The sequence below is a fragment of the Cibotium barometz genome, chromosome 21 (assembly GCF_041138505.1).
Source record: "Cibotium barometz isolate CiBa-2024 chromosome 21, ASM4113850v1, whole genome shotgun sequence".
NCBI lineage: Eukaryota > Viridiplantae > Streptophyta > Polypodiopsida > Cyatheales > Cibotiaceae > Cibotium > Cibotium barometz.
In genome coordinates, this window is record NC_141066.1 from 34,526,023 (window position 1) to 34,670,201 (window position 144,179).

General features: G+C 40.1%; 2 protein-coding genes across 10 annotated transcripts; one reads left to right on the plus strand and one right to left on the minus strand.

Moving 5' to 3' along the window:
* Positions 1-41,189: 41,189 nt before the first annotated feature.
* Positions 41,190-47,168, plus strand: LOC147627119 (uncharacterized). Of its 7 annotated transcripts, none has more exons than XM_086815706.1 (6): positions 41,190-41,581; positions 42,069-42,497; positions 42,613-42,652; positions 44,565-44,840; positions 44,965-45,102; positions 45,206-47,168. In XM_086815706.1, exons 2-6 carry the CDS (start codon positions 42,436-42,438, stop codon positions 46,736-46,738), a joined length of 2,049 nt encoding a protein of 682 aa, XP_086671832.1. In that variant the 5' UTR covers positions 41,190-41,581; positions 42,069-42,435; the 3' UTR covers positions 46,739-47,168. The 7 variants fall into 7 exon arrangements, with proteins under 7 accessions (XP_086671832.1, XP_086671825.1, XP_086671827.1 ...); XM_086815699.1 differs by having other exon boundaries at positions 41,193-41,581; positions 44,560-44,840; XM_086815700.1 differs by lacking the exon at positions 41,190-41,581 and adding an exon at positions 41,689-41,937 and having other exon boundaries at positions 44,560-44,840.
* Positions 47,169-63,250: 16,082 nt separating this feature from the next.
* Positions 63,251-100,494, minus strand: LOC147627120 (uncharacterized). 3 transcript variants are annotated; one of them, XM_086815708.1, is made up of 13 exons: positions 100,090-100,494; positions 97,020-97,201; positions 96,768-96,923; positions 96,501-96,605; positions 96,030-96,242; positions 94,835-94,896; positions 94,559-94,610; positions 78,377-78,436; positions 74,513-74,587; positions 74,313-74,399; positions 64,623-64,700; positions 63,814-64,017; positions 63,251-63,698 (listed from the first exon to the last, which is right to left on the minus strand). In XM_086815708.1, exons 1-13 carry the CDS (start codon positions 100,424-100,426, stop codon positions 63,501-63,503), a joined length of 1,809 nt encoding a protein of 602 aa, XP_086671834.1. In that variant the 5' UTR covers positions 100,427-100,494; the 3' UTR covers positions 63,251-63,500. The 3 variants fall into 3 exon arrangements, with proteins under 3 accessions (XP_086671834.1, XP_086671836.1, XP_086671835.1); XM_086815710.1 differs by having other exon boundaries at positions 97,020-97,205; positions 100,090-100,476; XM_086815709.1 differs by lacking the exon at positions 74,313-74,399.
* Positions 100,495-144,179: the final 43,685 nt, after the last annotated feature.

Consider the following 144,179-nt stretch of genomic DNA (forward strand, 5'->3'; position numbering starts at 1 on the left):
TTTAAAGACAGCTGAATCTGTGAAAAAGGCAATTTCGTATTGGGTGTGTAAGTGGTGTGACTAGTTCTAAGTTGCATGAATATTCGACTAGGGGACCTGGGAACTCTTTTCCTTGGTACCCAGGACAAAACCTAACCAAATTCTTAATTGGATCCCATCACTTTAGTGGTTGGGCGGTTGGCTAACCCACGGGACTAGGCTAGACTGATAGATCCCTAAAATGAGACTCAATTCTGTTATGGTACGAAAGATGAAGTAAATCTCGGATAAAAATTGTTATACGGAAAAGAATCAACGGCTGTGCCTCTCAATGAGGAAAAAAGTGTTGGTCCCTATGATCCAAGTGCAATCTTTTCCTTAATCTGACTATGGGACTTACTGGTTCGGTCAGATCAGTTCAGTTAGTTAAGGCTTTTGATTACGTTAGAGTAAAAATATCCTGGAGGAATCGCCCGTGCTTTCCGGGCGACGGAAGTTTTGTCTGGTTCGGTTCTGGAAGAAATAAGGGATTAGTCTCTTGTCCGGATATCCGTGGGCGAGGCCCCGAGTGAGGGACCCTGTCCCGGGCAAGAAGTGCTACTTCCACTGCTAGCACCCTTGAATTTGTTCCGTGGAGGGGAGAGGGATCTTTCAGTTTTGAAGTGGTCAAGTATTGAGAGCAAGTCTGGTTTGTCCTCATTTTCACTTTTGGTTTTAGTCATGATCTTTCTAGCCTCACGTTCTGCTTCTGCCAAGGCTTTATTGTGTTTTCAATGCCCAACTTTTGTAAGCTTAGGTGTTTCTAGCTCTTGAAGGGTGACTCTCTCCTTGTGTCTTCCTTCCAGTGATATCTTACTCAACTCCTCACCCCAATCCTTAGAAAACTCATCGTGTGCCTTAGTAGCCTCAAGGTGTCTCAGCCCCCACTAGGAATAGGGCATTTCATCGGGAAATATATCATTTCTATTTTCTCCACCTTTTGAGGTGTTGAGCATGGTATGGCCTTATGTTATGGTCCCTTCTATACTAGAGGTCTCCTCTTCTGATGCTTCATCAATGGTCTGCCAATTAACCATACAGACAAAGGTCGTGGTGGGGACAGTTCTAGATTCCACATACTGGTAGCTAACACATGCATCCAGTTTTCACTGAAGTCCGGAGGAGGAAGTGGTGCATACATTTCCATTTCCTCTTCTTCCTTGGAATTCCCCCACCGAGGGCTAGCATATTTGTATAGATGTGGTCCGTTCCGTTGTGACCGAATCGTTTACCGAACAATTGCCCTTCCATGGGGTGTGCTTTCCATGTTCTCAGATCTATCTTTAAATTTTGTGAATGCCTACGCACATACACGTGATCTAATGCGTAATCATACACACCAAGTTGGATTCCCTCATGAAGGGTCTCCCCAATATTATGTCATATGAATCAGGTTGGCGCAGGAAGTCTATGACCACAAATGTATGATGGTAGTGAAACGTAAAGAGTTAAGTTTCTTATTCTCCAGAAGTCCAATGGGCCTTGAAGATGTTCCGTCATCCATTTTAACGATTAGATCTGCCTTTTTTAGATCGGGTTACCCCAGTTCTCCCAGCAACGTTTTATGATAATGCTAACCCTCGCCCCACCATCCAGGATAGCCAGTGCCTGGTACCCGTTATGATGAATAAAGATTGTAGCATTTGTGTCGTCACTTTCGTAATAATAACGCCCCAGTTGATTAACTGGTATCTTAATGACTCGGGTTTTCCTTGTGTGTCTTAAGGTTCTTTCTGCTAGAGGTGGTAGAATCTCCTCTATAGTATCGACTGCCTTCTACCCATTCTTTTATGTCCATCCATAGGGTTGGTGAATTGCGTAACAGTTTCCCTAATGGCATTTGTACAAGCGTGGACAATACAACCGTGAGACTTCCTATGTCTCTGGGTTCTTTGGAGATTGAGGGTTCTCCCCAAGTGTGTGTCTCGCATTCATCCATAGGGAAGGAATGGATGGACTCACCCAGTGCATTTTCCTCAAACATTCTGGACATTGTGTTTGCTTGAGATCCCTCTTTTGTTTCTTCTGGAATTGGAGTAGGTACGTCCGATTCCCTTTCCCTAGTTGGCTCGTTTCGTGGATACATTATATCCCTGACCCGGTTAGCCCCCTTAGCTTGGCTTCATGAAGCAGTTGGAATTCTTTGAGTAAGGCCCTGGCATCTTTGAGCTTTCTTATTTCCTCGTCGGCATTGGGATACTCACCGACTCCTTTAGGAGTTGTTGGTTGCTCCCTTTGCTCCTCTAGGTCCGGCCCTTTGTGGTTGATCCTTTGATCCCCCTCTTCTCTCAATTGGGTGGATCCGGTGTGTCGATCGTATCTTCTTCAGATCCATCTTGGATTGTGACCCTTGTGTGACCCTTACCCACTTTTTCACTCTTCTCCTGTGGTGGCTAGTTCTGGAAATTCAGTTCTTTCCCTTCTCTCCTTATTGAGCTTGGGCTCGTGTCAGGACATTGAGTGGTGTGATATTTCCAGGTTGCACACTAATAGTTCGGATGGTGACCTGATTGGAAGTAGAAGTCAAACCACTTGCTATGGAAAATCCTTGATCAAATGATCAATACCACATTTAGTACAAGTGAGTATTTGCATGTCATTGGGCATAGCAGTCACTTATTGGGCTTGGTGCATATGAATCATATTCTTATTTGGGCACTCAACAATTCTATGTGGCCCTCCGTAGCTAAAACATTGTAGCGGTCCTCTCCTCATGTTCGAGTTCATGTCCTTGCCCTTCCACTGTACCATGGTTTGAAACATAGGTACTGGCGTGTTATTTTGTAGGACGTAGAATTCAGGCGTGACCTCCACAGTTTCCTCATAGCACTCTCCGCTAAGTTCTACTTCATGTACAACATCAACATCTTCTGACGGCTCTTCAATCAATACTTGGTTGAATTTAGCTTGCAGTGGTTGTGGTGGTAGAACTGGTGGTGGCAGAGGTGAAGCGTCTAGTACTCGGAACATCCCCCTAGGTAAGTAGGAAGAGTTGGGTTGTCCTGCAGTAGGAGTGATCTGTCCAGGTGGCGCAGGTAAAGCCAATAGAGCTCTAAGTGCTGGTAGCTGTGCAACATTTTGGAATCTTGGATATCTGCACATTGAAGTGTCATGATTCCCTAATTTTACACAGTGTGCACAATAGAGTAATGGCCTTGCTCTTAATTGTGGACATTCAGTGGTAGTGTGATTCAATCTGCACATCGAGCACCACACCAATTTCCTATGGAGGTAAATATGGTTATGCCCATACCCAGATGTTTCTCTTCCCTCATTTACTTTCAATTTCTCTAGTATAGCGTTACTGAGCTCGTCCATAGTCATGTTTCTGACTTGCTTGCTCCGAGTTCCAATTTCTTGGTGACTCTAGACACAAAAAGTCATAGTTGTTGAAGATGTTCTGACATTTTTTGGTTGCGGCAATTCCAGCATATTATCTTCATATTCAGTTTACCAGTTTGCAACATGCATCAAGAGTAGCTAGTCGGGCTAGTACCAGATAATCATACATCTTATGGTCTCTAACCCCTCTCCGGAAGAAGCAAGGCAATAACTGATCATCAGTTAACCTCTCTCGTAGTTTGCACCTTGAATTTAAGTGCTTAAGTTGAGACACATAGTCTCTCATGAACTCCACTTCTTTTTGTTTGATATTATGCAACTATGCCACATGGCTCCATCTGTCATCACTTGTAGCAAAGCTGGGCATAAACGCATTCTTGATTCGTGTGAAGTTAACCTTATCCTCAAACTTGAGGTTCGAAACCACTGACACGCTTTCCCTTCCAGGGTTAGTGAGAAAGCATGAATCATTGTCACATCACTGAGACAGGCCTGCAGGTTTCACATGAGGATTCAAAAATCTCTTCATGGATAGGATCTCCATCCCCAAATAATTTTTGGACGAGTTTGGAAATGATATGTGGCTTCATCTGGGAGGGTCGGGATTCTAGAGCAGTGCCTAGTTCTCTCACCATTCCTCAGCCCATCTTTGCCGTCATATTTAGCAGATCTGTCCTTGTGGCTACATTGAGGTCAATGGTTGGATCCATCCTTGGTCTTGCGGGATTGCTCCCCCCTTCCTAGACCTCGTCCTCTTCCTATATTGGCTCTTCTAGGTATCTGTGGACCATGGGATGGTCCTGCCACCACTGTACCTTGGAGTGGCTCATCATTAGTTACCTGTGTACGCCTTTGCAAAATTAAAAGTTGCATGTCTTGTAGGAACGTAGGATGATTGATCATCTGCTTAGTATCTTTTTTGGTGTACAAACGGTCCTCCACTTCACCCGCCACTCTTGCTAGGTTATCCTCTTCTTCTAGGGTTACAAACCCTTCCTCAGCTCTGGGCTCCTCATTTATGTTGAAATATACAAGTGAATAGGGTGTGTGCGGGAACAAGCCCTTAGTAAGAGGATGTAAATGTGAGAGAACCTATGAAAAGGTGAGAAGAATCTACTGGGAGAGAATAAAGGGTAGCATGAGGAGATTTAGGAGGTGTGGAGATATTCTAGGAGAGGTGGATAGAATCAAGCAAAAGATATTCTAGGAGAGGTGGAGAGAATCAAGCAACAGAGGTGGAGTGAATCAAGGAGAAATCAGTGGGATTAGATGCTTGGATGTAAACTCTATAAATTGAGGCATTGGCCTAATGAGAATTTGTTAGTTTTTGATTATCCATGCCTACATTAAGCTATCAATTAATTGCTCACTAATTACGTATTAATTATCATCTAATCTCTTTGTTAATGATGTTGATTCTAGCATTTGATCCACCATATCTCATCACATTGCTATAATTTTAACATGGTATCAGAGCCTAGCCTAGAATCCATCAAGTTTATGAGTCCATTATCTAACTAGTTAAGATTAGTAGATGATTAGAAAATAATCACTTTTTTATTTATTTTCAAGTAGCCCACTGTACCCCCAGCCAGTGGAGGGGCTTGATCTCCCTCCAAGAGCAACATTAGCTCAAGCCCTTCTAGGCATGCATAGCTATCTCACTTGTGCTCCAACCAAGCGAATCAGTGCAGCAAACCGCCAAAAGAAGCTCCAGACTTTTGCTAATTTACAGGCACCGTTTTTCTGAGGAGAAATTGAAATATCACCTTCATCACATGCAATGGGCCTAATTCCTCTTGGCTCTAAGGGTTTTCAAGGGTGCTCTACAAGCTGGTGAAGTCAGAATTTGATTTGATCAAGTCTACAGTAAGATCCAAGCTCTTCATCAAATCTGCATTCAATGTTTGGTCAAATCTTGTGTTTCTTGGCTTAATCCTCTACTAGACTAATTGCTATTGATGGCCTTGAAAGCATTTGAGCTCATTTGAACTCTAAGATCTGGGCTCCCCGCATACTTTGTTTTCTACACACAATATAGAGGATTAATTTGCTAATCAGTAATTAATCAGTGCTAATCATTATATTTTGATGCAATTGAGGGTTCAAATTAACCATTAGGTATCTGATACAGATCCCTATAACTTTAGATTACAATTCAGAGATGGTTTGATACTCCAACCATTCCGTACAAAATTATGCTGATAAATTTGTGGTAATGATCATTTTGCATTTAACCCTTGGTTAATGCCTGCAAATCACACTCAAATTCAAGATTATTCACAGCCAGCCAGAGTTGCATTTGGGAATCTGCATAAGAATGAATGCTATATGCATTATGTATTGGGCACATTACATCAGTGTAAAAATGGGATCAGACACTACCCTTGTCTCCAGAATAAGGCAAGAGGCAAGACGTCCCACATAGATTTGGGTTTGCATTGCATAATGACACAAGATAAACATCAAAAGCCCAAAAGAACTGTCAACAATACATTAAAACATGTTGCTCACATGGAGCAAGAACTGACAGACAAGCTCATGGCCCCAGAAGAAGAACATCTCTTTCCAAGAGGAGGATCCACACTGAGAAGAAGAGCTAGAGGAAGCATTGAAGGAAGACATGGACGCGTGAAGAGAAGCTGCCACAACAAGAAGACTGGAAGAAGAGGAAGACATGGACACGTGAAGAGAAGCTGCCACGACAAGAAGACTAAAGACAAGAGAAGATGTGAGGCTCCAAAGAGTGAGGAGCTATGTGAAAATCAGAGAGAGAGAGAGAGAGAGAGAGAGAGAGAGAGAGAGAGAGAGAGAGAGAGAGAAACCCACAACCCTAACCTGCCCCAAAAAAGTAAAACCACCTCTGAGCCATCAATGATGTAGGCCATAATGTGGTAGATGTATGTGTGAGCACTTTAGTCAAGGTCATGGGCACTTGTAGTAACCTTGGACACATAGAGAGAGAGTGTGTGTGTGTGTGTGTGTTAAGGACTATGAGTTTAGGGACTTGAGGCACTGGTCGCAGACTATCAAGTAAGAGGGAAACTTGGTATAGGGTCCAAGTGTGCTAGGATTATTCACTTGAGGGGAGGTAATGAAATATCCAAGTGAATAGGGTGTGTGCAGGAACAAGCCCTTAGCAAGAGGATGTGAGAATCTGTAAATGTGAGAGAACCTGTGAAAAGGTGAGAAGAATCTACTGGGAGAGAATAAAGGGTAGCATGAGGAGATTTAGGAGGTGTGGAGATATTCTAGGAGAGGTGGAGAGAATCAAGCAAAAGAGGTGGAGTGAATAAAGGGTAGCATGAGGAGAGAATAAAGGGTAGCATGAGGAGATTTAGGAGGTGTGGAGATATTCTAGGAGAGGTGGAGAGAATCAAGCAAAAGAGGTGGAGTGAAGAAATCAATGGGATTAGATGCTGAGGCATTGGCCTAATGAGAATTTGTTGGTTTTTATCATCCATGCCTACATTAAGTTATCAGTTAATTGCTCACTAATCATGTGTTAATTATCATCTAATCTCTTTGTTAATGATGTTGATTCTAGCATTTGATCCACCATTAAGTTATCAGTTAATTGCTCACTAATCATGTGTTAATTATCATCTAATCTCTTTGTTAATGATGTTGATTCTAGCATTTGATCCACCATAGCTCATCACATTGCTGTAATTTTAACAATTTATGGGTTCTAAGTTTGGAATTTCTCCCTCACTTCTTCCCATGACCAATTCCAGCTCCTTACCCCGTAATTGGAGTAGGTTTAAACTTCCCATTTCCTTTTGCTCAACTCTCGCCCTTCAAGTATCGAGCTCTTGTTTCCTTAAGCTCAACTCTCGTAAACTGTCGTTCCACCTCGCTCCTTCTGAGATCTAACTCTACTTCCTCTGAGGTGGGGAAGAATACTTGACCCGTCTTGGTCGCACTTTCCATGTCCTGTCTCATTTGGGGGGTGTCGGTGTTCAACAGCCTTGAATTTGACGTTTGGATGGGCATTTCTTGTCTTGGACCAAGTCCAACACTAGTTGACGGAGCCATGCCTGCAAATTACGTTTCTTCGTCCTCGTGAACTGGTTTAGAGACCAAAACATCCCCAGGCGATATCAATGATACCACTGGACTTGGTTGGGGAGGGTGGTTTCTCCTCTTTCCCAAACCCATAGTGCCTCAGCCCTTCTTCCATGGATTCTTCACTACTAGTTTCAACGGTGGTCAGGTTCCTTAAGACACTCAAGTGAGTGCTTGCCTGAACCCACACTTTTTTGATAGGAAGATCTTGGGTGATTCGATGCACTATCGTCAAGTGTAAGATCATCTCCGATGAGCTTTCTAGATCTTAAGTGCATGTATGTATGATTTGATAAGCTACTTTGATGACCCAATTTAATTTTGATCCAATTCTGTCAATCTGTTTCTGAGGCTGTGAGACTACAGAGAATAGTTCACGGCGTGAAGTGTAGAAAACAGTTCACATCGTGAACGTTTTTTTGCACTTTCACGTGTTCAAAAAATTTTACTCTTAGGGTCAGAACCCCTCGTCCTTGTTATAGGATTCCCTTCTTTACCAACCTTCATAGCCTTAGCCTGTGCATTGGATTGGAATAAACCGTGTGTTTGCTGGAAAAGTTCACATCGTGAACAAAAAAGGGTTCACACTGCCTGTGCATTGGATTGGAGTAAACCGTGTGTTTGCAGGAAAAGTTCACATCGTGAACAAAAAAGGGTTCACACTATGAAGGTATGAAGGTCTTCTAAATGGCTTACGTCATGAACAAATTGGTTCACGCCGTGAAGAGTTTTGAAAAAGTTCACGGCGTGAACGAATTTCTGAACTTTCACGATTCTAAATCTTGTCAAACCCTATGGCGTCATAGGTGTCAGGATAAGGTTACCTATTTTTAGCAAGGCAATCCCGTGATTTGCGGCGTTAATTCCGGTGCTAATGTCAGGAGTGATTCACGGCATGAAGTTACAGAAAATAGTTCACGGCGTGAACGTTTTTCTATAATTTCACGTGGAAACTTCCCACACCGTCTATTATAATTTTGGTTGCAAAATACTTATCCAACGGTTCCCAAAATGATTGTGCCACATCTAAGGAGTGGAATACAAGTTCATCAAGGCACATTCAATGGCTCCTTATTTTTTTGATTTTTGTGAATTTTTTGAAAAGAAGAAAACAAAACACCAACCTGCTCATTCACGTTGATGCTTCCAATGATGCAAATATCAAAGTTAAGTAGAAAAAACAATGAAGCTCTATTCTAAGACCACTCCACCACACACATACACAACAACCAAAACCAATTTCACACGATTTCTTACTTTCACACGAATCTTATCCATTCATTTTCTACACCATGCACTACCAGAATGCAGGAGCAATTATGAATCTTATGCAATGGGAGCTAAAACTCCCAGAGGAAGGAAGAAACAAAGGTGTTTCCCTGGCAGCAGCGCCAAAAATGTTATGGGCTACCACACCTCCAAGAGGGAACCCAATGCATTCACCGAAAGGATGAGCAATATTTCACAACTATCGCACTTACCAATGCTTCGAACTTGAGTACCTTGAGGCCTCCAAGCTCACTTGTTAAGCTCGAGACCTCCAAGCTCCACCTCTCCACGTTGTCACCATAGAGTCACTCGTACCGTCACAAGCTCGAGACCTCCAAGCTCACTTGTTAAGCTCGAGACCTCCAAGCTCACTTGTTAAGCTCTAGACCTCCAAGCTCCACCTCCACGTTGTCACCATAGAGTCGCTCGTACCGTCGCACAAGGCAATCACTCTCTCTCACTCTCCCACACAAGCATGAATCATACAAGCATAGAAGAGGAACAATGCTAGAATGCTCTCTCTCTCTCTCTCTCTCTCTCTCTCTCTCTCTCTCTCAATCTCTCTAAAGACACAAAGAAGAGCTCTCTATAGCACAAAAGGGGATTGTGTCTTTTCATATGAGAAAATGCCCTATATACATTTGGCCCTTATTCACACTTGGGCACCCAAATTCCCAATACTTACTTAACTAGGCCTTGGGTGGCCAATATCTCATAATACTTACTTAACTAGGCCTTGGGTGGCCAATATCTCATAATGTACAACTTTTATAGTGTCGTTTCATGATACTTATTAATGTCCTCGATTGGAGGATCATGTTTGTTAATAAAAAATGGGATTAATAGCAGCACATAAGCATGGGGCATCAACATGCCCACTATATAAGGAGTCTCCCACTATATAAGGGTGCTCCCACAATCCATTCCATGCAGCACATAAGCATGGGGCATCAACATGCCCATTCTTATACCATGACTCTAATAAGGAGAGGAGCATGGGTAACATCAAAAGCAAGAAGATACATTTAAAAAAAACTAAAGACAATGAGATTAGGGCTCTTAACGAAGAGATTTTAAGCTAATTGGAGTCTTGAGAGAGGGCTTGAGCGGGAGAGACCAAGAGAGAGCTTGTGCCTCTTGAGAAAATGAGTGGAAACTTGCAAAACAAACACAAACAAGACATATTAGCAAAACAATGAAATCACACACCCCACACCGCACACACATATAATTAAAAGCAAGGGCAAAGAAATCAAAAGCAAGGAAAAAGGAGAAGGGCTACCGCCTACCTAGAGTCTTAAGGGTTTAGGGTCTGCAGCATAATAGACCAAGGAGAACTTGTGAGCCTACAAAACAAATAAACATAGCATGTTAGCAATTTTGAAAGACCACACACACCCCACACCACACACATATACAATCAAAAGCAAGGGAAAATAAATCAAAAGCAAGGGAAAAGGAGAAGGGCTACCAACTAGCTAGAATCTCAAGGGTTTAGGGTTTGCAACATAAGAGACCAAGGAGTTGTAAAACAAACGAAACACAGCATGTTAGTAATGAAGAAAGACCACCCACAAAATAAGAAGCAAGAGTTAAGGGAAGGGCTTAGGTTTAGAATTTAGGGATGGGGGAGGTGAGAGGAGAGAATAAATGCAAAATATGGGCTTCCTCTGCAACCTGCAAAAAAAGCAAAAACGCTATAAGTGACCCAACGCGGTTCTATTAAAAATTCCCCAAAGTCAAAATACGCGTCGAAATATCGTTGATATTTTTATCGAAATATGCATTGATAATAGAGTCAAAAAAGGTTACTCAGTTTTCAACGCTTATTTTGACACCCACTACTTGTAACTTTTACATGAAAATTCTCATCAAAATTTTAATTTTTAGGCGGCTCGAGACCTTTCCATCAAAAATTAAAATATACCAACTAGGCCATGCATGAACTATAAAAGAAGCTCCACCTCCCCCTCATTTAAACCCAAATTCGCAGCGTATTCAACATATATGGAGCCCGTGAGTGCTATGAACATTTCAAATTTTGTCGATTTAGAGGAGAAAACATTGTGCCCATACAGTCGTTTTGCAAGTACCAAGTCGCCCGACGTCAAAGAATTTGCAATGAGCATTCCAAAAAATAGGCCGTATTTCCATGAAGTGCTTGCAACATCTACTTAGTGGCCTCAATGCTTAGATAACAATGAACTGGTTGATCACGTGGATATCCAACCTAAGCAGAGAAAAAGAGCAAGGGTAGAGACAACCTTGATGGGATTAGAACCCGAGCAAGCTTCTAGAACATGACATGGACAACATGATAGATGCCCTACACGACACAAGCCATGGAGTAGACGATCATGAGGCTTGTCCGTCTACCTCTTTACTGTGGAGCACATGTTTCAGTTTTGCGCACTTGCCTCTCCATGTATTGAACTTGCAATCAATATATGGGTAGTCTGATATGAGCGTTTTAAAACTTATGGGGTATGTGTCCCTTCCCCTCTCTATGTTTCACATGCTTGCATGAATATCTTCTTTTTCTTTTTTACTATTCATTCTGTTATATCATAAAGGTTATGAAGGATCAAATTCTACCAGAATACAATGAGATGCCTTTGGACCGTGCACGAGCAAAATCAATGTTACACTTCATAGGGATGAACTATAACACACACCATGCTTGTCCGAAGAATTGTATCCTCTTTCAGTAAGAGTGCCACTCTTCATGAGTGTGCACAATGTGGTTCATCGAGATATAGGCAAGATATCCAAGGACAAAGGGTCCTTAATAAAGTCTTACGACACTTCTCATCATTCCACGTATTCAAACAATGTTCAGATCCAAATCCATTGCATCTTTAATGACTTGGCATGGGAACACCACATCCACAAATGATGTTATGCGTGTGCCCCTGCTAATTCTCCAGCATTGAGGCATATCGAAGAGAAGTGGGTGGATTGTGAGCAAGAGCCTCGTCACATTCATCTCGAACTAGCCAATGGATGGATTCAATCATTTGGCTTACGATGTTCATCGTGGAGTACATGGCCCGTTTGCCTAGTCAACTATAACCTACCACCATGGTTAGTGATAAAGAAGGGGCACCTTTTACTTTCCTTGATAGTTCCAAGGAAGTATAAGGTTAAGAACATGGATGTCTACTCGACTCCATTAGTTGATGAGCTACACACATTATGGGATGGTATCCAAGTTCATGATGCATCTAAGAGGTTTGGAGAAAGGGCGCGAGGAATACTTATGTGGACCATACATGATTGGCCGGTGGGCTATGGAGAGTGCTCTGGTAAGTTAATTATTCTATGATTTCTTGATCAAATATAATTCCACAATTTATGAAGACACTGAAAGGTTTTGTTTGTCAGAGAGCTCGCCCTAAGGGTAGTATGGCAATGGGATTGCTTGTTCAAGAATCTCTTGTATACATAACATAATTTCTTAATATGTCAAACCCAGATATGCCATGACTATGAACACAAGAAGAGCATGATCACCTCATTAGGGAAGAGCCTCAAGGACAAGGCCTTTAGAGAATAATGGATATGGCATTGCCAGAGAAGATTAATAAATTTTGCATCATCAACTCATGTGCTATAGAGAAATGGATCAAGAGGTATAACCTAGCAAAGAGAGAAAGAGACCGAAATCGTTTGAATTTTAGAAAGAATCAAACAACGAGAGCATTGCCATACCTAGATTGACTCGCTCAACTTCCAGAATTTTCTTCTAGTAGATGGCTTCAACAACCATACGACAAGCAAAATACAGTGGCGAGGTTAAAGTGAGGAGGAGGAGGAGAAGCTTGCATATGGTTGTGATTTCCATGTAAGTGGGTTTTTATATGTACACAAGAAACCATAAGACATAGCCTTGTATAAGTTTTCGTTCTTGATACAATTTCATGGTCGTCTTTTACTTGCAATATTGCATATTTGGTGCACTTTGGTCACACGGTCATCACTTTGGTGCACTTTATTTCAGGCATTGGAGGTGGTTGTGTTGAAAGTTGTTGTTCTATTTCTTGTTCGAATTCCGGATTAGCCGTTATGTTTGCTTATGGTTTACATTCTAGTTGTTGAATTACTATACCTTCATTTGATCCTTCTTCTAGTTGTTCAACTGGATCAATATCTGCTTCTTGTGCTCCTTGAGTGGGTTTCTGAACCTCTACTTCATCTGATAAGAGGACCCCCTAACCTTTTCACATTTCTCTACAGTGGAAAACTAGCGTAAGGCTAGAGTGGCCTCACTCGGGGCCTCAACAATACGACACTATCTCGATGTTTGGCTACTCTAGCAGTTTTATCTCGTAACTACTAGTGCAAGCTTAACATTGATAAATGCGTGTGATTCCTCCAAGGGTCGTCCCTCCATAATTCTCACAAATAGAAGGCATATTAGTGGCTCAGAGAACCATTTTCGATGTTCTATTCCTCGATTATGGAGCAGACAATTCTACATGGGTGACATTAATCTTAATAAACAATCCCTTTTTTTTTCCAAGTGTTTCTAATTTTACAATAATTTTGGTCTCAATTATTCCTTGCTTTTTGGAAAGCACCCACATCTCGGGTCTACCTTACCTCCCGCTTTCTGATAGTTTAATCCTTTTCCAACTTATACTAGATCCGGTGACTCGGCCTAGCCCCAATCGACACCATGGGTCTAGCTCACCCTACCCAACCACTGGGTCAATGGGTCCAGTGTGAACTCACACACCTGTAATTGACATTTCTCTTCGTTACGCACACACGCTAACAACAAACAAGAAAATAGTGTACACACACACAAACACACACATTGCAAAACAATCCTTAATTAAAAGTTGGAATGTAGTATAACATAAAAATAACATATGCCCATAAGATTTCGAGCCTACAACTGCGATCCTTAGCCTGGAAAGATATGCACTGCTAAGTCCGAACACTCTAGTACCACTAAGCCGTCCGGCCTGGAGCCCACATATCTCACACCCAGTACTAACATTGTGCATATCCAAATGGAGCTACTTCTAACAGCCGTATCACTTCCGAGGCATGAGCGCTTGGACCAACCATGCACCAAGGTTCTTACAACAACCATCACTCGGATCGGTTCTCATAGCAACCGTGGCCCAGTACAATTAGAGCCGCCCCTTGTCCATCACACAAGTTGTATCTGGAGCACACCCATGTTTTCCGAGATGCGTCGTCTCGGTCGAGCATCTTCACAACACGATCCCCCACTTGGGCGAGATCTATCCGATACAATAATAATATGTGAGGTACTGTAAGATTCCTCCCCCCTACCCCCTTTTTTGATGTCTAGTATCTTCCCCTGTAATCAATCACTCTTCAGAAATATAAAGACCTTGTTTTTAACTGTTTTAACCTAGAGAGAGAAAATATTCTAGAGAGAGAATATTCAGATTTTGAATATTTTTGGATAGAAAAATATCTCATATAATTAAGATGAATTCCCCTGAAACAGAAATTCAAAAAGAATTTTCAAATGTGCAATTGAAATTAATTGGAAATAGGTATAAAGAACCTTAGTCTAAGGGTCTAGATTTTCAGAAATCTTTAGACTATGGTCCAATTAAGGTTCCTATGGGCCAATAACATCAATACATGTGTAGGGAGGAGATAAATCCAATTTGTAAAAGAAGATACCCAAAAATGAGTAAATGCTCACATAAGATGAAGAGTTGAAAATGTACAAGATTTATTAGTAAAAAAAACTATGAGCAATATTAAAAATATGAGATATTTTGGGTATCCAAAAATGAGTAAATGCTCACATAAGATGAAGAGTTGAAAATGTACAAGGTTTATTAGTAAATAAACACATATGTAAGGAAGGGGAGTTCTTTAAAGGAGGTGCATATTTCACATAAGATGAAGAGTTGAAAATGTACAAGGTTTATTAGTAAATAAACACATATGTAAGGAAGGGGAGTTCTTTAAAGGAGGTGCATATTTCACATAAGATGAAGAGTTGAAAATGTACAAGGCTTATTAGTAAAAAAAACTATGACACATATGTAAGGAAGAGGAGTTCTTTAAAGGAGGTGCATATTTCACATAAGATGAAGAGTTGAAAATGTACAAGGTTTATTAGTAAATAAACACATATGTAAGGAAGGGGAGTTCTTTAAAGGAGGTGCATATTTCACATAAGATGAAGAGTTGAAAATGCACAAGGTTTATTAGTAAATAAACACATATGTAAGGAAGGGGAGTTCTTTAAAGGAGGTGCATATTTCACATAAGATGAAGAGTTGAAAATGTACAAGGCTTATTAGTAAAAAAACTATGACACATATGTAAGGAAGAGGAGTTCTTTAAAGGAGGTGCATATTTCACATAAGATGAAGAGTTGAAAATGTACAAGGTTTATTAGTAAAAAACTATGAGCAATAAAATTTTGACACATATGTAAGGAAGGGGAATTCTTTAAAGTAGGTGCATATTTCACATGCTTAAATGAGTTTTAAACTCAAAAATAATGTGATATTTTTATCTCTCATCTCTCTTGAACCAAACCAAATCAAAATGGAACCAAACCGAATCAAAAAGTAACCAAACTAGGTCCAAATCTAGTCCAAATTCAACCAAACTGACTTGGAAAATTCTAGAATCAATTTGTTTGGTTAGGAGCTCAAATTTTCCTATAAATAGAAGCCTCCCCTTGTTGAAAAAAATATAGTGTCTTATGCTTTGTCACTCTACTCCACCTAAGCCAAATTAGATAGTGTCTTATGCTTTGTCACTCTACTCCACCTAAGCCAAATTAGATAGAGTCTTATGCCTTGTTACTCTACTCCACCTAAGCCAAATTAGATAGAGTCTTATGCTTGTTACTCTACTCCACCTAAGCCAAAATATAGAGTGTCTTATGCATTGTTACTCTACTCTACCTAAGCCAAGAGTTGTGAATTCTTTAATAATTCACTAGTTTTGATACTTCTCTCTTTCTTCAATCCCCATTGGTGGCTCCATCAACATACTAAACCAATTGATTGATTGGGGGCCTCTACCGTGAATAAAGAATCAAGCAAATTATAAGGTAAGTATATTGAATTTTGATCTTTCTATAATTTCTCAATGATTCTCTCTTCTCAACCCCTCTCAAGCTTGAGAAGTTTAATTGGTATGGTTTTTTGAATGCTATTGAAGTTAATTGGTGAATAGTAGTGAAGAGTTACATAATTTAATAAATGCTATAGAAGTTAATTTCCATTTATGTTTAAATTCTAATGGTTTTTATGTAATTTCTCTCTCTCACTCAAGAAATGGTCATACTCATGAACCATTCTCAATCCAAATGAAGCTTTTCATAAAGCCTTTCCTTAATCCAAGATTAAGCTATGCTTGAGGCCAAATTAATGGCTTTTTGCTATGCTTTTAGTTTATACACATTGATGATTCAATCCATTATGGATTGATGACCCAATTAGAGACCATTCTAATTGTTTTCTTAATGATCCAATTAGAGACCATTATGGATTGATGATCCAATTAGAGACCATTCTGGATTGATGACCCAATTAGAGACCATTCTAATTATTTCTTTAATAATGAGCTTTATCCCTTAGAAAAAAATTGAGATTTATCAGTCATAGTAGCGGAGCTATGGCAAAATTTTTATAGAAATTATGCATAAAATAAATTCATTCAAAGTATAAAAAGATGAATTCCTACCATATTCTAGGAACTATCATCCTAGATTAATTAAAAGAATTTTATTATGCATGGAGATGTGGATGTTGCATGTAGATGTAGATGTATGGATGTGAGTGTGAATGTGGAGGTGGATGTATGCATGGGACGTGGATGTATGCATGTAGAAATAGATGTGTAGATGAGGATGTAAATGGAGATGTGGATGGATGCATGTAGATGTAGAGGTATAGATGTAGATGTGAATGGAGATGTGGATGTATACATGTAGATGTAGATGTATAGATGTAGATGTGGATGTGGAGGTGGATGGATGCATGTAGATGTAGATGTATAGATGTAGATGGGAATGGAGATATGGATGTATGCATGTAGATGTAGTTGTGAATGGAGATGTATATGTATACATGTAGATGTAGATGTATAGATGTAGATGTGGATGTGGATGGGGATGTATGCATGTAGATGTAGGTGTATAGACGTAGATGTGGATGTAGAGGTGGATGTATGCATGTAGATGTAGATGTATAGAGGTGAATGTGAATGTGGATGTGGATGTATGCATAGGGATGTAGATGTGAATGTACGCATATAGTTGTGGATGTATGGATGTGAATATACGATTGTGATGTGAGGGAATCTGAAGTGATGAGATGGAAATGATGTGATGGGATGAGTATACATATAAATGGAATATGGAATAAGTAATGTAGATTGAGGAGGGATAATGTGGAAAAATGAAAGTTAAAATAGAAATTGTATTGTAAACTGTTTGTAAATGCTGTCTGTAAATGATTGTTTTATGTCAAGAATGCTGGGGGGAGCATTTTGACCGTCTTGTGATTAAGGTCGTGATGAGAAAGTTGCAACTGCTGACGGGGAGTCAATGAAGGACGTCTCGCGTAGCAAGGTCGGCCGAGGTCTTGACCAGCCTCGGTGCGATTAAAATGGTGAGCTTCCGGTACGGTGGATGAGGGGCCAAGGAAGCGGCCTATGCGTGAAGCGCTAGGTTACATGCGAAGGATCCTAGAGGGTGCTGACCATACGGTGCTCGGGCTCTGGGTCGCCTAGGATACCCACGCGTGCGTCGAGGAAGATATTAGAACAGAGTTGGAGTTGTTTTCTGAAATCGAGCATGGATCTGGTTGATTGACCTTGCTGGTCTTCAATGGATGAGTCCATGGCTCCTTATATGGATCTGTTGGTTGATCTTGCTGATCTTCAACGAGAGTCCATCATGTTAAGTGATTATATTGCCAAGTATTATGGGCTAGGAACTATCGAAACGGCTCCTGAGCGTTCTAGTTGCCAATGATGCCATAGATACTCTGATGAAGGAATGATGGGAAATTAAGAATCAATTGGATAAATTGGAAGATGGTGATCAATGATACTATGGTTTTATTAAAGGATTGTTTTAAACTGAGGCAATTTCATATTGGGTGTGTGAGTGGTGTGACTAGTTTATTTTGCATGAACATCCGGCTAGGGGGCTTTGGAACTCTTTTCCTTGGTACCCGGGACAAAACCTAATCAAATTTTTAATTGGATCCCATCACTACAGTGGTTGGGCGGTTGGCTAACCCATGGGATTGGATGGGGTTAGGCTAGACTGATGGATCCGTAAATCGAGACTCAAACTTTTGTTTTTACGATAGAAAAAAAAAATCCCGGACAGAAACTGTTCTATGGATAGGAATCAACGGCTGTGCCTCTTGAATGGGGAAAAAAGCGTTGATCCCAATGATCCAAGTGCAAGTTTCTTCCTTGAACTGACTAAGTATCTTATAGATGTAATCAGATCATCTCGATCAGAAATGATCTTGACTACGTTAGAGTAAAAAGTTATCCTGGTGGAATCGCCCGTGCTTTCCGGTAGAGGAAGTTTTTCCGGGTTCGGTTTTGGAACAACCGACGGATTAGTCTCTTATCCGGATATCCGTGGGCGAGGCCCGAGTGTGGGACCCCTGTCCCGCGCGAGAAGCGCTACTTCCGCTGCCAGTACCCTGAATCCGTTGCTCGGTGGGAACAGGGATCTTACAGTTGGTATCAGAGCATTTGGCTAATAAAGATCAACTGAGAAGACAAATATATCAAAAATTTATCAAGAGACACAAAAAGATTATAATTGTGTGAGATAATTTATACAATTTGATATTCAAACTGAAATTCGTAATTTGGTAATTGAGTCTTCAGATGGAAGTGCCGCAATTATATAGAATCCCTGACTTGCTTGAGGCCTAGACATGATAGTATTTACCTTATAATTCCAAGGGCCGTGACTACCCGTATATACCGAGAGTATACTGCAGCTCTTTACTGACAGTATATACGAGTAAATCTAAGACTTGAAATTATAAGCGTTAATGCTATCTAGATGATGATTTCGAATGTGATTGATATGATTTTTAATTCTGTTTGAGAATGGATGAATTGATTTGGATTCTGATTGAAAATGCTGATTGAAAAATGTTGATTTTTAAAAATTAGTTGAAATATAATGAAACCACAATGAGGGGGGAATGGGACGAGTCCCTGTGATGATATTCATAACTAAAATGATGATAATGAATTCAGCAAATCACTATGAGGTTAGTGGGTTGTACTGTTAGATTGCTACTGTTAATACTTGACTGGTAGATCAAGTTAAGGGATGTCAAATTGAGAACTTGCTTGACTGAAATTTCCGTGGAGGAAGGTTCCGAAGAAAACTTGCATCTAATGGATCATTATCATGTTAAAGATATGAATGATATGATCTGAATGAATTGTTATTTAATGATGAGTTCTATATAAGGGATATTTATCCCAGTGTTCTGTTGGGTTGACCAGAATATAAGGAACCCCAGAATAAAATTATATCTTAAGAAAAAGAGCTGTCCTCTACCTTGCGAGATGAGGACATCTCGCACTTTTTAAGTGGGGTAGAATGTAAGATTCCTCCCCAGCCTTCGAGGTATACAGGAGTAAGAATCTCCCTTTCTGATCTTATAATTATTCCCTCTCTCAAATAAAAGAAAGTTTCTGTTTAAAAAAAGGAAGACCCTTTTCCTAGAATACTTCTCAGCAGTCACGCCTATTCTAAGGATTCAGAACAATGAGTTCAGAAGTGAAAATCGGTGTTTTGGATACCAAGGTTTTGGTTTTCATTCGAGTACGGCCCAAAAGAAGTTCTTTATCTCTTGGGGAGTATAAGAAGTTATCCCCCAGATATTGTGACCCTTATATCTGAATTCAATGAAAGTAGGTGACTTAGCCTACAAGTTTCTTTTATTCCCTCATCTCAAAATTCTTAATGCCTTCTATAGAAAAATATGTCAAACTCAAATCATGGAAAGACGGTAAAACTTCAGTGGCAAGTTACCGTTGGCTTCTAGGTTGCGCTAGCTCCTTCCTTTATATAAGTCGTAATTTTTACTTGCCGCTCACAGTAATCTTACTCCCATCAATCTCCTTTCTTTCTTAATCTCCTTCATGGCTTGGCAACAGGAATTAGTTTTATCCCTGATGATTTCTCACCTTCAAGACGCAAGAGAGTCTGTGAAGAAAGACTTTATAGAACAGTATGAGCGCTCACTTTTTCCTCACCTAGGAACTTCTGTAGCGCAGACCAAATGGCGGACCTATCAAAACATAACTAGGGTAACACCCTGGGGTCAGCAGCACTTTCGTAACAATGTCCGCTTGGCCATGGTTATTGAAGCTTTGGGTTTGGGTCCCCGATACTACTGCGTCATGAGATCAAGGCATCTTGGGTTTTCTGAGCGGGTCTTCTTATTGGCGTGTTTTCTTCCTCATGAGAAGATATGCCTTTATCCCGTTTTTGGCTTGCCTCTCAGAGGTCCTTTTGTTAGATCACCTCATACCACTGAGATAGGTGCGGCAATAACCAGCAGAATCATTCCCATAGATGAGTTACCCTATACTTGTGCAGCTTGTGAGGACTGCTTTTGTGACCATATGATGGACGGGCTTATGGAAGTGTAAAGAGTTCTTCTATCTTTACTGTATAAGTTCCGAGAATGAATAAAGTTTAAATCTTGTTCTTATTTTGAATCTTGCTCTCTTTAAGACTTTTCTTGGTGGTTAATCTTGATTAAAATTTTCCTCTAAGTCTCATATTCGTTCACCTTGCGAAATTATCCCAAGTTGCGAGATGAGGACATCTCGCATTTTTTAAGTGGGGTAGAATGTAAGATTCCTCCCCCCTACCCCCTTTTTTGATGTCTAGTATCTTCCCCTGTAATCAATCACTCTTCAGAAATATAAAGACCTTGTTTCTAACTGTTTTAACCTAGAGAGAGAAAATATTCTAGAGAGAGAATATTCAGATTTTGAATATTTTTGGATAGAAAAATATCTCATATAATTAAGATGAATTCCCCTGAAACAGAAATTCAAAAAGAATTTTCAAATGTGCAATTGGAATTAATTGGAAATAGGTATAAAGAACCTTAGTCTAAGGGTCTAGATTTTCAGAAATCTTTAGACTATGGTCCAATTAAGGTTCCTATGGGCCAATAACATCAATACATGTGTAGGGAGGAGATAAATCCAATTTGTAAAAGAAGATACCCAAAAATGAGTAAATGCTCACATAAGATGAAGAGTTGAAAATGTACAAGATTTATTAGTAAAAAAAACTATGAGCAATATTAAAAATATGAGATATTTTGGGTATCCAAAAATGAGTAAATGCTCACATAAGATGAAGAGTTGAAAATGTACAAGGTTTATTAGTAAATAAACACATATGTAAGGAAGGGGAGTTCTTTAAAGGAGGTGCATATTTCACATAAGATGAAGAGTTGAAAATGTACAAGGTTTATTAGTAAATAAACACATATGTAAGGAAGGGGAGTTCTTTAAAGGAGGTGCATATTTCACATAAGATGAAGAGTTGAAAATGTACAAGGCTTATTAGTAAAAAAACTATGACACATATGTAAGGAAGAGGAGTTCTTTAAAGGAGGTGCATATTTCACATAAGATGAAGAGTTGAAAATGTACAAGGTTTATTAGTAAATAAACACATATGTAAGGAAGGGGAGTTCTTTAAAGGAGGTGCATATTTCACATAAGATGAAGAGTTGAAAATGTACAAGGTTTATTAGTAAATAAACACATATGTAAGGAAGGGGAGTTCTTTAAAGGAGGTGCATATTTCACATAAGATGAAGAGTTGAAAATGTACAAGGCTTATTAGTAAAAAAACTATGACACATATGTAAGGAAGAGGAGTTCTTTAAAGGAGGTGCATATTTCACATAAGATGAAGAGTTGAAAATGTACAAGGTTTATTAGTAAAAAACTATGAGCAATAAAATTTTGACACATATGTAAGGAAGGGGAATTCTTTAAAGGAGGTGCATATTTCACATGCTTGAATGAGTTTTAAACTCAAAAATAATGTGATATTTTTATCTCTCATCTCTCTTGAACCAAACCAAATCAAAATGGAACCAACCGAATCAAAAAGTAACCAAACTAGGTCCAAATCTAGTCCAAATTCAACCAAACTGACTTGGAAAATTCTAGAATCAGTTTGTTTGGTTAGGAGCTCAAATTTTCCTATAAATAGAAGCCTCCCCTTGTTGAAAAAAATATAGTGTCTTATGCTTTGTCACTCTACTCCACCTAAGCCAAATTAGATAGTGTCTTATGCTTTGTCACTCTACTCCACCTAAGCCAAATTAGATAGAGTCTTATGCCTTGTTACTCTACTCCACCTAAGCCAAATTAGATAGAGTCTTATGCTTGTTACTCTACTCCACCTAAGCCAAAATATAGAGTGTCTTATGCATTGTTACTCTACTCTACCTAAGCCAAGAGTTGTGAATTCTTTAATAATTCACTAGTTTTGATACTTCTCTCTTTCTTCAATCCCCATTGGTGGCTCCATCAACATACTAAACCAATTGATTGGTTGGGGGCCTCTACCGTGAATAAAGAATCAAGCAAATTATAAGGTAAGTATATTGAATTTTGATCTTTCTATAATTTCTCAATGATTCTCTCTTCTCAACCCCTCTCAAGCTTGAGAAGTTTAATTGGTATGGTTTTTTAAATGCTATTGAAGTTAATTGGTGAATAGTAGTGAAGAGTTACATAATTTAATAAATGCTATAGAAGTTAATTTCCATTTATGTTTAAATTCTAATGGTTTTTATGTAATTTCTCTCTCTCACTCAAGAAATGGTCATACTCATGAACCATTCTCAATCCAAATGAAGCTTTTCATAAAGCCTTTCCTTAATCCAAGATTAAGCTATGCTTGAGGCCAAATTAATGGCTTTTTGCTATGCTTTTAGTTTATACACATTGATGATTCAATCCATTATGGATTGATGACCCAATTAGAGACCATTCTAATTGTTTTCTTAATGATCCAATTAGAGACCATTATGGATTGATGATCCAATTAGAGACCATTCTGGATTGATGACCCAATTAGAGACCATTCTAATTATTTCTTTAATAATGAGCTTTATCCCTTAGAAAAAAATTGAGATTTATCAGTCATAGTAGCGGAGCTATGGCAAAATTTTTATAGAAATTACGCATAAAATAAATTCATTCAAAGTATAAAAAGAGGAATTCCTACCATATTCTAGGAACTATCATCCTAGATTAATTAAAAGAATTTTATTATGCATGGAGATGTGGATGTTGCATGTAGATGTAGATGTATGGATGTGAGTGTGAATGTGGAGGTGGATGTATGCATGGGACGTGGATGTATGCATGTAGAAATAGATGTGTAGATGAGGATGTAAATGGAGATGTGGATGGATGCATGTAGATGTAGAGGTATAGATGTAGATGTGAATGGAGATGTGGATGTATACATGTAGATGTAGATGTATAGATGTAGATGTGGATGTGGAGGTGGATGGATGCATGTAGATGTAGATGTATAGATGTAGATGGGAATGGAGATATGGATGTATGCATGTAGATGTAGTTGTGAATGGAGATGTATATGTATACATGTAGATGTAGATGTATAGATGTAGATGTGGATGTGGATGGGGATGTATGCATGTAGGTGTAGGTGTATAGACGTAGATGTGGATGTAGAGGTGGATGTATGCATGTAGATGTAGATGTATAGAGGTGAATGTGAATGTGGATGTGGATGTATGCATAGGGATGTAGATGTGAATGTACGCATATAGTTGTGGATGTATGGATGTGAATATACGATTGTGATGTGAGGGAATCTGAAGTGATGAGATGGAAATGATGTGATGGGATGAGTATACATATAAATGGAATATGGAATAAGTAATGTAGATTGAGGAGGGATAATGTGAAAAAATGAAAGTTAAAATAGAAATTGTATTGTAAACTGTTTGTAAATGCTGTTTGTAAATGCTGTCTGTAAATGATTGTTTTATGTCAAGAATGCTGGGGGGAGCATTTTGACCGTCTTGTGATTAAGGTCGTGATGAGAAAGTTGCAACTGCTGACGGGGAGTCAATGAAGGACGTCTCGCGTAGCAAGGTCGGCCGAGGTCTTGACCAGCCTCGGTGCGATTAAAATGGTGAGCTTCCGGTACGGTGGATGAGGGGCCAAGGAAGCGGCCTATGCGTGAAGCGCTAGGTTACATGCGAAGGATCCTAGAGGGTGCTGACCATACGGTGCTTGGGCTCTGGGTCGCCTAGGATACCCACGCGTGCGTTGAGGAAGATATTAGAACAGAGTTGGAGTTGTTTTCTGAAATCGAGCATGGATCTGGTTGATTGACCTTGCTGGTCTTCAATGGATGAGTCCATGGCTCCTTATATGGATCTGTTGGTTGATCTTGCTGATCTTCAACGAGAGTCCATCATGTTAAGTGATTATATTGCCAAGTATTATGGGCTAGGAACTATCGAAACGGCTCCTGAGCGTTCTAGTTGCCAATGATGCCATAGATACTCTGATGAAGGAATGATGGGAAATTAAGAATCAATTGGATAAATTGGAAGATGGTGATCAATGATACTATGGTTTTATTAAAGGATTGTTTTAAACTGAGGCAATTTCATATTGGGTGTGTGAGTGGTGTGACTAGTTTATTTTGCATGAACATCCGGCTAGGGGACTTTGGAACTCTTTTCCTTGGTACCTGGGACAAAACCTAATCAAATTTTTAATTGGATCCCATCACTACAGTGGTTGGGCGGTTGGCTAACCCATGGGATTGGATGGGGTTAGGCTAGACTGATGGATCCGTAAATCGAGACTCAAACTTTTGTTTTTACGATAGAAAAAAAATCCCGGACAGAAACTGTTCTATGGATAGGAATCAACGGCTGTGCCTCTTGAATGGGGAAAAAAGCGTTGATCCCAATGATCCAAGTGCAAGTTTCTTCCTTGAACTGACTAAGTATCTTATAGATGTAATCAGATCATCTCGATCAGAAATGATCTTGACTACGTTAGAGTAAAAAGTTATCCTGGTGGAATCGCCCGTGCTTTCCGGTAGAGGAAGTTTTTCCGGGTTCGGTTTTGGAACAACCGACGGATTAGTCTCTTATCCGGATATCCGTGGGCGAGGCCCGAGTGTGGGACCCCTGTCCCGCGCGAGAAGCGCTACTTCCGCTGCCAGTACCCTGAATCCGTTGCTCGGTGGGAACAGGGATCTTACAGTTGGTATCAGAGCATTTGGCTAATAAAGATCAACTGAGAAGACAAATATATCAAAAATTTATCAAGAGACACAAAAAGATTATAATTGTGTGAGATAATTTATACAATTTGATATTCAAACTGAAATTCGTAATTTGGTAATTGAGTCTTCAGATGGAAGTGCCGCAATTATATAGAATCCCTGACTTGCTTGAGGCCTAGACATGATAGTATTTACCTTATAATTCCAAGGGCCGTGACTACCCGTATATACCGAGAGTATACTGCAGCTCTTTACTGACAGTATATACGAGTAAATCTAAGACTTGAAATTATAAGCGTTAATGCTATCTAGATGATGATTTCGAATGTGATTGATATGATTTTTAATTCTGTTTGAGAATGGATGAATTGATTTGGATTCTGATTGAAAATGCTGATTGAAAAATGTTGATTTTTAAAAATTAGTTGAAATATAATGAAACCACAATGAGGGGGGAATGGGACGAGTCCCTGTGATGATATTCATAACTAAAATGATGATAATGAATTCAGCAAATCACTATGAGGTTAGTGGGTTGTACTGTTAGATTGCTACTGTTAATACTTGACTGGTAGATCAAGTTAAGGGATGTCAAATTGAGAACTTGCTTGACTGAAATTTCCGTGGAGGAAGGTTCCGAAGAAAACTTGCATCTAATGGATCATTATCATGTTAAAGATATGAATGATATGATCTGAATGAATTGTTATTTAATGATGAGTTCTATATAAGGGATATTTATCCCAGTGTTCTGTTGGGTTGACCAGAATATAAGGAACCCCAGAATAAAATTATATCTTAAGAAAAAGAGCTGTCCTCTACCTTGCGAGATGAGGACATCTCGCACTTTTTAAGTGGGGTAGAATGTAAGATTCCTCCCCAGCCTTCGAGGTATACAGGAGTAAGAATCTCCCTTTCTGATCTTATAATTATTCCCTCTCTCAAATAAAAGAAAGTTTCTGTTTAAAAAAAGGAAGACCCTTTTCCTAGAATACTTCTCAGCAGTCACGCCTATTCTAAGGATTCAGAACAATGAGTTCAGAAGTGAAAATCGGTGTTTTGGATACCAAGGTTTTGGTTTTCATTCGAGTACGGCCCAAAAGAAGTTCTTTATCTCTTGGGGAGTATAAGAAGTTATCCCCCAGATATTGTGACCCTTATATCTGAATTCAATGAAAGTAGGTGACTTAGCCTACAAGTTTCTTTTATTCCCTCATCTCAAAATTCTTAATGCCTTCTATAGAAAAATATGTCAAACTCAAATCATGGAAAGACGGTAAAACTTCAGTGGCAAGTTACCGTTGGCTTCTAGGTTGCGCTAGCTCCTTCCTTTATATAAGTCGTAATTTTTACTTGCCGCTCACAGTAATCTTACTCCCATCAATCTCCTTTCTTTCTTAATCTCCTTCATGGCTTGGCAACAGGAATTAGTTTTATCCCTGATGATTTCTCACCTTCAAGACGCAAGAGAGTCTGTGAAGAAAGACTTTATAGAACAGTATGAGCGCTCACTTTTTCCTCACCTAGGAACTTCTGTAGCGCAGACCAAATGGCGGACCTATCAAAACATAACTAGGGTAACACCCTGGGGTCAGCAGCACTTTCGTAACAATGTCCGCTTGGCCATGGTTATTGAAGCTTTGGGTTTGGGTCCCCGATACTACTGCGTCATGAGATCAAGGCATCTTGGGTTTTCTGAGCAGGTCTTCTTATTGGCGTGTTTTCTTCCTCATGAGAAGATATGCCTTTATCCCGTTTTTGGCTTGCCTCTCAGAGGTCCTTTTGTTAGATCACCTCATACCACTGAGATAGGTGCGGCAATAACCAGCAGAATCATTCCCATAGATGAGTTACCCTATACTTGTGCAGCTTGTGAGGACTGCTTTTGTGACCATATGATGGACGGGCTTATGGAAGTGTAAAGAGTTCTTCTATCTTTACTGTATAAGTTCCGAGAATGAATAAAGTTTAAATCTTGTTCTTATTTTGAATCTTGCTCTCTTTAAGACTTTTCTTGGTGGTTAATCTTGATTAAAATTTTCCTCTAAGTCTCATATTCGTTCACCTTGCGAAATTATCCCAAGTTGCGAGATGAGGACATCTCGCGTTTTTTAAGTGGGGTAGAATGTAAGATTCCTCCCCCCTACCCCCTTTTTTGATGTCTAGTATCTTCCCCTGTAATCAATCACTCTTCAGAAATATAAAGACCTTGTTTCTAACTGTTTTAACCTAGAGAGAGAAAATATTCTAGAGAGAGAATATTCAGATTTTGAATATTTTTGGATAGAAAAATATCTCATATAATTAAGATGAATTCCCCTGAAACAGAAATTCAAAAAGAATTTTCAAATGTGCAATTGGAATTAATTGGAAATAGGTATAAAGAACCTTAGTCTAAGGGTCTAGATTTTCAGAAATCTTTAGACTATGGTCCAATTAAGGTTCCTATGGGCCAATAACATCAATACATGTGTAGGGAGGAGATAAATCCAATTTGTAAAAGAAGATACCCAAAAATGAGTAAATGCTCACATAAGATGAAGAGTTGAAAATGTACAAGATTTATTAGTAAAAAAAACTATGAGCAATATTAAAAATATGAGATATTTTGGGTATCCAAAAATGAGTAAATGCTCACATAAGATGAAGAGTTGAAAATGTACAAGGTTTATTAGTAAATAAACACATATGTAAGGAAGGGGAGTTCTTTAAAGGAGGTGCATATTTCACATAAGATGAAGAGTTGAAAATGTACAAGGTTTATTAGTAAATAAACACATATGTAAGGAAGGGGAGTTCTTTAAAGGAGGTGCATATTTCACATAAGATGAAGAGTTGAAAATGTACAAGGCTTATTAGTAAAAAAACTATGACACATATGTAAGGAAGAGGAGTTCTTTAAAGGAGGTGCATATTTCACATAAGATGAAGAGTTGAAAATGTACAAGGTTTATTAGTAAATAAACACATATGTAAGGAAGGGGAGTTCTTTAAAGGAGGTGCATATTTCACATAAGATGAAGAGTTGAAAATGTACAAGGTTTATTAGTAAATAAACACATATGTAAGGAAGGGGAGTTCTTTAAAGGAGGTGCATATTTCACATAAGATGAAGAGTTGAAAATGTACAAGGCTTATTAGTAAAAAAACTATGACACATATGTAAGGAAGAGGAGTTCTTTAAAGGAGGTGCATATTTCACATAAGATGAAGAGTTGAAAATGTACAAGGTTTATTAGTAAAAAACTATGAGCAATAAAATTTTGACACATATGTAAGGAAGGGGAATTCTTTAAAGGAGGTGCATATTTCACATGCTTGAATGAGTTTTAAACTCAAAAATAATGTGATATTTTTATCTCTCATCTCTCTTGAACCAAACCAAATCAAAATGGAACCAACCGAATCAAAAAGTAACCAAACTAGGTCCAAATCTAGTCCAAATTCAACCAAACTGACTTGGAAAATTCTAGAATCAGTTTGTTTGGTTAGGAGCTCAAATTTTCCTATAAATAGAAGCCTCCCCTTGTTGAAAAAAATATAGTGTCTTATGCTTTGTCACTCTACTCCACCTAAGCCAAATTAGATAGTGTCTTATGCTTTGTCACTCTACTCCACCTAAGCCAAATTAGATAGAGTCTTATGCTTGTTACTCTACTCCACCTAAGCCAAAATATAGAGTGTCTTATGCATTGTTACTCTACTCTACCTAAGCCAAGAGTTGTGAATTCTTTAATAATTCACTAGTTTTGATACTTCTCTCTTTCTTCAATCCCCATTGGTGGCTCCATCAACATACTAAACCAATTGATTGGTTGGGGGCCTCTACCGTGAATAAAGAATCAAGCAAATTATAAGGTAAGTATATTGAATTTTGATCTTTCTATAATTTCTCAATGATTCTCTCTTCTCAACCCCTCTCAAGCTTGAGAAGTTTAATTGGTATGGTTTTTTAAATGCTATTGAAGTTAATTGGTGAATAGTAGTGAAGAGTTACATAATTTAATAAATGCTATAGAAGTTAATTTCCATTTATGTTTAAATTCTAATGGTTTTTATGTAATTTCTCTCTCTCACTCAAGAAATGGTCATACTCATGAACCATTCTCAATCCAAATGAAGCTTTTCATAAAGCCTTTCCTTAATCCAAGATTAAGCTATGCTTGAGGCCAAATTAATGGCTTTTTGCTATGCTTTTAGTTTATACACATTGATGATTCAATCCATTATGGATTGATGACCCAATTAGAGACCATTCTAATTGTTTTCTTAATGATCCAATTAGAGACCATTATGGATTGATGATCCAATTAGAGACCATTGTGGATTGATGACCCAATTAGAGACCATTCTAATTATTTCTTTAATAATGAGCTTTATCCCTTAGAAAAAAATTGAGATTTATCAGTCATAGTAGCGGAGCTATGGCAAAATTTTTATAGAAATTACGCATAAAATAAATTCATTCAAAGTATAAAAAGAGGAATTCCTACCATATTCTAGGAACTATCATCCTAGATTAATTAAAAGAATTTTATTATGCATGGAGATGTGGATGTTGCATGTAGATGTAGATGTATGGATGTGAGTGTGAATGTGGAGGTGGATGTATGCATGGGACGTGGATGTATGCATGTAGAAATAGATGTGTAGATGAGGATGTAAATGGAGATGTGGATGGATGCATGTAGATGTAGAGGTATAGATGTAGATGTGAATGGAGATGTGGATGTATACATGTAGATGTAGATATATAGATGTAGATGTGGATGTGGAGGTGGATGGATGCATGTAGATGTAGATGTATAGATGTAGATGGGAATGGAGATATGGATGTATGCATGTAGATGTAGTTGTGAATGGAGATGTATATGTATACATGTAGATGTAGATGTATAGATGTAGATGTGGATGTGGATGGGGATGTATGCATGTAGATGTAGGTGTATAGACGTAGATGTGGATGTAGAGGTGGATGTATGCATGTAGATGTAGATGTATAGAGGTGAATGTGAATGTGGATGTGGATGTATGCATAGGGATGTAGATGTATGCATGTAGATGTGAATGTACGCATATAGTTGTGGATGTATGGATGTGAATATACGATTGTGATGTGAGGGAATCTGAAGTGATGAGATGGAAATGATGTGATGGGATGAGTATACATATAAATGGAATATGGAATAAGTAATGTAGATTGAGGAGGGATAATGTGGAAAAATGAAAGTTAAAATAGAAATTGTATTGTAAACTGTTTGTAAATGCTGTTTGTAAATGCTGTCTGTAAATGATTGTTTTATGTCAAGAATGCTGGGGGGAGCATTTTGACCGTCTTGTGATTAAGGTCGTGATGAGAAAGTTGCAACTGCTGACGGGGAGTCAATGAAGGACGTCTCGCGTAGCAAGGTCGGCCGAGGTCTTGACCAGCCTCAGTGCGATTAAAATGGTGAGCTTCCGGTACGGTGGATGAGGGGCCAAGGAAGCGGCCTATGCGTGAAGTGCTAGGTTACCTGCGAAGGATCCTAGAGGGTGCTGACCATACGGTGCTCGGGCTCTGGGTCGCCTAGGATACCCACGCGTGCGTCGAGGAAGATATTGGAACAGAGTTGGAGTTGTTTTCTGAAATCGAGCATGGATCTGGTTGATTGACCTTGCTGGTCTTCAATGGATGAGTCCATGGCTCCTTATATGGATCTGTTGGTTGATCTTGCTGATCTTCAACGAGAGTCCATCATGTTAAGTGATTATATTGCCAAGTATTATGGGCTAGGAACTATCGAAACGGCTCCTGAGCGTTCTAGTTGCCAATGATGCCATAGATACTCTGATGAAGGAATGATGGGAAATTAAGAATCAATTGGATAAATTGGAAGATGGTGATCAATGATACTATGGTTTTATTAAAGGATTGTTTTAAACTGGTTGAATCTGGTTGAAAAAGGCAATTTCATATTGGGTGTGTGAGTGGTGTGACTAGTTTATTTTGCATGAACATCCGGCTAGGGGGCTTTGGAACTCTTTTCCTTGGTACCCGGGACAAAACCTAACCAAATTTTTAATTGGATCCCATCACTACAGTGGTTGGGCGGTTGGCTAACCCATGGGATTGGATGGGGTTAGGCTGGACTGATGGATCCGTAAATCGAGACTCAAACTTTTGTTTTTACGATAGAAAAAAAAAATCCCGGACAGAAACTGTTCTATGGATAGGAATCAACGGCTGTGCCTCTTGAATGGGGAAAAAAGCGTTGATCCCAATGATCCAAGTGCAAGTTTCTTCCTTGAACTGACTAAGTATCTTATAGATGTAATCGGATCATCTCGATCAGAAATGATCTTGACTACGTTAGAGTAAAAAGTTATCCTGGTGGAATCGCCCGTGCTTTCCGGTAGAGGAAGTTTTTCCGGGTTCGGTTTTGGAACAACCGACGGATTAGTCTCTTATCCGGATATCCGTGGGCGAGGCCCGAGTGTGGGACCCCTGTCCCGCGCGAGAAGCGCTACTTCCGCTGCCAGTACCCTGAATCCGTTGCTCGGTGGGAACAGGGATCTTACAGGTACCTTCACAGACTTCACAAACAATGAAATCCAGTGAATACAGTACTCAAACAGAAACATGAACAATAAACCATGCATCACAACGCAGAGTAAACCATTGCAAGTGCTAGCGAGACTTTCTCAGCCCTCGTGTCAACACTCCGAATGCGAATCCCTCGTTCCATGAGTCCAACAGGTCAGTAAGCCTCAATCTCATTGTCTGAATCTTAATTTCTTGAGGACTCTTACTATGCCTTTGACTAGACATCTACCTTAATTATGGTAAATTTCTAAGGCCTTTATAGAATTAACAAGGTATCCAATTAATCCTTCCAATTTAGGTCTATCCCTGTAGAAGAGCATTGCGATTAAATCTAGACCAAAACTTGAGCTAGGTCAATCACACCTTAAACTAGAGAACTAGCTAATTTTTCTTGGTCTTGAGATATTGTTAGGTTTAGATGTTGTATAGGATAGATGTTCTCATATATAATTTCATCAATCAAGGGCTAATAAGATCATCTTCTCTCTCTAGAAACTAGTCAGTTTCTCACTCTTAAGATCTCCTTTATTGGTCCTGAATATCCCGGTAATATATATGGAATATACCCAAGTATCTTAAATCATTCATATTTTTAGGTCTTGATGTCTTTCTAGGAATGATTAAGCCTTTGTTTCTCAAGGACCACGCTCCTTTCTAGATCTAATTCACGAGTTAATCTTGAATGAACAATATGCATTTTTTCCCATGAACCTTTCTTTTGTGATAGTCACTTAAACTGCATGCCACTTCCTAAAGATTTGGACCACAATCTTTTAAAATGAACTACATATCCTTGGGACTTAATGTAGGAAAAATGGTATTACTAAAAAATTGTTTGAATAAGGTATTTAAAGCTAATTAAGTATTCACCCTAAGATCTACTTGAAATTTAGATTCAAGGCTCTAAGGTTTAATTTCAAGGCTTGATGCACAGTTGTACACATTCATCCATACTTCATGGTGTGTCTAACCATAGCTAATAGCATACTTCAAAGGGGTTTCAAGCTTTGTTCTAAGGTTCACTGTAATTTAATTTCAGAGGGTGTTAAAACCTTAGAACTTGATAATCTTTCACTTTCCTATGCCAAGGTTGACTATACTTTATTCCAGAAACTATTTCTCCAATAATAGCATTCTAGGATAAGAAGGAAGGGTATTTACTTAAACAATTTCTTATTCCAATCCTTTGTAATTTTGATAGAGAACAGTGACATAATTTGCTTCAATAGACAAGATTCCAATTGTCAAAGAGGACATGTACTTGGCAAAAATTCAAATTATTTAAAGACTAGTTGGAATCACTTACTTGTGAACTTGCTTTGGCTTGGCGTTGATACATTGTAGGGTGTGTAGAGAACTCCCAATCCCAAGAGGAAAAAAGAGGCCAATATATGGGTGAGCTACCTTCTACTCCTGCAACAAACTTCAACACAACCACCTCCAATGCCTGAAATAGAAGAGGCCGATACGGATGAACTACCTTCTGCTCCTACAACAAACGAGGCTACACCCATTGATGAAGATGCAGATGGAGAGGTCTTTCTAGAAATAGATGTATTTGGAGCCATGGATCTAGCTAAGGATGAGAGAGTCGATGATGAGCTATAACATCTTTTTTTTTTAAAATTTGGCAAAGCAATACTTGGTTTTTGTCACAGTTTTCTTGTTTGGGATTATTAATGTAAGATTTGGAAGACAATTGTCATAATTTCTTGTAAATATTGCTACATATATCCTTGTATTTGGGATCATTAGTGCAAGCTTTGGCAGACAAATATGGCATATTAATTTCTTATAAATATTGTTACTTATCTTTATATTTATTTGAAAAGTACCTAACAATTGGGTTGATAAGGACTATGAACTAAAAACACTTATTTTTTTCAGAAATCACACCAAACAAAAAATATCTTTTCGACACTTGTTTCGATGTCAATTTTGATTACTTATTTCGATGCTTATTTGGATACAATCATAGATGCTTATTTCGACTGTCATTTCAGTGCTTATTTTGATGATGCAGTACCATCAAAACTGGACGTCGAAGATTAAAGATCTTGTTGTAGTGTTGCTCAACGTCAAGTTTTGATACAAGTGAGACTTGTACATGCAATATGCCTCAAACAAGAAAGTGCTTTACTGAATGGCATATAAAACAAGAGGGAAGGGAGAAACGCATACAAGGAGTACAAAGACCACTAGAAAAGGTAAGATATTGCAATAGAATGATGACTTTTAGTTGAGAGAGAGAAAGAAAGAAAGAAAGAAAGTTGTATTAATGTCGTCTACTAGAGGCCGAACTCGACCTATGAGACAAATCAATGTACAACTGTCAATGTCTTCTGGATGTCTAGAAAAAAAAGGACAAAATGAACATGAAGTAAACTATGAAAGTACTGAGCTAGTGGGGGGGTGTGATGGATGGAGCACTACTGCTAGAGGCTCAGTATGCAACCTATATGCGTAGGGTATACAAGAATGCAATGCAGATTTGTCTAGCTCCAACCAGTACCATAATGGGGGTGTAATATGTGATACATAGGTGATGGCGAGGCAAAAATACCTTGGAGCATGATCTCAGGGTGTGTGTAAGTGAGCTAGCCGCTCCTGGATATGGTGCTAATGTTGAGCCCATATCTCTATGATCTCCCTCTGATGTAGTCTGGTGGGAGTCTAGTAGCCTACTGGTGCTCTCGGTCTCCGTCTGGCTCAGAGGTCCGCAGCGCGCTGAAGTGTAACCCCCTCCTGTGTCAGAATAGGCACTGGGATAGATCTCTAGAAGAAATCAGTGAGCTAGAGCTGTCGCCCACCTCTCCCTGTGGTATGAGTCCGTAGCAGTGTCTCTCTGTGGCGCTGTGTCTGTAGCAAGAACTGGCCAAATCTGCGCTGGTCTGCGGACTCCATGATCTGGCGGAGTGAGGGATGTCCATTGAAGATGGTGATGTATCTCTCTCTAAATGACACTATATGTTATGCATCTGCATACATAATGTTCCTCACTCTCAACCTCCTCCTGGCATAGTCTGCATATCCTCTCTACTCTCTGGGGATCCATGCTACCCTACCTGCCTCAATCTCAAGCTGGTGTGATGACACTCTGAGCTGGCCAATCACCACTTGGGCACTGTGAGGCATGTGCACATCCATGTATCCAGGTCTCTCTATGAATCCATCCACTGAGATACGCATAAACTGATCTCTGTAGTATAGCATCTTCGGCGGTAGAGGCTGACTGGGTGTAATCCAAGTCTCTTGAGTGTATCGCTGCCATAAATCCTGCCGCCGAAGGACTCTGTTCCTCTCACTATGAGAGAGAGCTGGATGTGTGGTGCATGTATATTATACTGGAAAGGTGGCAGGTAATCTATGTCAAGACCATGCTGAGTGAGCCATTGTATCATCTGTGAATACCATGATCTCCTATCTCCACTCTCTGCGAGCTGCCTGGACGCCTCAAAAGCTCTATGTGAGAGTCGATCTGATGGCATATCTCTGATCCTCTGTATGAAGCAGAGGTCGCGTCTAGAAGAGGGCCTCTACTAGCATAGGAGGTGCAGCAAACTCCGTCCGAACAATGTCATGTGGGACGGAGGGTTTGCTGCGGATCATCCGTTGTTGAGAGCATGAGAATCTCAGGCCTCTCTATCTGAGACCATGTGGAGGTGGCGAGCCCTGGTGCCCATACTGCTGCAGCATACATCAAAGCACAGAGAGAGAGAGAGAGAGAGAGAGAGAGAGAGAGAGAGAGAGAGAGAGAGAGAGAGAGAGAGAGAGAGAGAGAGAGAGAGAGAGAGAGAGCATATATTTCAAAAAAACCTTGGTATTACTTTACTTTTAAAAAATGGATTTAACTTCGCTATCATAAGATTAATATATTTAAGGAGAAGATAATGCTAAAAGAATCATGTAGAAGGTGGATAAATCCATTTAAATATATTAAAACATATGATATGTATTGCATGTTTATAGTATTGGTTTTGGATTATCCCTTTATAGAATTGATAAAAGTGTGTGCTGTTTGAGTATTGGTTTTTATAAAATTGATAAAACTATGTACTCTTTGAGTATGTAGATGTTTCTTCAACATATTAAACAAGATTAAACATGAATAAAATTTCATGTTATAAATAGAATATAATCTTTAAATAGTGTATCAATTAGTATTCAATTGGTGATAGTGTGAGATTCATATTTTAAGGATGCATATGGTTTCTGAACTAAATGATATGAAGTAGGATAGAAGGAACTTTTATATAGCATAATTATTATCACCTCAAACTACAATAGCATAGTCTTGTTTAGCAAGGAAAAGGATTCTTTCACTTATGAAATTGGACAAGAATCATGCGATATTATTTTAAAGAGTTGGGTGAATTGATGGTCATTTGCGAATATACCAAAAATACATTATTATCTTTGATTATTGGTCACGCACCAAGAATAAAACTACATGATATTGCACTTAGTGTATGAAGTGCCTTTTGTAGTGAAAATAAAAGGATAGAGTTGTGTGAAAGCCTCTTAGTTTATTAGTGTTTCCAACAATAGAGAAAATGTGTTTAGGCTTTCTCAACTATTTAATTTTCAAAGAAGCTAAATCATTAACATTAGTCTTACAAAAGTGGCTCAAGGTTGATTTATGAAGTTTGAAGAATTGAAAATTTGAAAAATCAGCTCAATATTCATGAAACTACTTGAGAATGCTTAGTTAGGATGCATCTACCTTTGATGAAAATTTTGGAAAAAAAATAATGTACCTAGTAAATTTACAATTTCGAAAATTACCAAAATATCATAAAATGTTATTAGAGCCTTTTCTTCAAGGAGGCTTGTATAAAAAGTGCTTTAGTTGATACATGGTACATGCCAAATGAGCTAAATACATATAGAAGATTTTTTGTATTGCATTTATAATGTGCTATTAAAATTTTTTCACAAAAAGTTACTAAATTATGACCAAGAGAGACTGTGTCTTTAAAAAGTTACAAAATTATTACCAAGAGAGACTATGTCTTCAAAAAATTTTCAATGTAAATTTTAATATTATAACTTTTTCATGAAAAGTTCATGAAGTATGACCAAGAGACTATGTTTTTTAAACCTTTTAGTACTTCACATTTTTTTTTCAACTAATAGTTTGTGTTAGCTTTGAAACAATATACTTAAAAAGAAATGACTTTTCAACAAAAGTTTATAGAACTCACAAAAGTGGCTTTTTATCTACAAGACTACTCTTAAATCTTTTTTTTCTACAAGACTGCTCTTAATCTTTCTTTAACTTCGATTCATTTTATGGTTCGGTTTAGTAATTGAAGTGTTATCCATCCATTCTCATTTAGCTTAAAGACGCATATTCTTTAACTTTGATTCATTTATGGTTATGTTTAGTAATTGAAGTGATCCTTCCATTCTTATTTAACTTAAATATGTAGCTTCATTTATAATCTAGCTAGATGGTAATAATCTTTTTTGATGACATTCTCATAGAAATAATACATTAGGTTTGCTTTGAATTTGTATTAACAAGATAGAGAGGAGGAGATATGTAATATGTTTTTTTTGCATATGTCCTTCATTAGAAGAAGAATTCACAAAGAAAAGGGGCCAAGGCTTTGCCAAACTCTTTTATTTTGTTATTAATTAGGTTTTTATTGAGCATGGTGGTGGAAGAGATGAGATTTTTAGAAAAATGCAATAATGTCACCTTGTGTAACTAGACTAAAGACTTCCATGTGAAGGCAACCTATCTATTGATTGTTGTGCACAAGTAGGGAAGTGTTTTGTCAAAGGCAACCCACCTATTCAAGGGATGAAGTTCCTTTAAACATCTCATTTAGAGTTCCATTTGACATTACAAATGGGGGGTTTTGGGGGAGACTTATGGAGAAATCCCATGCAACAATGTTAAGTGTTTTGCCTCAAATGTAGGAACAATTATGCAACATTGATGTATTATGTAAATAATTTTGCCTCAAATGTAGGAGCAACTATGCAACATTGCTAATATTATGTAACCAATGGTTTCCACGATTGGCTAGCATGTTTTGAGGGAGTTTAAGTAGGTTAGAAGGGGTTGTCAACAACAACCACGATGAGGTGTTCTCTCTACCCTAAAGATCTTCTGTGAGGAAGCAACAAGACGTAAAGCATAAGTTGGGTGGCATGCTTTGAGGGAGTTTGAGTAGGTTACAAGGGCTTGCCAACCTTAAAGAGGTATTCTCTCTACCCTTATGATTTGCTTTTTGAGGGAGTTTGAGTAGGTTAAAAGGGCTTGCCAACCTTGATGAGGTGTTCTCTTTACCCTAATGATAAGATTTTCTTAGGAAGCACAAGACATAAAGCACGAGTTATATATCTTTACAATTATGAGGAGACATTGGGCTTTTTATGCCAAGCATCAAACTCAAACATGAGTCTGGTCCAACTAAATTAGATGGTGAGAAATTTATATATCTTTATGTCATGCATCAAACTTAACATGAGTGTGGTCCAACTAAATTAGATGGTGGGAAGGTAATATATCTTTGCACTATGAGGAGAGAGTGGGCTTCTTTATACCATGCATCTAACTTAACAATGAGTGTGATCCAACTGAATTATTAGATGGTGTGAAGGTTATGCATAATTTGAGCAAAGAGTGAGAACTTAATTTTCCTTACAAATTAACAATGGCAACCAAAATTACAATCATCTGGATATTCTCCCTTGCAAAGGCCCCTCCAAAGACCTAAAATTTTGGAAATTGTTACTTTGTGTCTCTCTAGGGCTTCTCTCCATGTTTGAAGGTAGATAGGATTTGGGCATTACAAAACTAAAATGTCAAGTCTATAGGAAAAGGCACCAACTTCTTGTGAAGAGCTTTTGGGGGGTGGTAATGGTGGATGCCCTACAACATCTTCACAACTTCTTGCTGACAAGATAACAATCACTATTGCTATTGCAAGGCAAGTCTTTTAATTGAAATTTTAAAGGTTTTTGGCAAAGCAAAGGTTCATTACGTGGGCATGCCCTCCACATGTGGACGAGGTTGCCTTAGAGGGGTACTCAAGGAGCAGGGATCTAGGCAAGGGAGTTAAAAAGTGGGTGGTGCATGTGTTGTGAACGCATTAGTTAAGATTAAGGAAAAGAGTGTCCAAATGGCAGACTCCATTGACAGTGGGCATGCTCACAAATGAAAGAATGGCCAACCATGTGTAAAGTTGGAGAACAAGAGATGGTAGAAAAGTGTTGGGTCGAACCAAACCATTTACGAATGTCTACGACTCTTGCTTTGATTAACACAATCCCACCTTAGTAGGTCGAGGCCATTTGTCGACAAAAAAATGCACTCAACAATTAAAAACAAGCATGTGAAATGCATGGCAACCTCTAGTAGCCACTACATTCCACATTTTCCCAAAGGTGGCAAAACTGCTTATAAACCCAGGTAAGATTATGGAGAGAGTTCACCTAAGGAGTGGGGGAGGCATAAAATATTTGGTAGGTATTTTATAAGGTGCCAAATAATTTTACTATAAGACTTGATTCACACGCATCGGCATCCATTTACAACCACGTACAACAGGCACAAGGCTCTTCCAACAAATGGATGAAGAAGGTGAATCTAGCTCCACATTCCCATGGGTGGTGGCAACTAGGTAGGTACATGCATTTATTCAACTTTACAAAACTAAAGCTACCTTACTAGGTGACTTCTTGAAAGAAAAGGTCTCGTACACAACATGGGGGCTAGTTAGTAAGTCGACATCCTTATTGTAAACACCTTGATTCTTTCTCTTGAAAGGAGGAGGGGCATGCTCATGAAACAACTCCTTTGCCTACTTTCATTATAAAACAACATGGGGGCTAGTTAGTAAGTCGACATCCTTATTGTAAACATCTTGATTCTTTCTCTTGAAAGGAGGAGGGGCATGCTCATGAAACAACTCCTTTGCCTACTTCCATTATAAAAGTATATGAAAATAACTAGTCATGTCAAAGAAACATGAATACGTACACATGTACAAAGTATATTAAAAGACCAGCCATGTCAAAGAATACATGGGTACTCTCGTGTTAGCTTCAAAACGAGGGTGGAGGCCAAAATGTGATGTTGAGGTGAACCCCTTGAAGTAGATGCTTCATGTGAAATTTGATGTGGAGTGCTAGCTCATGGGGTGGCCAACCTTCCATCCATCTTGTCTAGAGTTCCTTAAGGTAGCTAGCTACTCACTTTATTTTGGCTCCTCTATACTCAACAATGTAATGAGGCCCTTTTTATTATTTTATCAATGTCCATAGCCAACACATAGTGCTTTGTGCGAAATTGTCATGCAAGCCGATGGCAACTTAACCATACGTCGACTTGGCCACTGCCCTCTTGTGAATCCACCCTTATGGAAGTAGTCTTGAGAGAAATATGGCCGGCCAAGGACAAGGCGGCAGGGTGAGACAAGAGATGGTAGAAAAGCGTTGGCTCTAACCAAGCCATTTACGAATGTTTACGACTTTTGTTTTGATTTACACAGTCCCACCTTATCATGTAGGTTGAGGCCATTTGTTGACAAAAAAATGCAGTCAACAATTTAAAACAAACATGTGAATTGCATGGCAACATCTAGTAGCCACTACATTCCACATTTTCCCAAAGGTGGCAACTGCTTATAAACCCAGGCAAGATTATGGAGAGAGTTCACTTAAGGAGTGGGGGAGACATAAAATATTTGGTAGGTATTTTATAAGGTGCCAAATAATTTTACTATAAGACTTGATTCACACGCATTGGCATCCATTTACAACCACTTACAACATGCACAAGGCTCTTCCAACAACAAATGGATGAAGAAGGTGGATCTAGCTCCACATTCCCATGGGTGGTGGCAACTAGGTAGGTACATGCACTTATTCAACTTTACAAAACTAAAGCTACCAGACTAGGTGACTTCTTGAAAGAAAAGGTCTCTCACACAACATGGGGGCTAGTTAGTAAGTCGACATCCTTATTGTAAACACCTTGATTCTTTCTCTTGAAAGGAGAAGGGGCATGCTCATGAAACAACTCCTTTGCTTACTTTCATTATAAAAGTATATAAAAATTACTAGTCATGTCAATGAAACATGAATATTTACACATGTACAAAGCATATAAAAAGACCATCCATGCTTCAAAATGAGGGTGGAGGCCAAAATGCGATGTTGAGGTGGACCCCTTGAAGTAGACGCTTCATGTGAAATCTGATGTGGAGTGCTAGCTCATGGCCAACCTTCCAGCCATCTTGTCGAGAGTTCCTTAAGGTAGCTACTCACTTGCTTTTGGCTCCTCTATACTCAACAATGTAATGAGCTCCCTTTTTTTTCCCAGAACAGAGTGCTTTGTGCGAAATTGTCTGGCAAGCCAATGCAACGTAATCATATGTCGACTTGGCCGCGACCCTCGTGTGAATCCACCCTTAGGGTGGTAGAGGCTTGAGAGAGATATGGCCGGCCAAGGGCAAACATAGGTTTTGTAGGTAGGGTTTTGTTGTGGGGTGGTAGAGGCTTGAGAGAGATATGGCCGGCCAAGGGCAAGGCAAGGCAAACATAGGTTTTGTAGGTAGGGTTGCATGTAACTTTGTAGCCTTAAGGGGGGGTGTATTTTTCTCCCTCTCTAGAGGTACCGACAAACAAGAACACCTTTTGTATGGAGCACCAGGCCAAATCCAGGAAAGCCATGGTGTCCTCTGCACACCGGCTGCACGGCCCCCTCTGCAACTTGTCTCACAGGCACAACACAGAGGACAAAAGAGAAAGAAAAGAAATAGAGAAAGGGCATCTTCTTCCTCTTCAGCCTTTTTCTTCTTCTTCTTCTTCTTCTTCTTCTTCTTCCTTCAGCAGAAAAGTAAAAAGCAGCAATATCATCATCATCACCATCATTATCATTGCCTGCTTCAAAGTGCTGCCTGCATCCCTTCCCCAAGTACTAATCCTCCTCTTCTTTTTTCCAGGTATGTCCACAGCTTTTCCTTCCAGCTGTTCTTTTCCCAAGGTTTTTCTGCATGCTAGCTTTTTTTCTGAACAGAAACGTTAACCCTAATCGAACTCTTACCATAACTGTAGAACATCTAGCCCTCATAACTCCTACCCCCAGTCAAACTCTATCTGGAGGCCCTAATTCTAACCCTAACCAAACTGATAGGAAGAATTTAAACCCTAACCTAAGTACCCTGAAGCCTTATGTTATTTAATAACCCTAATAACCAGACAACCTACATTCTCACCCTAATCCTAACCCTTACCGAAGGCATAGACCCTTTTTTTTTTTTTGCAGAGACACTCTCGCACACACCCGAGTACCACTTTTGTAGGTTTGCTTGCAGTTCAAGAAGTTTTCGTGACTGTTAATGCATTTATAAGCAGTTTTGTCTTTCAATGCAGAAAGATTCAATGCTACTGCTATCTAGGGATTACCAATACTATTGTTCTGTGCACCAGGGCTTGCATCATTCTACTTTGGTGATACATTACATGAGTCAGCCATCATAGACTTTGAGAGGAAGGCGTCAGCTGCATAAAAACACAAGAGCAGATCACGGAGAATAGTTTGATGAGTGATTAACTTCTGATTAGTCCACCATGAAGCAGCTTTATCAAACAGAAAATAATGAGCATGTGCTCTCTCAAAGCTTAATCGATGCTTCTCTTGAAGGAGATGAAACAATTGTTCACAACCTCCTCGCGAATGCAATGGTGGATGTCAATTACAAGGGGACTGTGAATCTTCGCATGAGACAATTAGTGACTGAGCAGTGTGAGGAAGCTCCGGATGAGCTGAAAATTGAGTACGTTCTGTTTAAAACAGATGTCGCTCCCCTATTTGCTGCTGCTCACTCGGGCCATGTTGATATTGTCAAAAAGCTTCTGGTAAGCTGCTGCATTCTCATCTTGCTGAAGCTCTAGGCTGTTCATCTACTTTCTTCCCATCTGTCTTTATATTATGCACGGAAGGAAACACTTTTTTGTGTGTCATGCTGTGCAGTTTCACGGCCTCCCTCTGTTCCTCTTGCTGCTTTCAAATGGTAAGAGGACCACTTCATCTTGTCCAAGGGTTTTTGTCCTCCATGTCAGCAAGTGGTGCTGGGAATAGGAAATCATTATAACGAAGTAGGCGTAAGGTACTTGAATGGACTAGAGAAGTTGACAAATAACATTCTAACTCTTATAGGGTACAAGAAGAGTTTAAAGTAGTATAGGAGAAAGTAGGAATGATAGCATGGTTTGGAGAAGAAAGTAGAGGAAAGGACTGACAGAGAAAGATTGCTTTGTGAGCATTGTGCAATGGTGGTTTGGCTATGGGGTTGTGACGCTTAAAAACAAGCAGCAGGGTATATCACGATTTGAATGCATGTCCTTTCATCAATAGAGGTTAAGGACTTAGTGGTTGTGTTTTGTATGCATTTAACCTTTTTGCCATGAAGGATGGGTTGCTCATTGCCATCTTTGCACTCGTTGAAGCCTTATCTGCCTTGGTCAATCCACTTGCATTGTCAGCTCTTTGAGTGTCATTGTGAGCAGTGGATTGCAGTTTTTGTGATCAACTTGTGTTTATGTGAGACCTAAGTGATTGCTCTTTACATGCAAGCTCTCTCTCTCTCTCTCTCTCTCTCTCTCTCTCTCTCTCTCTCTCATTACTTCTTCATATTGTATCTGCCTATGACAGAGGATGTCACTCAGGCTCCCCATGGACATGGGGATCACAGAGGTCGTGGTCTACATACCCGATCGCGGGACCCTATGCACCTGTGGAGTCTTTAGAGAGAGAGAACACGACCCCTTTCCTTTTGAGAGCCAGGCACCCCGCTCCTAGGGACCCAAACCTTCCACCCTTCAGCTGCAGATCTAAGACATACTCCAGCGCCATGGAGAGGCCTCACTGCAGGAGGGGATATCATCATGTCTCTGTGCCTTGTTATGGAAGGGGATGGTACTAGCCTTGTTATGGAAGAGGATGGTACTATGATTGGGTGAGGCATGCATTCCTCCCACTCTAGTGTACATATTGGCATCTTGTATTAGCTGCATGGCTACCTGTACTACCTTTTTCATTGACACAAGTTCATAGCATAGGTAGCTAGTTTTTTTTTTTTTTTTTGGGGGGGGGGGGGGAGATATGTATAGAGGTATATTAATTAGAGAATGGACATTTACAAGTCAGAACATGGAGCTCACTATGAGATCAGTACCCAACATGTCTTAATACAATCTGAGAGACCATTAAAAACTTCAGAACAAGCCCCAAAGGTCAGTGCCCAACATAAATCATAACAAACCATGGCTTCATGCATCATTCGAGCTTTAATTTTGATCTATTTGGAGTGAATCATGACCAGAGTAAAATTGAAAAAGAGAGAGAGGGGCGGGCAGTTGGGGGGGTGGGGGGGGGATTAACTGAAATGGTACTTTCAGTATCGAAGACTTTTCCTTTTATCGAAGAGATATCCAATAAGAGTTGACTGTCCAAATATGTGAGCAAGCAACACCACGGGGTTGAAAATGATCTCCAAGTGAACACCCGTAAGAGGGGATTCATGTAGCTGATCCTGTAAAAAAGAGTGAGCTGCATTAGCTGACATGTACATGTATCTCTGTCTAAAGCGATTAGCTTGTCCTTGCTGTGTTTGCATCATCTGCTTGGCATTAGCTAAGCCAGCTGGTGACTACTATCTGCTATCACTATTGGGGTGTCAGTCACTGCCATGTTAAGCCTGTCCTTAGCGGCATATAGTCCATCAAGAGAGTTGTCATGAATATATCTTTGCCATTTTCTGATCCAGTGATTCAAAGCTCCCATAGGGCCTTTGTGACTCTTTATCTTTTCACATATTTTCAGTTATCATTTTGTGTCTACTTGGAATACTAGCTGTGTCATGCTTTCTGTTGAGTGTTGTGCCTTTTGCCAAAATATAACACGTTCTTAATTTGAAAGGGCAGGCAGCTGGTGCAGATGTCAACCAAAGGATTTTTAGAGGCTATGCAACAACTGCAGCTGCCAGAGAGGGCCATCATGATGTCTTAAGCATCTTGCTAAAAGCTGGAGCATATCAACCTGCTTGTGAGGAGGCTTTCTTGGAGGCATGCCTTGCTGGTCAAGCTAACACAGCAGAGCTGTTGATTAAGTGGGAGATGGCAAGGCCAGAGATTTTGACAAGTGCCTTGATGCATGCAAGCAGCCGAGGGTTTCTTGATATTTTGGAGCTCTTGATAAAGGCATGCATCAATTCTTGTGAAGCCAAGTTTCTTGCAAGTTTTCAACACAAGTTACACTTAGTGTAATTAGTTTGATCATACATGTGTTTGTTATTCTCTCTCATGCTTAGTCGCAATTTTGCAGAATGGTGCGGATGTGAACTCATGGCATAGAGTGCTCCTGCGTTCGCTGAAGCCTTCTCTACATTCCAATGTTAACTGTACCGCTCTGATTGCTGCCATAGTCAGCAGGCAAGCTGCTGTGGTAAAGTATTTGTTAAAAGTAAGTGTGAAAGGTCTTTTTGTACTGAATCATTCACATGTGTCATGGAGATGGAATCTAGCAGAAATGGTTCGACTCGTGATTGGGTTTATTGGTTTTGCAGGCAGGAGCTAAAACAGATTGCAAGGTTAGACTAGGAGCATGGTCTTGGGATTCAACTTCGGAAGAGGTTCTGCGAGTGGGTGCTGGAATGGCAGAACCCTATGACGCAGTGTGGTGTGCCATTGAGTATTGGGAATCAAAAGGCACAATCCTACGCATGCTTCTTGAGTATGTGTCTGCGAACAGCGAGCTACAGGGTAGATCCCTTTTGTGCCATGCAGTTCTGTGTGGCAATGATGAAGCAGCTCAGTTACTTTTGAAAACGGGAGCAAATGTGGAGTACTGCATATGCACAAATGATGGTGCAGAGTTTCGCCCAATACACTTGGCAGCCAAGAAGGGATTTTTGCCCATCTTAAAAGCATTGATTTCACACAATTGTGACTTGAATGCACAGACCAAGAGTGGTGAAACTGCCCTCATGCTGTGTGCAGTATATGGCCACAAAGAATGCTTTCATGAATTGCTGCTTGCAGGAGCAGATTTTGGTGCAGTTAACAAAGCCAGACAAAGTGTAGTTGATATTGCAGAGGGTACTAACCAAGGCTTTTTTGTCTATCAGACAGTTTGTGATTCAATTCTTTCAGGACAAAAGCTATACTCTAGTGACTTGCAAGCGTTTTCACCTCTTCACTTTGTTGCTCACCATGGAAATGCAGAAGTTATTAAAAAACTAATTGAGAAAAAAGATGTGGATGTGAATCAGCAGGACAAATTTGGACTCTCAGCTGTTATGATTGCGGCTCAAGAAGGGCATATTGAGGTCTTCAAAGTGATGGTTTTTGCTGGAGCTCACATTGGCTTGAAAAATGTGAAGGGAGATACAGCAATAACTCTTGCTGAAGGGAGTGGAAATAAGGAGCAATGTGAAAAAGTTCTGTTTGATGCAATCCTTGCAGGTGTTCTAAAAGGAGCTGACTTTAAACCCATTCATTTTGCAGCAAGAAGAGGGAATTCCGAGGTGTTGGCACACCTGCTGAAGCATGGGCATTCCATCAATTCTTTGGATGGGGAAGGGTATACTCCATTGATGCTTTGTGTAAAAGAGGGCCATGCAGATGCATGCAAATTTCTTCTCGCTCAAGGGGCTGATTGCTACTTTGCTAACTCCAGGGGTGAAACAGCCTTGTCACTTGCAACAAAAAATGCATCCAAGAAGGTGGTTGAAGAAGTTATTATAGATCACATTGCAAGGAAAGTTGTACTAACAGGGGGCCAGCTTTCTAAACACACAAAACGAGGGAAGGGGGCACCACACATGAAGTTTGTCAAGACTCTGAAATCTGGAGTTCTTTCATGGGGTGACTCAAAGAAGCGCAACATACTTTGCAAGGAAGCAAGTGTGGGATCAAGCCTGGAGTTTCAGGAAAACAGGAAGAATCGTGATGTTGGGAAAGTGGGAATCTACACATTTAGAGTTGTGACAGCAAGTGGGAAGGAGGTCCATTTTGATGCTACTGCTAGTTTTACAGCAGAGCTTTGGGTTCGTGGAATCAACTTGATTGCAAAAGAAGGATTGAGCACAAATAGTTGATGGCTGCAAACATGGACTGCTACAGAATGCATTCTACGGTGTGTTCTGTAGGTTAAAACTAATTTAAAGGTCAGTAACGACTGCTTGTGACTGCATCACATGAGAATAGTATCTTGGAGCCATTGGGCTGGGAGGCTTTCTCAGAATTGCATGTCATAATCTGACTGATCTTATGGAGCTAGCTAGTATAAAGGAGCCTCTCTAGCTGGGAGGCATCATAGAATGTGCAGATTATTTTGACTGATATATGTGAACCAATACTCTTTTCCTATACCAATGTTAACTTCGACACCTGTTGGTCGGGTGCAGGTATTGTAAATATAGAAACTTGATTGTAAAATCAACTCAGGCCTTTGGTGATGGTCGTGGACTCCTGCTTTTGAAAGTAGGCCATTGAGTTTAAGGCTGCAATACATAGCCTTGCAAGTTAGCCGAGTTGAGATGCTCCAAACTCAGGATGGGATATCTAGGTTCAAATTTAGCTCGTGTTTGCAGGGCCCATCATGACTAGCAGCCATGATTGAGTGGCTGGGATGTCCAGTACCTGCGTTTGAACAGTTGAGGTTAGACGGTCTATAAATGGTTATATAGTCTTGTGTGTTGACTACCATGAGTATATAACATGCACGTTCCTAAAAGGTGAATTTGGGCATGTTCCTAGATTCATCTAGGTATATAATTCAGCCATATTAGCGGACATGCAGATTTCACATTGTGAAGTTTTCGTCCGAGTTGCGGCCAGTTGATATTGTGCTAATTCTTTCTTTCTTTAGCGGTGCATTTGCCCTATCAACTACTTATTTGCTATACTAATTCTTTCTATTTGCTACTTCCCTTAGTGTTAGGCTTCATTATGGCTGAGTCTGCCCTTCATCTCTGGAGGTTTGATAGAAACTCAGTACGAAGGGCTTTGTGTGAATATATGCTCTTATGTGTGTGTGTGTGTGTGTGTGTGTGTGTGTGTGTGTGTGAGAGCATATCTTGATACAAAGTTCTACACCCACTATTGGGCATTGATGACATTAGTGGGGATGTCGTAGTATCTAGTCCATTCCATGCATAATGGAGTTGATAGTTATATAGTCTTGTGGGTTGACTACCATGAGTATATAACATGCACGTTCCTAAAAGGTGAACTTGGGCATGTTCTTGGATTCATCTAGGTATATAATTCAGTCGTATTAGTGGACATGTAGATTTCGCATTGTGAAGTTTTTGTCCGAGTTGCAGCTAGTTGATATTGTGCTAATTCTTTCCATCTTTAGTGGTGCATTTTTCATATCAATTACTTATTTGCTATATTAATTCTTTCTATTTGCTACTTCCCTTAGTACTAGGCTTCATTATGGCGGAGTCTTCCTTGCATCTTTGGAGGTTTGACAGAAACTCAGTACGAAGGGCTTTGTGTGAATATATGCTATTTTGTGTGTGTGTGTGTGTGTGTGTGAGAGCATATCTTGATACAGAGTCCTACACCCACTATTGGGCATTGATGACATTAGTGGGGATGTCGTAGTATCTAGTCCATACTATGCATAGCATGGCATGAGTAATTAGGCTTCATCTCCAACAATCATCCATTTGATGCAGCACATGTATGACCTATTGACATTTACGAAGGCTGATCTAAGAATTGATGATCTTGCATGAACTTTCATAATCTTATACAAATATATGACACTTTTGGTGATTTCTAGATATTTGTGAACCATGTATGGCATGCAAGCAACACTGCCAATCCTCCCCCCCAAAGCCAAGTCCTCAACAAGGGCTCATGTTTATTTGTACACACTATATTTTATAAATTACTCTAGAAATTTCTTCTTATTTCTTGCATTTATAACTACACTAGGAAGATTCAACTAAGTTTTCTTAAAGAAGTGTCTTGGGCTTTGGAGTGTCTAAAGGATGGCATAGTGGAGTCATAAAGAAATTAAGTGATTTATGCTCCATAGAAGAAGGTAACCATTGATGTTTACATCTTTGGTACATGTGTGAGATGCTCCAAAATTTAAGTTGACTCCAAAAAGCCATGAATGCATCTTCTTTTGTTTTACTACAATTTCAAGAGGCTTTTGTCTCTACACCTCTTGATTAGAGAAGATCATTCTGACCCAGGTTTTGGTGTGATCATGTGATGTGAGCCTAGACATGTGAGTCTACAGGCATGAGCTTGTAGACGTGATCTTATAGATGTGAGCTTCGAGTCGTGATCCTACAGATGTGAGCTTGTAGATGTAAATGAGACACTTGCAGATGTGAACCTAGAGATGTGAGCCTAGCAAAAAAAAGAAGAGATTTTCATAACTTGAAAAAAACAAACGTGTTTGAAATCAGTTTTATATCTACTTTAGGAGCACTAAAGACATTTGATGCGAACTTGATTTGGACTAATTGTTGGGAACGGCAATATAGTCGACTGTAGCACATCAAAGCCCACTTCCTCAAACCCACCAAGCCTTCTTAGTCCCAGCAAACAGTTGTGAGTCGCAGACATGATCTTGCAAATGTGAGCCTATAGACTTGAGCCTCATGACGTAATCCTATAGACTTGAGTCTCGAGACGACCAGAGCCTATAGACTTGAGCCTCGAGACATGATCCTATAGATGTGAGCTTATAAATGTGAGTCAAACATTTGATTAAAATTAGTTTCAGACCTACTTTAGGAGCACTAAAGACCTTTGATGCGAACTCGATCTGGACTAATTGTTGAAAATGACAATACAATTTGATTGTAGCATATTAAAGCACACTTCCTCAAACCCACCAAGCCTTCATCACTCTAGCATTCAACAGAGTTCTCCCTTGTTAAGAAGGGTAGACTGTCGGATCCACCTCAAGCGAGGATCTTTGTGAAGAAGTGAGCAAACAGTGGTTTGACGATTAACTCCAGGAAAAGCGCATGGAGATAAGAGACATGATGCTTATGTACAATGACAAGAACACCAAAAGAAAACTCAAGTACAGAGGCCAAGGTCCTATTGAGTCATAAAAATTGCCCCTCAAGCTGCAGTAAAGAAAGAGACCCTGGATCGGGTTGAGATGGAAGGATATTTCAAGGGTGGTTGAAGCACTACTATGGACTTCTCACCCATGACATGCTCTTTCAAATCTATAAGAGAAAAGCACTACTATGGACATCTCCAAATCCATAAGAAAAAAGAGGAGAAATGAGAGGTTGGCAACGAAAAATGGAGGGCACGCCTTGAGGTGAACGATCAACAAAAGAAGAACCAAAGAGGCCATAGACCCCAAGCGCTCACATAGCCAACCTCCATGATTCGATCGAAAGAGAAACAATGGTGGAATGTGCTTGCCTTGAGCTAGAGTTCCCTCTAGAAAGACCACCTAGCTACGTGGCTAGCCTTGGTTGACATTGGGGCTCGCCATAATTTTTTGCCTTGGGAGAGACGTGGACCTCGTCTCAAGACACCCACCCCTCATACCATCGAACAAGAAACAATGGAGGAACGCGCTTAGCTTGAGCTAGAGTTCCCTCAGAAAGGCCACCTAGCTACATGACTAGCTTGGGTTGACACCGAGGCTAGCCACAATGTTGAAAACCTCAAGGAATTTCCATCGATACTCCTTAGAAGATGTATGTATTAGTCTTTGAAAAGTTCCAAGGTATTGGATAAGCCTAATGACATAACTTTGTATACATAAGTGCCCTACTTTATGAAAAATACTGTTTGTGCTAGTCTTTTAGGTCTATCAAGGAAATTATAAGCTTTCTTACCTACAACTTGCTAGAGCACATGCTCTATGGATGGAAAAGGATACTGATACTTAATAGTTGTTGGTACATTTACCTTTTTGAGATAAACATAGACTTAAACTTTTTTGTTCTTCTTAGGCACTATCACAATGGGTGAAATCCGCTCTGTTCATAGATAAATCATGCTTCTACGAGCCTGTTGATTTCCTCTTTATCCATTTTTTAATACTTGGAGTTCATATCGTATGTCCTTTGCCTCGAAGACTTTGCTCCTTCCATAATTAGAATAGTATGTATAGTCCTTGGAGGTACACTTGTCATGGAACTCAGTGAGAAAATCAATGAGGTCTTTCCCCTCTTCAAGAGCTAGATCCTTTCCGATTATAGGTTTTGGATCTTCACTATGCCTTGCTGAATTTAATTTTAGCTGGAGTCCATCATAACATGTTCAAGTCCATCTGGGGTTCTCATTTTCCTTTTTAAACTGGTACAAAATGGTCTTCCATGTTTTAAGCTTTGAAATGCTCAAGAACCTACCTAAGGTTTTTTGCCTTTGTGTTTTCCACCATAATTCTCTTGGCTTCTTTTCAGATTTACTCAAGGCTTTGTTTCTGACTTGTAGAGCAAGACGAACTTTGTCCTTTTCATAATTCTCTTGGCTTCTCTTTCAGATTTAGTCAAGGCTTTGTTTTAGATTTAGTCAAGGCTTTGTTTATGGCTCTTCTTGTAGAAGAAGTCTCAAACCCACAAGCTTTCAGAAGCTTGTGGGTTTATCGCTCTCTGTGGCTACTAATTTGATACAAATTTGGGTAATGGCAAGCTCTTTCTGGAATTCAGCTTCTCTCATATCTCATACTCCACCACCAACTTATGAAATGATTTTAAAAAACTACCTTATCCCAAAGAAAATACACCCACATCTTCTAACTAAATTTATTGTGATCGATTTTTTTAAAAAAAAGCAAGAACCACATAGTTCACAGTCGTATAGGCATCTCCATAAAGATGAGGTCTAGAGGAGACTTGGCTCTGTTTATTGTTCTCACGGAAAGGGCTATTTTATGCTGCTTGTCCATCTTCACGTTATGCATCTGAAATCTTTGAAACACACCACAATTCCAGAGACTCCATCTCTTTCAAGGCCGCATAGCTTCAATGCCAAAATCTCACACCATATAGCTCAAAATGCCCAAATCTCTCATGCCATAGTCCATGAATCGGCCACAGAAGAATCAACTCAAGAAATCAATTTATACATATTATTTCACCTTTTTTTTGCAATGAAATTGTCACTATCAATCAAGATGACTACAATAGCTTGGTGAAAGCGAACCCTCGGGTCATGGCCGCAATGGAGAACATAGAAGAGTACGTAGATAACTTTCAACATCTTTTTTAGTATCACCGTTGTGTATGTAAACTTTTTAGTACGACCATTATGTATGAATTTTTTTTAGTACCACCATTACTAGACATAAAGGAATAGTTCTTGTGCCTTTTGCTAGGCATTTGACATCATTCTTCCTTATTAGAATAAAATAATCCATTGACAAACAGTTATTGGTTACCGATGTCATAACTCAAAAATTCCATCCAGTCCCTTGTTTCTCAAAAAACAATATCACTCTGGACTCTCCGTTTTGAGACAAACTGGTCGTCAGCAAAACGAGATCCAGTAATAGATTACAATAATCATTTCGTCCATCATATATATCTTCCACGACATACGCATGGGTGTCATAGGCATCACGAGCCCGTGCATCTCCTAGTCAGAACCCTCCAGGATCCTCCTTAGGTGTCCTGGCACTTCACTCAGGGACCGCTTCGTCGACCCTCGCCCATCGTACTAAAAGCGCACTATTTTTCAACCATACCAAGGCTGGTCAAGACCTGGGCAGGCTTTGCCGCGTGATCTATCCTTTGAACACTCCCCGCCAGTTGTTGCAACCGAACTTCCCTTAGAAAAACATATACCAAATGCTCCCTCCAGCATTCTGGCGTAAGACAGTCCTTTAAGAAAATAGGGTTTCTATGCAAGTTTTCAGTTTGATTTTCTTTTTAATACAAGGAGTATTTCTTGAATCAGTATCCCAAAAACTTCTTGATTGAAATTCTGAATTTCATACCAGAATTCCTCGAATTCTATATCCACAGATCAATTCGAAGGGTCTCAAACTTAGTTTTAGATTTGGCGGGAGTTTTGAGTGTATATTTCTAAACTGGTCACACCTTCTTTCCTCGAAACTAACAAAAGAGTTTGGTCTTGGTCATAGTTTGATTCAAGGTTCGAGTCGGATAAGATTTTTCCTGAACTATCTTTGTCGAAAAGGTTTGATAATTCAGTTACTATTTTACTGAATTTCTTTCTTTGAATATTCACTTAACTGATTTCTAAATTTATTACGAATTCCAATGAGGAATAAATTAATCATTTATCTGAATATTTCGATCTGGATAGATTTTTTGAATTTTCTTTTTACAATGATAGAAATTTCTCTCTTAGAGTATTTAATTATTCATTTATCAAATACTCATAGAATTTAAACATCTAATTTAAGAGAATTCTAATTTTGATAAAAAAATTCTTTATGCATCTATTTATGCATAAAAATCAACTTCAATGGAAATAACACTTTTATATAAAAAACATACTTTTATGCATCTATTTATGCATAAAATCAAATTTAATAGGAATAACACTTTTAAAATAAAAAGAATTTCTTTATGTATCTTTCTATGCATAAAAATCAATTTTTATAAGAATAACGCTTTTATAATAAAAAAATTTCTTTATGCATCTTTCTATGCATAAAAATCAAATTTTTTAAGAATAACACTTTTGTAATAAAAAAATTTCCTTTATGCATCTTTCTATGCATAGAAATCAAATTTAAAAAGAATAGCACTTTTATAATTAAAAATTTTTCTTTATGCATATAAATCAAATTTACTAAAAATAACACTTTTGTAATAAAAAAAATTCCTTTATGCATCTTCCTATGCATAGAAATCAAATTTAATAAGAATAACACTTTTATAATAAGAAAAATTCCTTTATGCATCTTTCTATGCATAAAAATCAAATTTAATAAGAATAACACTTTTGTAATAAAAAAATCTTTTATGCATCTTTCTATGCATAGAAATCAAATTTAATAATTAATATCAGTGATATCCATGCATATTCATAGGTGAATATGTACATGGAGTAATTAGAATATTTCTTTTTGATGCAAAAATGGTGGGAATTACTCTTTTGGAATAACATAAAAACAAACTTTCTTTTTCACAAAATTCTGAAAAATTTTGCCATAACTTCCTTTGTATGGCTGACCATTTCTCATTTTTATCTTTCTTCACTTAATTTAATTAACCCAATTTAGAATTATAGAACTCTAATCTACACAATTTTCTAAATTCAAGAGAGAGTAAACAATAAGAGTTTAATTAATCACTTAGTTAATCTTTCTAAGATTAAGAAAGGTTGGAATGTAAAGAAGAGAAGCGGGTGGCCTTTTCATCAAAGGCATAGCATTTGAATTTAATTTAATCATTTGTAAAACATAAAAATCAAGAAAACCATAGATTTTTCATTAAAATTCGTAACAAAGTAAGAAAATTAGCTTACATGGAGCTTGTAAGCTCTCCTTTGGCTTGAGGGATTGAGGGTTCTACTCTTGTTTGAAGCAATAGTGGTCACCAATTCACTTTGGAGAGAATTAGGCCAAAAATAATTGAATTATTAAAAAATTCAATGTAGATGGCTCAGGACAAGAGTAGAGTAACAGTGTATAAACACCATTAAGCTTTTACAAAAGGGGGAGGCTTCTATTTATAGGAAAAAGTGAGCCTCTAACCAAGCAAACTGATTCTAGAATTTTCCAGATCAGTTTGGTCAAATTTTGACCATTTTTGGGTCAGTTCAGCTTACTTTTTGGATCTAGATTTGAAATAGGAGAGAGGAGAGATGAAAATATCCCATTTTATTGATTAAAAATTGGGGTTAATGATGAGAAAAAGGTGCCTTCTTCATGAGGGGAGATCTCCACACTGAGGTGTCAAAATTCAGTTTTTAATTCTTTTCTTTGGTCCTTAGTCCACTCTTCATCTTATGTGAGCATTTACTCATTTTTTGGGGGGGTTTCTTTTATTCTTCAATTTATCTCCTCCCTACATTTGGATTAATCTCATTGGCCTGTCAAACCTTTGTTTGGACCTTAATCCAAAATTTTCTGAAAACAAGGACCCTTAGGCTAAGGTCTTTTGTGCATATTATAATTTATTTCTAATGCACCTTAGGAATTTTTTTTAAACTTCTGTTTTGGGGAAATTTATTTTAATAAGAAGGGATATTTTTCCATCCAAAGATATCTAAAAACTGAATTATCTCTCTCTAGAATATTTTCTCTCTCTAGGCCAAAACAGGTAGAAACAAGATCTTTTATTATTCTGAAAAGGGGATTGATTATAGGGGAAGAAACTGGACATCTTGAGGGGCTTGGGAGGAATCTTACACTCGAGCAGTCGGTTATTATAGAGGTTATTATAGAATACTCTGCCTTTTTACACAAATTTCTTCATTTGCTACAAAGAGATCCAACTCCACTTCAACACTATTAATTGGTTCCTTCTTTGATGGCTTCAAAGGCTATTCTTCTCATCTGCCTCTTTCTTGCATTTAGCATGCATGTGATCGAGTTGGTTGTGCAATAGAAGCATTTCACCATCTTCTTCTTCTTCTTCTTCTTTTCAAAAGAGGTTGCCAGACCTTCCGTTTACCTTCCTTTGTGCTAGTAGAGAAATAAGAATCACCATCTCTCTAATCTTCCACCCTTGAAGAGGTATGGCTATTTGTACTCATGATCTTCATGTCCCCATACTATCTCTTCATTAGAAGTGTCATATTAAATTCTCGTGTATGCAGCATGGCTATCGGCATGGCTTATCGCACTCACCATGTAAACCAAGCATATAAATCAAACTTATCTCTGTGCCATTTTCTATGGCATATCTTGTGCCCATCCTCTTAAGAAGAATATTCAGGTGGTAGCTAGAAATATGCATCCATTTCTTAGAGTCTTTTGGCACTATCAATACATTGAACAAGAGTGTGGTTGTGCACTATCAATAAAGTTTATGTATAAAGCTTACATACGACAATAACTTCACTTTGATAGCACTGTATATATAAGGCATCTATTCCAACTTCTTCCTCATTTAGCTTTATCATCAACTCTAAGGACTAGTGTAAAATTATATCAAGACATCCTGACATCAAGCACCTTTGACCTTATAACCAGCCTTATCCCATCCACTTCCCCTAAAGAATTCATCAACTCTAAGGACTAGCGTAAAATTACATCAAGACATCCTATCATCAAGCACCTTTGACCCTGCAAACAACCAGACTTATCCCATCCACCTCCCCTAAAGAAATCATCTAAATTCACATCAATAGTTGTAACTATAGGAGGAAAAAACTTTGCCTATACACTATGTAGTAAAATCCCTAAATATGCCTCTAAGGAAAATTCACATAGCAATGTAATCTAACTCATGTTGATTACATGTAAATGACATATATGTAGAGTGTGAGAAGATCTCCTTAATGCAAAAGACTAGGCTAGCTAGGATAGGATAGGATTTATGAATAGGAAGGTGAACCTTATTATCACTAGCTTTGTATCATTAAACTTGTTAGATCTATCTATTTAGCTAGGCATGATCATAACAAAGAGCCATATCCATGGTATTTGATAACCACAATGATAAGCTAATAACAAAGAGCCATATGCATGATATTCGATAAACACAATGATAACCTAATAACAAAGAGCCATATCCATGATATTTGATAAACACAATAATAAGATAATAAGTAAGGAATAATCTTCAATGATAATTGCATTATTAATCTCACATAGAGTGAGCAAGGGAATACATCCTTTTATAGCTCAAAATAGCATCATATACGTTTTCTCCAAGTTCATGCCACCTCAATAGCTTATGTGGACAACCTATGTGATTTTAGAACACCACTCTAAATACATCATATTTGTAAACACAATGATAAGAGCTAATAAGTAAGGAATAATCTTAAAATGATAAGTGCATTATTAATCTCATATAGAATGGGAGTACATCCTTTTATAGCTCAAAAAAGCATCATATACATTTTCTCCAAGTTCATGCCACCTCAATAGCTCATGTGGAAAACATATGTGACGTTAGAACACCACTCTAAACACGTCATCCATAACATTTGAAAATCTATGGCCTTTTCACCTTTTCTCATCAACTAATGTTCAAACAAATAACCCTTGAATTTGGGCCTTTTAGTCATTTAAACACAATCATCCGAATTCAAGGCCTATGCATCCTCCAATTCACAAAATCTCCATAATTATGGATGCTAAAAGGGAATTTCAGTTGGTTACCCTCAAAATTTTGGCTACATCCCAAATTTTGGTATGTTTCCCATAGTGAGAACAAATTTGTAGCATTGCTCAACGCTAAAGGTTTTGCTACACTTAAAATTACTCGTTCCTCGACCATTGGTCCCTTGTTTTATACTTTTAAGTAGTTTTAAATTATAAGAAAGAGCATGCATTAGAGAAGAAGATTAGAGAGAGGATTAGCAAGAGCAAGACTGTGGGAGAGTATGTTGCATTATGAGAAGAAATGATTTATATACAAGGCCATAAGAGTTTTTACACACATAAATTATAGTTTAAGTGATTACACAGATTGAACTATAGTTTAAGTGTTTTCACACACACTGGTTGATTGGGTGCCCAAAGCTCATAAGTGGCCTATTGCTTATACAATGCTTAATCTTATAATACGTGTGAAGTGCATTCATAGGGAATCCACTGTAGCTTGTTGCCACATATTCTTAGAGTGGGAATCGCCATAAATACTCCATTCGACCATTTCCAAGCACCTTCCCATGTTATAGTTTTGGACATTATTGCTTCATAGATTGATCATACATGTTTTTGGTATCTTCGTCTTTGATTATTTGATATAGAATTATAGTGACAGCTCTTGTTAGCCCCAAAATTGCTTAACATTTCCCCTTCTTATTGTCAATCACATCCTCTCGTGATCAAGTAGAAGACTTTGTTATGGGGAGATTTGAGAAGTTGTTTTGTTGATGTTGTTGCATGAATGTTTAATGGGCATTGTTCCTTCTAGTTGATGAATGATGAAGTTAGTAAATGGGGTACGGATTTCTGGTTGTAAAATTTCTTCTTCTTCTTCTTTTCTTCTTTTGCCAATCCCAAAGCAAGTTTACTTCAAGCTAATAGTGATTCTAAGGCTTGTTAGCAACGGAGGACAAGAGTTAGGGGGTCGGAAGGAACGTTAACAAAATCATTAGAACAAGAGAGGGAATCTCAGTTCCTCATTTGATATATTGAAGCAATGCAAACGTGGCTTCTTCTTTTTTACCTTCCCTATTTTTATTGTAAATGACCTTGAGGTGGACCTGTTCTTTTATTCTTCATCCCATGTGCTTTTTATCGTTTTATGTATAAATATATTTTGTGCTCATTCAAATAGAGATATAATGAAGTGTCTTAAAGTGAGTCAAGCAGACTCTTGATGTAGCTACTATTGAAGTAAAAATTGTCATGAGAGAATTCTTTTTGACTTGCGAGGTTAATTGAAAAGTTCTTCGCCTTCTTGAGATAATTGTGGAATTTTATGGTGATAGATTATTGTTGAAGAGGTTTGTTGCTAGCAAGGTTGGAATGGGTGCTACTAAGGACAATCTATTGTGTTTGCACCTTTTCGAGGGGAATCCTAGCAATGGGTCATACCATTGACCAAGATTTTATCCACCACCATAGCCCCCATCCCGAGACATACCTAGAAGGATGTCGATGAGGAGGCTATGGTACATACACACTTGCATCTTCCCACCAGTGGGCGAGTATATGGGTTTACTCACTAAGCTGCTATAGTAATTGGCCATTTGAAAGAAGAATGGCAAGCCAATGAGCTTACCCATTGATGTGATTGGCTACTACTAATGAAACATGTGCTTTTGCACCAAGTATTATAGCCTTAATAAACTTCTTTAGTGTGATTCAAATGTATGAATGAAGAATGGCTAGTTGGGGTGATCCCAAATAACAAATTTCTCGTTTTTTTTTTGTTACCATACATTTAAGTGATCTTCAGGCATGTGTAATGATTTGGAAGAGTTTCCTCTAGTAGTGACTCCCAAAGTGGATCGGCAAGTAGTTTGAATTGTGCCATTAAGCTTTTAGCTAATTTTGTTATAGAAGCTGAAGCTTTGATTGGCAGAGGTTTAGGCTATAGAGGTTTCGAGTTCCACAGGTTTAGGTGGTAAAGGTTTCATTTCTGGCAACGGTTCCTCTTCTCGTAAAAGCATTGTGAGTGTTCTCATTGGGTGTCATAAGGTGATAGTTTGCATTGATTGGTCAATAGAGTATAGAGAACTATTTATCCAAAGGCCACCCAAGATAATTTCTTCAAGGTTTTGAGGAGTAACTTGGAACTCCCATGCTATGTCAAACCCCTTAATGGGAAGAATAAAATAACCCCATATTTCCATGTATTTCCCATTAGCATCTATCACATGAATGTGAGTGCGGGTATACCCAAGTTTCCCGTGTTGTGATATTGGCTTTAGGACTAATCATTGCTCTTTTCCATTTAACATTCTTTCCCATAGGGAAATCTAGCCAAACTTTGATAGGTTTCTCAAATGCGATTATGCCTTAGTTTCACTTTTAGTTTCATTATGAATGCGTTAGTTTTCATAAAGTTTCCCATTCACATTGAGATGGAGGCATTTAAATTTTATTCCTTTTTCCTCATTTTTATTTTTATTATTCTAAAGAGTAACCATTATGGTGATCAGGGAGAAGAATGGCATTGAAGGACTCCTTACTATGTTTATTAAAGCTTAGAATCTTGGAGGTTCTCGTGTAGCATCATGGATAAATGAATCAGTTTTGGTAGGTAGTGCCTCTTTCTCTTAAAAAGGAAAGTGGTAATTCTCTTCTAGATGGTTTTGGGGAATCTTCTTGGGATTAACAAGATGTGGTTCAATGTCAATTGGTGATCCAGTCAACACTTTAACCGGTTTGAGCATAGTTTCTTGAGAGTGTTGTTTGCTAAGTCTCTTGTTCTCATCTTGGGGTGGTCGGTCAAGTCTTAGAACTTTGATTTCACTTTCAATTGCACTAGATGAGGTGTTAGACCTAATTTCTTCATCTCATATTTCTTGGGTAGGTTCCAATTGTTCTTTTCCATGCAGCAAGAGAAAATTTTCTTTTGAGCGCTTGGCAACATTCACGTACATTGGTTCCTTGGTGTCAATGCTTGGGCATTGTGCTACTTTTACCTTCCCTAGGTTTATGCTTTCTTCATGTCTCTTTCCCTTGTCTTGAGGTTTAAACTTAACCTCTTCAATTTGTATAGCTTTGGCTTTCTTGGGTCTAGTAAGGTGTTACTTTTTTTTGTTTTGAGACGTTCTCCTCTACCCCTTGTGTGTAGAGTGTTCTTCTGTAGGCTTTTTGGTTTTTTCTTGTAGATTGGCTTGCAACCGTGTGAGCTTATTGAGGGGAATCATGGATAAGTTTCCATTCTGTACACTTAAGATATTGTTAGGTATTGCGAAGCATGATCAATGGCACATCGGGGGTTGTGTGGCATCAAGAATTGTAGGTGTATTCCTGCAACCTTGTGCAATCCCATGATAATAGAAGCACTACACTATTTGTCTAGCTGTAGTTTCTATCCCTGGTTATGTTTCTTGGTTTTGAGGTGATGGTTATGCACTTGTTGTGTGTGAATACATACATTATGAGATGTCGTGACCGAACAGCTTCAATGACTATAATATCATAAAGATTGACTTAGGATACATGCAATGTGGATTGGGATTGTGGTGCTACCCGCAATCTGCAATGTGGATTGGTTCAAGTAAGGCATTGTAGAATTTTGCAATCAACATCTCAGAGATCAATATCTCTTTGCTCCTTGCCTTCATTGGTTAGACGAGAGAAAGAGTATATATATCAATGGTATTTTCCATCATGTTGTCATCCAAACGAATTGCTTCTTTGCAACATTGATCCAAAGAATTTGTATTTGAGACTATGATTAGATTGTGCGAAGTGTTTTTCTTTAACCCCATGAGAAAACATTGCTTTATTTATGCATCATTGAGTATCTCCCAGTTCTCACATTATTACTTTAGGGTTTTAATGTGTAAGATGTAATCTCATGCGGCTTCCTCACCTCTCCATTCTATCACATATAACTATGCTATAGCACACCACCTGTGATCTATCGTGAGAGTCCATAGATAAAGGTAAGTCTTTAGAGTTTTGAAATTTTACTTAATCGTAGAGGCATCAACATGATGACCATGTACTTACCTTGCCCACTAAGCATAGATTGAGTGCATGTATATATCTTTTCAAAAATTTAGAGAACTTTTCGTGGACCCAGTATTACAAAAAAAACTATTGTTTAGGTAATTTTCACTACTCAAAATTAGGAAAACCTACATGTAGTTTTACTCAGCTCCAATTTAAAGAGGTTTAAAAAATTTATCCTTTAGTGTAATTTTTACAGCTAAAAATTGCTCCACCTTCCTTAGTATATCCTCTTTAGTTAGAATAGAGCCTTCTAAATGAATTGTGAAAGTGTAGGATTTCTTCTTACATTCGCTTCTCTTCCTTCCCTCACCTTTTGTTAGTAAGAAATATGGCAATGAGCAATCAAATGCGACAACAAAGTGAGGACATGATGGACGAGTTAGCACACCCACATGGAAGTTGCAGATTACGGGTCTAAGGCAAGACCCAAAGACACATGCTTTGGAAAGACTAAGGTAATCTCTTGACGAACATATTTGGTGCTGTTGGAGACTAGCCTAAAACTTAGCTCAGTTTTTTTGTTCATTCCAAGCTATTAGGATCACCCAATATTGCTTGGTGTTGATTAGGAAATCACACTCCGAAAAACATACAATTTTGAAACATTGGATGTGTTTGTTTGTTAAGTTTCATTTTTATTTGCATGAAATTCGAGCCCAAGAAGCTTAGATTTCAATGGTTTGATCACAAAAATAACTTAGCAATGTAATTAGATGTGGAATCCACTCTAAAAACACAAGCATTGAGCTCCATTAGGTTGAATAAGAGTGAAGCTATCAATCAATTTTTATTGATGCATTGTGAAATTGATAGAGTAGAAGCATGCTAAACCTTCCAAAAACAATTAAAAAATACTTAATTAGTTGTATCACAATCATTAATTATGATACAAAAATATTACACACACCCCATCAAGTCCAAAAAATAACAAAAGCCCTTAAAACCAAGGTTAAACCAACTCTCCAATAGGGAACATAAGCCACAATCCCGCACAATAAGACATAAATCTTGACATGTGAGCTTGCAAACGTGAGCCAAGAGAAATAAATGCGAGTCTAAACACGTGAGCCATGAGCCTAAAAAATGTACTTGCAAATGTGAGCCGAGAGGTAGGTAAACCTAAAATAGTATGAATCAATTATTATAGCCATATAAAGACATGTACGAACACACCTATCCATGTCCTTGAAAGATATTATTGTAACTTGTACCAACTACAAATTCTAAGGAGAATTCTTGTCTTAAGTAATTATTAACAAAATTAAGTGCACTTATTATCCCCAATAAGTATACACCAATACTGTCATAGGTTCTCTTCCTAGATTTAGTGCCCAAGATAGGCCTATTTTATACTAGGGAAGTACATGGCCGAGTTTATACAAAAAAGGTGTGGGTCTATAGACATGAGCCTCGAGATGAATCCTTGACAGTATAATTTTAAGTCATAAAGTATCGGAAAACTAACAAATTACTTTGCTATTTCACAAAGACATTGTTTTCAACTATGGGCCTTACTATGTAAGTGCCTTTTTCTCATCTTCTCTGAATATGAGCACTAATGTGTGTACCATGGGATCGGACTCTAGGTACATCAAAGATATCCACAAAATCTTTTTCCACTTTACACACTGGAAACTCCTAATGGAGGCATTGAGTGCAATGTAAGGTGCACAATGGAGTCATTAATCCTACTCACTGGAATCTCCTAATGGTGACATTGAGTGCAATGTTAAGTGCACAATGGAGTGGTACCACATTAACCCTACTTGACCATTGCCCCTTCCTCTAAACCCAAACATCTCTAGTGTAACATAATGGATCGCGGCCATCAAGTGGCCATAGATCATGACCATGAAGTGCACGACCACAATACCACACTAATTATGTAGGTTGGAGGGGTCTCCTACTTTTTGTTTTAGGATGAATGTGTCGGTCATCCACCACTTGGGGAAAGTATGGCAAACAGCTTCAGTAAATTTTCCCCATGAGAAAAAGATCTTACTGAAGCTCTTCATAACATATGGCTCTTCTTTATTCCCACACTGCATATCATTGGAAAAGACGTAACCCAAAAAAGAACACGAGAACGAGTAAACTACTTGAGAAAGGAAGAGTGCTGATATTGGTTTTGTTTTCATACAACTAATGTTATGACAAATTTGAATAACACAGCTTGGTTGTTTTGAATAGACAATCAAAACACATGGGAAAGAAGAAGAAAAAAACATGGGCACTCACCTCTTACACACAAAATTGTATTCTCTTGCTGGCGAGTATGCCACCAAGTGCCCACAATAAGGGAAAACTTTGGCAGCCAAAGGAGGCTGAACATGGATGGCCACACAAAGAAGAACCAATCAACAATGCTCTGTACAACACATGCCTGCACTTTAGGCAGGTAATCAGCCTTTAAAAATGATGATATTACAAGCTGATCAATATCCCCAGGTTCTTTTAACGAGGAATCCCGAGTTTCACAATCAACAAAAGAATAAGTTCATGTAAAAATGAGAGATCTACAAGGCAGTTATAACTTTAAATTAAGAACTCTGTGCTGCTCAATCCTGTCTTTCCTTCCAGACAGGTTACAAAAAGAAACATGATCTGGCCAATACTTTTCTTCAGGTCTTTACCATAGCAAAACGGCGATTTGGGTAGTCAAAAACCGCAAGGTGTCTCAATATGAGCTCCCCACACAAGACTCCTGATGTGTATATGGAGATATCCAATGCTTGCTCATCTACACTGAAATGCAATGTTTTAACTCCATAGAATGTTTGACCTGCAACTTCTACCGAATCCAAAATCCCATGTTCCACCTGAAAATTAACACCATCAATTCACATTTTCACCCAGGTGCACCTGTGTCCTGATGATTCACTTTATCAAATTTTAAAAATAACTTTTACAACACATAATGTTTCAAATGCAAACCTTTATTCCACCACTGCCTGTCCCCAGCCCAGTGACTTCAGCTAAACCCCTCCAATCCAAAATACCCAGCAAATTAAACTCTTCAACTGCCCGTTTGTGAAAAATTATATCTATCCCCCCTGCCCCCGTGTCCAGCATGAGAAGTGCACTTTGTCCTTTGAATTTTGCTTGTGTGTGAGGGGTATTGTCCAGCATGTATAGAACCTGCAAAAGAAATGTAAACAATCTAATCATCAAAGCAGCAAGATGACCACAAAGATAATCACGGTTTATTCCAAAAGCCCAAAAGAAAAACTTTGTAGCATTACCCTCTACATCAAGGTAATCGCTGCAAACATACAAATCCTGACGTCAAGACTAGACATAAAACCTCGTTTCGAATACATGATTCTGCATGTGCAGGCTGTACAAATTTCTCTGCTGCTATCAAATTATGTTTACTTTACCAGCACAATGATGGGAAGGGTCTTACCCGAACCCAGGTTGTCCATGACATGAGCATCTATATCAATACCTTACTACAGCACCTTCATCACACCTTGGAGAGCCTCGTGATGAGAAATAAATAAAAACTTAGTCAGGCCGTGCCTAAATGAACACTTTTGGGGTTGTTTTGTGCAAGCTCTCAGGTCACCTCTCTTCTTTGAGCTTGTAAAACTTGCTAGACTATCGTGCTCACATTGACATCAGTACACGATCTGGCAACAACTCCTCTAAACAGCCAAAATATCATGAAAATACGCTAGGGGATTCTAAAAACTACAACTAGGGAAAAAAATGCTGTAAGCAATGGAAATAAAATGCTTTACCTCCCACATTGTTTGAAAACCAAGCGGTCTGTAGAGTAATGGATCATAAAATGACATCCTACATTCTGCACTTGACATCTGGAAGAACTTATCAAAGATCAATCTCTCTCTCTCTCTCTCTCTCTCTCTCTCTCTCTCTCTCTCTCTCACCATTTATACTCTCAAACAGCCGATCTTGATTTCTCATCACCTTTGCTCACTTCTATTCTTCATGGATTGGCACAAGCTAGCTTCCTACATACCATTTTCTCTACAGCCAGAAATTCTTTTGGTTCACAACCTCAAAACGGGTAGTACGATCGTGAGTGCAACGCCATGCAGCTTCACCTTGACGAAAGAGCGTGTGGACGGATCTCTGCATGCACAATGCAGAAATCCTTTTGTTGTCTCACCAGTTGGAAGAAGTGACTGCTCTTGGCTAAGCGTGATTAGGGATTTTACAGACTCTTTTTAGTGCAGACAGCTTGAACGCTTGTTGCACATGGGAGGCCGATGCATGTTGTTCATACTTTGGGCAAGATCTATGCTGCAGTATTGGAGGCTGAGATTATCTCCTCAGTAGAAAGACAGACAGAGAGCCACAAGTCAAGCTAGTTTAAAAAAGAACTATTCAACACTAGATCAGAACTTCACTCTCAGTGCTATCATTGAGGAGGCAAGCACACAGAAGCAACGAGTTTTTCTTTTTTTCCCAAGAAAAAGATCCTTCTATTAGTTAATGAATGACAGCCACAAAGGGCTAGATACAACCACGAAGGACTAGATACAAACTTGCCTCATGTACAGGGCGGAAATCACATGATCATAAGGGGAAGAGACACTTCTCCTCCTGCTGGCCGCTCTATGAGGAGAAGGCTATCTTATACACGGGGAGAGGGGAACAGCCACATAGGTGGTCTATAATGCGAAGTGGGGTCACTCTTTCATCCAAGAAGAGGATGAGTTTCCATTTGACCCCGGTGGGGGAAGTCATGCAAGTATTTTGGGAGGTGATACATCCAAAAGTGCAGTAAACGCAGCATTCATATGCTCTATTTCTCAAGAGCTTTTGGCGGGTGGAGGACGGGGAGTTACCCTCTATACGGAAAGCACGGGAGGCTCAGGCATAGTTATGGGATCGTGTCAATGCCTGTGTGCGTTCTTCCATCTTCCTAAATTGCACACCACAGGTGATTAACCATATAAAACATATGATGTTGGCCAGAGGGATTTGGCAACATTGGCTTCTGTGTATAACAGGGTATCACCCATGAAGCAGATCTCCATGGAAGTGCAGATGCAAGTGATGAATCCTGCAAAGTCTCAACGATACGGGAGCACATCAACAAGTTGCAGGCTCTTCAGCAAGAGGTTCTTCAGGCTGGGAAAAAGATATCTTCAAAGGACATGGCCATCACGTTGTTGTCTCATTTGCCCGCTCATACTCAGCATTTTACTCCTCTATGATCACCAGTGGCAGGCTCAGCACCATCACATGGAAGGAGCTTGTGCCTATGGTCTTGGACTAGGAAGAGCGTTTTACGAGCCCTCCACATGACGGAGGTTCTGAGGCCTTGACTGGGCAGCGGTCGAAAGGCTGTAACAACAACAACAATAAGGGCAAAGGGAAGTCTTCATCGAAGAAGTATTCTGAGAAGAAGCCCGATTCAGACCGTGAGAAATTGAAGGCCGAGCAGACCTGAACGATTGTGGCGAGAAAGGCCACTATTGGATAAAGTGTCCCAAGCAGAATAACGGAAAGAGTGTTGATTCTTCACCTTCAGTTGCAAAGACTCCAGTCTTTGTGCACTTGGAGATTTTGGACACAAATGCTTCATCTTCTTCAAGCGAGGAGGCAATTGGCTTTACCGCCAGGGATACTCAAGAGTGGATTCTTGATAGTGGTGCTTCCAGGCACACGACTCCTTCTCGTGAGTTCTTACAGGATCTTAAACGGCAGTCAGGTCGCAGTTTCATTGGCAACAATTCCACTATACCGATTCATAGTGAGGGCAAGATGGAGATCATTCCCGATGGCAAAGGGGGGAAGCATTCCTCTCGTGGAGTTTGAGAAGCATTCTGTTGCTCTACGAGGCAGAGAAACAAGCCAGGTTGTTTGGGAAGGCGGAGTAGAGAACGGTATCTACAAACTCTCAGCACTCTCCTCTCTAACAGGCACTCAGATCGGTGACTTGTGGCACTTCCATTTTGGCCACTTGAATGTGGAAGCATTGCGGTAGGCTTTCCGGAACCAGATGGTGGATGGCTTGCAAGATGTTGGCAGTAGGTAGGGACGTTGTAGTTCTTCCATTCGTGGTAAGCAGCACAGGGAATCTTTTCCGAAGCAAGCTTCTAGGCGGGCTTTGAAACCTTTGGAGTTGGTACACACTGACTTTGTAGACCCCATCCTTGGGAGGTTCTTTGTATTTTATGTTGCTTGTTGATGATTGTGGCAGATTCACATGGGTTTATTTTCTTTTCCAGAAGGATCAAGCTTTTGCTCGGTTCAAGGAGTGGCATGTGATGGTGGAGAAAGAGTCTGGATTGCAGATAAAGACTCTTCGGGCTAACAAAGAAGGAGAGTTTTCTTCCAATGAGTTTCTGCGAAACATGGCATCAAGCGAGAGCTGGCCAGTACAGGTTCGCCTTTAGAGAATGGAGTAGTTGAGCGAAAGAACTGTGGTAGAGATGGCGAGGACGATGTTGGAGCATCATGATCTTCCTCGTCTACTTTGGGAAGAGACTGTGGCTACGGCTTTCCATATTCTCAATCCATCTCCGATGACTTCAGTACCAAAGATGACTCCCTTAGAGGCTTATTTTGGCAGGAAACCTTATGTCTTCCATTTCCGTGTGTTTGGGAGTGATGCCTACGTTCACATTCCAAAGAAGCAGAGCAGGAAGCTTGACTCGAAGTCCCACAAGCTTGTATTTGTGGGATATAACTCTCTTTCCAAAGGATACAGGTTGTATGACCCGGAGCGGAACGAGGTTGTTGTCAGCAGAGATGTTGTTTTTGATGAGCATGTTCCAACTTCCACTGTTGATGAGCCGCCACTTCTTGGAGACCCAGATGAATCTAATGATGATTCCCAATCTATTGTTCCAGCTAGACAGCCTCAGTCAGTTGTAGAGGTTGAGCCCGTGGGCTGGAGATGAGCCCCCGCACAACAGCAGAAGGCTCCGCATTCTGTTCAAGTACCCAGGTGGTTGTTAGACACTCTTTGGGAGTCCGGTGTTACGGTGCTTCCTTGCGCGAGTGGACCACAAAGGACGGACCTCGAAGATCACATAGAGTTCGTGACAAAAGTAATTCAACGGAGCTCTTATAGGTAAACTATGCTTTGATGTCTCGTATCATGCGGGACAAAGAGCCCACTTCTATGAAGGAAGCCCTTTCTCAGGATACTTGGAGGAAATCCATAAAAATGGAACTGGATGCCATAAAGAAGAATAAAACTTGGGAGTTGGTTCCGAGGCCGTCAAAACGGTCAGTCATTGGTGTCAAGTGGGTCTTTAAGACCAAGTATACGTCAGGTGGGTCAGTGGACAAACACAAAGTAAGACTTGTGGCTAAGGGTTATGCTCAGCGGCCTGACATCAACTATGAGGACACATTTGTACCGACAACGAGGATGACCATGAGTCGGACCGTTCTTGCCCTTGCCTCTTCTCATTGATGGCCCGTATATCAGATGGATGTCAAATCCGCGTTCCTTAATGGTGACTTGCAGGAGGAGGTGTACGTTGGGCAACCTCCAAGCTTTGAGGTTCCAGGATCAAAGGCGATGGTTTATAGATTGCGGAAGGCTTTGTATGGTCTTAAGCAGGCTCCCAGGGCTTGGAATCAGAAGAGTGATTCCTTCTTTCTACTACGGACTAGATTTCAGAGATCAGTTGCAGATCCTAACTTGTATCTCGTTTGGGAACGTGGTTTGGTCACGTTGATCATCCTTTATGTGGATGACCTCATTCTCACTAGCACATAGCAGTGACGAAGGCTACCTTGTCAAAGGAGTATGAGATGACCGACTTAGGCTTACTCCACTGCTTCTTGGGATTGGAGATTTGGCAGACCCAGAGGGGGTTCTTTGTCTCTCAGTAGCAGTATATTCATGAGTTGCTTGAGGCCTTTGGGATGGAGAACTGCAAGCCTATCACATCACCGATGGACCCGAACATGACGCTTACAATGAATGTTTTGTGAGCCGATTAATGCCTCTCTGTATCGGAACCTAATGGGTTCATTGATCTGGTTGCTGAACACCAAATTGGACTTGAGCTTTTCTATGGAGTTGTTGAGCTCGTTCATGCAGACACCTTTGAAGTCTCGTTGGGATGCAGGATTGCGGATCTTGCGGTATCTGCAGGGTACGAAGGATCTTGGACTCTTCTATGACACTGGAGGGGAAACGAAGGACGGAGTCCGACTCCACGGTTGGAGTGACTCAGATTGGGGAGGAGATCCAGACACGAGATCTACATCCCGCTACGGATTTACCCTCAGCTCAAGAGCTATAACATGGAGCAGCAAGAGGCAACCAACTATTGCCTTGTCGTCGCTACAGAGGCAGAGTACCGGGCTGCTTGCGAGGTTGTGTGGCTACGGAGGTTGCTTGGCGAGATTGGGTTTCCACAGAAGGAGCCCACAGTCATCCAGTGCGATAACCAGAGCTGTATCGCTATTGCTCGAAACCCGGTTTTCCATGCCCATAGAGATACAATATCACTTTGTTCGTGAGAAGATTTTGGCTGGTGACATCTTGCTTGTTTATTGTTTGAAGAAGGACAATGCGGTAGACCTCTTCACGAAGTCTCTACCTCAGGCTATGCTCCGACAGCACTCCAGCTCACTAGGTTGGTTCCACATCCAGGAGCTGAGAGGGGGTGTTAACAGTCATCTCCTGTCTGTGCATTACACCAGGGCCTCTGTTGTGGGTGTGCCCGCCCATTTTTGGTGTTTCCCCGTTTTTCCTCACTTTCCATGTATTTTTCCCATTTTTTGCTAGGTGTGGGAGGCTGTTTTTTGCTTGTCGGTTGTATCTATTGCTGGCCGACTGCACTATGCTACCCAACTCGACCTACAGCACTGGCCGACTGTGTTTCACCTGGCCGACTAGGTCTTTTGCTGGTCGTGAGCAAGTCTCGTTGCTGTTGGCCTGTTTTGGGCTGGCCGACCAGCAGCTTGGGGCCATATAAAATGGCCCTTGTCCCCCCACACTTGCATTGTATCATTCCAGGATTTTCTAGTGTATATACACAGTTTATACATCTCTCTCCCTCTCTCATTTGTGTTTTGCTCTCTACAGCAGTTGTCTTCATTTCCGTTGTGCATTCTGACAGATTCTACGTCCACTATGGCTACAAATCCCACGCCGCCTCCTATTGCGGAGCAAGTGAGATGGAGTGGTGTGGATGCAAATGCACATGCATCCGCACAATTGTGTCTCATATTAACCCAAGCCCTCCCTTGTATAGTGATAACTGCACCATAAATAGCTAACCTGCTATAAGCAGTCATTAAGCATGTTTTATCAATCCACAAACCCTCGCTAAGTATCTATTTGCTAATCCCTAATCTTGGGGGCCCCTAACCCTGCTGGATTAGGTCCCTAATCTGTAGATTAGTGTCTAGGTACATAACACAGACTTGGGATGCAATTGCAGTACGTAATGAGGCACGTGTTGCTTGCTTACGTAGGCAGATTGAGTCTCAACACATGAGTGAGGGAGACTCTATGGATGAGTTCCTTACCAACATAAAGGATTTTAGAGAGCAGCTTGCTAGTGTTGATGAGACCTATCCGGACAGTTCTTTGGTCCATATTGCCCTAAATGCATTGCAAAACTCATACCAAAGTTTTGCATTTACCATCAGGCTCATGATGAAGGTTAATCCAAATGCCCTCACTTTTGATGAGCTGGTTTCTGAACTCTTGCAAAAGGAGAAATCCTAGCAAAACCAGGAAGTCTTGCGTGTTGGGGATCATGCATTTGCTGCCAATCATAGAGGAAAAGACAACCTCTTCATAGGGTGGCTACAAGCCAAAGGCAGATTCAGCTCAATCTTTTGGCAAAGATGCCAAGAAAGGGAGCGAGAAGCCTAAAAAGAAATTGGAAGCCAGGCCTTTAGGAAATGAATGCAGGAAAGGGCGAGAGAAGCTAATGCCCAAGGCACAAGGCAAGGCAGTTGCTAAAGAACTGACTGGCGAAGCTCTCGAACTAGTGGGACTGCTTGCTAGAGTTCCTCTTCCCGTGACCACTTTAAGTGTGATAAGCTCCACCCTACAGAAGAGAATGAAGGCAGCTCCCTTGACCACATTGCCAATCCAAACCACTCCACATCTAGGACGTACGACCGAGACGAAAGCATTCAAGTAAGCTCTGGAGATGAGGCCGAGCTAGAAGTGAAGAGACAAGGGTGGAGGAAGAAGAAAAAGAGGAACCATACAAGCCACTTCTATATATATACCTAGATGAATTCGACAACATGCCCAAATTCACCTTATAAGAAAGTGCAATTTATAACCTCATGGTAGTCATCCACAAGACAATAAACCATCGACTCCATCATGCATAGTATAGACTAGATACTACAACATCCCCACTAACGTCATCAGTGCCCAATAGTGGGTGTAGAACTTGGTATCAATATATGCTCCCACACACGCACCCCCCACGCGCGCACACACACACACACAGAGCATACATTCATACAAAGGTCTATGTATTGCGTTTCTGTCAGAGCTCCGGAGATACAGGGCAGACTCAACCATAATGAAGCCTAGCACTAGGGATCATAACTGTTGGTCATGTCCACTCCCGGCTTGTTCAGGTGTGAACCCAGCTTACTCACGGGCACTTTTTCCCTCTGACTCGACACAGGTTTTTTCCTCGTGTGAACACACTTATGTGTGTTGGGCACTTAGCTCTAGGCCTTTTAGTACTCACTTGTACTTTCATTTCATATCATTATTGAGTACATCTTTTCCAGTACTCTCACGTTTCTCTGAGCTTGAGGTTATGTGTGTGTGTGTGTGTGTGTGTGTGTGTGTGTGTGTGCAGGCTAGCTTCCCTCCTACCCAACATTGGTATCAGAGCCTTGTTAGGGTTAGGGTTAGGGTTTGCCCCCTGCTGCCCTTCAGAACTTGAGCTTCAGCCTATTCGTATTAGGGTTTTGTTGTTTAGGGTTAGGGTTTCGCCCTCAGTTGCCCGCCGCCGCCCTCAGTTGCCCGCCGCCGCTACCGCCCTCAGCCGCTTGTCAGATCTACCGCCGCCCTCAAAGCCGCATGTCAGATCTGCTGCCGTCTGTATATCGTACAACGCCACCTGTACCTGTGCGCAGCGTCAGCGACCTGTACCTGTGCCGCCGCCGCCGTTCGCCGCTAGATCTCCCTTCGTCGCCTCCAGATCTGTGTTCGCTGCTTCAGATCAAGTTTGCCGCCCTGTCCTGTGCCACCAACGGTCCTGCGTTGCCTTGCGCCACCTGCATCGCCATCGCCTGTAACTGTACCTACGCCGCCGTACAACTGTACATGCGCCCTGTACCATCTCAGATCTGTCAAATCTGCATGTCCTGCCTCAGATCTGTACACCACTTGCCTATTGCTGCTGCCCAAATGCAACTCCAAATTGCTTACAGATTTCAGGTCTGTGGGATTTGCAAATTTTGACCTAAAATTGCTAAAAATTAGCAAATTAGTTGCATTAATTTTGGGGCTTTTCACCATTGAGCTTGCAATTGCAACATTGGCATTGATTTGAAGGTGACTCTATTGATTAGTATCTTACGCATGTGAAAGACTACAAGAGCAGCTCATTAACATTGATGAGGTCTTGACAGATGGCTATCTTGTTCAGACAATTTTGCGTAATTTGCCCGACCCTTATCAGACATTGACACCACTTTGTGGTTGTTGGCTGCTGGCAATGCACCAAATGCGGTCACTTTTGACAACCTTGTGACTCTCTTGCTCAGTGAAGAGCAATCAACATGAACAACATGATGTCTACTGAGTCAGCAATGGTTGCTCCCTTTCGTGGGAATAGATCTGGGCCTAAACCTAGCCTATCGGATCCTCCCAAGAATTGTCACTTTCTCACATGTGATGTTTACTGGGAGTGCCTTTTACACACTTGGCTAGTGTTGGCTTAGTCTCATGGTTTTGGCATGTCACATGTATATTATTCATTGTGGGATTATGCATCTTTACACTTGCCATACATGCCACTGATCATGGCATCGCTGAGAGTTTACCTATCCTCTCATAGCATTGGTTGATGCCCGCCTCGAGCCCTCATTTTTTCTCCCCATTTTCAGCTTTTCCCACCATTGCTGAATTTTTACCTTTATCAGCCCTACCATTGCTGATTTTTCCTCATCGGATCCTCCATTGATGAATTTTCCTCTTGCAGCTTACTGTGCAGGTTAGCTTCCCTCCTACCCAACAATAACAAATAGAAAGAATTATTACAACAAAAAGTTAGTTTGATAGGGCATATGCACCACTAAAGATAGAAAGAATTAACACAATATCAACTCGCTGCAACTTGGACAAAAACTTCACAATGTGAAATTTGTATGTCCGCTAATACAGCATAAAGATATACCTAGATGAATCCGGGAACATCCCCAAATTCACCTTATAAGAAAGTGCAATTTATAACCTCATGGTAGTCATCCACAAGACAATAAACCATCAACTCCATCATGCATAGTATGGACTCAATACTATGACATCTCCACTAACGTTAGCAATGAGTGCCCAATACTCAGTGTAGAACTTGGTATCAATATATGCTCCACACCCCCCCCCCCCAATACACACACACAAGAGCATACATTCCTACAAAGGTCTGTGTATTGAGTTTTTGTCAGAACTCCGGAGATACAAGGCAGCCATAACGAAGCCTAGTACTAAGGATCATAACAAATGGAAAGAGTTATTACAACAAAAAGGTATGATAGGGCATATGCACCACTAAAGATAGAAAGAATTAACACAATATCAACTGGCTACAACTTGGACGAAAACTTCAGGATGTGAATTTGCATGTCCACTAACACAGCATAAAGATATACCTAGATGAATGCAAGAACATGCCCAATAGTCCAACTACACAAGATGGACATGTCCATAAGAATGGCAGCTATGCATGAGTTGGATGCGAGAATGCAAACATTGCATGACACCACCTAGACCAGTATGATCTATTTCTTTGTCCCTCGCCAGGTGAGAACTAGCATTCCAAGTGCCCTCACCCAGAGTACACCTCGTGTGAGACATGTACTGTCCACCCGTACACGCGGTGTCGTATGAGAGAGAGAGAGAGAGAGAGAGAAAGCACATATTCTTCAAAGAGCTAGACACTCGTGCCTTCTAGCCAACTCAAGGTTAGGGACATACTCTAGCACCATAAGGCAGCTCCACCATGGGAGGTTGACACTAATGCCATTTATTCGGCTCTTGATGAGAATACCACATGATTGATTGGTTTGATTCCATTGTACTTGCATGCCTCACATAGTACTTGGCTCCTGTTCTTTGGGTAGCTAGTTTTTCCTTTCGTGTTTTGTTGGCAGTTATTCAAAGATCACATTTAGTATTTTTGGTCTCATAGACCCTTTGGGCCTTTCGTAGACATGAATAAATCTTTCTTTCTTTTTGTGTGTGTGTGTTTTGGTGAGGAAAATTTTCAAACAGGCCATACCTCAACAATACTTTGGCAAAAGATATCATAACCACAAATTCCTGACACATCTTCTGTCACTCCTTTAACAACACTATCTGAAGGCGCCTGCAATTTTTAGAAAATTAACTTGATTCTATCCGAGAAAAAAAAATGTAAAAGCATTGTCATTCTAGTTGTTCATATGCATGCAGTTTTTAGTCTTTAACAATTGAGCTTACCTCTATGAAAATTGGGAAATCAATCCTCAGTGGACCAAGCTGAAGACACCTCCCTCTTCGAAAACGGGTCTTGAACTGAAAATTTGCCAAAAGAAAAGAAAGAAACCTATCTCATTGTCCCACAGTCCATGCACAAAGCATACAGTCTAGAAATTTGAGTGAAGCCTATGCATCTATAATGGCTACATACTTGGCCTTGTCCTTTTTTATTTTTGACTCCACATCTACATATAAATTTCTTACATAGCTATCAGACTTTCATTAAAAAAATTGTTTTGTACCATGCCAGACTTTCATTAAAAATTTAGTTTTGTACCATGCCAATGTGCATTATCAATTGCACTCATAATGTATTTTCAAGGTCTTATAAACCCTTGTGGTCCTTCATAAGACATTAGTTCATGGCGCACCTCCATGCAAGAGGAAATGGATAAATGGAAAGCAGAAATGCAGCCCCAGTTGATGAGCCAGTTAAACGAGATGCGGGGAGAATTGATTAAGATGGTGGAAGCCAAAAACAGCCAACAAACCCTGCTCATCATAGGGTTAGAGGCCCAAGTCGCCACACCCAAAGCAGAAAACAATAATCTGAAAACATGCACGCACTATGTGGAAGGTGAAATTCAACTCTCTCTTAATGATGAGCTGAATATGCTTAGGGAGCAAGTGAAGACCCTCCAAGATAAGGAGGAGAAAATTGCCAGTGAGGCAACCACATGGGCTGAAATGATCCAAAAGACACAGAGGCACATGGAGGAAGCAGGCAAATGGATTAAGGTCGCCAAGAAACAACAAAACCCACCCTCAACCCCGAAGAATATCAATAATGCGCTTGAAGAGGAGAAGAGACGGAAGATCCGAGCACCACATGTGAGAGTGGTGGGATGGAAGGAAGGGGGCTCATTAAAAAAAAAAAGCTGCCATGGCACTATGTAGGAAGATGGGAATTCCCGACACCCCCTTTGTCGAGGCATGGAGAGTGGGCAAGGACACCACAAAGGAGCAAGACCTCATCCTCAAGTTTGAGGGTTTGGAGGCAAAGCAGGCATTCCTCACCAAAAGGCCGACCTTAAAAGGGGAAAAAGACAAATCTTGAGGATCACGTCACACCAGCCCAGGTCACACATAGGACGGAGTGCATGCCGCGCATAGTAGAAGCGCGGAAGGCAGGGAAGTGGGCAGTGTACAGAGATGGGAGGGTGATTCTCACCGAGCAGCACTTTCCATGACGGTGCACGACCTATAAGATCACGCTAGATATTGCAATCTGGAATTGCAATGGTGCTACGCAGACAGTTGCAGGCCTGTTTGAGGAAACATTTAGAGGGCGTGAAATGGTCCCATATACACAGACACACCAATGCCAAGGGAGCCGACTACCCGAGGTGAGGGGATATAGATGGGAGTCCATCCACCGCCCCCACAGGCCACAGCCACGCATAGCAGGAGGCACTAGAGGTTCAGGAGGAGTGGCCATATTATAGAAAGAGGAGCTACAGCATGTGATACAGGTGGTCAGACGGATGAGGCTAGCTTTTGGTATGTCAATGAATAAGTCCCAAGGATAAACATTGAGTGTGTTGGGAATTTATTTGGCCACACAAGTATTCACACATGGACAATTCTATGTTGCTATGTCATGTGTTAGATCATCTAATGTAGTGAAACTGTGTGTAAAGCATGCTATGGAACTCGAAAGTAGCATAGAAGGTTCAAATGAAGTCTTCACAACCAATGTTGTCTATAAAGAGGTATTGCAAATGGCATGCAGAGGAATGTAAATGTAATCTATGCCCAAAAGATGGAAACGAGTTATTGATACAACAGCCTACAAATGCCAAAGACTAGATTTATCGATATCTCTATATCAATCAAGTAAGCATTTGAAAGGAGAATCTTTGCAAAGATGTGGCATGTGCAATCTAGATGTTGTCTATCATGTGGGTGAGGATCATGACAGAGATGGCCCGAGACATCTACCTTGCAGTGTGCTACTTTGCAACAGCCACATCCAGATATGCCACCCGTGGTAAGTCTTCATACCTGCCACTTTATGATGATATTACGAAGTTCTCCATCCTAGGGGATATCCTCCTAGCTGGAGACTTCAATGCCCGCACCACCAGTGCACCAGTTAAATTCCCCTCCGACAGCAGCCAGCCATGGACGGGACTATCCTCCCCTGTGTTTTGTCCTCTTTTAGAGGATCTGTGTTTGTATTTCAGCCTATTGGCTGGTTTTTTTCTTTCAACTGGCCTTTGGCCCAAGATCCTCCCATAGTTACCAAATTTCACCGTCCGTAGACAACCACCTGTAGGCGTTTATTTATCCACCTGTAGGCAATGCTGCCGAGGAAGCACCAAGGCGGATTTTGAACCCAAGACCTCTTGGTCCTAGGCAAACACCTTCACCACTTGAGCTATTACCTCATTGGCACTGGCTGGTTTTTCATATAACTAATAGAAGGATCTTTTTCCGCGCTCGGCGGAAGGGGGGGAGGGGGTGGGATTAGATAAAATGAAATAAGGCTAGAAAGTTTCCATATTGAAAATGCTGCATAAAAAGGCCATATGCCTCATCCTCTCTTATACTCTTGCCCAAATGGCAACCTATCTAGTCACCTATTTCTCTTTAACCTTAAAAACTGCCATAAGCTAAGGTCCTAGCCTTAGTATATTTCAAAAAATGAGGGGCTACATAGATAGCCTAATTCAAGAACCCTCGCACGTTCCTCCCACTGAGTAGGCACAAGTACCAAGGAATGCATTTTGGGAACCCCTGCTTTTATCACAACATTCTCAACCTTGCAACAGCACAACCATTGGCAGGTGCTGATCATACATCCACTACCTTTGATCCACTAAATACTGTCCCATACCAACCTACTCCAACTACTTACCTCCACCTATACGATAACACTTGGAAAAAATAAAAAATGTTTACTGTGGTCGCTTGTTTGACTCCATAACATCACTTCCCATCTCTCATAGAGAATTTATTTTCTCACACAGCCAGTGCATGATGCTGCCCAATTCCACATCCAAAGCCCCCCCTTCTACTATAGAAAAATAAAGATCCCAAAATAAAAATGGAATGATGAGAAATGCAAGGCTTGTCCAGCTAGGCCAAGATTAGTAGAAAGGTTACTCTCAGCCAGAGAAACATAGAGGAAATGCAGGAGATTTTATAAGAGAAATTGAAAGTTTTTCCGATAAAACATGATCAGAACTTTCCTCATATTAAGTCCAGCAATGGCTGGAAATTTCATTTAGAAAAAGCACTCCTACACTCATCATAGGACACCAGGTATGAAATTGATATGCAAATCAACTTCTAAAAGTTCCCAATCAGCCAACACTATCTGTCTTCACCGTCACAAAAGTCAATGTGCCAGAGGCCCAGATGCAATCTTAAAACTCTGGCATGATAAAGCTAAGGACCATGAGAGGTTGCAAGAAGATCATTGTTCTATCATCCTAACTCTTGTAGCAAGAGATTCCAAGGAGCCGGCTAACAACAGAATTATCAAGGTCGATCATCCAATGACCAAGATATATAAATCAGTACTTGAGTTGTTGGTGGGCCCCTTTGCACAGAGTTGGTGAAACTGAACCAAAGGCGTCACTGGGTTCACGTTGTACCACATCATTACTCTGAGGACTAAAACACTTCGTTGTACCACATAATTACTTTTAGAACTGAACCAAAGGCGTCAATGGGTTCACGTTGTACCACATCATTACTTTTAGAACTAAAACACTTTTGAGTTTTTGGTGGGCACCTCCACAGAGAGTCAGGAACAGTAAGCCAAAGACAGGCTACGTTCAAACCAGGCTACAATAAAGAAAAGGTGATGTTTCTCACCTTGCCTTCTACACCTGTGATGAAAACCTCGCCAAATGCATCCATATCAACTTCATTTGCCTGCAATCAGGAATGTTTAGAGCTTAAATTGTAATGAAAATACAAAAACTCACATAGCAAGCCTTTTCGGGTGTGCATATCGTGCATAAGGTAGAAAGGAAAACACTTAACATAAGCAAGAAGCATTCTAGTACTAATTCACTTCCAAAGTCGGCCATCAAATCCAATGCAATCTCCAGATTGGAGTTTAATCACAACAATTAATCAAGATAACAAAATTTTGAAAAGAAATCTCCAGGTGTCATAGGGTTCTAATGACGAAAACTCTGCCAAACTAATGACAAGAAGTTTTATGGAAGTTCAACAAGAAGCAAACATGTGGACATAACAATACATGAAAAATCAACCCCTTACTAATGTAGCCAAGACTTCATCAAGACGTAAAAAAGGATGGCTTGTAGGCTTACAGACCAACCATAGAAGAGATTGAGCTGATTTTCCCTCGACAATTAAGATACCAGGCTTGCATCTATGAAAGTGTAGCCTCTGTAATAACTCGCATATAAGAAGAAACCTTAAGGCTTTCTCTAATAAGGGTATCAAGCTCAAAATTCTCTTTCCCCGGTGCATATTCCATCATCCTATTTGCCTTTCAAAAATGGCTCGCCCATGTAGGCTTGTAGCTTTAAGGAGCTCCTAGCCCTCATTTTTAGCATTCAATCTTCTTAAGAGCTATCACAGGAGTGAGATTTTTCAAATATTTTATCCAATTTTTGCAAAAGAAAGCTTCTAGAGCAAGCAAGGGAAAAAATAGCCTTGTAACCTATTTTTGTAAGTAATAAAATCTATGCTTTTGGCACACGCTTGGGGGGGCCAGTTGGGACCCAATCTGGTGTTTTTCTCTCTCGCGTCTGTATTTTCTATTCGGCACGCTTCTTGAGGATCGCAGATTTCCGTCACAATGGTATCAAAGCCTGGCAACGCTCTGTCAGATTCTCAAAAAGATTTTGCGGTGTTTTTATTTCCGGCACTCAGACGGCTGCGCAAGCAACAACAGCAGCAGGCAGCAGCCGCGGCACAAGTCCCGACAAGGGACACCGGTTAGGGCAACGGCAACGCACAAAATGGCCGTTAGCACAACCGACCATTAGCAGAGAAGACCGCACAAAGCCACCACTCAGGCTGACGCTATTCTAGGCCGCATGGTTATTTCACTTAACTAGTTTTATAGACTTGAGTTTGTGTCAGAGAGTAGGCATGTTGTTATGTGTCGTGTAAGCATGATGTGCACGTTATACCGATGATCTCTACCATGGAGCCGCATTGAGCTTACGTCAATTATCAACTCAACTTACGCAAGATAAGTCCTCCTCATATTTACTGAATGATTATATTTTCAATTATTTATGAATCATTTTAAATCTCTATTTTTCTTGACTTTCTCATTTTGTAGCCAACAATACATCAAGGTTAAGACTTTCTTACTTTCGGCAAGTTTTATTAAATATGTGTTATTTAAGTTTATCCTTTGTAGCAACTTTTAAAAAGTTTCAAATGCACAAGTTATCCATTTTTCATCACTTGGTTTTACACTAAGCTAACAAATAATATATAGATTTCTGCATGTTTTTCAAGTCTTAATTTATTTTGCTAGAATCTTGGGAAAACAAAATTTATATTCCAAATTCACAATAGATGATGGATTTGAACTAACTTATTAACATCTTGATCTTATTATTGCAATTTATTTTGTAGAAACAAAGTGAATTTTGTAATTAATTTATTAATTATTGGGTCACCCAACAAGTGAAAAGAATATCTTGGGTGTTCAATTTAAGTTGATTGTGAGATAATCCAATCAACGATAACACGTATAAGACGTGCCCAAGCTAAGTTGATTGTGAGTTAATCCGATCAACGATAACATGTGTGAGACGTGTGGTGAGTTTGATTGTGAGTGAAAATCCGATCAACTCTCTGACACGTACGACGTGTGTTAAGACATTGTGAGTGAATCCAATCAAGTTGTGAATTTGAATGTGAGTGAATCCGATCAACTCTAAGACACGTTTGATGCGTGTAAAGAGTGTGTGAGTTTGATTGTGAGTAAATCTGATCAACTCTAAGACACGTTGTCTAAAGACATTGTGAATGAATCCAATGCAAGAATGATTAATGTGTTTAATCACCTGTGCGCGCTGATATTTACAACCGAGAACCATTGTCTTCTCAACTGGGACGACTATCACGGGAGTGAGATTTTTCATATATTTAATCCATTTTTTGTAAAAGAAAGCTTGTAGAGCAAGCAAGGGCAAAAATAGCCTTGTAACCTACTTTTGTAAGTAATAAAATCTATAAATACTCAAGTAGGAATACTTTTGGCACACGCTTGGGGGGGGGGGGGGGGGACCCAATCTCGTGTTTTTCTCTCTCGCATCTGTATTTTTTGTTCAACACGCTTCTTGAGGATTACACATTTCCATCACAAGGGCAGCAAGAACAATTAGAGCAAGAGATATCCTATGTACTTGCTGTAATTCCATGGGTCGGTGTGGAATGCTTGGTTGAACACAATGCTAATAAATACACTTAAATACACCAAGATTTAATGGACAATAAGCACAATACCAGATGTAATTTGCTGAATTGACAAGAGACACACAATGAGCCAGAATGGCAGCCCCTCCCTCAAATAGTGTATATTAATCTTGGGAGAATCAAGTACATAGTGTCATGGGCATTTCTGACCAGATTTCCATAACAATGCATATGAATACAATATTGCAAACAATATGGTTGTCGTCACTTAAGATCTACAGCTCACACTACGTCAGAATACGCAACGGAGATGATGACCAGATCTGGGAACACAAGAGCAAACGCAATGCAGAAAACAACAGCACAAGGGAGAGAGAGAGAGAGAGAGGCGTGTAACTCTGCTCTATATACACAAAGAAGATCCCGAAGTGATACACAAGTGACAAGGGGCTGTGGGGCCATTTTATATGGTCCCCCAAACAGTAGTCGGCCTGCTGCTGTAGGGCAACCGACAGGACCACATACTCCACGACCTGCTGAAATGTACAGTTGGCCAGCAGCAAGGGGGTGTCGGCCAGCATCAAGAAGGTCCACGACCTGTGCAAAACAGTCAGCCACCTCCAGTGTATACACAGATGCAGTCGGCCAAGATCAAGGTCCTCCTGCCCCACTACAAGACTGCCTCCCATGCCACAGAAAAATAGGAAAAATGGGGAAAAAAATACGGGGAGTGAGGAAAAATGATAAGACACCTACAAAGGGCAGGCACACCCACAACAGAGGCCTTGGTGTATATGTATAGACATGAGATGACTTCTAACACCCCCTCTCAGCTCCTGGCTGTGAAACCAACCACAGGGAACTGGGGTGCCGCCTGAGCAAATCTTGAGATAGCGACTTCGTGAAGAGGTCATCTCAAGACTTCGTGAAGAGGTCCACCGTACTATCCTCCGTCAAACAGAACTCTAGCAAGATGTCATCAGCAACGATCAAAGTGCCTCTGGATGACCATGGGTTTCTCCAGTGGAAGCCCAATCCTGCAATGCAACCTCTGCAACCTTACCACCTCACAAGCAGCATCACAAGCAGCCGGTACTCTGCCTCTATCAACGACAAGGCAAAAGATGACTGCCTCTTGCTGCTCCATAAAACTGCTCCTGGGCCTGAAGTAGATCTCCTCGTGTCCGGATCTCCTCCCCAAACTGAGTCACTCCAACCGTGGAGTCGGACTCCATCAATCAATCCCCCTCCTGTGTAAAAGAGTCCATGATCCTTCACATGCCGCAAAAACCACAAGATACGCAATCTTGCCTCCCAAAGAGTCATCTGCAACCATGAGCTCAACTGCCTCATCCGGAAGCTCACGTCCAATCCCCCATCAACCAAATCAATGAACCATTCTTGTCAAAGAGGCATCACACTGCTCACAAGGATCAACACCTGTTACGGTGCAAAGCCAAGTCCTGGAAACCTGCTGAAGACCACGCAAGGCCTTCTGAAACCTATCAACCACCCCCTCTGAATCCAGAACCACAAAGCCTAGAGTATGCACCTCCTTTTGCAAGTAATCAACTGCCACCTACTGGCTTTCCGAAAGGTCCCCATAAAAAGAACATCCTCATCTACAGGAGTTTCTTTGTCCCAAATACTACGAGACATCAGAGCATAAGTTACCTGTTCAATTTCCTCTGACTCACGAACACAAGAACCACCAACATCAATACTGGAAAGTTCTGGCCAACTGCTGCCATCAACTGGCAAGCTATCCACCATCTGGTCCCGGAAAGCCTGCACCTATAGCGTATCCACACTTAAGTGGCCATTACCAGACTGCCACTCATCACAAACCTGAGGACCTGGGAGAGGGAGTGCTGAAAGCTTGTAAACTCCATTCTCCACCTCGCCTGTTGCTTTGTCCTGGAGAGCAACAAAATGCTCATCAAACTCCACCTCGCCTGTTGCTTTGTCCTGGAGAGCAACAAAATGCTCATCAAACTCCACCCGTACGCCAGTCTTGCAAACCTGATGCACTGACAACAGATGAAAACCAAGTGACGGAACATACAACACCTGGGAGGAATGCTTCCCCCCTCTGCCATCGGGAACTATCTCCATCCTGCCCTCACTGTGAACTAGGATAGTGGATGTATCCCCAGTAAGAATGTGACCAGAATACCTGCAGAGATCCTGTAAATCTGAACGGGAAGGAGTCATGTGCCTGGAAGCACCACTGTCTAGAATCCACTCCCGAGTATCCGTTGCGGAGAATCCTCCAACCTCCTCCCTGCCTGAAGAAAATGAAACATCGGTGTCCATCACCTCCAAGTGCACAAAAGCCGGAGTCTTCATGATTGCTGCTGAGGAATCTTCACCCTTCTCGGTCTTCCGCTTGGGACACTGCCTCCAATAGTGGCCTTTCTCGCCACAATCATTACAGGTCCTCTCTGCCTTTAGTTTCTCGCGGTCAGCGCGACAGACTTCTTCTCACAAGACTTCTCCGATGAAGCCTTCCCGTTGCCCGTGTTACGGCCTTTCGACCGTTGGCCAGTTAAGGCCTCCAAACCTCCACCCTGAGGAGGGTTCGTGAATCGTTCCTCCTGGTCCAAGACCATGGGCACATGCTCCTCCCACGTGATGGTGATGAGCCTGCCACTGGTAATCAAAGACGAGTAAAATGCTGAGTACTGAGAGGGCAAATGCGATAGCAACGTTATGGCCATGTCCTCTGACGATATCTCCTTCCCAGCTTGAAGAACTTCCTGCTGAAGAGCCTGCAGCTTGTTAATATGCTCCCGCATCGACGACTTTGCAGGGCTCATAACCCGCATCTGTACTTCCAAGGAAATCCTCTTCATGGGCAATACCCTGTTGTAAAGAGAAGCCAAATGCTGCCATATACCTCTGGCCAGTGTCATATGCTTTACATGATTGATTACCTACGGTGTGCAGTTAAGGAAGATAAATGAACGGACCCTGGCGTTGACACGATCCCACATCTGTGCCTGTGCCTCCCGGTCCTTTGGATCGACGGTAACTCCCCTTCCTCTACTTCTGGCCGTGGAACCCCAACAACGATGAAATCAGCGAGGTCGTAAGACTCCAAAACAGATTCCATCATAACCTTCCATATGCCGTAGTTAATCCCGTCCAACTGACGGTCCACAGGGAACGTGGGGAGTGCAGGGATCTTCACATGCCTCTCGGCGCAGATCTGCCATTGCAGGGATATACTCAGAAAAAGGGTGGGTGGGTGGGAACAAAGAAGAACTTACACCTGCAAGTGGTTGTCCAGCAAATCAGCTCGCCGTCCTCTTGCTTCTCCTCTTCCCAAAAAGTCCCGTACAGTCCACCAATCAGCAACACAACAGTCCCCCTCTTACTCACACAAATCCCAAGAACAATCAAGAGCCTAGGGCTCTGATACCATGTCAGAATACGCAGCAGAGATGATGACCGGATCTGGGAACACGAGCAAACGAAATGCAAAAAACAACAGCACAAGGGAGAGAGAGAGATAGAGGCATGTAACTCTGCTCTATATACACAAAGAAGATCTCGAAGTGATACACAAGTGACAATGGGCTGTGGGCCATTTTATATGGCCCCCAAACAGCAGTCGGCCTGCTGTAGGGCAACCGACAAGACCACATACTCCACGACCTGCTGAAATGTACAGTCGGCCAGCAGAGCAAGGGGGGGTCGGCTAGCATCAAGAAGGTCCACGACCTATGCAAAATAGTCGGCCACCTCCAATGTATACATAGATGCAGTCGGCCAAGATCAAGGTCCTCTTGCCACTACAAGATTGCCTCCCATGCCACAGAAAAATAGGAAAAATGGGGAAAAAAATACGGGGAGTGAGGAAAAATGATAAGACACCTACAAAGGGCAGGCACACCCACAACAGAGGCCCTGGTGTATATGTATGGATAGGAGATGACTTCTAACACACTACCCTCTCAAGTGCCCATGTTCCCTACCATCTGCTCTCTATTGTTCCACCAACACATGGTAACAACAATCTGCAAGAAAGCACGTAGGGCAAGAGAACACTACACAAGGTATGTGAACATGGAATCTTGCTCCTCTCTCCTGCTACTTGCTTCCATAATTAAGCATTGAAGCTTACCAATTGCAAGCAGAGTCGATGTGACAGAAGTCTGCGCGATGGAAGCATTTGGAGTGTTGAAATCTTCAATCTGTCGCCAATCTTCATGACAAAAATCTTCGAGAGGATAAAGGGAATCCTAAGAAAGCTTCCCCTATGGTTCAACTTGAGAAAGGAACGCTGAAATTAGGGTTTTCAACCAAAAGACCAAAAATTACACCAAATATAAGAGCTGTTTTGCTGAATTTCAGTCATTGGAAATGAGTAGGGAGAGTGAATACCGCCTCGAAACACTCTTGGAAGCTTGGAAAATACACTAGCAAGTTTGGTTATGGAGTTGGGAAGGAGAAAGTGCAAAAAATACAGCCAAAGAGACTACTTATAGAGAGAGATGATGAAATGTCCACCCTGGGTGTTAGGCAGAGAGGACAAGTGCTTGTGCTGCAAGCTAGGATGGACGCATGGCTGGTTGCTTCCTTTGTACAAAGGGTGTAAGGTCTAGGCCACCTGGGGACATCAATGTGTACGAACACAAGGCTGGTCATAATTTATAAGTGAGTTTTGATAAAACTTAATGAAGTGTGTACACACTAACTTATAAATTAAAGCTAGTTCCTAAGACAGTTTTTTTTTAAAAAGTTGAGCGAGAATCACCGGTTTTTATATACACTACTCACACACCCAACTCCGGTTACATGGACACGCAACACCGTAGAGAGCACGGATCGAGCCCACACCCACTGGCTGGGACTTCGTCCGCTTTAACCACTCCACTACAACCGTGTTCGCAAGACTAGGTTTTTGACCAATACTTACCACCTGTCACATGCCACGTAACCATGTCAGAAGATAGTTTCACACGCACAGTTCACAAGTGGGGCATCCCTTACCTGGAACTACACATTGGTTAGGCAAGCATAAAAACAACATGCAAATTCAATTGCACGCAAGCAAATAAAGATGCTATACAATGTGGCATTGGTATGGACAATCCCCGTTCATGAGACTATACCAAAATAGACGTGTTCCAGGCAAGTACACGAGGTATCAGACCCAATGGAACACCAATCTTCTAGGCATTTCTCGGCATTTGCACACAGACACAAGTCCCAGCGGAAAGCCAAGTCCACAATATCACATTAGTGGCATCAATCCCCAGCATGCAATTGCCATGGACGTCAGTCCAATGTACATATATCATGAGAAAGCACGGGCGGGACCGGTTGGGTGGCCAAATGGTGACATCCCCCTCGGCTTCTAAACAGTTGTCCAGAACTGAAAAGCATCCAAGTCGGCATGCAACAGCTGCCATGGACGCCAATCCAATGTACATACATAATGAGAAAGCACAGGTGGACCGGTTAGGTGGCCAAATAGTGACATCCACCCCCAGCTTCTAAACATTTGTCCAAAGCAAGTGCAGGCAATCTCTAAAGAACTCTTCATGTACCCATTTAGCATCAATAGGAAGATAGTTCTTGAACTTCACAAGGTAACACCTGACAACTTTGCCTGCAGGCAGCAAGCTTATGTTCCTTGTGATACACAATTTGTTTTGGTTGCAAAATCTCCTCAAGCTCATCCACGTCTAGTGGATCCTCAATGACCCGTTCTCTGGGCTCCGGCCCTACATACTTGGTATGATTCTCAAAGTGGAAAATGAGCCTACGGTAGTAAGAGCATAATCCAAGAAAACTATAGATCTCATGCACCAATCTCAATTCATGCCAATTCCGAATTGCATCAATCTTTGCTAGATCCATCCGCACTCCATCTTTGGACACAATATGCCCAAGATTGTGTGTCTCTGACAATAAGAACTCACTCTTCTTTGCATTTATGAAGAGTTTATGCTTACGGAGTTCTTCAAAAACAATAGCCAAATGAGCTCTATGCTCTTCTTCGGTCTTTGAGAAGACTACGATGTCATCAAAGAAGATACCTGAAAATTTCCTATACCCACGGAACATGCGTTCCATCATTCTATTGAATGTAACCGAGGCATTTGTAAAACCAAAAGGCATAACAAGATACTCATAAAGCCCAAATGATGTTCTAAAAGTAGTTTTATGTACATTCTCAGGCACCACGCACACGTGATGATACGCACACTTGATGATACGCACTCTTGAGATCAATTCGGTTAAAGTATGCCGATCCATTCAACTTGTCAAGGATGTCGTCTATGCATGGAATCAGAAACCGATTCTTATAGTGAGCTTATTTAAAGCTCTATAATTCACAAACATACAAAAAGACCCATCCTTCTTTTGAACCAAGAGGATGGGTGAAAAATATGGGAAAAAGCTTGGCTAAACCAAACTCTTCTCAAGAAGCTCATTTACCTGCTTCGTGATCTCCTCTCTTTGGGATGCACTCACACAAAAAGCTGGTCTATTAGGTGGTGAGCTACCCAACACAAGATCAATGCGATGATCTTCTTGTCGTACGGGTGGCAACTCATTAGCAAAACAATCGTTGTACTCTTATAAGAATTTCATCCTATCATTACTAAGAGTGTTTACATACACATGTTTCTTCAATATGATCCCGTACAAAAATCAAGTACACAAAACATCTTTTTTCATTACTTTCCTAATTTGTACATGAGATACAAGGAGAATGGTATGAGCCTCTTCACCAGCATCAATCACATGCTGTTGGCCTTTATGCATAAAGGGTATCCTGTTGGTCTTGTAAGCCTTGCGCGGATCAATGCGTGTGTACCAAGGCTTTCCAAGCAATATATCACAACCATTCAAAGGAGCTACAAGGAAGTTTTCATGGTCCACATAGCCTTGAATGTGTATATGCAACTTGCCAATAATAAGCATAACCTGCACTTCTCTACCAACAAAGGCAACCCCTACTTCAATTTGAGGACCCATGTCTCTCACTTCAATGCCCAAAGCAGCTGCCATCTGTGTAGATATGAAGTTCTCACTTGCACAATCATCAAACATGAACAAGGCAAGCTGATCCTTAAGATGTCCCCAAGCTTTACATACAACCATGTCTTTGCTATCATGTGAAGTGCTGCCCTGCACATCCAGAACCATATACACATTGGGCTTTGATGCATTTGCATTATCACGCTTCTTCTTGTTTGGCCATGCATTCGCAGTATGCTCAGTGCTACCCCAAGTAAAGCATTTCCCCTCGCTCATATACTACTTTTTCTGCTCCGCAATGAGACCATAGTCTTTCACTTGGAAGGGACACTTCTGGGTAGATTTATTTTCAACCTTTGGACTATTTTATCTTGGTTTTGGTCTTTTTTAGGTGGCTGTCCATTATTTTGCAAGTTTTAGACAGCCCTCTCTTTGCCTTGGAATGAGGGTTAGCCTTATTGGATCGACTCAACTTGAGTTCCAATTGCTCGGTGGCAGTGGCAGCTACAATTAGCTGCTTTAAGGTGTGATCAAGATACATTTGCAGTCCCACTTTGTACATGGGTTGTAATCCCGATTGAAACGTTCTCTTCCTTTCCGCCTCTGGAACATGCATAAATGGAGACACCTCCAAAAGCACTTTCCAAAACTTTTGCACATATGCATTCACCATTTCTCCCTCACCCAATCCCACTTCATTGTTATCTTATATAATGCATTGGGAGACAAGAACTGAGCATAGAACCTCTCCTTGAACTCTCCCCATGATCTAACAAGATTTGGTGAGAGCTTCTCAATAAGCCGCCAATGAGTAGCAATACCTTTCATGAACATGCTTACATGCCGGATTATGGATTTCTGAGTGAAATCCTCAACACTAAAAGCAATATCAGACTGGGCAATAAAAGCAAGTGCCTTTGATGTATCATCTTCTCCATGATATATATCAAACTTCACAGATTTGTCTCCAGCTTTGAAGTCACGAGACTTTGGTGCATTAGGCTGCATCTCAACATGTTCTTCCGCATATATGTCCATTGGGACAGCAACTATGACTGGCATCATTTTAGGAACAAAAGGTGATGCATTAGGCATAGATACATGTGCCCTATAAGCATGAGTCATGGCTGGTCCCTCAACACATTGGTGCATTTTCACCCATAGCTTCTCCCTCACAAGCACACTCGAGGGCATGAGTGGCATGAGAAATACGCAGAATACTTACACCAACAGAAAATTGCAGCCCATGTTGCATGTGTTGTGCATGCACATTTTCAGTCAGCAATGGCATTTGACATACATTTTGACCACTGCCATAAACATTGCATCCTTCACGGGCTACATAAGGTACACTTGCATGGCGTGAAGTCACCAATGGTTCGGTTCCTCCCTAATAGCATGAGGATTCATCCTCTTAAGACATATGTTCCTATTCACCCACCTCTGGGGATACCAAGACATGTGAGATAGTTGCCTCTTCTGCATAGTCATCCTAGGTACAAGCCAGGTACGCACGTGCTGCATTCCTCGGTTGCATGTGCAACTCTTGAGCAATCATTGCCATAGCATGATCCATAAAAGATTCAGCTTTCTTGGCCTTCAAATGATCATGTATCAATGGAACCTCGCGGTAGAGCTTCAATTCTTCTTGTTGGGCATAAAGAAGAGCCTGCATACGAGTAAGTCCAGCCCTTGAAGCTATGGACTCTTCTTTTCTCTTTACCAGGGACGGCGGTCCCACATGTTCCTGTTCCCTAGTATACACCGCATGAGTTTGCTCTTCTTGTAAAGCATTGAAAGCATGCATTTCATTGTCCCCTCCTCTTGTGTTGGCATCTCCAACATTCACTGTATGGCTGTCCATAGTGTTCTAAGTATAGAGATAGCTAGTGTTCGCGTGATCGTCTTTCATGATAGAGGTGAAAGAGAACCATATGCTCTGATACCAATGTAATTCCATCGGTCGGTGTGGAATACTTGGTTGAACACAATGCTAATTGATACACTTAAATACACCAAGATTTAATAGACAACAACGCACAATACAAGATGTAATTTTTTGAATTAACAAGAGACACACAATGAGCCAGAACGGCCAGTCCCTCCCTCAAATAGTGTTTATTAATCTTGGGAGAATCAAGTACATAGTGTCATTGGCATTTCTGACCAGATTTCCATACCAATGCATATGAATATAGTACTGCAAACAATATAGTTGTCGGTGAAGATCTGCAACTCACACTACCCTCTCAAGTGTCCATGTTCCCTACCATTTGTTCTCTATTGTTCCACCAACACATGGTAGCAATAATCTGCAAGAGCACGTAGAACAAGAGAGCACTACATAGGGTATGTGAACATGGAATCTTGCTCCTCCCTCCTGCTACTTTCTTCCATAATTAAGCATTAAAGCTTACCAATTGCAAGTAGAGTCGATGACAGCGGAAGTCCTTGCGATGGAAGCGTTTGGAGTGTTGAAATCTTCAATCTATCGCCATCCTTCGTGACAAAAGTCTTCAAGAGGATGAAGGGAACCTTGGGAAAGCCTCCCCTATGGTTCAACTTGAGAAAGGAATGCTGAAATTAGGGTTTTCAGCCAAAAGACCAAAAACTACATCAAATATAAGAGCTGTTTTGCTGAATTTCAGTCGTCATTGGAAGTGTGTAGGAGAGTGAATACCACTTGGAAACACTCTTGAAAGCTTGGAAAATGCACTAGCAAGCTTGGATATGGAGTTGGGAAGGAGAAAGTGCAAAAAATACAGCCAAAGAGGCTCATGAAGGGGGCCGCCTACTTCTAGAGAGAGGTAAGAGAGATGATGACATGTCCACCTTGGGTGTCAAGCAGAGAGAACAAGTGACTTGTGGTGCAAGCTGGGATGGACACATAGCTGGTTGCTCCCTTTGTACAAAGGGGATAAGATCTTGTCGGTGGGCATTGAGTTTTGTCCATCTCGGGACATCAGTGTGTGCGAACACAGGGCTGGTCATAATTTATAAGTGAGTTTTGGTCGCCCAGAACTTAATGAAGTGTGTACACACACACTTATAAATTAATGCTAATTCCTATGGCTAGGTTTTTGACCAATACTTACCACCTGTCACATGACACATAGCCATGTTAGAAGACAGTTTCACACACATGGTTCACGAGCGGACGTCCCCTTACCCGAAAACTACACATTGGTCAAGCAAGCATGAAAACAGCATGCAAATTCAATTGCAGGCAAGCACATAAAGATGCTATGCAATGCAACATTGGTATGGACAATCCCCATTCATGAGACTTTACCCAAATAGACGTGTTACAAGCAGGTACACGAGGTACCATACCCAATGGAACACCAACCCTTCACGCATTTCCGGGCATGTACACACAGGCACAAGTTCTAGCGAAAAGTCAAGTCCACGGTATCACATGAGTGGCATCCATCCCTGGCATGCAACTGCCATGGACGCCAATCCAATGTACATACATAATGAGAAAGCATGGGTGGACCAATTGGGTGGCCAAATGGTGACACTTGCTAGTGGGAGAAGCCTTGCCACAGAGGTTTGGGAAAACGAATATCTAAGGACATTCTTGATTCAATTTATACATAGTTGGTGCACCAAGTTGTGTGTAACAGTAATCCTTGGGATTAGAGCTTAATCTCGCACGACTAGGGAACCTTGAGATTAGGGAAAGAGCAGGTAAATACGGGGAGCTAGGGTTAATTATTAGTAAATCCATCTGAATTGGCTACTTATGAGACTGGATGGTTATTTACGGCTGCTTTTATCACTATATAAGTGAGGCCATGGGTTATTATTGTTGTTGATTGTTATTGATATGAGCCTCGAGACCAGAGTAGTCATACTCCTACCATAAACAGCTAGGATCTCCGCCCGCACCCCGATTCTAGGAGGCCCTTGACCTCAGAGCACAAGATGGATTTTCACGAAGATGCGGGCTCGTGGTTTTAGCCCAGTATTTGAGGATAGATTTGCAGCTAGTATCTTGCGTGCTTGGGATCACCTTAGGCCAACTCTTCAGCCAATCGAAACCAGTAACCTCCGAGGAGTGTCTCCAATAGCCTTTGATCTGGAACCCCTCGTCCGTCTGCCTAGAGGTCACATGCTTGGGGCTCACCTGCATGTATCGTGGGGAGCTTTGAGCACGGGTCCCGCTAGGTCACGCGGAGATTGGCTTACATTCAGACAATTGGCTTAAAAGCCCAGGAGAGGGGCCTTAGCGGGATCCGGGGTAGGGACAAACTCAACCTCGACATCGACTCTTCCGTCTCTCCGAAGTGGCTGGCCCGATCCGGGACCCCCTTCCCCAGTAGTGGTTGGGAATGTTCACCAAGCATGATATACCCTTGGCGGTTTATGACACAGATGCTAGCTCCACCTTATTCACCTTCTCTAAAGGACCCCATGGCAGATAGGAGAGAGCAGAGCCCACCTTGGAGGATTTCAGGAGATGCACTTTGCAAAGGGTGAGGTGATTGGTTTCCATGCACATGAGTGGCACATCGACCCTCCACCGGCCAAGGTGGCCAAAGAGAGACTGGCATTTGTGGATTTGGGAGGGCCGGCCTCTTATGCGCCTCCAGTGGGACCCGAGGAAGTGGACATGGCACGATCAAGAGGACACGGAGGAGACTCTTGGTACCCCCTTTCCTACATACATTGCACAACTGGGCCGTAGGATTCAGATGCCAGAGGTTGAGGGCACTCTAGCAAACAACAGGACACTAGCAGTCCCAAGGCCTCTCGCTGCACTCTCTCTCTCATTTCTAGAAGAGGCTGTTGGATAGTTTTCAGCCGCGGAAATCACTGCCTTTATGTGGTCGCTAGCACAGAGGAGTCTGGTGGTTGGCACTTGGCTGGCCATTGGAGGTTCGCCAACAATATAAGGTGTGGCTATCCCCAAGAGTCACAACGTCACTGTCTTTGGGATTGCCCGAATGTTCAGTAGGTTTGGCAATGGATCCTCTGCATCTTTACTATAGACAGGGCCCCTTCCCACACTATTAGTGCCGAAAGGCTTCCGCATGAAAGGCTTTTGGACCATCCTTCACGTTCTTATCGAGATGGCAGACCTCGTGGCATGGTCCTGGGCACCCACTTTCTTCACTTCGCAAAGTGTTCTTGCAGGCAATTCTTCTCCATACACTGCAATTACAGCCATTGAACAAACTTGGTTGACACATGTGGTCTATGCGCTACTAATGTTGCAACTTCTCAAGCATTTGACAAACTCACACCATCCGTTTCAGATGAGTTCTATCCCGTCACCACACAAGCCATCCAACCTCTAGGATTTCCTTTTCCTTTTCCCATTCACTTCCGTGGGGCACCGTTGCTTGGGCCATTCAGGCCGAGGCTGTCATGGCATATGAGGAGGGTGGGGGACTAGCCCTTGAGGTCTCTCAACTTTGTATTTCTGCAGTGCCACTCCCAGCCCAATCTGCTAGTCATTGGACTCTTGGTTCTTGCCAGAGATGGAAGACTTGCATTACTATTGCCACATGGCACATCTCGAGACTTGCCAGAGATGAGAGACTTGCATCACTATTGCCACATGGCACATCTGGAGAGCTTGATGCAGTGAAGCCATTGAAGGCACTCTCACTCCACCGGCGGAGTCCATCAAGAGCATCTGGCTTGATATCATTCATACCCTCCATGGCCAGTGGGGAAAGCTTGAGGGTGGTTGAAACCGCATGCGGAAGCGCCGGGAGGATTGACGCAACGGTCCCTTTCTCACTAAGGGTGGTGGTGAGCCCACTTGGCACTATAGACCACCTGTGTGGTGGTTTCCCCCTCCCCCCATTGTATGAGATAGCCTTCTCCTCCTAGAGCGGCCAACCGGAGGAGAAGAGCATCGTCCCCCTTTTATGTTTCTCGACTCTCGCTCCCCATGAGGAGCCGAGTTTGTACTTAGCCATTATGGTTCATTATGGTTGTAACTAATAGAAGGATCATTTTCCCGCCCCCCCCCCCCAAAAAAAAAAAAAACTAACATGCATAGAGCCTTGTAAAGCCTACTGTAGAGGACCCTAAATTACTTATCTACAAGCCTCTTAGGCTAAGCATAGTACAAGCATTATACAAGTCATAAGCTTGTTAAATGACCATATAATGTTCGGCCGTTTTCGAGGGGCCAAAAGCTAGAAATAGCCTTATTTCGTAGGCTAAGTATATACTACAAGCATTATACAAGTCGTAAGCTTGTTAAACGACCATCCATCAGCATTATACAAGTTGTAAGCTAGATTCATTTACATGAAGTGTCTTGCGTGGCACAAACCATCTGAAAATCGGGGGGAAAGGGGGCAAAATGGAAAATTGTGTAAATTTAAAGAATTGGGAAAATTAAGGAATTGAAGAAAATTGGAAATTAGCGGGATAAGGAAAAACTGGTTGAATTGGGCGAAATTGTTAAAATTGGGGGAAGCTAGGAATTGGGGGGATTGGGGGAATTCAAAGATATTCAAACGATTTGAAAGTTGGACGAAATTGGGAATTGGGAAATTTTTGGGGAATGCAGCAAAGTTGAGAGTTGGGGAATCACGAAAATGAAATACAAAAATAAAGGTTTTCTAGAAATATCTGAAAGCACGAGAAGAAGAACAAGGTGTAAAATATTATTGCCTTCTTGCCAGAAATGACCAAGCCACTTGCTCCAGTGTCAACGATAAAATACCTGCCACACAACACAATTCGATCACCAAAAACCCACTGCAGAGGTCCCCCCCCTCCCCCCAAAAAATAATAATAATAATAATAATAATAACTAAAAACTAAAGAGGGTGATGGCAAAAGAAATGCCTGCATACAATTTGACAGCATTGATGGTTTGATATGAGATGAGTAAGAAATGCCTGCATACAATTTGACAGCATTTGAGTAAGACCTATGTTCACTTACCCCATGTTTTGCCCATCAATCAATGGACATACAAGGTGATGGCCACTTCTTGCTCGGATCATCTATCCAAGTAAACAAAAAAACAAGTTGTATAAGCCCACCAATCACTTGAAGTCTTGTAGAATCTATCCTTGTGTCACTCCAATAAACAGAATCATCTATCATTCTCAAAACATTAAAACCTGAAATAGAGATAGTACAATTAGGATAGCTGGGTGATCTTTCTATCCAAGCCCCGACCTGTATAATGGGGAGGGGGAACCTGTCTGTGACTCACAAAGTAACCTCACTTATTTGCTTCAAAATCCTTAAAGTTAGTAAACTGGAACTTTCTCTACATTCACTCAATTGCTCAAATGTGGACCATCAAATATGTTACAACCTTGCAGATCTACCTCCGGTTGGATAATCACTTCAACCATGATTAGACAATCATGGATACAGAAAATGTCTAACCAGTGACCAGTCATTAACCCATCCTTGGGTTGAAAGGCAACCGAACCAACCCCCCTCTAAAACTCTATGATGAGAAGAACTTTGAAGTCCTTGTTCCACAGCACAACTAGAGAGTGAATCCCTTTGAGATCCTCAAAAAAGCCTTGCATCTTTTGCAGGATTAGTTATCAACTTGTGATCAGTCCTGGTTGGCATTGTCACACCATATAAGCCTGGAAGCTGAATGACCTTCTCTTAAGGCTTATATCTTATTTGGTTTTCTCAAGAAGCACATGTAGGCACCTAATGAAAAGAGCTGTGTGTCCTATCACAGGTGCTACAGCAGGCATCATTAGCAGCATTCACCTGCTCTTCAGTTTGCAATAAATCCCTAGGGCTGCAAACCATTTAATGCACAGCGATCCACATAAAATGAAATGAACGCATGCACCTTGTAGCATGTGAATAAGTAGTCTTCTTCGATTTTTACACTATTGCCAAACTCATGTACACCCTCATCAAAAGGACTATAATCTTTAACAAAACTAAATTTCTAGGCAAGCATGAGTTTCATTGAATGAGTTTAATGCTTGCCTAGAGGTATAGTTTAATAAAACTATATTTCTAGGCAAGCATGAGTTTAATTATATTTCTAGCTGAGACATTACCACAAAATCTTTTTGAAAATTAGACTTGCATGTCAACATAAACTTTCCAACAACTTAAATTGCATACTTCTAACAACAAAGAATGTACATACCTTGACAGATGGTGGACGTGAACTGTCTAACTGTACACGAGGATAGTATGTTGTGTAGCGTGGAATTAATGAGGTGAGTGGGTGAGTATAGACACAAGTTTCAAGATGATCTTTACTGCAACCCGTGCAATCACTCCCAACACTATATAAATGTTTTCCACCGGCTGCAGGCCAATATGCTGTTGATATTGCAAACTTGCAACTAATCCCAGGCTGCAAAACAACCAACAACATTAAAACCCTGGCATCAATATCCAGAGCTTATTTGAAAAAAGAATAACCCAACTTCACCAAAATTCCTCACAGTATTGTTGTCCCTAAAAACTGCTTATAGCCTTATTAGTGATAGCATTAATCCCTGCAAACTGCTTACTGTGATAACATTGATCCCTACAAACTGTTCAAAGGCCCTAGACATATGCACAAAAAGGTACTATAAATCCAAGACAGAAGGCAGAGGTAGACTGTCACATTTTGCCAGCCTGCAAATTCCCATCTTTCTATGCCTCCAAAGGCTTTCAATTCCATTCGTATCGGAAGCCAAGTGTTTGAATCAACCAAGACATAACTTTCCACCTGTCGCAAATCATCACAGAAGTTGTTCTATGTAGTTCTTCTAGGAAAAGTGCATTCCTATCCAATTGAGTTAACCCTGATCACTCGATTACTCTTGTAATGTGAGCAAAGTCTAAGACATTGAAATTAAGGAAAAGAATGTCCTTCGACTTGGCAAATTACCTTCTTACCCTTTAAAGAGATGGACAGCCAGAGCTCGTTGGTTGCATGGGCGTCTCTACCTGAAAAGGCTTTCTTTTCCCTTCTAATAAGTAGTTTTCTCTGTCCTTCCTCTGTGAGCCAAAATCCTGTCCTTACCCACAGGGCTGACAGACAAGCCTAAAATCAACACACCATATAGCATTAAAAGTGACGCCAATTTTATCATTGGACTGAGCCCCACTTTTACACTCTGCTGAGTATAATGCTACATACCTCTAAGTTGTCAAGCTCTAGATCCGTAACACGCCCACCTGCATCAGCATGCCAAGGACTCTGGTTCCCATCGTATCCGTATTCAAAAGCCATCTCATCTCCATTGAATTGTTCATAAAATCGGCCGTCCAAGCACCAAGTCAGTCTCCAATCACCCTCCAAACCAAAACAAACTTGTCTGCCTGACTGCACAAAATCGATCATCATAACCTTACAACCATGCATAACATAGACTATATAACATCCCTACCCATGAATGGCCAAGACTAGGTGCATAGACTACATGATACAACATCCCTACACACATCATGAATGCCCAAGACTAAGTGCATAGACTACATGATACAACATCCCTACACACATAATGAATGCCCAAGACTGGGTGCATAGACTATACATATATACCTTCATAAGGTCAGAAAAATCTGAACTTACGAATTGAGAGATTTGAGAAAGAAATAATAGTGAAGAAGGACAAAGACAAAAACGAAGCATTTGAAAGATCAAAAATAAATAAACTAACAAACCTAGCTACTAAGGAGAGGAAATCAAAAGACTATACATACGTCATCAATAGCATAGACTATACATACTTCACCAATAGCATAGACTACATGATATGATATCCCCGCACAATTCATCAATAGCAACATGTAATAGCATCCCTACACATTTAACCAATAGCATATAACATCCTTACGCACATCATGTATGCCCAATACTAGCTGCTAGCATACTAAACATAATATAATGTCATGAATGACAATGACTAGGTGCAGGTTTAGGAATAAAGACAATACTGCTTGCTATGACATCAAGACATACTAATGAATGCCCTAATTTTGCAAATGGAAATGCTATGACATCCTGACGCATCAATGCCCAAGATAAGGTGCATAAAGGCATGTCTGCCTTAACATTCTATGGCATTCCAACACACGTCATTGGTGCTCAAGTTTTAAGAATGACAATGTTGACGTATGATTTACACCACACATGTACATGCACATGCATACAAACCCATTCACATACATGCACCTAACCACCTAGTCATCAGTTACTTGTCTGTTAGTGTAACTGGTAGTAACCACCTAGTCATCAGTAACTTGTCTGTTAGTGTAACTAGTAGTAACTACCTCTTACCCTACATTAGGATAGGTGCCCTTTGTACAAAAAACACATCTCAATACACACTCCTCCACAATCGAAGGGTGGCCCTTGGCTCGTCTGGTGCATGGCTGCTCTCTGTCAGCCCATAATTGGGCTGTGCTTTTGACAGCTCCTTTGTGTGCTCTGGCCACACCTGGTGAAGATAGACACTCACACCCTTGTCTCGATGGACCCACCAGTAACCTTTCTTCCCCTTTTGCATACCTGAAGAAGCTTGGCACCAGATCTGCTCCTTTTCAGAGAAACCCTTTATGGGTTGTGCTGTTACTACGGCCCTAAGGGCCCACTCTAAGCCCTCCTTTGATCTTGGAGGAGTGTTTGCCCACTGTGGCACTCATTCGAACCCCTACACAGGTCCCGTTACTGCAACATCTTCGAAGAGGCCTGCACCCCTACTCCAGAACCCTCTGAACCTGCTTCATCTCAACATGCAGAAGTACCTCTGCTCCAGGCCTCAGCCACAATCAAGATAAGCCAAGCATCTTTGTATTCCATAGCTCCCGGCTCTGATTTTTCCTCCTCCCTGCACGTTTCAGGTGCTCGTTCCCTCCCTTTCATCCTCATGGAAAGCCCTCAGCATCTGGGCTTTGGCATGGTTTCCCTGACAGTTACCTCGACATCATTCTGTATACCCTCTCCAATTAAGGTGAGCCCTGTCCTCACAGCCCTCTTCCAGGCTGCCTTAGCTGCAACCCCACATCAGGTTCTAGCAGGCACTCTTCCAGGAGGTACAGCAGCTTCCAGCCTCCCTGAAGTTCTCACAGCACTCTTGTGTGCTCCCCATGCCGGTCTTGGTACCGCGCTGGCCTCCACTCCTCAGCTTTGGCACACCTCTTCTTCAATGATGACAACCCTCTACTCGTGATCCATGCTGCTTCCATCACTGCTGCACACCTTCATGCAGCCACCAGCCTCAATTGGACCTCGTCAGCTTGCATCCTCCTCACACCACCATCTGTAATTTCAGTCTCTAACAATCGCCTGAACCCAACTCCCAACTCATCTGAAGGTAAGCACTCACACCAATCTGCATTCATTTCATGCATTCTGTTGTATCCCCTTGCGTTCAAACCACTATTCGGTTTTAGACTGGGGGGGTTGTTGAAGTATGGTTTACACTACGCATGTACATGCACATGCATACAAACCCATGCACCTAACCACCTAGTCATAGGACACTTGTCCATTAGTGTAACTGATTGTAAGTACCTCTTACCCTACATTAGGAGAGGCGCCCTTTGTACAAAAAAACACATCTCAATACACACTTGTGCAGTAGAGTTGTTCATACACTCCTTGTTTGTTTCCTCTGTTCATGTGTTCCTCTCTCTGCAGCTATGGCTTCCTCAAGCCTACACCGTAATCTTTACAGACAATGCTATGACATCCTGATGCACATCATCAATGGCCAAAATAAGGTGCATAATGCTATGTCTGTCTTCATGTTCACATGCATTGTTGAGCAACCACATTGAAATTCTATCATATCTCTTATAAGAGACGGCACCCCAACAAGCAGGAGGTCCTAAGATGAGATTTTCAGCCTTAAAGAAAGGTACAATCACCACTGGAGATTGATCAGCTGTTGTGCAGCTGCAGCCTTGGTTCTAACATCTAGATTTTAGTTTTAAGTCTGCATGTTCCATATCAATTACCCCAGTAGATACATAAGAAGAGGAGTACAAAACCCATGATAGGGAATGCTGTAAAATGGTTTGCAAAGTGTTTACTCTGATGATTACCTTCACCATAGCATGCACAAATCAATGCAGGAATATGATAAAAAATAGCCATGTGAGGGCTATTATGTTAATCCAGATATTAGTGGCTAATTTGCGAGAAGAGATGGTAAATACGAACAAATTAGAATTGAAGAGTTTTGTGAAGTAACGGTTACCACCTGTGACTGTGAAGTGGTTATTCAAAGGGCAATTTTGAAGACCCAGAGCGAGGCTCATTCTGTCCAGGATTTGGTCCAGCTGCAAGTCGGACTCAGTTGCGGGAGGCAACAAAGAGGTGTTGCTGCAGCACAAGGTGTGAAATGTTCTCCGCCTGTTGGGGAGTTGGAACTGCTTTGAATGGTGTGCCCAATTCTGCAGAGGAGACGGTGAAACTTTGAAGCTCCGAGAGACGCAAAATGCTCGTGGTTCTACATGCTTCTCTTGAAGAAAAGGAAAAGTTAGCTGAACAGATGAGGAGAGAAGGGTGGGGAAGACTGCAGCTCCTCCTCCTGCCATTCAAGAAGAAAACTAGGGAGCTTAGGCGGCTGCTGCTGTTGTTGTAGACCGGGGTCTTGTGCTGATAACTTGAATTTAGAGCCTTTCCTTGGTGGGTGAGTTGGGTCTTTACACACTTGATGGCTTGGGCGGACAAGATTGCGTTGGTAATGGTTTATGGACACTGCCCACCATTACGGACACTACCTAATGTATTATTGGACTCGTTAGTGCTGGTTTTTTTGGGATCTTTCTGCTCGTGTGCGTGTGTGCTTTTTCATGCCACAGTCAACTGCCAGCAGGTTTTGAACCCAGCACCTCGTGCATAGGACTTCAACACCTTACTGCTAGGACTAGTTAGTGTTGTTTTACTAGTGAGTGCTCAAAAAACTGGTTTGCATTGTATTATTGTACTAGTTAGTATGCTGGTTTGCAATAAAACAAATTCAGTTGACATTTAGCATTGCTTTTATTTCCAAGGATAAAAATCATACATTTTATTTCCCTGTTGTCCTCCAACAAACTGTACCGACCTCCAACAAACTGTAACAACCTCCACACCTGCTCCTTTGCTTCTATGACTCCGTTCCGGCCCCTACAGGTTGTCCAATTGCACGCCCACCTATGCATTTTTTTTTTTGACAATTCAAGTGTAGCAAACTTGCAAGTTGGAATTATTCATTTACTGTTGAAGGCATGCTCACATGGAGCTCTCTATTGGCATGCTTTCCTCTAATTTTTCATGGGATGGGTGTTAGTGGATACCTCATCCTCAATGGATGCATTCTTTGAGAAAAACATTCATTTACTGTTGAAGGCATGCTCACATGGAGCTCTCTATTGGCATGCTCACATGGAGCTCTCTTTGAGAAAAACATTCATTTACTGTTGAAGGCATGCTCACATGGAGCTCTCTATTGGCATGCTCACATGGAGCTCTCTATTGGCATGCTTTCCTCTGATTTTTCATGGGCATTATCACCATGGGTGTTAGTGGATACCTCATCCTCAATGGATGCATTCTTTGCAAGTTGGAAATTATTCATTTACTGTTGAAGGCATGCTCACATGGAGCTCTCTATTGGCATGCTTTCCTCTGATTTTTCATGGGCATTATCACCATGGGTGTTAGTGGATACCTCATCCTCAATGGATGCATTCTTTGAGAAAAACATTCAAGAGATGGCAAGGTCAAGATTGAAGAAAACAATTGGGTTCAATTATTTGGGGGGATTAGGCTAAGCAACTCTAATAATTCAATGGGATACATCAACATTATCAAAGTTTGAATTAGTTGACAATCATGAAATCCCCATTTATTACACCAAATCTTACAAAGTGAGCGTCCTTAAAGGACCAAGGAAACTTAAGCGCACCAACATGTGGACTGCAAAGGAGCTCACCCCATTGCAATTGAAACAAAAAGGCAGTGAATTTGCTAAAGTCCACGCTGCATATAGAGAAGGCAAATGGACCATTTTCTATAATGGAAAGGGCCTCATCCAATATTTTTGCAAACCAAAACAATTGTCTCTCAAGTGGTTATTGTTGGTAACTCAACCTCATCAATAGACATCCCCATTATCCTATTGTTTTAAGTTGTCTCTCAAGTGGTTATTGTTGGTAACTCAACCTCATCAATAGACATCCCCATTATCCTATTGTTTTAACTGATACGTCTCCTAGTGGCACCATAAATTAACACTAATTTGGTTTGATGTTTTCTTTTTCTTACTATAGATTCAGCTAAAGAGCCCTATTATCCTTCTACCCTTACTAATGTAATACTTTATCTTTGGACTTACATAGACGTTAATTTCTCTCTCTCTCTCTCTCTCTCTCTCTCTCTCTCTCTCTCTCTCTCTCTCTCTCTCTGCGCACACATAAATGAACATAGTACATCTAAACTTTGACTTGTAACTCCAAGCCAATCAAAACTACATTTTTTACATGAAAAAATATCTAATACTTTGGTGTGTCAAGACACATATTTTGCTAGCTCTAAAAACCAGGTGTAGGGCATGCTTACATCAAACAACCAAAGGATCAAACTGTTTTTTAATTCACAGTATTTAACACCTTTAACCACAAAGCTAGCAAGATTGACTTGCAAAATTTATGCAACATTACTACACTATTTCTTAATTAAAGTTTAGCAATTAGGGAGGTTCTTTATTTGGCTAAAGATAGAATGATTAATTTAATTTAAGATATAAATATTTATTTGGACTATCTAACTTGATGAGAAGATAGAGTGGTAGACCACCTAGCTCACTAAATAGTTATAAAGTTTGGCAATTAGGGAGGTTCTTTATTTGGCTAAAGATAGAATGATTAATTTGATTTAATTTAAGATATAAATATTTATTTGGACTATCTAACTTGATGAGAAGATGGAGGTCCTTTATTTGGCTAAAGATAGAATGATTAATTGATTTAATTTAAGATATAAATATTTATTTAAATAGTTAACATAGGGCAAATAAATTACACTAAATATTTATTTGGTAACTAATGAGAATGCAAAGGGTGTTTAAGAGATGATGTTTAAGAGACAAGGGTTTAGCATAAATTCTACATGTAATTACGTACCAAAGTGGCAAGAACGGATTTGCTACTATGTGTTGGGTTGAATAGTTTTCCTATAGTCCTGTGGGTGAATACGAGTGGCCAGCATGATGGGTTACTTAAGGTATGGAGACCCTAGGAACTACTTATATGCCTTTGTAGTGGGGAAATTTAATAGAATCCCTTAGTCCTTAAGGTTTGCCACACAAAAAAAATGTTTACAAAAGGTGTTATGAACCTTAATTATCAAAGGAACCTTATCATCATAAAGGTTGCTCCAACAACTTCCTGAAGGTGCTTGTGGGCGTATAAAGATTCCCACTATCCCTAATCCCTTACTAGGTTTATTAAGGTGTAGAAAAGTACTATACTAAGGGTACTAGTCCCTCAATCTAGAGGTCCTAGTACGCTTTAGTATGTGATGGCTAGAGGGTTTTGTTGTATCTGGCCAAGCATTAGGTGCTTTTTATGGAGAAGGCCCATTGGATCAACCTTTGGATCTTATTTTAAGGCCAAATTCTCAATTCTGAGGAATGTAATTATAACATTTTTTTATGTCAGTGGTGGAGAATACACCTTCCACATTGTGTGTAAGATTAATGGCCACGTCATAGATGGAGTTGTTGACAATCTAGTTTGTTTGGATGTCCAAGCCATAGAGTAGGAAAACTTGTTTGTTCATTTTCTCACAATATTCTTTTATTAGATATAGATATGTGGATAAATGACTAGTTAAAACAACTGAGATTATGGAAAAAAAATACAATCATGTGCATTAGTTATCTATCAAAATTTATCTTTGTCGGCTTGTAAAAAAGACATGAGAAATGGGAATGTCATTTTATTGCCTTCACAAGGGGGATCAAATTGTTCATGTCATCTTTTAACCCTTTAAGTAGTGTATCTTGGTCATTATTTAGTCCTAGATATAGACTCTTTCTACGAATCCACTTCTAGGAAAATAGAGAAAATAGAGACTTGTAAGAAAATAGATTATTCAACCCAATCAACTCATCAAAAACCCCAAGTTCAACATATTCAAGGATTGAATATATAACATGTAAAATATTTAGTTCAAGATAATGACTCAACATTGGGTGCAATCTTCTCCCCTCATGTGTGTGGCCTCTCCCCACACATGAGTATTTACGTAATTCTTTCATTCCAAAATACGCCATAGCCTCCAAAAATACAAAAAGGTGCTTTTATTTGCACGGCACTCTCTTATGATCAAAATAGAGTGTCCATAAATTGAGTCCACAGGATTAAAGCATATGACACTTTACAAAAGTATTAAAGTTCAAGTCTAAGCTTGATAAATCAAAGCTTTCAAAATAAATCAAAATGTACACAAGCTAGCACATGTATATACAAAGCTTGTTTACAAAAATGTGTGCCAACAAATAATATTGTGCGCATTCTCCTCAATCTTCTAGATCCCCTTCACCTATCAAAATAACCAACAATAAAGTGGTAAACAAATATTCCATAAGTATGCAAACCATCACCACACACATGTTTGCTGGGCGTAAGTAATTCAGGAAGCACCCTTCCATACAAACCAACTGTAGCAAACATTGGAGGCCCCAATCATACGTCAATGTATACCAAACGTATTAATATTTATAATGGCATCACTCATGATATTAACATGATTTGGCATGACACAAATATAATCCAAGCCTCCCCAAATTATCTAAGAGGGTAGAATAATATTTTAAAGAGAGCTTAAAATATATTCTCATAACATTCCCTCTTGCTTGAGTTAATTGCAAGTTTGTCGAAAAGAATGGAGGATCTCATGGGATCCCATTCTTATTTTTAACGAGAAGAAGTGGAGCACAAAATGGAGAACTTTTGGGTTTAATCAGTCCTTTCTTTCAACTTGTCTCTGAATCTCTTTCTGCTCAAGCATGTTGATAAGGAGCTTTACATGGCAGAGAGCTTCTAGGGATTATTGTAATTTTACGATCTTTTGGACGAGATTTGGGTAAGCCAGGAGGTAGGTTATCTATAAAGCAGTTAGAGAACTTAGAAATGAAAGGATCATGAGACACATTTGGTTTAGAGCCAGCCTAAGCACTAAGTTGGTTTGACAAGAATAAAAATTGTCTTCTCCTTTTTCCTTATAGCTCTTTTAGCTTGGGTATAAGTTAAAAGCAGACCTAAATCACCCTTAGTTTGATATTGGAGACAAATTTCTTTGTCACTTTTCACATTAACCATATTATATGGGCGTCATCAATTTGAGGATTAGGTTCATGTCTCCATAGCATAATCATTTTGAGGATTATGTTCATGTCTCCATAACATGACATCAACACCTTGCAAAGGAGCTACTAAGAATGTTATTTTTTCTTTTAATGAAACCATTTCTAGTTCTAGATTATTAACCTCTTTAGTGCAATTGTCCTTAGTTCCTTGAAGTGTAGCTTTCGCTTTATAACTAGAGTACGATGCATCTAGGTTAAGTGCTTTCAATGCCTTTTAAAAAATGAAGTCATGTAAACTACATAATCATGCAAAATAGAAATTGGTTTTCCTTCTATTTTCCGTTGAATTCTCAACAAAGCATGAATTGGGGTCTTACCTTCATCCGAATAGTTAGGATCAGAATTACCCTCTTGCTTCTTGAAAGAATCGGCGCCGTCCTCTTAATAACGTTGAGATGCGAGCCATAGGTGGAGGCTTGGTGCCAAGATAAGGATCAATTTGTATTCTCACCATTCATTCTCTTATGCAAAATCAATAGAGTGCTCTTCTTCTCTACTCTCTTGTGTCTTGCTTGGTTGCCTATTTCGATTTCAATTCTTGTGTGCTCATTGCATGTATGTGAGAGAGTGAGTGTGTGAGATTAAGTCCGAGGAGGGTTGAGCCGTGTCTTGCTTGGTTGCCTATTTCGATTTCAATTCTTGTGTGCTCATTGCATGTACGTGAGAGAGTGAGTGTGTGAGATTAAGTCCGAGGAGGGTTGAGCTGTGTCTGGAGTGTAGAGGCAGCAATGGAGTGGGGCTCTCGGGTGTTCCTGCGCGACAACGGCACAACCTATGAGGATCCCAAGCACATATATTCACGAGGTGAATGACACACCTTGCCCCTACATTTGTGAGCTAGGTCATGGAACATTGGCTTCTCGGTTGAGCTATTTTATGCTCTCGAGTGTGGTTGGGCAAAGCCCAATGACAAAGTGGTTATTTCCTGCATCTTTTTTGCATGGTATAAGGGCCTTTCATAAGTGGTGCTGCTGCTACCGGGGGGGGGGGAATAGCCCCATCGCATTGCATCTTGAAAGGAACATAAGAAAAATCTTAGAAATTCATCTATTTTGCTACATTATTTACGTTTCTTGTTGCATTTTGTTGTTATATTTGCAAATTTGTGTTTAGTGGAAAAACTTTGGACAATCTAAATTGTTTTCCAAAAAAATAATTTAATTTTTAAAAAAATTCTCAAATTTGTCCAAGGTATCTGTAGAACCTTCAAACACCCCATATTCACATGCACCTACAATCTAGGTGTGTACTAGAGGCCTATTTAGATGATAGTGCATCTATCGAGGTAAGTTAGTACCAGCCTCTACATTAGGCTCAGGACCTTTGGTCAGAACCTAGTTTAGTATTGTACAAGGGCCTACAATAGGGGCCAGTGATACTTCAGCTGATTTTGAGTCAATGGAAGGATCCCAAGTCCTAAGAAGTGAGAATCCTAACTAGGCCTCAGGAGTCGAGCCAACTACCAGTCTTTTTGACCGCGTAGCTAGCTACCTCAGAGATTCAGCCTCAACTGCTACCTCTGAACTAAATCTTACTAAATACCAACCACATAATGAAGGAGTTGAGGTAAACTCCAGAGAGGTACCTGGTATACTCTCATTGTTACATGCAGGGAGTGTTCACGTTGATACCCCTGTCCATACAACTCTTGTTGTATCTGCTGCAACTGTGACCATTGAACCACCCCCTGCACAAGTGCTTATGCCTGATGGTAGAATATTAGAAGAAGTGTAGGAAGTAGAGGCACTAAGCAGGCTGTTAAAGAAAAGAATGAAGAGACTTTGTAAGTGGCACAGTAACAATTTAGCAACCTAAACAGCTCCATATGCCCAAAACGAGTCCCAAGCCAAGACTACATAAGTACTAGTCGATAGTCTCAACACAAGCAATAATGTTGCATCTACCACGAGGAAAGAGCTAGGCTTGCAAATCTTGGATTAAATGTCTTCTTACAAATGATTGGGAGTATGATGCATCAATAGAGACTCTTGTGGATTTGGGTACATGCTTATAGTGTTAGTTGGGAAAGGATCACCCAATCAATATCTGGGGCCACAACAGAGGAAGAACGATTATAGGGTATCTGCAATTGCATATATAGGATCATTGAACAAGAGAGGATCCAAAGACCTATGGCACAAGTCGGGACATCCAAAGCAAGAATGCCCATAATGAGCGAAATGGTAAGACCTCTTGTGAGCCCAACGGATCCTACTTTTGTAAGCTAAAACATCATTTGTTACAGAAGGTGGGATGTATGCTTATTGTGAGATCCCTCTGCCCCCCTCCGCGCACCGGGGACTCCCGATAGTAGCTGACAACGGAAGCAGCCCCCTCATGCGCGGGCAGGGTTTCTCACTCGGGGCCTCGCCCTCAAATGTCCGGGCACGAGACTAGGCTAGTGGTCACTTCGAAAACCGAAACCGGGAAAAATTCCCATGCCCGGAAAGCGGGGACGATTCCACCTTTTTGAATTTTTCTTAATGAGTTTTCTAACGAGATCAAAATCTAAACTATCCTCCACCTGAATTAAACCAGATAGAAGGAAACTATCACTGATATAAATTGATCATCTGAGCAATTCAACGCTTTTTTCCTAATCAAGATTAGGCACAGCCGTTGATCCACTCAATCGAGAATTTTATCAGGGAATTAACTATCTACTCGAATCCTAGCGTAATCCTAAGATTTTTCAGTTTGATTATTAAAAACTCCATGATTCCAGCCTAACCCCATCCGGCCCATGGGTTAGCCACCACCCTACCACTGGAATCAGTGGAACTAAACAAGTACTCACCCACCCATAATTGAAATGCCTCTCTTAACTTTAGCTTTAGAAAATAGATACGCACACACTCCTCTTTATTAAAACTTTAATAAAAAAAACAATCCATTGACATTCAATTTACGGGTTACACATATACTTCAAAATTTCCATTGAGTCTTTGTTTCTCACAAAACAGTATCACTCCGGATTCTCCGTTGAGACCAGCGAGTCAACAACAAGATCCAGTGTGATAGATCACAATAAACATAGGTCCATCATATAATATCTTCCTCGACATACGCATGGATGTCCCTGGCACCGCGAGCCCGTGCATCGCCTGGTCAGAACTCTCCAGGATCCTCCTTAGGTGTCCTGGCACTTCACTCAGGGACCGCTTCGTCGGCCCTCGTCCATCGTACCGGAAGCGCACCATTTTAACCATACCGAGGCTGGTCAAGACCTCGGCAGGCCTTGCCGCGTAAGCTGTCCCTCGAACACTCCCCGCCAGCTGTTGCAACCGAACTTCCCTTAGATAAACATATATGCCAAATGCTCCCTCCAGCATTCTGGCGTAAGACAGTCTTTTAAGAAGGCAGGGTTTCTATGCAAGTTTACAGTTTTGATTTTGTTTGAATACCATGAGCATATCTTAAATCTGTATCTCAATACTTCTAGATCCAGGTTTCAATTCCAAACAGAATTCCTCGAATTTTGTTAACTTGATCCTCAGATCAAAATCAAAAGTCTTAATTTAGTTTCAGATTCGGTGGGTGATTTGAGTACATTTTCCTTGAACTGGGCACATCCTCATTGATTGAAACTGACGAAGGAATTAGGTCTTGGTTAATAGTCTGAATCAGAGTTTAGGTCTGGAAGGTTCTTCCTAAATTTATCTTTCTCGAAAGGTACTATCTCGATTTCTCTTTTTTTAAATTTCTTTCGAATACTTGTTTACAAATTTCAATAACATGGATTTCTTGAGGAATATTCATTTACCTCGATCTCCGAATTAAAAAAATTATCTTTTAGGCATACTTCTATGCATGAAAATCAATTATGATAAAAGTAACACTTTTATAATAAAATTTTTTTCTTTTATGCATGAAAATCAATTATGATAAAAGTAACACTTTTATAATAAAAAAATTATATTTTATGCATACTTCTATGCCTGAAAATTAATTATGATAAAAGTAACACTTTTATAATAAAAATTTATCTTTTATACAAATAATCAAAATGTATCTTTTATGCATGAAAATGATACTTTAGAATATAGAAACCATAAGGATTACTCTTTTAGAATAATAAGAGATGAATTTTATTTCACTAATTTCTAAAAAATTTGCCATAACCTCCTTTGTATGGCTGATCATTTTTTAATTTTTTAAGTCTTTAAAACTAATTAAAAGTGCACCAAGAGTATTGAAATTATCCTAGAGTAAACATTTTTCCACTTAATTAAGACAAATATTATAAAAACTTGACTTTAATCATTAACCATTCACCTAGGATAGAGAATGGTTGGTTTTGCTAGAGAAGAGAGGGGAATGCCTTTTTGTAATGAGGCATAACATTATTTGTAATTTTAGAGAAGACATAAAGCATAAAAACCATTTATAAAAACCATAAAATAAGTGAAAAAAAAAGAAGAATCACTAACTTATTAATGACTTTGAGAGCTTTCCTTTGGCTTGATGGTTTGAGGGTTCAACTCTTGTTTGTAACAAGAGTGGCCACCAATCTTTGGAAGAGGGAAATGTCAAAAACTAGTGAATTATTAATAAATTCACAGTTCTTGGCTTGGGAGGAGTAGAGTAATGTTGCATAAAACACTATTGAGTTTCAACAAAGGGGAAGGCTTCTATTTATAGGAAAAAGTGAGCTCCTAACCAAACAAACTGATTCTAGAATTTTCCAATTCAGTTTGGTCAATTTTTGACCATTTTTAGGTCAGTTGAGCTAACTTTTTGGAACTAGACTTGAATTAGGAAAAAGGAGAGATGAAATATCTCAATTTTTGAAGATTTAAAACTCAATTGCACATGTGAAGTAGGCGCTTCATTCATGAGGGGGAAATCCCCATATGCAGAGGTGTCAAATGCATCATACTTCTAAACATCTCCCCTTTTTAACTATTAGCCTTGTCCTTAGTCAACTCTTCATCTTATGTGAGTATTTACTCATTTTTGGGAGATTTTTCTTTTATTTCTTCATTTATCTCCTCCTTACATTTGGATGAATCTTATTGGTCCATAGGAACCTTAATTTAAATTTTCAAAAAAATCTTCACCCCTAGGATAATGCCTCTTGAACAGATTATACTTAATTTCTAATGCACCTTCTGAAAATCTTTTTTGAACTTCTGTTTCAGGGGAACTTATTTTAATAAGATGAGATATTTTTCTATCCAAAAATATTCAAAATTTGAATATTCTCTCTCTAGAATATTTTCTCTCTCTAGGCTAAAACAGTTAGAAACAAGATCTTTTATATTTCTGAAGAGGGATTTGATTACACGGGAAGATGTTGGACATCTTGAGAGGCTGGGGAGGAATCTTACATTCTCTCCCACTTGAAAAATGCGAGATGTCCTCATCTCGCAAATTGGGGGTAATCCCACAAAACAGATCGGCTTCATTCTCTTAGGTGGCATCTTCAAAAGGATAGAACTTCCATTTTACTAATAATTCTCTGAGAATTCTGTTCCTGAGAATCTTTTCTCGAACATCAAGAATTTCTTCAGGTTGGAGTTCCATCTGCCCTTGGGTTGAAGAGGTTAGGATTTCATCATCAAGCATATGATTTGGGCTTGGCACATATTTCTTTAGAAGGCTTACATGAAATACATTATGAACTTTGAGATGAGGAGGCAGAAGAAGCTCATAAGCTAAGTCACCTACTTTCTTTGTAATCAGATGTGGCCCATAATATTTGGGGGATAACTTCTTGTACTTCCCAAGAGATAAGAACTTCTTTTGGGCCGTACTCGAATGAAGACCATATCTGCTTCTTTGAATTCTCTATGTGTCCTCTTCTTATCTGCATATTGCTTCTGTCTATCCTGGGCAGTTTTTATATCTTTACGAATTGCCTGCATCTGTTGCTTCATGTCGTCAAGCATCTATCTGGACATCTCGACCCTAATCAATGGGTCGGACCAAGTTAATGGAGTTAAGCAATCTTGTCCATACAGAGCTTTAAAAGGGCTCATCCTGATACTTCGGTGATAAGAAGCATTGTAGGCGAACTCGACTAGGTGCAGATAGCTTAGCCACTTCTTGGGTTCCCTGCCACAGCATGACCGAAGTATATCTTCAATTACTTGGATTACTCTTTCAGTTTGACCATCGGTCTCCGGGTGATAAGCTGTGCTGAGATCCAAGAAAGTTCCCACTGCTTCGAAAAATGCAGTCCAAAACCTTGAAGTAAATTTGGGATCTCGATCACTTACTATTCTCCTGGGTAGGCCATGCAATCTGAAGATTTCTTTGAGGAACGCTCTGGCCACATCCACTGCAGTGTAGGTTTCTTTTACTGGAATTAGATGGGCAACTTTGGTTAGTCTGTCGACTACCACGAAGATGGAGTTGTAACCTGATTGCACTGAAGGTAATCCAGTAATGAAGTCCATACTGATACATTTCCACTTCATATGGGGGATGTCCAATGGATGTAACTTCCCAGGCATTTTTACTCTCTCAGCTTTGACTTTCTGGCATGTTAGACATTGACGTACAGGATTCAGCACATCCTTTTTCAAACCAGGCCAAAAGAAGCTTTTCTTTACGGATATGTAGGTCTTGATGAAACCTGGATGTCCTGCAAAATAAGGCTGTCATGGGCTTCATTCAGAATTTTCCCTTTGGTTCCCTCATCATTGGGGATGCATAGCCTGCGATTATAATACATAATGCCATCATCCAGGCATAATACCCTTGAACTCTGTTCAACTCTTGTGGAGTTTTGCTTTCCTGCATAAGTAGGGTAGCAATAGGGCCAAAGAATTTATCCTGCATGATCTTCTCACTTGCTTGAATAATCAAAGGATTTGATATTATAGTAATTGCAAGCAAGGAGGCTTTTCTGCTGAGGGCATCTGCTACCACATTTTCTTTGCCTGGGCGGTACTTGATTTCAAAATCAAATTCCTGCAGGGTCTGCATCCACCTTCTTTGGCGCATGTTGAGGTCCTTCTGAGTAAAGATCCACTTTAAGCTCTGATGATCTGTCATCAAAGTGAATCTTTTTCCCAGTAGGTAATGTCTCCACAACTTTAAGGCATAGACTACTGAAAGCAATTCCAGGTCATGGTGGACAGCATAATTCCTCTCATGCGTTCTGAGCTTTCGGGATTCATAGGCCACTGCATGACCTTCCTGCATGAGCGCACCTCCCAGGGCAAAACCACTTGCATCAGTTTTTACTACCTCAAAGGGTAGAGAGAAATCTGGCAGCTTCAGAACGGGACTGGTTACCAAGGCGGTCTTCAGCTTATCAAAAGCGCTTTGGCACTTGGCAGACCATAGAAATGGGGTATTCTTTTTGAGAAGGTTAGTCAGGGGGAAGCTATGAGAGCATACTTTGGTATAAAAATTCTATACCAACCAGTCAATCCCAAGAATCCTCTGACTTCTTTCACTGTCTTTGGTTCGGGCCAATCTATGATAGCTTGGATTTTTGCAGAATCTGGAGAAATTCCATCTTTGGATACCAGAAAGCCCAAGTATTCAACGTGGGCAAAGAAAGTGCGTTTGCTCTTTTTGGCAAAGAGTTGATGCTTCCTTAGAATCTCAAATACTTTTTGGACATGAGTCTCATGGTCAGTTGCATTCCTTGAGTAAATCAGAATGTCATCAAAGAAAACTAGAACAAAATCATCCAAGTATTCTCTGAGGATATCCTGCATTAGGCGATTGAATGTAGCTGGGGCATTAGTTAATCCGAACGGCATGACAGTAAATTCATAATGCCCATAGCGAGTATTGATGGCTGTTTTTGGTATATCTAGATCATTGATCCTGATTTGGTAATACCCGGACTTGAGATCTATTTTTGTGAAGGTCTGGGCTCCATTTAGCCTGTCCAAAAGTTCATCAATTCTTGGGATAGGATACTTGTTCTTAACTGTCAGCTGATTTAGACCTCTATAGTCCACACAGAGTCTAAGCGTTCCATCTTTCTTTTTTTGAAAGAGAACTGGCGCACCCCAAGGTGAAACACTAGGTCTTACAAACCCTTGTTCTAATAGCTGCCTAAGCTGTTCTTTGAGTTCGATGGCTTCAGGAACTGGCATTTTGTACGAGCGTAGGGCTACTGGTTGAGCTCTGGGGGTCAATTCAATCACATGATCTACTTCTCGAATTGGAGGCATTTCAGTTAGCTCTGCTGGGAATAGATCATCAAATTCACTTAACCATTCTGGTTCTTTAGCTTTAAGCTTTGAGTCTATTGGGTTCATTTTGACAACATAAATTTGCTGCTTCTTCCTAAGTCCTTTCAGTAACCTGGAAGCTTTTACTAACTGAAGGTCTGGGGATCCAGAAACTCCAGTTCCTTGGACTTTGTTCCCGTGAAGGTCATGGAAGGAAATGGTTCCATTGTGACAGTGTATGTCAGCTTGATTTTTGTGGAGCCAATCCATTCCAAGGATCCCGTCAAAAACTCCTAGAGGTAAGACTTTGAACTGACAGCAGTCGGTTACATTACAATCTAGATTGTACTGGATAAGATCTGTCTCCTGGTGAGTGAAAAGAGTCTTTCCACTGGCCAATTCAACTTGCATAGGTTTCCCTGATTTCTGTTCTAAGACTAGCTTACACAAGCATCCAGGGAAAATGAATGAATAAAAATTGCCTAAATCAATCAAAAGCTTAAAAGGCCTACCTTGATATTCTGCTGGAGTATGGATGACGGAGAACTGCTGGTTAGGCCCTTGATTTTCAATTGCAGCATAGATCTGTCCTTTTTCCTCTTCTACTACATCTGAAATTGTGACTGCTCTGGCTGCTGCAGTCTGAGGTGGAACTCTTTCCCTTTGGTTGCCCCAGTTCTGGGAAGGAGTTCTGAGATTACTCTGGATAGAGGCAGATGGCTGAGCTGGAGTTCTTCTGGGGTTTCCCTGACTTGGGCGAGACGGACCTTGATTAGATTGGTATGAAGGGGTTGGTCTCGGAATTCGGGGTCCTTGACTTCCCTGACCTCTTGACATGGCAGGAGTCGGGCAGTCTTTTAACTGGTGACCAAAACCCTGGCATCCAAAACATCGGTTTTCAGTTCTGAGCTCATCCTTCTGATTTCTTGAAAGAGGTGGGGTTCCTGAGAAAGTACTCAGGGGGAAGGGTCTTCCTTCACTTCTGAATCTTCCTGCATCTTGATTCTGATTCGGGCCTTGCTGCCTCTTTGGGGGTGGAAAGTTTGAAGTACTTCCCTGGGCTTGGAATCTTTTAAAGTTAGAGGGTGCAGGTTTTGGTGGGACCTTTACTACAAAAGCTTTGGCAAAATCTTTTGCCATTCTTACTGCTTCAGCCATGGACACTGGCTTGGCATTTTTGACCAGTGTGTCTAAGGGTTCGCTCATTCCCCGAATGAACCTGGCCATGAGTTGCTCTTCATCTAGAGGTGGTGAATATTTGAGTAGAAGACCAAAGGCCTGCTGATATTCCTCGATGGTTTTTCTCTTCTGCTTTAGCTCTAGGAATTCGTTCATTTTGGTTTTCAAAAATCCAGGGGGACAAAATCTCATTCTTAGATAGGTTTTTAGGTCGTTCCACGACTGAGTATTTCTGTCCAGACGGTTGGTGTCACAGTGGTTCCTCCATGCTACCCTGGCTGTTTCCACTATTTTCAGCCGAGCAAGAGCCATTTTGCTCCGCCCATTGTATCCTGTGACATCAAAATACTCTTCCATGGCTTCCACCCATTTCTCCACAGCCTCGCCCACATTCTCCCCTTCTCCTTTGAAGGGTCCTGGCTAAGTCCTATGAAGAGCCTTGCGAACATCAGGGTCAAGCTCGTCATCTTCAGAGACAGGGTCTGGCTAACGGCCACGGTTTCCTCGTCTCATGATTCTGCCAAAATTTTAAATATTATTAAATTTTTATTTTGATATTATCCACGAGATCCTAAGACTTAAGAGGTTCAAAAAACAATTTCTTAAACAAGACAATGATCTTATTGGAGTTCTATGACATATGTCCGATAACAGATTTTTCTTTATCAGATCGTTCATAAACAATCACTTATACAACAGGAAATTTTTCTCCGGAAAACATTTCTTTATTTATATAAAAGTTGCAATATGCACATAGAGCAGCTCGGCTCCAGAATTCAAAATCTCCTCGAGAGATGCATATGACGACGATATTGGGCCATAGCCATGCCCTGATACAAACGACCACTTCTGACAAGGGAGCTATTATCTTCCATTTAGGAATAAAGCAACTGAGGAGTCTGTAGACTTGGCATGAAAGTCTGAAATTTCGAGGCGTTGAATGATAAAGGATGACGCCACGCACTATTTTCAACTTTAACAGAATCATTGCCAAAGAGAGGTTCTGCCACAACATTGCACGGCGGTCGCAAGAGGCGTGGACATACTGCCCTGCAAACCACTTATGCTATATTCTCTCCGCTGGGTTAGGAAAATATAAATCCTCGAAATGGCGTGCGAGTCTTGCTCAGCTTGTTCGAGTTGAAGCGGAAGAGATGAGATGCTCGAAGGCAAATGCAATCATATCTTGAGACTCGGTGAGGTCGGGAATACCAAATAAATAGGGAACTTCCATCTATAAAAACAATTTCTTTGATTAAAATTTCTTCATTAAAGAAGCTTACGGAATGAAAATACATTATGAAAATGCATTTTCTGAGTTCTTACTACCAATTTCTGATAAGAATTTATTTATCCTTATTAGCTTTCAACCTGGCTCTGATACCAACTGTGAGATCCCTCTGCCCCCCCTCCGCGCACCGGACGGTAGCTGACAACGGAAGTAGCCCCTCATGCGCGGGCAGGGTTTCTCACTCAGGGCCTCGCCCTCGAATGTCCGGGCACGAGACTAGGCTAGTGGTCACTCCAAAAACCGAAACCGGGAAAAATTCCCATGCCCGGAAAGCGGGGACGATTCCACCTTTTTGAATTTTTCTTAACGAGTTTTCTAACGAGATCAAAATCTAAACTATCCTCCACCTGAATTAAACCAGATAGAAGTAAATTATCACTGATATAAATTGATCATCTTAGCAATTCAATGCTTTTTTCCTAATCAAGATTAGGCACAGCCATTGATCCACTCAATCAAGAATTTATCAGGGAATTAACTATCTACTCGAATCCTAGCGTAATCCTAAGATTTTTCAGTTTGATTATTAAAAACTCCATGATTCCAGCCTAACCCCATCCGGCCCATGGGTTAGCCACCACCCTACCACTGGAATCGGTGGAACCAAACAAGTACTCACCCAACCATAATTGAAATGCCTTTCTTAACTTTAGCTTTAGAAAACAGATATGCACACACTCCTCTTTATTAAAACTTTAATAAAAAAAACAATCCATTGACATTCAATTTACGGGTTACACATATACTTCAAAATTTCCATTGAGTCTTTGTTTCTCACAAAACAGTATTACTCCGGATTCTTCGTTGAGACCAGTGAATCAACAACAAGATCCAGTGTGATAGATCACAATAAACATAGGTCCATCATATAATATCTTCCTCGACATATGCATGGATGTCCCCGGCACCGCGAGCCCATGCATCGCCTGGTCAGAACCCTCCAGGATCCTCCTTAAGGTGTCCTGGCACTTCACTCAGGGACTGCTTTGTCGGCCCTCGTCCATCGTACCGGAAGCGCACCATTTTAACCATACCGAGGCTGGTCAAGACCTCGGCAGGCTTTGCCGCGTGAGCTGTCCCTCGAACACTCCCTGCCAGCTGTTGCAATTGAACTTCCCTTAGATAAATATATATGCCAAATGCTCCCTCCAGCATTCTGGCGTAAGATAGTCTTTTAAGAAGGCAGGGTTTCTATGCAAGTTTACAGTTTTGATTTTGTTTGAATACCATGAGTATATCTTAAATCTGTATCTCAATACTTCTAGATCCAGGTTTCAATTCCAAACAGAATTCCTCAAATTCTGTTAGCTTGATCCTCAGATCAAAATCAAAAGTCTTAATTTAGTCCAGATTCGGTGGGTGATTTAAGTACATTTTCCCTGAACTGGGCACATTGTCTCATTGATTGAAACTGACGAAAGAATTAGGTCTTGGTTAATAGTCTGAATCAGAGTTTAGGTCTGGAAGGTTCTTCCTAAAATTACTTTTCTCGAAAGGTACTATCTCGATTTCTCTTTTTCTAAATTTCTTTCGATGAATACTTGTTTACAAATTTCAAAAACATGGATTTCTTGAGGAATATTCATTTACCTCGATCTCCGAATTAAAAAAATTATCTTTTAGGCATACTTCTATGCATGAAAATCAATTATGATAAAAGTAACACTTTTATAATAAAAAATTTATCTTTTATGCATGAAAATCAATTATGATAAAAGTAACACTTTTATAATAAAAAAATTATCTTTTATGCATACCTCTATGCATGAAAATTAATTATGATAAAAGTAACACTTTTATAATAAAAATTTATCTTTTATACAAATAATCAAAATGTATCTTTTATGCATGAAAATGATACTTTAGAATATAGAAACCATAAGGATTACTCTTTTAGAATAATAAGAGATGAATTTTATTTCACTAATTTCTAAAAAATTTGCCATAACCTCCTTTGTATGGCTGATCATTTTTCAAATTTTTAAGTCTTTAAAACTAATTAAAAGTGCACCAAGAGTATTGAAATTATCCTAAAGTAAACATTTTTCCACGTAATTAAGACAAACATTATAAAAACTTGACTTTAATCATTAACCATTCACCTAGGATAGAGAATGGTTGGTTTTGCTAGAGAAGAGAGGGGAATGCCTTTTTGTAATGAGGCATAACATTATTTGTAATTTTAGAGAAGACATAAAGCATACAAACCATTTATAAAAACCATAAAATAAGTGAAAAAAAAAGAAGAATCACTAACTTACTAATGACTTTGAGAGCTTTCCTTTGGCTTGATGGTTTGAGGGTTCAACTCTTGTTTGTAACAAGAGTGGCCACCAATCTTTGGAAGAGGGAAATGTCAAAAACTAGTGAATTATTAATAAATTCACAGTTCTTGGCTTGGGAGGAGTAGAGTAACAGTGCATAAAACACTATTGAGTTTCAACAAAGGGGAAGGCTTCTATTTATAGGAAAAAGTGAGCTCCTAACCAAACAAACTGATTCTAGAATTTTCCAATTCAGTTTGGTCAATTTTTGACCATTTTTAGGTCAGTTGAGCTAACTTTTTGGAACTAGACTTGAATTAGGAAAAAGGAGAGATGAAATATCTCAATTTTTGAAGATTTAAAACTCAATTGCACATGTGAAGTAGGCGCTTCATTCATGAGGGGGAAATCCCCATATGCAGAGGTGTCAAATGCATCATTACTTCTAAACATCTCCCCTTTTTAACTATTAGCCTTGTCCTTAGTCAACTCTTCATCTTATGTGAGTATTTACTCATTTTTGGGAGATTTTTCTTTTATTTCTTCATTTATCTCCTCCTTACATTTGGATGAATCTTATTGGTCCATAGGAACCTTAATTTAAATTTTTAAAAAAATCTTCACCCCTAGGATAATGCCTCTTGAACAGATTATACTTAATTTCTAATGCACCTTCTGAAAATCTTTTTTGAACTTCTGTTTCAGGGGAACTTATTTTAATAAGATGAGATATTTTTCTATCCAAAAATATTCAAAATCTGAATATTCTCTCTCTAGAATATTTTCTCTCTCTAGGCTAAAACAGTTAGAAACAAGATCTTTTATATTTCTGAAGAGGGATTTGATTACACGGGAAGATGTTGGACATCTTGAGAGGCTGGGGAGGAATCTTACACTTATCGTGTTATGCTATTCGGCCTAACCAATTCACTAGCCACATTCTAAAAAGATGATAAACACTACCTTTATAAGAGAGTTTGTTGAAGCTTTCTTAGATGACTTATGCGTTTGGAAAGAACATCTCACATGCTTAAGAAAGATCTTTGAAAGGTGTAGGCTTTATTTAATATCATTAAATCCTTTCAAATGCCAATTTTAGGTCAAGCATGGAGTTATCTTTCGACATATAGTGTCCAAAAATGGTATTTTTATAGATGAGGGCAAAATCAAAGTCATGAGATAGCTAGACCTTTGTACAAGCTTCTCATTATATTTGAGTGGATAGAAGAATGCCAACAAACCTATGACATGCTGAAGAAAGACTTGGCTAGCGCTCCCATATTACGAGTGCCAAACTGGGATGTTATCTTCCATGTGCATATTGATGCTTCTAACTTTGCAATTGGATGCATCCTAGCCTAGCCAAGTGATTATAAATTGGACTAACCTATTAGTTTCACAAGCTGTCAATTGAATGACACTGAAAGTAATTATATCATCACAAAGCGTGAGGGTTTAGGAATGGTATATGTTGTTAAGAAATTTAGGCATTATCTTCTTACTCTAATAAATTTATTTTTTATGTTGGTCAAGCCCTCTTGTACCTTGTTATCAAACCATGCTCCACATGGAGAATCATAAGGTGGTTATTGATTCTTTTAGAATTTGATTTCATTGTAGTTGTGCAACCTTGCAAAAAACATGTCATGGCAGATCATCTATCACGTGTAGCCCCAATCGGAGTTGATGACGAGTTCGGGATGCTACACTATTCAAGGTTGAGGCTATTCTAGAGTGGAGCGAGAAAATTGTTAACTTTTTAGCTAAAGGAAAGTAATTGAGGAAAGATTTAGCAAGAAAGTTGCTAAAAGAGAGTTCGCCTTACCAACTTATTGCCGGAACTCTTTATAGAAGAGGTAAGGATGATATTCTTAGATGCTTCACACGGGAGGATGAATATCTCATGATCATGAAACAAGCACACAAGGGGGTAGCAGGTGGATATTTAACGACATAAATCACAGCCAATAAAATACTCCACTCGAGGCACTGGTGGCCAATGCTTTTTAAGGATTGTGTGCTATTTGTGAAAGGTTGTCAAATGAGTACCAACTTTGTGCCAAGCTACAAAAGAAGGACATGATGTCATTGCATCTTATCAGAGTCAACTAGCCTTTTGAAAAATGGGGCTTAGATTTCATTGGCCCTATTAGTCCTACTACACGACACACAAAGCATGCTTCATCATTGTTGCCACAAATTATGTAACCAAATGGGTTGAAGCAAGAGCTTCACAAAAAGCAGATGCCACGACGATTGCTAAGTTTTCTATGAGAACCTCATTATCCGCTCTTTGGATGTCCATTTGAGCTAGTGAGCGATCAAGGTAAGCATTTCATCAATGATGTTATAAAAAATCTCACTAACACATTCATGATCGCACACCATAAGTCAACGCCATGTTACCCATAGGCAAATGGCCAAGCAGAGAGCACCAAACAACAACATTCTTATTCCGATATTGACATAGACTGTTGAGGTTCGATGCACTGACTCTGGGAGTCTAAGCTCATAGTAGCTTTATGGGCCTATCGCACATCATACAAAGTTGCAATTAGTTGCATGCCATTTAAGATGTATGGACTTGAGGCAATAATGCCTTAGGAACTCATGATCCCTAGCTTAAGGATAGCTATAAATGAAAAGCTTAATGGTAATGAATTGGTTGATTGGTTGTTTGTTTTAGAACAACTTACAGTAACATGCTAACAGAAGAGGATTTAAGAAAGAAGTGGTTTGACCAAAATCTCACAGACAAGGAGATCGAGGTAGGAGATCTTGTACTTATGTATAGGGTCAAAGTGAAAAGAAAAATCTCAAATATACTGGAAAGGGACCGTTTAGGGTTTATGAAGCTCCATAAGGTATTGTACGTGTTGAGACTCTTGACGGAGTTGAAACTATCGGTTTCCTTAATGGTAGTAAGTTTAAAAAATACTATGGAGCCCTTACTTAAGAATCCTTACGTGCTTCTCATGACAAGAAAGCTGCCATGGAAAGAGCCGCTAAAGAAAATATCCAAGCCCAACAATAGGAGGCAAGGGAAAGGGGCAAAATTACAACAATGTTGGGAACCAAACCTTGGACCTACTACACAAGCTTATGTTAGAGAGGTAATCGACAACATGGAGGATCACATCCCAGATCTCAAAACACCCATGGAATTACCTACCCCCTATGGTAAAGTGTTCTATAATGCTATGCTTGGTATGGGTGCTAGTATGTAATGTACTCATACGTACATATTTTTTGGTCCCATTTGACTCGGCGATTTTTAGCATATACATTTAATGTTGAAAAGTGGGTAATAATTAGAGGACATAAAAGATTAAGTTTGGTCACAAATTTAGTAATTTTAGAGATGTCGATTTTTGGTCAATTTTGGGACTTTTAATGCATGTTTTGTGGTGTCGTTTGTAAGTGATTTCTATTCTATACTTAACCATGTTAGATAATGTATAAGAGGGTCATAGTGAGTAGTTTAGCCTAAAGGAAACTTATATGGGGGTTTACATAGTAAATATAAACGCAATGGGCGCTCGAAACAGGGCTTGGACACTAAATTGACCCTTAATTTTCAGTAATGACCCAGCATGAGGGGGCAGATAAATTTATTTATTAGAGAGAAGTATTAAAGAAAGTTAGTTCATCACAAGAAGAACAAAGTCTGTGTTTGGATAATTGGGAGATTCTGCTTGGGGTGGTCGGTATTCACGAAACGAATCCGACACCAGTTTCCAGTGTTTAAAAAAAACGTATCATCTCTAATTTGGTTCAAGATCATGTTTTTAGAAGGGAATTCTATCTTTGTCATTTTCGTGTATGATAATCTACTGATTCTCGAGGGCTATTTTTTTGGCTTCTTCTAGATCCTTGAGGTGATTTCTGTGCAGGATAGAGAGAGAGATTTTGAGATTCGGGGCCGGACACATAGAACGTGATTTGTGTCCATTGGGAGCCATTTGGTAGAACCCAGAGAGGACGAGATTTAGAAGAGGCATACCCGGGATAGCCACAACGTCCAGCATGGAGGTTAGGTGGACGGGCGTCGGAGAAAAGCCCTAGATTGGCTAGATCTTTTTATTGGTGATTCTCTCTCTGATTTTTGAGATTTTGTATTGGAGATTATTATGTTACTTTGGATTGTCAACCATTATGGTTTATTAAAAATCTCTTCGTTTTCTGAAGTATGATGTGATTTGTTTTGAGAAAATTTGTGCATAGATCATGGAACAGAATATGGGTATGTTTCATAGTCACAATCTACTCTCCTTCGCTACATGGAATTAGTTGGGTGAACCTCAACTTGAAAAGTCTAACATCAAAATAGAGCGTATAAGTGCTAAAAAAACCAAAGTACTTGGTTTGCTTAGAACTATCGTCTATGGTGATAACGAGCACTTGGTTGGTAGCTTTTTGATCATGCCTGTAGGAACTTTAAAAGAACATGTCATTCTTGGATGGACCTGGATGATAGCGGCTAATGAAGAATCGATTGAACCATAAGGAGTGTATCAATGGCAAAAAATCCTAACTCTACACTTTTACACTCCACTACCTCCACATCAAATGTGTTGAACCAGCAACAATAAGCATTTGAATGTAACAACAATAATAAAGCCTCAACATCAACACACGATCCAATGTCATTCCCTGCCCACATCGACATCCACTTCACCACCACAAGGTTCTTCATCAACACGATCCACATGTGCATTTACCTCCATATAGAACCAACTACTAGTAAAGCATCAACAAGAAAGCCACAACCTACCCTTATATGGGGCCTCTCCACTAGTTCTCAATCGCCAACCCACTATCAAAAAACTTGGGAGGCCCTGGCAACAAAAATTAATCCAAACCATAGGTTACCTCTCAATGGATTCCAACTCATCTTCTTCAAGCTCAAGGCTACTATGAGGGTAATACATGGATTTGGGTGTCGAAGAGGATGCAGATGTCTATAGCCTCATTATTCACAGACACATCCTAATCAACAATCTCTTAATGCAAGACCAAACAAGGGAAAACAAATTGATATAGCTTCATTGCCAAAATTCCACAATATTTGGATTCTGAAAGCTATTCAAAAGATGGCCTGCCACTTAAGAACAGAAGGACCTGACAAAGCCTCAAGTTCCCATGAGGTCTCTATAAATTCTTCAAAGACTCCACTTTTAAAAGTACTTTAAGAGAGCCTAGTACCTAAGGAAAGGCTTGCTACTGAACAAGTTCTTGCATCAATGTCAACACCTCTCAAGGAACCTGCAAGTCCTATCCATGCTAATGAAAGCCTATTACCACCTTTAGTCCTCAACTACTCAACAACATCAACAACTAGGTGCTCCCTAAAGCAAGAGTCCCAAGTGGATGAAAGTTGGAGAGGATGGCTACAAAAATCTTACATAAGCCTCTCTGAAGTTCAATGATGACCTGCAAGGGGGGAATTTCCATAAAGCCTAAATCTTTTGCCTCCACGTTTCTCTCCCTGATAAATTTCATGTCTATATTAGGAGGTAGCCTGTTGGAAAAAGCTAACCCATGACAATATAGCTTGCACCAATGTGTATAACAATATAGCACCTAAACACATACTAAAAGTCTGACTAACCATTTAAAAAAAAAGATGATGAGATAGAGCACATGTCAAAATAAGAGAATGAAGTACGACTTTATTCACTTCTATTCACATCACATCCATCCATCCATCCATTCACATCTATTTGATTCACATCACATCCATCTATCCATTCATTCACATCTATTTGATTCACATCACATCTCATCACATCTATTCACCTCACGTCTCATCACCTCTATTCATATCACATCCATCCATCCATTCATTCACATCTATCCGATTCACGTCACATCTATTCACCTCACATCTCATCACCTCTATTCATAGAATTTAAACATAGAATTTAAGAGAATTATAATTTTGATATAAAATTTCTTTATACATCTATTTATGTATAAAAATCAATTTTAATGGGAATGACACTTTTGAAATGAAAATAATTCCTTTATGCATCTTTCTATGCATAAAAATCAATTTTAATGAGAATAACACTTTTGAAATGAAAATAATTCCTTTATGCATCTTTCTATGCATAAAAATCAATTTTAATGAGAATAACACTTTTGAAATGAAAATAATTCCTTTATGCATCTTTCTATGCATAAAAATCAATTTTAATGAGAATAACACTTTTGAAATGAAAATAATTCCTTTATGCATCTTTTTATGCATAAAAATCAATTTTAATAATTAATATCAATGATATCCATGCATATTCATAGGTGAATATGTACATGGAGTAATTATAATATTTCTTTTAGATGCAAAAATGGTGGGAATTACTCGTTTGGAATAACATAAAAACAAACTTTCTTTTCCACAAAATTCTAGAGAATTTTGCCATAACCTCCTTTGTATGGCTGACCATTTCTCATTTTTATCATTCTTTAATTGACTTAAATTAACCCAATTTAGATTCATAGAACTCTAATCTACACAATTTTCTAAATTCAAGGGAGTAAACAATAATAAGAGTTTAATTAATCCTTTAGTTAATCTTTCTAGGATTAAGAAAGGCTGGAATGTAAAGAAGAGAAGGGGGTGCCCTTTTCATCAAGGCATAGCATTTGAATTTAATTCAATTTACTGCAAAACATAAAAATCAAGAAAACCATAGATTTAAAATTAAACAAGTAAGAAAATTAACTTACATAGAGCTTGTAAGCTCTCCTTTGGCTTGAGGGATTGAGGGTTCTACTCTTGTTTGAAGCAAGAGTGGCCCACCAATTCACTTTGGAGAGGATTAGGCCAAAAATAATTAAATTATTAAAAAATTCAATGTAAAATGGCTCAGGACAGGAGCAGAGTAACAGTGCATAAATACCATTAAGCTTTTACAAAGGGGAAGGCTTCTATTTATAGGAAAAAGTGAGCCTCTAACCAAGCAAACTGATTCTAGAGTTTTCTAGATCAGTTTGGTCAATTTTTTGACCATTTTTGGGTCAGTTTAGCTTACTTTTTGGATCTAGTTGAAACAGGAGAGAGGAGAGATAAAAATATCTCATTATTTTTGAGTTTAAAACTCCTCCACACATGTGAAATAGGTGCCTCCTTCATGAGGGGAGATCCCCACACCGAGGTGTAAAAAATGCATCATTTCCTCTAAATATCTCTTAATTTTTAACTAATAAACCTTGTACTCAGTCAACTCTTCATCTTATGTGAGCATTTACTCATTTTTGGGGGGTTTTTCTTTTATTCTTCAGTTTATCTCCTCCCTACATTTGGATTAATCTTATTGGTCCATAGGAACCTTAATTGGACCATAATCCAAATTTTTTTGAAAATCTGGACCCTTAGGCTAAGGTCCTTTCTACCTATTTTCAATTAATTCCAATTGCACATTGGAAAGTTCTTTTTGAATTTCTGTTTCAGGGGAAACCATTTTAGACACTAGGAGGATTTTTATATCCAAAAATATCTCAATTTTGAATTACCTCCCTCTAGATATTTTCTCTCTCCAGGCCAAAACAGGGTAAAACAAGATCTTTCTTTTATTTCAGAGAGGGGAATAATTATAAGATCAGAAGGGGAGATTCTTATACCTGCACACCTCAAAAGTTGGAGGGAGGAATCTTACATCCTTCCCCACTTAGAAAATACGAGATGTCCTCATCTCGCAAACTAGAGGACAACTCTTTCCCTTAAGATCCAACTGATTCTGGGATTCCTTATAGTCTGGTGAACCCAACAGAATCCTAGGAAAAAGATCCCTTATATAGAACTCATAATCAGATAAAAATTCTTTCAGATCATATCATTCATATCTTTAACACAATAATGATCCATTAGACCGAAATTTCCATTTAAACATGGGAATTTTGATTCCATGCAATTGCGGTACTTCCATCTCAAGACCCAATTACTAATTTATGAATTTCAGTCTGAATATCAATTTGTATGAATTTCATCACACATTTTCAACTTTTTATTGTTACTTCATAAATTTTTGACATTTTTGGCTTCTCAGTTGATCCACTTTAGCTAATTCGCTCTGATACCAGCTGAAAGATTCCTGTCTCCTCCGTGCAACGAATTCAAGGGTGCTAGCAATGGAAGTAGCACTTCTTGCACCGCGTAGGGTCTCTCACTCGGGGCCTCGCCCACGGATATCTAGACAAGAGGCTAATCTTTCGGTTCTTCCAAAACCAAACCCGGAAAAACTTCCCTCAGCCGGAAAGCACAGGCGCGATTCCTCCATGATATTTTTACTCTAATGTAGTCAAAAGCCTTAACTAACTGAACTGAACTGACCGAACCCGTAAGTCCCATAGTCAGATCAAGAAAAAGATTGCACTTGGATCATAAAGACCAACGCTTTTTTCCTCATTGAGAGGCACAGCCGTTGATTCTTTTCCATACAACAATTTTTATTCGGAATTTAATTCATCTATCGTACCATAACAGAATTGAGTCTCATTTTAGGGATCCATCAGTCCAGCCTAACCCCATCCAGTCCCGTGGGTTAGCCAACTACCCAACCACTGTAGTGATGGGATCCAATTAAGAATTTGGTTAGGTTTTGTCATGGGTACCAAGGAAAAGAGTTCCCAAGCTCCCTAGCCAGATATTCATGCAACTTAGAACTAGTCACACCACTTACACACCCAATATGAAATTGCCTTTTTCACAGACTCAGCTATCTTTAAAAAAATCTTTTAATGAAACTATAGTATCACTGATCATAAACCTCCAAAATATCCGGTTGACTCCTAATTTCTAATTTTTCCTTCATCGGTGTACCTATGGCATCATTGGCAACCAGAACGCTCACCACCTGTCCACTCAGGGGTCTTTTCGATAGTTCCTAGCTCATAGTAACCAGTAATATTTTTCCTTATAAAAATCAAAATGGAATCTTCATTGAAGATCAGCAAGATCAACCCCCAACAGATTCATATAAAAGAGCCATGGACTCATCCGTGTTGATGACCAGCAAGGTTAATCAACCAGATCCATGCCCGAATTCAGAAAACAACACTTACTCCTTGTTCCAATATCATCCCCGACGCACGTGTGGGTATCTTCAGCAACCCAAAGCCCAAGCACCGTATGGTCAGTACCCTCTAGGATCCTTTGCAGGTCACCTAGCGCTTCACTCATAGGCCGCTTCCTTGGTCCCTCATCCACCGTACCGGAAGCTCACCATTTAAATCGAACCAAGGCTGGTCAAGACCTCGGCCGACCTTGCTACGTGAGACGTCCTCCATTGACTCTCCATCAGCTGTTGCAACTTTATCAGATTAGGTCTCCACGACCTCATTCACAAGACGGTCAAAATGCTTCCCCAGCATTCTTGACATAAAACAGTCATTCATAAAAATATAGTTTCTATAATGAACTCTCGTCTTTCCATATTGTTCCACATCAATTCTCATTTATTTCATATGTATTCCCATTCTCATCACATCATTATTCATCTCATCACATCTTTTCTCATTTATCTGCATCAGATCTCATCCCATATCCACATCTCATCACATCATATTCGTTCACATCACACATCACCTCTATCTCCATTTACATCACACATCACCTCTATCTCCATTTACATCACATCACATTCATTCATATCCATCACATTCATTCGTTCATATCCACCACATACATTCTCATAACCATTCCATCACATACATTCTATCCACATTATATCACATACATTCTATCCACATTATATCACATCACTTCTATCCACATCATATCTCATTCATACACATCTCATCTCATTCATCCAATCGTTCACATGTATGACTTCTCACATCTATCCATACATTCATATCTATCACTTCACATGCACATATATTCATGTCACATCACATCTCTTTATATCACATGACAGTCTTTCACATACACATCTATATCCATTCTTTCACATACATCCACATCCATTCTTTCACATACTCATTCACATCCATTCTTCACATACACATCCACATCCATTCTTCACATACACATTTACATCCATTCTTTCACATACTCATTCACATCCATTCTTTACATACACATTCACATCCATTCTTTCACATACATCCACTCACATCCCATATCATTCTTTCACATACATCCACTCACATCCCATATCATTCATTTACATCTTGATTCACATGACATCACATCTCATCCATTCATTCACATCTATCTGATTCACATCACATCTCATCACATCTATTCACCTCACATCTCATCACCTCTATTCACATCACATCCATCCATCCATTCATTCACATCTATCTGATTCACATCACATCTCATCACATCTATTCACCTCACATCTCCTCATCACATCTATTCACCTCACATCTCATCACCTCTATTCACATCATATCCATTCATCCATTCATTCACATCTATCTGATTCACATCACATCTCATCACATCTATTCACCTCACATCTCATCACCTCTATTACATCACATCCATTCATCCATTCATTCACATCTATATGATTCACATCACATCTCATCACACGTCTATTCACCTCACATCTCATCACCTCTATTCACATCACATCCATCCATCCATCCATTCATTCTTATCTATCTGATTCACATCATATCTCATCACATCTATTCACCTTACATCTCATCACCTCTATTCACATCACATCCATCTATCCATTCATTCACATCTATCTGATTCACATCACATCTCATCACATCTATTCACCTCACGTCTCATCACCTCTATTCACATCATATCTATCGACGACCCATTCATTCACATCTATCTAATTCACATCACATCTCATCACATCTATTCACCTCACATCTCATCACCTCTATTCACATCACATCCATCCATCCATCCATCCATTCACATCTATCTGATTCACATCAAATCTCATCACATCTATTCACCTCACATCTCATCACCTCTATTCACATCACATCCATCTATCCATTCATTCACATCTATCTGATTCACATCACATCTCATCACGTCTATTCACCTCGCGTCTTATCACCTTTATTCACATCACATCCATCCATCCATTCATTCACATCTATCTGATTCACATCACATCTCACATCTATTCACCTCACATCTCATCACTTCTATTCACATCACATCCATCCATCCATTCATTCACATCTATCTGATTCACATCACATCTCATCAATTCTATTCACATCACCTCCATCCATTCATTCATTCACATCTATCTGATTCACATCACATCTCATCACATCTATTCACCTCATGTCTCATCACCTCTATTCATATCACATCCATCCATCCATTCATTCACATCTATCCGATTCACATCACATCTATTCACCTCACATCTCATCACCTCTATTCATAGAATTTAAACATAGAATTTAAGAGAATTCTAATTTTGATATAAAAATTATGTATGCATCTATTTATGTATAAAAATCAATTTTAATGGGAATAACACTTTTGAAATGAAAATAATTCCTTTATGCATCTTTCTATGCATAAAAATTAATTTTAATTTTGAAATGAAAATAATTCCTTTATGCATCTTTCTATGCATAAAAATCAATTTTAATGAGAATAACACTTTTGAAATGAAAATACTTCCTTAATGCATCTTTCTATGCATAAAAATCAATTTTAATGAGAATAACACTTTTGAAATGAAAATAATTCCTTTATACATCTTTCTATGCATAAAAATCAATTTTAATAATTAATATCAATGATATCCATGCATATTCATAGGTGAATATGTACATGGAGTAATTATAATATTTCTTTTAGATGCAAAAATGGTGGGAATTACTCTTTTGGAATAATTTAAAAACAAACTTTCTTTTCCACAAAATTCTAGAGAATTTTGCCATAACCTCTTTTGTATGGCTAACCATTTCTCATTTTTATCATTCTTTAATTGACTTAAATTAACCCAATTTAGATTCATAGAACTCTAATCTATACAATTTTCTAAATTCAAGAGAGTAAACAATAATAAGAGTTTAATTAATCCTTTAGTTAATCTTTATAGGATTAAGAAAGGCTGGAATGTAAAGAAGAGAAGGGGGTGTCCTTTTCATCAAGGCATAGCATTTGAATTTAATTCAATTCACTGCAAAACATAAAAATCAAGAAAACCATAGATTTAAAATTAAACAAGCAAGAAAATTAACTTACATAGAGCTTGTAAAAGCTCTCCTTTGGCTTGAGGGATTGAGGGTTCTACTCTTGTTTGAAGCAAGAGTGGCCACCAATTCACTTTGGAGAGGATTAGGCCAAAAACAATTGAATTATTAAAAAATTCAATGTAAATGGCTCAGGACAGGAGCAGAGTAACAGTGCATAAACACCATTAAGCTTTTACAAAGGAGGAGGCTTCTATTTATAGGAAAAAGTGAGCCTCTAACCAAGCAAACTGATTCTAGAATTTTCCAGATCAGTTTGGTCAATTTTGGACTATTTTTGGGTTAGTTTAGCTTACTTTTTGGATCTAGTTGAAACTGGAGAGAGGAGAGATTAAAATATCTCATTGTTTTTGAGTTTAAAACTCCTCCACACATGTGAAATAGGCGCCTCCTTCATGAGGGGAGATCCCCACACTGAGGTGTCAAAAATGCAACATTTCCTCTAAATATCTCTTAATTTTTAACTAATAAACCTTGTACTCAGTCAACTCTTCATCTTATGTGAGCATTTACTCATTTTTGGGGGTTTTTCTTTTATTCTTCAGTTTATCTCCTCTCTACATTTGGATTAATCTTATTGGTCCATAGGAACCTTAATTGGACCATAATCTAAAATTTTTTGAAAATCTGGACCCTTAGGCTAAGGTCCTTTTTACCTATTTTCAATTAATTCTAATTGCACATTGGAAAGTTCTTTTTGAATTTCTATTTCAGGGGAAACCATTTTAGACACTAGGAGGATTTTTATATCCAAAAATATCTCAATTTTGAATTACCTCCCTCTAGACATTTTCTCTCTCCAAGCCAAAACAGGGTAAAACAAGATCTTTCTTTTATTTCAGAGAGGGGAATAATTATAAGATCAGAAGGGGAGATTCTTATACCTGCACACATCAAAAGCTGGAAGGAGGAATCTTACATCCTACCCCACTTAAAAAATGCGAGATGTCCTCATCTCGCAAACTAGAGGACAACTCTTTCCCTTAAAATCCAACTGATTCTAGGGTTCCTTATAGTCTGGTGAACCCAACAGAATCCTGGGAAAAAGATCCCTTATATAGAACTCATCATCAGATAACAATTCTTTCAGATCATATCATTCATATCTTTAACACAATAATGATCCATTAGACCGAAATTTCCATTTGAACATGGGAATTTTCAATTATACAGATTTGTAATTTGACATTCCTTAACTTGATCCACTGGGTCAAGTGTTAATAGTAGCAATCTGTCAGCACAATCCACTAATCTCATAGTGATTTGCTGAAGTCATTATCATCATTCCAATTACGAACATCATCACAGGGACTCATCCTATTCATCCTCATTGTGGTTTTGCTCAGCTTAACGCTTTTCAATCAAAACTCAGGAATCATCATTTTTCAATCAGAATCCAAATCAACTCATTAGTTCTCAACCAGAGTTTTTAAAATCATATCAACCACATTCGAATTCATCATCTGGATAGCATTTTTGCTTATAATTTCAAGTCTTAGATTTACTCGTATATACTGCCAGTAAAGAGTTGCGATTATACTCTCGGTATATACAGGTAGTCACGGTCCTTGGAATTATTAAATACCATTATGTCTAGGCCTCAAGCAAGTCAGGGATTCCATACAATTGCGGTACTTCCATCTCAAGACCCAATTACTAATTTATGAATTTCAATTTGAATATCAATTTGTATGAATTTCATCACACATTTCCAACTTTTTACTGTTACTTCATAAATATTTGACATTTTTGGCTTCTCAGTTGATCCACTTTAGACAATTCGCTCTGATACTAGGCTGAAAGATCCCTGTCCCCTCCGCGCAATGAATTCAGGGATGCTAGTAGTGGAAGTAGCACTTCTTGCACCGCGTAGGGTCCCTCACTCAGGGCCTTGCTCACGGATATCCGGACAAGAGACTAATCTCTCGATTCTTGCAAAACCGAACCCGAAAAAACTTCCCTCAGCCGAAAAGCACAGGCGATTCCTCCAAGATATTTTTACTCTAATGTAGTCAAAAGCCTTAACTAACTGAACTGATCTGACCGAACCCGTAAGTCCCATAGTCAGATCAAGGAAAAGATTGCACTTGGATCATAGAGACTAATGCTTTTTTCCTCATTAAGAGGCACAGCCGTTGATTCTTTTCCATACAACAATTTTTATTCGGGATTTACTTCATCTATCATACCATAACAGAATTGAGTCTCATTTTAGGGATCCATCAGTCCAGCCTAACCCCATCCAGTCCCGTGGGTTAGCCAACTACCCAACCACTGTAGTGCTGGGATCCAATTAAGAATTTGGTTAGGTTTTGTCCTGGGTACCAAGGAAAAGAGTTCCCAGGCTCCCTAGCCAGATATTCATGCAACTTAGAACTAGTCACACCACTTATACACCCAATATGAAATTGCCTTTTTCACATATTCAGCTATCTTTAAAAAAATCTTTTAATGAAACTATAGTATCACTGATCATAAACCTCCAAAATATCCGATTGAATCCTAATTTCTAATTTTTCCTTCATCGGTGTACATATGGCATCATCAGCAACCAGAATGCTCACCACATGTCCACTCAGGGGTCTTTTCGATATAGTTCCTAGCTCATAGTAACCAGTAATATTTTCCCTTATAAAAATCAAAATGGAATCTCCGTTGAAGATCAGCAAGATCAACCAACAGATTCATATAAAAGAGCTATGGACTCATCCGTTGATGACCAGCAAGGTCAATCAACCAGATCCATGCCCGAATTCAGAAAACAACTCTTACTCCTTGTTCCAATATCTTCCCCGATGCACGTGTGGGTATCTTCGGCAACCCAAAGCCCGAGCACCGTATGATCAGCACCCTCTAGGATCCTTTGCAGGTCACCTAGTGCTTCACTCATAGGCCACTTCCTTGGTCCCTCATCCACCGTACCGGAAGCTCACCATTTAAATCGAACCGAGGCTGGTCAAGACCTCGGCCGACCTGGCTACACGAGAACTTCTCCATTGACTCTCCATCAGCTGTTGTAACTTTATCAGATTAGGTCTCCACGACCTCATTCACAAGACGGTCAAAATGCTTCCCCAACATTCTTGACATAAAACAGTCATTTAAAAATAGGTCATAAATACAGTTTCTATAACGAACTCTCGTCTTTCCATATTGTTCCACATCAATTCTCATTTATTTCATATGTATTCCCATTCTCATCACATCATTATTCATCTCATCACATCTTTTCTCATTTATCCACATCAGATCTCATCCACTCGCATCTACCCATATCCACATCTCATCACATCATATTCATTCACATCACACATCACATCTATCTCCATTTACATCACATCACATTCATTCATATCCACATCTCATCAGATCATATTCATTCACATCACACATCACATCTATCTCCATTTACATCACATCACATTCATTCATATCCATCACATTCATTCATTCATATCCATTACATTCATTCGTTCATATCCACCACATACATTCTCATAACCATCCCATCACATACATTCTATCCACATTATATCACATCACATTCATTCATATCCACATCTCATCACATCATATTCATTCACATCACACATCACATCTATCTCCATTTACATTACATCACATTCATTCATATCCATCACATTCATTCATTCATATCCATCACATTCATTCGTTCATATCCACTACATACATTCTCATAACCATCCCATCACATACATTCTATCCACATTATATCACATCACATATCCACATCTCATCACATCATATTCGTTCACATCACACATCACATCTATCTCCATTTACATCACATCACATCACATCTATCTCCATTTACATCACATCACATTCATTCATATCCATCACATTCATTCGTTAATATCCACCACATACATTCTCATAACCATCCCATCACATACATTTTATCCACATTATATCACATCACTTCTATCCACATCATATCTCATTCATACACATCTCATCTCATTCATCTCATCACATCTATTCACCTCACATCTCATCACCTCTATGGTATATACAGGTAGTCTCACGGTCCTTGGAATTATAAGGTAAATACCATCATGTCTAGGCCTCAAACAAGTCAAGGATTCCATGCAATTGCGGTACTTCCATCTCAAGACCCAATTACTAATTTATGAATTTCAGTCTGAATATCAATTTGTATGAATTTCATCACACATTTCCAACTTTTTACTGTTACTTCATAAATTTTTGACATTTTTGGCTTCTCAATCGATCCACTTTAGCCAATTCGCTTTGATACTAGCTGAAAGATCCCTGTCCCCTCCGCGTAACGAATTCAGGGGTGCTAGCAGTGGAAGTAGCACTTCTTGCGCCGCGTAGGGTCCCTCACTCGGGGCCTTGCCCACGGATATCCGTACAAGAGACTAATCTCTCGGTTCTTCCAAAATCGAACCCGAAAAAACTTCCCTCAGCCGAAAAGCACAGGCGATTCCTCCATGATATTTTTACTCTAATGTAGTTAAAAGCCTTAACTAGCTGAATTGATCTGACCGAACCCATGAGTCCCATAGTCAAATCAAGGAAAAGATTGCACTTGGATCATAGAGACCAACAATTTTTTCCTCATTGAGAGGCACAGCTGTTGATTCTTTTCCATACAACAATTTTTATTCAGGATTTACTTCTTCTATCATACCATAACATAATCGAGTCTCATTTTAGGGATCCATCAGTCCAGCCTAACCCCATCCAGTCCCGTGGGTTATCCAACTACCCAACCACTGTAGTGATGGGATCCAATTAAGAATTTGGTTAGGTTTTGTCCTGGGTACCAAGGAAAAGAGTTCCCAGGCTCCCTAGCCACATATTCATGCAACTTAGAACTAGTCACACCACTTACACCTCCAATATGAAATTGCCTTTTTCACATATTCAGCTATCTTTAAAAAAATCTTTTAATGAAACTATAGTATCACTGATCATAAACCTCCAAAATATCCGTGTGGGTATCTTCGGCAACCCAGAGCCCGAGCACCATATGGTCAGCACCCTCTAGGATCCTTTGCAGGTCACGTAGCGCTTCACTCATAGGCCGCTTCCTTGGTCCCTCATCCACCATACTGGAAGCTCACCATTTAAATCGAACCGAGGCTGGTCAAGACCTTGGCCAACCTTGCTACGCGAGACGTCCTCCATTGACTCTCCGTCAGCTATTGCAACTTTATCAGATTAGGTCTCCACGACCTCATTCACAAGACGGTCAAAATGCTTTCCTAACATTCTTGACATAAAACAATCATTTAAAAATAGGTCATAAAAATAGTTCCACATAACGAACTCTCGTCTTTCCATATTGTTCCACATCAATTCTCATTTATTTCATATGTATTCCCATTCTCATCACGTCATTATTCATCTCATCACATCTTTTCTCATTAAATCCACATCAGATCTCATCCACTCGCATCTACCCATATCCACATCAGATCTCATCCACTCGCATCTACCCATATCCACATCTCATCACATCATATTCGTTCACATCACACATCACCTCTATCTCCATTTACATCACACATCACCTCTATCTCTATTTACATCACATCACATTCATTCATATCCATCACATTTATTCGTTCATATCCACCACATACATTCTCATAACCATCCCATCACATACATTCTATCCACATTATATCACATCACTTCTATCCACATCATATCTCATTCATACACATCTCATCTCATTCATCCAATCGTTCACATGTACGACTTCTCACATCTATCCATACATTCATATCTATCACTTCACATGCACATATATTCATGTCACATCACATCTCTTTACATCACATCACATTCTTTCACATACACATCTATATCCATTCTTTCACATACATCCACATCCATTCTTTCACATACTCATTCATATCCATTCTTCACATACATATTCACATCCATTCTTCACATACACATCCATATCCATTCTTCACATACACATTCACATCCATTCTTTACATACACATTCACATCCATTCTTTCACATACATCCACTCACATCCCATATCATTCATTTATATCCTGATTCACATGACATCCCATATCATTCATTTACATCCTGATTCACATGACATCACATCTCATCCATTCATTTACATCCCGATTCACATGACATCACATCTCATCCATTCATTCACATCTATCTGATTCACATCACATCTCATCACATCTATTCACCTCACATCTCATCACCTCTATTCACATCACATCCATCCATTCATTCATTCATATCTATCTGATTCACATCACATCTCATCACATCTATTCACCTCACATCTCATCACCTCTATTCACATCACATCCATCCATCCATTCATTCACATCACATCTCATCACATCTATTCACCTCATATCTCATCACCTCTATTCACATCACATCCATCCATCCATTCATTCACATCTATCTGATTCACATCACATCTCATCACATCTATTCACCTCTATCTGATTCACATCACATCTCATCACATCTATTCACCTCTATCTGATTCACATCACATCTCATCACATCTATTCACCTCACATCTCATCACCTCTATTACATCACATCCATTCATCCATTCATTCACATCTATCTGATTCACATCATATCTCATCATGTCTATTCACCTCACATCTCATCACCTCTATTCACATCACATCCATCCATCCATTCATTCTCATCTATCTGATTCACATCATATCTCATCACATCTATTCACCTCACATCTCATCACCTCTATTCACATCACATCCATCCATCCATTCATTCACATCTATCTGATTCACATCACATCTCATCACCTCTATTCACATCACATCCATCCATCCATTCATTCACATCTATCTGATTCACATCACATCTCATCACATCTATTCACCTCACGTCTCATCACCTCTATTCACATCACATCTATCGATCCATTCATTCACATCTATCTAATTCACATCTATCTAATTCACATCACATCTATCGATCCATTCATTCACATCTATCGATCCATTCATTCACATCTATCTAATTCACATAACATCTCATCAAGAAAAATAACTTACATAGAGCTTGTAAGCTCTCCTTTGGCTTGAGGGATTGAGGGTTCTACTCTTGTTTGAAGCAAGAGTGGCCACCAATTCACTTTGGAGAGGATTAGGCCAAAAATAATTGAATTATAAATGGCTCAGGACAGGAGCAGAGTAACGGTGCATAAACACCATTAAGCTTTTACAAAGGGGGAGGCTTCTATTTATAGGAAAAAGTGAGCCTCTAACCAAGCAAACTGATTCTAGAATTTTCCAGATCAGTTTGGTCAATTTTTTGACCATTTTTGGGTCAGTTTAGCTTACTTTTTGGATCTAGTTGAAACAGGAGAGAGGAGAGATGAAAATATCTCATTATTTTTGAGTTTAAAACTCCTCCACACATGTGAAATAGGCGCCTCCTTCATGAGGGGAGATCCCCACACTGAGGTGTAAAAAATGCATCATTTCCTCTAAATATCTCTTAGTTTTTAACTAATAAACCTTGTGCTCATATATTGTAAACATAAATAAATAGATGCTATGTAACTTCTTCTTAGTAGTAATAAAAACTCATGTTTTGTGACCTTTGAATATAAATGTTGTAAGTACTCTTCAATACTAGCATAGTGTTATGGCTCACCCTAACCCTCCTTGAAACAAATCCAACAAGAGATTACTTGTTGGTGAACCACAACTGCCGTGAGGATCTTTCCAATGTCCAAGCTCATAACCCTTGAGGTTTCCAAACTCAAAATTTCACAAATCTGACATCACCAGCATGTAGAGCACCCTTGAAAACCCTTGGGGCCAAGATGAATTGTAACCCTTGAGGTCTCCAAACTCTACAACTCCTTGAGAAGCGATTCCACCGTGTCTCCTGTGAGGGTTGTCACACCGCCGCATTGCACTACGTGTACTCGTCCCTTGTCTCACCTCACTTCACTCACACACACTCACTAACATGCATTAAAGAGAGAGATTTTAGCAAGAGGATTATTAAGAGCAATACTCTATTGCTGCACAATGGGATAGTTCTTTGTATTATGAGAGATATTCACTATATACATGGCCATAAGTGTTCACACTCACTTAAATTGTGGCTGGCCGAGCACTTTAGGCTCATAAGAGGCCTAATGCTATTACAATTACTACTCTCATAATATCTCTATGAAGTAAATCACTTGTGGGACTTCATCCTAACTTACTACTACACACTCTTGAAGCGGAAATCACCATAAGTATTCCATAGGACCATTATGGGCGCCCGTCCAAGTTGTAGATTTGGACACCATTGCTTCATATCTTGAATGTATGATCTTTTGGTGTATCTACCTTGACTCCTTGATATAAGATAATGGTAGTAGCTCTTGTTAACCCTAGTAAATGGGTTAACATTCCCCCCTTCCTGAGAGTGTGATTTTTGAGGGAGCTTGGTGGAGGGAGCTTTGGAGGAAGCTTTTCTTGGCTGTCCTCTCTCTCTACTTAAACTATCTTTCTCTAACTATTGCCACCACTATCTCCGCCCACCACCGCCCAGATGTTAATCCCATTTTGGATTAAGAAACATGATCCTCAATTGAGGACATTAATAAGTGTCATGAAATGACACTATAAAAGTTGTACATTATGAGATATTGGCCACGCGACCTAGTAAGTGAGTTTTGGGTGCCTAAGTGTGAATAAGAGCCAAATGTATATAAGGCATTTTTTCATAATGAAAAGACACAATCCCCTTTGTGCTATAGAGAGCTCTCCCTTGTGTCTTGAGAGAGATTGAAGGAGTGAAAGAATTCTAGCATTGTGCCTCTTTCATGCTTGTGTGATTCATGCTTGAGTGAGAGGGTGAGAGAGTGAGAGAGAGAGTGATTGCCTTATGCGACGGTGCGAGCCACTCTACGATGATGACAGTGTGGAAGTGGAGCTTAGAGGTTGGAGCTTGGAGGCCTCAAGGGACTCAAGTTCGAAGCATTGGTAAGTACCCTACGAGAGTTGTGATCTATTGCTCATCCTTTAGGTGAATGTGTAGCTTCGAGGTGAGGTAGCCCATAACATTTTTGGTGCCGCTGTCGGGGAAACACCTTTGTTTCTTCCATCCTCTTGGAGTTTCAGCTTCCATTGCATAGGATTCATTATTGCCCTTGCATTCTCATAGTGCATTGTGTGGAAAATGAATGGATAAGATGTGTGTGTGGTAGGAAGAAATTGTGAGAAATTGGTTGTGATGTTGTGTATGTTTATGGTAGAGTGGTTTAGGATAAAGCTTCACTATTTGTTCTTGTTAATTTTGATATTTGCATCATTGAAATTACCAACGTGAATGAGCAGGTTGGTATTTGCATCATTGAAATTACCAACGTGAATGAGCAGGTTGGTATTTGGTTTTCTTTCTTTTTTAAAAATTCATAAAAATAAAAAACATAAGGGACCATTGACTGTGCCACGAACTTGCATTTCATTCCTTAGGAGTGGCACAATCGATTTGGTATCAATTGGATAAGTATTATGTACCCAAAATCACAAACTTTCGATGTGGGAAGTTCCACGTGAAAGAAAATTGTTCACGCCGTGAACCATTTCTTGTAGTTTTACGTCCACAAATTGCTATTAATGTCGAAAATCGTGGGATTGCCTTGCCAAAAATAGACAGCCTTATCCTCCTGACACCTCTAACACCGCGAAGTCTACCAAAATTTTTGAGCATGTGAAAGTTTAGTAAAGTGTTCACGACGTGAAACATTATGAAGTTGTTCACAGCGTAACCCTTCTTGGTTCACGACATGAAACATTCTCTACAGATTCACGGGTTGGCCAAATCCAACAATTAGATAGACCAAGGCCACAAGGGTCGGTTAAGGAGGGCAGCCTATATCAAAAAGAGGGGATCTAACCCGAAAGGTAAAATTTTTTGAGCACGTGGAAGTGTAGGATAACGTTCACGTCGTGAACCATTCTCTACAATTTCACGGCTTTTGAAACAGTGAATATCCCAATGCCGACGAGGAAATAAGGAAGCTCAAAGATGCCAAGGCCTTAGTCAAAGAGTACCAACGACTTCATGAAGCCAAGATGAGGGCCAACCGGGTAAGGGATACAATTTATCCACGAAACGAGCCAACCCGGGATAGGGAATTGGATGTGCCAACCCCAATTCTGGAAGGAACATAAGAGGAGTCCCAAGCAAACACACTGTCCAAAAAGTTTGAGGAAAATGGGTCTGGGGAGTCCATCCATCCCTTCCTATGGAAGAATACGAGACACCTACATGGGAAGAACCCTCTATCTCCAAAGAACCTAGAGGCATAAGAAGTCTCGCGGCTATGCTATCCACGCCTGTCCAAATGCCATTAGGGCAACTATTACGCAATTAACCAACCCTAATGGACAGACATAAAAGAATGGGTAGAGGGCAGAGTAAAGCCAACTGATACTATAGATGAGACTCTGCTACCTCTGACAGAAAGGACCTTGAGGCATACAAGGAAAACCCGAGTCGTTAAGATACGAGTTAACCAATTGGGACGCTACTATGAAAGCGATGACACAAATGCTACCATTCCAATTCATCATAATGGGTACCAAGGTATCTTGGATGGTGGGGCGGGGGTTAGCATCATTATACAAAACGTTGCTGGGAAAACTGGGGGAAACTCGATCTAAAAAAAGCAGATTTTGGTTGACAGAACATCTTCGAGGCCCATTGGGCTTCTGGAGAATGTTAAATTCAGACTTTTACATTTCACTATCATCATACATTCATGGTCATGGACTTCCTAGCGCACCAACCTAACACATATGACATAATATTGGGGAGACCCTTCGTGAGGGAATCCAAAATGGTGTATGATTGGGCCTTGGATCATGTGTATGTACGTAGGGATTCGCAAATCTTAAAGATTGATCTGAGAACATGGAAAGCACACCCCATGGAGGGGAAATTGTTTGGTAACGATTCGGTCATCACAACGGAGCGAACCACCTCTATACAGATATGCCAACCCTCGGAGGGAGATCCCTTGGATGAAGTGAAAAATTAAAATGTATGCGTCACTCCCTCCTCCGGACTTCAGTGAAAACTGGATGCATGTGTTGGCCACCATTGATGTGATGCAGCCCAGGGGAAACCAGTATTTGGAATCTAGAACCGTCCCCACCCCACGACCTCTATCTGCATGGTTAATTGGCAGATCATTGATGAGGAATCAAGAGGGGAGACATCAACTACAGAAGGTACTCTAGCACGAAGCCGACTAGTGCTCAGCGCCTCAGATGGTGGCAGAAACAAAAATAGTAGGTAACTGACTACTTATTCATAGTCTTACCTTTGGGAGTTTTAGACGGAATCCTTAGAATGGATTGGCTCCACAAAAATCAAGCTGACATTCACTGTCACAATGGAACCATTTCCTTCCGTGACCTTCATGGGAACAAAGTTCAAGGAACTGGAATTTTTGGATCCCAAGATCTGCAACTAGTAAAATCTTCTAGGTTACTGAAAGGACTTAGAAAGAAGCAGCTCATTTATGTTGTCAAAATGAATCCGGTAGACACAAAGTTAAAGGCTAAAGAACCAGAATTGTTAAGTGAGTATGATGATTTATTTCCAGCAGAGCTAACTGAGATGCCTCCGATTTGAGAAGTAGATCATGTGTTAGAATTGACCCCCGAGCCCAGCACACGTACAAAATGCAAGTCCCTGAAGCCATTGAACTCAAGGAACAACTTAGGCAGCTGTTAGAACAAGGGTTTGTAAGACCCAGTGTTTCACCGTGGGGAGCGCTAGTTCTCTTTCAGAAAAAGAAAGATGGAACGTTAAGACTCTGTGTGGATTACAGAGGTCTCAATCAGCTGTGACAGTTAAGGATAAGTATCCTATCCCCAAAATTGATGAGCTTCTGGACATGCTAAATGGAGCCCAAATCTTCACAATGAAAGATCTCAAATGAGGGTATTACCAGATCAAGATTAATGATCAAGATATCCCGAAGACAGCCATCAATACTCGCTATGGGCACTATGAATTTACTGTCATGCCGTTTGGATTGACAAATGCCCCAGCTACATTCAATCGCCTAATGTAGGACATTCTCAGAGAATACTTGGATGATTTTGTTCTTGTTTTCTTTGATGATATTCTGATTTACTCAAAGAATGCAGCTGACCATGAAGCTCACGTCCGTAAAGTCTTTGAGATTCTAAGGAAGCACCAACTCTTTGCAAAAAAGAGCAAATGCACTTTCTCTGTCGACCATGTTGAATACTTGGGCTTTGTGGTATCCAAAGACGAAATTTCTCGAGATTCCACAAAAGTCCAAGCAGTCATAGATTGGCCTGAACCAAAGACAGTGAAAGAAGTTAGGGGATTCTTGGGATTAACTGGTTGGTATAGAATTTTTATACCTAAGTATGCTCTCATAGCTTCCCCCCTGACTAATCTTCTCAAGAAGAATACCCCGTTTCAATGGTCTGCCAGATGTCAGAGCGCTTTTGATAAGCTGAAGACCGCCTTGGTAACCAATCCCATTTTGAAGTTGCCAAATTTCTCTCTACCCTTTGAGGTAGTAACTGATGCCATTGGCTTGGGAGGTGCACTCATGCAGGAAGGTCATGCAATGGCCTATGAATCTATGTGTTTGGTCCACGCATGAAAAACTGGATTCTTGGCCAACTGTATGCTGCTCATGTTGTCACAGTGAATGACAACCTTGCCATCAATAGGCTCACCCAAATCAGCCAAGAGACTCTTTAATCATACTCCTTCACATGTAGCAATGGCTACACCCCTATATTCAGCCTCTGTACTAGATAAAGCAATAGTAGGTTGCTTCTTGCTACTCCAACTCACCACTGCACTTCCAAATGTAAAGGCATAACCACTAATAGACCTCTTGTCATATGAGCTACTTGCCCAATCTGCGCCTATGTAGCCATGTACATCCAAGCCTTTACCATGCTCATAAAGAAGACCATAATGTGCAGTGGTCTTTACATATCGCATAATGCGTCTCATTGCATCCAAATGAGGTTTTGTGGGGCTCTACATAAATTGGCTTACTAGCCCCACAGCATAACTGAGATCCGGGCGTGTGATAGTCATGTAAATATAAGACTGCCAACCATCTTTCTATACATAGATGGATCATCTAACTCTTCACCAAAATCAACCCGCAGCTTTGCATTCTGCTCCAAAGGTGTACTCATTGGCTTACACCCTATCATCCCATATTTTGCCAACATATCCAATGCATATTGGCGTTGCACTAACCATGTACCCTGGTCTTTGATCACTTCAATCCCAAGAAAATATCTCAATTCACCCAAGTCTTTCATGTCAAACTGCCCACTCAATGCCTTCTTGACATGCATAACATCTGTATAGCAGAGGTCATATATGCGTAATGCATAGCAAAGTCATGATATGTCAACCTTACAACTGGATACCTGACCCTTTGGGATCTCCACAATGCATGCGGATCACTCTGAACACATGTGTAAGATTCCTCCCCAGCCTTTGAGGATGTCCAGTATCTTCCCCTGTAATCAAATCCCTCTTCAGAAATATTAAAGATCTTGTTTCTACCTGCTGTTCTGGCTTAGAGAGAAAAAATGTTCTAGAGAGAGGTTATTCAGATTTTGAATATTTTTGGATGGAAAAATATCTCTTCTTATTAAAATAAGTTCCCCCGAAACAGAAGTTCAAAAAGATTTTCAGAAGGTGCATTAGAAATCAAGTATAATATGTTCAAGAGGCCTTATCCTAGGGGTCCAGATTTTTGAAAAATTTTAAATTAAGGTTTTGAGGGGCCAATCAGA

Excerpts from the sequence above, each read along its gene's own strand:
- LOC147627120 (XM_086815708.1), bottom strand. The coding sequence starts at position 100,426 with ATGGCAGGAGGAGGAGCTGCAGTCTTCCCCACCCTTCTCTCCTCATCT. Across the intron at positions 78,437-94,558 it reads TGGTCATTTCTGGCAAGAAG|GCAAATGAAGTTGATATGGA; the intron begins GCAATAATATTT and ends TCCTGATTGCAG. Across the intron at positions 74,588-78,376 it reads TCACAGGTGTAGAAGGCAAG|TTCAAGACCCGTTTTCGAAG; the intron begins GTGAGAAACATC and ends GCAAATTTTCAG.
- LOC147627119 (XM_086815699.1), top strand. The coding sequence starts at position 42,210 with ATGAAGCAGCTTTATCAAACAGAAAATAATGAGCATGTGCTCTCTCAA. Across the intron at positions 42,498-42,612 it reads ATATTGTCAAAAAGCTTCTG|TTTCACGGCCTCCCTCTGTT; the intron begins GTAAGCTGCTGC and ends CATGCTGTGCAG. Across the intron at positions 42,653-44,559 it reads CCTCTTGCTGCTTTCAAATG|GGCAGGCAGCTGGTGCAGAT; the intron begins GTAAGAGGACCA and ends TTAATTTGAAAG.